Source organism: Pseudoliparis swirei, chromosome 16 (assembly GCF_029220125.1).
Source record: "Pseudoliparis swirei isolate HS2019 ecotype Mariana Trench chromosome 16, NWPU_hadal_v1, whole genome shotgun sequence".
Lineage (NCBI taxonomy): Eukaryota > Metazoa > Chordata > Actinopteri > Perciformes > Liparidae > Pseudoliparis > Pseudoliparis swirei.
In genome coordinates this window covers 23,162,436-23,306,614 of record NC_079403.1, presented here as the reverse complement: position 1 = coordinate 23,306,614, position 144,179 = coordinate 23,162,436, and the positions used below count along the sequence as shown (strand labels likewise).

Here is a 144,179-nt window from a genome sequence, read left to right as displayed (position 1 = left end):
TCACTTTGGATAACAGCGTTACTAAATGTAATACAATGTAAGATGGAGGGTAGCATTGATAATAGAGTATGTTTAAAGGGGACAAAGTACAATCAGACCGCTGACGCTACTCCACAGGGGCCTCTGGACCTAATCGCTTCTCTTTATATGAGAAAAACCAGCACTGATCTAAGTATTCCCCATTTAGAGGGAGGGGGGGGGGGGCTGTTCCCTTGACCTAATTTTGCGCTTCATGCCACAAACTGCACACGACCACGGTGACATTTCGAAAACCGAATCCGAACGCAGACGCACCGGGGTAAAGAGGTCGGGCCTAATGGCTCGTTCCATTCCGCTCCAAGAGGACATTAGAGGTGACACTCTACATGAAGCAACTTGTTATGAGTCCTTTATCTCAGTCTCTCAGTGGCCATAAAACTGCGGCGAGACAAGGAGCTGACGAAAGGAAAATGAGTCCGATAATAACGCAGTTAAAGAACTGCAGAGCGGGGTCCTTTCGGAGCTTCCCAGTCGATCCGCTTCCGCATTAATCAGCCAAAGGTCACCAGAACTGTACATTAGGAAAGACTTTTTTTTTTTCTTCACCCACCCGGTTTTAATGAGCAGTGTTATTCTCTGTTGCTCCGAGGCCCAGCCTCATTAAACATAGGACCACTTTTGACATCAGCACCGCGCCGCCAGGGATGAGACACACCATCACGTTTCCACACGCTACAAGGAAAACCGGTTTACACGGGATGCGTCATGTTTAAAAACAACCTCCGTTGCTGCGTCGTGTGCATCTTGAAACCCTGAACCGACAGAGACCTGTCTGACAAAAAATAAATAATGTTTTAAAAGACATGCTTTTGAAGTAACCCTGAATAGGATAGGATTTGTGTCGGGTTCATTGGAGTAGAGCTCCCCCTGACGTATGTCTTATGTACATCAATATTCCAGCATCCTTCTGTCAGGCTTTGGCCAACTTGTAAATATTGTATTATACTCCTTTCCTGGCTTGTACTGATCTGAAGTACCTCAAACCCTGTTGGGTAAAGTACTTCCTGCCTTACCTATACCAAGCAGATTCAAAGCAGAAAGAAATGTGACCCGTGTGACACATTGAGGATGCAGAACAAGTGATCTGGCCTGGGATATTTCAGATTTTAGTGAGGGAACACATTGATGCAGAGAAAGGAGGACATTAAATGCTGGACTGTGGAACGTCCGTCTCTGCCCCCTGGCAGTGAGAGTGATTACCATGTGGTAGAGACCATTGGATGGATGTCACGAGAACTATTGTTTCGGAATCAAGCTGATGAAAATGTGACAGCGCTCTTTATATTACAGAACTGCTGGTATTTGTACAATCTGGACCGTGAATCTGAAATCTAAGCTTGATTGATTGTAAGTCCCGTTCACAGTTTGAGACGACTCGCGTCGTGGGAGACGAAAGGAAATGTCCTTGAGAATGCAACGTGGTGAACAACAAATCTCTGTTGAGATCAACATGAGGAGAGCGAGTAATGATGTCGCGAGCCAGTGGGCAGCACACTCCTGCTAGGCGACATAACGGAGCTAACAGCCGACGTTATGAGGGACATTGCATTGCGTTACACTAGGATGCATTCAATCTCTCCGCTTCTGCTGAGTGAAGCCAATCAAGTGTCTTAAGACTTGCATTCTTCCTACTGTCCACACGGGGGTGACTCCTCTGGTTGTATAGAAGTCTTTGCTTCATGTGTTAAAGCTGCATTCTCTCTACTGACCACCAGGGGTGATTCCCCTGGTTGTATATAACTATATGCTTCATGTGTTAAAGCTGCATTCTCTCTACTGACCACCAGGGGGCGACTCCATTGGTTGTATAGAAGTACATGCTTTGTGTGTTAAAGCTGCATTCTCTCTACTGACCACCAGGGGACGACTCCTCTGGTTGTATAGAAGTATATGATTCATGTGTTAAAGCTGCATTCTCTATACTGACCACCAGGGGGCGACTCCATTGGTTGTATAGAAGTCTATGCTTTGGGTGTTAAAGCTGCATTCTCCCTACTGACCACCAAGGGGCGACTCCTCTGGTTATATAGAAGACTATGCTTCATGTGTTAAAGCTGCATTCTCTCTACTGACCACCAGAGGGTGACTCCTCTGGTTGTATAGAAGTATATGATTCATGTGTTAAAGCTGCATTCTCTCTACTGACCACCAGGGGGCGACTCCTCTGGTTGTATAGAAGACTACGCTTCATGTGTTAAAGCTGAATTCTCTCTACTGAGCACCAACGGGTGAATCCTCTGGTTGTATAGAAGTCTACAATTGCAGAACTTAAATAGTTGAACCTGTCTGAGACCTTAACTGCAACTATCTTGGGTGGCACATGTACTTTTAATACAAATGTACATGTAGAAGTGCATTTTTGTCCTTCTTGGAAGTTACTCTCCACTGCCTTCAATGGATAGAGACTGACAGTAATCAGGGTAACATCATCACCCCCTCAGATAATCAGCAACAAATGAGTCTCATTGTTTTGACCTGTGATTGCAGTGTCTCCTCTTTTTGAAAATCAAAGACATTTAAAAAAAAATGCCACAGATGCGACACTCCTCAAATCCAAATCCAATTAGCGGTTATTCTGCAGAGGGACAAAGAACAGACCCCCTTCATAAAACATCAGCGTGGATTAATCAGAGCGAGCGCAAGGCCATGAAGGTTTAATTCCTCAATTTCATATTTGAAATTATAGTTGTAAATTAGCAGCTAACATGATCCTCAGAGGAATTTGTAATGATTTCTTTGAAATAAGTTTTTACCTTTCATTGTTCGATGGAGGCTGACGATACCGCCGAATGACTAATGCGGGTGATTGTTGTTGAACATCAGTGATTGACTGCAGTTTACTGTTGTCATCATGGAGATACAATTACACAGCTGACAGCTCGACAATTACATAAGTCTGGATTACTTGTCAAGTATTCAAAGCTGTGGTAGTGTGTGTGTGTGTGTGTTCCCAGGCTTTATTCAGCCCAGTAGACGGATATAATCACAGCAGCTAATGGTTCAGACTTGTCTGATCGGTCTCTCTACAGTCCTCTGTCACTTTTCTCACCCTACCTTTCTTTGTCTTTTTGTTTTACGTTGAACTGGAATGTGTATTCTTACTTGTGAGTGATGTGAGCACACAACACATTGCTGTGGCTATTGTGCATTTCGTTTCCATTTTTCAGAAACACGCTGGAGCGTGTTATAGCTCTACAAACTATTTCACATATCTGCCTCTGTACACAACAAAGCCCAGTGGGCTGCGTAGTTCTTATATATATATTCATAAACAGGAGCCAGATATCTAGGCTAGTATCAAAGCTAATGAGGCTAGCTGGCTGAATACACTCACAAAGCAGAAGCTAGTTAGCCTACATTGCAAGCTAGGCTATCTAGCTTTCACTTAAAAGTGGAAGCATATGGGCTTAGCCTTAATAATTAATACAAATACTAACTAGAATGGGCACTCGGTAGAGCGCATACCTTCGCATATCACAAGATTGGGCAATGAATTATGAATATTTTGGCATTAGTTGCATGCCAATTGGATAAAAATTTACCATGCTATGGTAAAAAGAAGATTTTGGCCTTTTCATGACCTTGACCTTGACCTTTGACCCGATCGATACCAAAATCTAATCAAATGGTCCCTGGATAATAACCAATCATCCCACCAAATTTCATGCGATTCGGTTTAATACTTTTTGTGTTATGCGAGTAACACGCATACAAATAAATAAATAAATACATGGCGATCAAAACATAACCTTCCGCATTTTCAATGCGAAGGTCACAATAATACTCACTCATTGTTGCTTTGTTACCTGAACACATGCTTAGCCCTGACGGCTCAACACTGATTGTCCCACATGAAAAGGAAGGAGTCCAGCTACTCGCGTTAGCGGCCTCTCTTTCACAGCCTCTGGTGTGCTAAGGATGGGTCAAATGCAGAGAAGGATGTACCACGAGGATCAATAACGGATATGGTACGATTAATTCTGCCTTCTATTTGAGTTTCCAAGTTCCCAGTCAGAACTTTCATCTGTAACGCCACTTTAAGTTAGATTTCCAACTACCCCGACCCTCCTGTCCTCAACATCCAAGAAGGCTGCTCTGTGCATCGCGAGTAAATTAGGATCTATTTGTATTTGTGTCTTATTTGTGTCTCAATGAATTATCCACAGACAGAGTGCTGTTCAGCTTCCAGCTGTGGACATGTGGCCAGGGTGTTTGTACGCTACCCGAGGCTAACGGCGGCTAACGGCGGCTAACCTGGCTAATCATTTCCCAACTTGTTGTATTAATGTTTCCTTCTGGTCACATGACGTCTGTTCTTCTGTCCATCCTGGAGAGGGATCCTCCTCTGTTGCTCTCCTGAAGGGTCCTTCACTTTTTTCCATGAAAGGGTTTCATATATTTCCTGGGAGTTCATCCTGATGTGATGTGAGGTCAAAGGTCAGGGAAGTCGTATGTGTACAGATTGAAAAACCCTCTGAAGGAAGTTTGTAATTTTTGATATTGGGCTAGATAAAATAAACAGAATTGAATTACTGTAACAGTCAACTCTAACATTGGTGTGGTCAAATTTAATGATATTGAAAACCAGCCTATTTTTAGAACTGGCCCACACAAATTGCACCTGTAACAAGTGGTTACTATGGTTACTGGGGTTACTGGGCACATTGGTATCAGAAATGATTTGAAACCAAAGGAAGTTAGGCCGTTCTGGACACCAATTAGAATTGTTAGCTTAACTTGAATGAGTTTGTTTCCTTTATTACCTTTCTATGAGAACACAGTCTCGTTCATTCCGCCGAACACAAAACCTCCGGAAAGCGAGAGAAAGATGAAGAGCTGGAGCGTATCATCACTTCCTGGAGGATGGCTCACTCTGTTTCCTATTTCCTTCTCAGGACCGCAGTAATGATACGGTGTGTGTGCCCGGCAACACACACCTCACCGTGTGAATTCATATGCACACACACACACACACACACACACAGACACACACACACACACAAACTATCATATATACGTCTCATCTTACAAACATAAACAGGGACTCTTTATGACAAGCTAACACATTCTTTTAGCACGCAACTCCTCACACACACACACACACACACACACACACACACACACAGACACACACACTCACACAGACACACACACACATACACGCTCACACACACACACACACGCCCACACACACACACTAACACACTCTCACACACACAGACGCACACACATACACACTGACACAAACACACTCACACTCTCACACACACACAGACTTTCACACACACACACACTCACACAAATACTCGCAGACACACGTACACGCTCTCACACAGACACATACACAGACACACACACATACGCACATACAAACTGTCACACACACAAAAAAACTCACACACTCTTACACACACACACACATACAAACTCTCACACACACAAACATAGACACACACACTCCCACTCTCTCTCACACACACACACACATACACTCTCACATACAAACTCTCACACACACACACGCATAGACACACACACTCCCACTCTCTCACACACACACACACACACATACAAACACACATACACACATACAAACTCTCACACACAAACACACACACACACACACGCATAGACACACACACTCCCACTCTCTCTCTCACACACACACGCATAGACACACACACTCCCACTCTCTCACACACACACACACACTCTCACATACAAACACACATAGACACTCTCACATACAAACTCTCACACACACACACACACACATGCATAGACACACACACTCCCACTCTCTCACACACACACACACACAGCATTAAACCAACCCCATCCAGTATCAGCCGAAACACAAGGAGATGTGTTATTAGCGATAATGCAGCTCCACCGAGAGGCTCGCTCAGCGATGCCTCCGCCCGGAGCTACAGATTTATATTCACGCTGTTGTTTTCTTTTAGGTCATTTATTGCTTTGTGAGATAAAAGGTAACGGAGGGAGATTAAAGAAAGCGACGAACACAGTTAGTTTAAAAAAAGGTACAGTCCACACCAACGAGAGGACGAGCATGTGAAGGAACAAGAAGGTGAAAGTGATGCGTTAGTATTACAGTAAACATCTGACGTGGGATTAAAGGCTCTCGACCAATGGGAGGTGAGGAGCTGCCCCCTGTGCAGGTGCAGGGTGATTTGAGAGATTGATGGGGTAGTTTGGGATTCAGGACCGTTGTGCTTCTCATGGGGAAACCTCGTAAACGTGATGGGAGCAGTGTGCCGGGACATCGGGCGAGGGGAAGAACAAGTATATTACACAAATAAAAGCCACGGAAAAAACTGAGGGAATTACGCCGAACGTTTTGGTTATAGTTAAATTTGCCGCGTCCAGATTTGAGTTTAATCCCAGTAGTACGAGTTTCGAGTATATGAATTTTGTTTTCTTCATTATCCAACATAACGGCTGATACCCAAATAACTGGGATAAGCAAAAATGTTGATCTTACAAGCAACTATTACTATTAAAATGTACTACTACCCTGTCGTCCTGCTCCCCCCTCTAGTTGTATTCAGGTTCTGGTGTCTGCATCAATCATGGAGTAAAAAGGTGGATTGATTTCACAAAAATTAAAACTAAATATGTTCGTCAATTATTTTTTTGATTATTAAAGCAGAGGGTGATTACAACCTGGCATGGGATGAGTACGGCCCAGGAGAGGAGGGCTCTGCGGCGGGTCATTGGTACTGTATATACAGTATATATATATATATATATATACATGTTGACCAATGGGTTTTCAGGACTTTCCCAATAACTTTAAACCAAATTTCCATGACCAAAAAGTAAGAAAATGTCGTATTTAAACTAACAATGAGAATTCCAAAGCATACAGTATAAAACCTTAAATGACTCAAATGAATGAGAGACAATAATTTGATGAAAAGGATAAACATTTCTCTCTTCATATTTATTATTTAATCACTCAAAATGTGCACCGCGAGTACGAGTGAGTGTACGCCGGCTTTTATTTTGAGCGTCTTTCTTTTAAAAGCATATTAATTATTTAAAACTCAGCATAAATGAACATATGTATATATAACACATTTTCATGACTTTTCCAAAACTTTTGGGATCTTTTTTTTCAATAACCTTTCCAGGTCTGGAAATAAACCTAAAAGAATTCCATGACTTCTCCCGGTTTTCCATGGCTGTACGAACCCTGCATGTAGATTGCTTTACTTTTTCTTTAGCTCTACAATACGATTGAATGCGGCAGCATCCTTATAACACTGCCCCGGAGCCACAATTTATTATAAATATTCAGTGATACCCGACACGTGTCCGTGTTGCCGAGATCAGAACGCCACTGTTCTCTCCATCGCCGTCACTTTGCCGCCGTGCCGATCAGAACCCGATTACACGCCTCGACATTCCAGCTTCTGTCATTCACGTCTTTGAGACCGGGACGTGGTACGAACAGAACATCATCATTACCTGGTGATGAATAGAAACCACATCACCAGATAAATGTTGCAAACGAAAGACTGTTGCACCGACTTAAAGGAACTTTGTCTTTTTCCCTCACCTCCGTTAGCTTAAATCGAGAGGACAACAAGTTGCAATGAAGCGGAACAAATGAGTGGGCATGCGGGGGGGATGAAGGTAGATAATTCCAGGAAGTTGCTGCTTCTGCTTTATTGATTAAAGAACACAAAAAGAAGAAGTCTCGTCTCTCTTTAGACGTCAAGAGAACAAACGAGACGCTGCTACGAGACGCCGACAGCAGCAGGACTGCAACCCTCTTTTACCGTGTGTGTGTGTGTGTGTGTGTGTGTGTGTGTGTGCAGACAAATATATTCCACTCCCGAGGCCGGAGGGGGGTTGCAGCGGTAAGCTATTTATACAAACAAGGCAATCCCGGCTCAGACAGGGCGAACTGCGGCGCTGAGGAAGACGAGCGGCGGAGACGGGACGATGACTAACAACGAAGAGCGCGGAGAAAATCTCATTAACTGTAAATTGGAAAAAAACAGACTATAAAAAATGTCCTCCAGAGCTATAGCCGCGGCGGCCGCTTCACTTTTTCATCTTCTAACTTTCACCGGTCGATATTGTCTCTCACACACACACACACACACACACACATCTTCTCAGTGAGCAGGCGCGTGTGTTCGGCTGCTCGCTGGATCCTTATTCCTCAGTTCCACAGCTTTGGCTGAGCGTGTTTGTGACACAGGGAGGCCATCGGGCTGTTCCACCCCCCTTAGTGTCTGCACATGCAGGGTTCGTAGGGTCATGGGAAACCTGGAGAAGTCATGGAATTGTTTCATGTTTTTTTCCAGGCCTGGAAAAGTCATTGAAAAAAATCCACACTAATATGTTTTAAAGGTGTCATTGGTTGTGGAGGTCCTATTCATACACTCTGTCACTCATTGAATGTGTTGTTACTCTAATGATTCCTTCTGGTCACATGACGTCTGTTCATCTGTCCATCATGGAGAGGAATCCTCCTCTGTTCCTCTCCTGAAGGTTTCTTTTCTTTTTTTTGGGAGTTTCTCCTGATCCGATGTGAAAGGTCAAAGGTCAGGGATGTCGTATGTGTACAGACTATAAAGCCCCCTGAGGGGAGTTTGTAATTTGTGATATTGGGCTATATAAAATAAACTGAATTTAATTGAATAAGGCTATAAGTATTATGCTGTGTGTGTGTGTGTGTCAAAGTTCTAACCACACACAGACTTCGGGCCACAGGTAAGGCCGCAGACAGCTGTGGTGGAAGTCTGTCTGAAGCAGAGCTGTCAATCATCCCTCCTCTCCTGGTCTGAGGCGACCCTCTCCACATCTCACACACACACACACACACACACACACACACACACACACACACACACACACACACACACACACACACACACACACACACACACACACACACACACACACACACACACACACACACACACACACACACACACACACACACACACACACACACACACACACTCTCTCTCTTTCTTGCTGACTTCAGTTCTCACAACCACTTAGATTCATTTACGTTTTCCTCTCTCTCTCTCTCTATCTCTCTCTCTCTCTCTCTCAATATGCTTATATACAATTCATATGGATAATAATAATATGACAGAGAAATAACTAGTGAGAGAAAGCACAGTTGTGTTTCTTGAGACACAATAAAGTATTAGTCTGTGTGTGTGTGTGTGAAGGGGGGTGACATCAACAGGAGCCAGACAGTGTGTGTGTGTGTGTGTGTGTGTGTGTCTAAGGGGGTGGAGGGGTCATTAAAAGGAGGAAGGTGATGCGATAACCAGGGGAGGAGGGTAACGATGAAGAGGAAAGGAAAGTGAAGGAAAGGTGAGGAAGGTTTGAAAAGAAAAGACAAGGAAAGGGAAAAGGAGAAGAGGAGAAGAGAAAAAGGCCAGACATCACACAGCAAGGAGACAGGAATAGGAGGGATGGAAGGAGGGAGGGGTTTGGCGGTGCAGCAGAAGCAGGGCCTGATGGATGGGAGGGAGGGGTGGAGGGAGGGAGCGTTTGATGTCGGGAAAGGAGGGAGAGAGAGCGTGAGGAGAGGATGCTGAGAGAAGCAGCCGGGAGGGAATCTATTGCAATTATTACATTTGATGGACTCAGTGAAGCTGCACTGAGTACACACACACACACACACACACACACACACACACACACTGTCTGGCTCCTGGTGATGTCACACACACACACACAGGCACACACACACACACACACACACACACACACAGACACACACACACACACACACTGTCTGACTCACACACTCACAAAGCCACACCCACACACACACACACATACACACTCACACACACACCATGTCACACACACACACACTCACACTGTCTGGCTCCTGTTGATGTGTGGAAGCACAAGGCCACACACACAGGCACACACACACACACACAATCTGGTTGAGCACTTGTCTGTGTTTTCTTTAGTGAGTTAAAGTTTATGAGGGAGGGGAGGGCAACCAGAGCGAGGCGAGGGGGGGGGTAATGAGGGGGGTGAGGGGGGGTAGTCTGAGTTATTTCTCTGTCATTTTCGTCTGGCTACGCCGCGGCGTCCTCCTCACCGCGCCGTAGTAACGTCTGTTACTTTTCTTTCTTTTCCCCGGGGGGGGGCTGTGATTGGCCGGTTTGAGACGACACGTCTGACATTCAAATGAAATGACTCATGACGGAGCTCAAATCATCACCTTCAGGCACGTTGCACCACCACGTCATCCTACTACATCATCATCATATCATGTGTGCTCTACTCTTTTATTGTTTTTAACTACTGTCTTTATTGTAATGTTAGTTATTTGTATTGTATAGGTTCTAGGATGTTTTAATTATGTGATTTAAAGTGTCTTTGAGTACTTTTTAAAAAGCGCTAAATAATTGTATAATGCATTATTATTATTATTAATATTGTTATTATTATAAATGCATAATGCATTATTATTATTATTAGAATTGTTATTATTATTATTATTAGATGAGATTAGATATACCTTTATTTGTCCCACAGTAGGGAAATTGCAGGATCACAGCAGCAACATTAGAGACAGCGACATAAAACACAAAACACAACAAAAATACTAAATACAAATACTAAAATATTATTATTATTATTATTAGAATTAGCGCATGTTATTATTATATATTATATATTATTATTGAGTAATTGTTATGGTGAGGTAGCAGTTCAACATTTTGTGTGGACCTTTGAACCAACTTCCTGCGACATCCCGTTCAAGGTAAAGGGACGGAGGAGAGGTCACGTTGACCTTTTGACCTCCAGAATCTTCGAACCAGCTCCTCCATCGAGTCCAGCTGGTCCGGTGGCCCGACGGAAACAAAACCATCGAACCACGGAGCCGTAAACGCGACAATAAATCTTCATCTTCAATAACCTCCATTGGCGTCTTGCGCGTCCGGTCCGAAACGTGTCGTATCCATGGAAACTACAGATGATGCGCCTGAGGCCGCTGGCTCGCTGTTCCCCCCCAGTCGACCTACACCGGCTCGGCGTGCCTGCCACTCACCCTGAGCGATGCCCCTCCCCACCGCCAGCCAGCCAACACATCCCGGAGCAGCAGTCTGTGTGTGTGCGTGTGTGTGTGTGTGTGTGTGCGTGCGTGCTCCAATTTAAAAACCCGGCAGTGGCGTTTTGTTTCTGCCCCGCCAACTCTCTCCCGACAAGCCTCGAACGTTCCTTTATCAGCCCCCGCGCAGGCTGGGTCGAGATACAGCACCTGGGGGGGGGGGGGGGCTGAAATAAATAACGTGAAGGGGGGAGGAGGGTGTGTGTGTGTGTGTGGGGGGGGGGGAAATGGGAGCAGATCGAGGGAGGAGGAGAAAAGACGAGTGCGGGGGTTGAATGGAGCAACTGGGGACCTCTTTCACACCGTCGCTGTGGTCTCGCCCCGCCGGTGACCCCCGTCATCAGTGTGTGTGGCGGGGGGAGGGAGGAGGGGGGGCTGCTTCCGACAGGTGTCCGATATTGAATCCTCCACCTGACACACGCAGCGCGAGGCGGCTGCTGATGAAACACGACTTTGCCGATGAGTGTACGGACGTCTGGCTGGGGTTTATATCAGGAGTGTGTGTGTGTGTGTGTGTGTGCGTGTGAGAACGCCATCTCAGTGGGTTGAAAGCCACATTGACTAGTCCCCCCCCCCGCTTGTTAATCGTTATTGATCGGCCCGGACTGCAGGACTCTCTGGTTTTCTAATCAAAGTTTCCTCGAGTGACGGAGGAGCAGCAGCCGACCTCTCTGGTGAATCAGTTGACCTCCGTCAGCCGGATTAAACATTCATGACTGCGACCTGAGACGAGTGGCGTGGAGCGGTGGCTGCCTGAGGGGGGTGGGGGTCCCGATCCCCCTCTCTTCCTCTTCTCGGCGCTATGTCGCCGTCTGGAGGGTGGAGCCAGGGCCGCTGGAGGGTGGAGCCAGGGCTAGTGGAGGGTGGAGCCAGGGCTAGTGGAGGGTGGAGCCAGGGCTAGTGGAGGGTGGAGCCAGGGCCACCGGTGACACGGGTCCCAGCGTTTGCCTGGAGCCACATGGTCGTCATCTCCTTGTAACGAGCGACATTGTTTTAGGATGATGAAATAAATCCGTCAACAAACTCTTTCAGCTAAACTCCGGTACACGGGTAGAATACATGAAGGTGGGGGGGGGGTAACAGCCAGATATACCTTTATTTATATATATATATATATAAAGGTCCAGAGGAGAGCATACGAGTAAGGACCGACTGCAGCTTCATGACTACAACATCACCCGTGAAGTTCGATCACGATTGTCTTTTTCCTGATGTTCCAGTTCCTACTGTGAAGATGTCGACCATGTTATCTGGAAATCCTGCTCTAATGCAGTGAAGAGAACACTAACCCCCCCCCCCCCCCCCCCTGACTCGGCCAAGACTCGGACTGAATAAATCACCTTTTCACAACAACAAAAAAGAAAAGAAAAGTCGATTAGGGCGGAGGAACGCTTCAGAGCTGTCTGCATCGCCCCCGATGAGCCGATCCGTCTCCACCCGTCCGCCTCGTATTCATGAAAGATAACGTGCGTGAGAGGGCGGCCGGCTCGCCGCTATCAGACGTTCGGATTCCTTCTCCCGTGGTCGTGGAGGCGCTCGACAGGTTCGAGTGCGGATCTGATAGGGGCCTGGCGGGGGGGGGGGGGGGGGGGGAGCACAGAGAGAGGCACTTTCGTCAATCAATGTCATCGCGAAAGAAGACTCTCAACGCGGAGCCGGGACTACGTACAGTAATCCTGCTCGGGGGGGGGGGGGTGATTTGTGTTGCTCCGGGTTTCTGCAGCACCGGCGTTATCAGAGTTGTCAGGCGGGTAGATCTGCTGCACCGGAGGACGTGGGGAGGGTTGGAAAACAGGCGCACTGTCAGGACGAGGGAGTGTGTGTGTGTGTGTGTGTGTGTGTGTGTGTGTGTGCTCCTGAGACACAATAAAGTAGTGAAGAGTTTGGAGGGTTTGAGAGTCGTTGAGAGGGATGCTCTGCTTTAAATGTTGCAGGCGTTGGAAACTGTGCTCGCCGTTATCGGATGTGGAGCGTCGGGGTCGAAGCTCCTGTGTAAAGTGCAAAAGATGCAAAAGCTCACAACGGGGATCGCAACTCCGGCAACGCAGGCCGGATACAGGAGAACATTCCTGATGCCTTATAATAAATCACCTCTGGCCGGATCCTCCTGAAATGGAATAACCATCAATAACACCGCTTTCACTGTGTGTACTTTATACACACTTATACTACGCATCAGGGTGAGGCTTCTGCCTGAAGAGAAACAGGAAGTGCCCAGGTGGACTTCCACCATTTGTTGTTGTGTTGTGTTAAAGCTGCATTCTCTCTCCGGACCACCAGGGGGCAACTTCTCTGGCTCTATAGAAGTCTATTATTCATGTCTTAAAGATGCATTCTCTCTACTGACCACCAGGGGGCGACTCCTCTGGTTGTATAGAAGTCTATGCTTCATGTGGTAGGTGGGTAAGTAGTTAGGTAGGTAGGTAGGTAGGTGGGTTGGATGGATAGTTAGATAGGCATGTTTACAATATATACAATACAATAAAATAGGATGGCAGAAAACATTACTTTCAAGAACTTAAATAATGAAGTAAATCAAAATGAAAAAATGTAAATGTTTAAAATCTATATTTTAACACATTCTCTTCTGTTCACTGTGTGTGTGCCTCGTCTACTGTAAGTGTGTCGATTCTGATTCTTGATTTCTATTTTTGCGATTTCCCAGTGGATATAATTCATAATGTATTTCATCTCTCATCTGCATGCCACACTCTGTGTCTCTGGAGTATTTCGATGCCTCCAGAACTCCATCTAGCAATTTTATTTCAGTTGCTTCTGTGATTCATTGAAAAGAAGAAGCTCGACAAAGGAGGGCGACATGCTGGAAAGCCGAGAGTTATCGATACGAGCCGAAGTCCAGAGAGCTCTGACGTATCGTATCGGTCTCCGTCCCTCCGACACATGGCTGACACGGACGGGTTTCCACCGGCGCACGGTCCCGGGTGAGTTCCGACATTAAGGTTCATCGATGCGAGGGGAAGACGGCGGGACGGCGCCTGAAGGAGACCCTCCGCCGTTCGGAGGATGACACTGATAAACTACGTCGGTCGGGGATTGAGGAGCTATTTTCTCGAGAGCTGAACGCACAGCTTCCAGCCTGTGTGTGTTTAACGGCATGAGAAGAGCTGACGAATGGCCTCTTTAACGAAATGTCCCGATGAGCAGAAAATGGAGGGAAAAGCACAATAATGTGGGAGAGCGATAAAAAAACAATCCGAACCACAGTCCGTGTCCAACGACCTTGGCGAGTCCGGACCAGATCTTTGAACGTGAGAATCTGAAGAGGAATGAATCCGAGTTAATCTGATTTAACCTGAATGGGACTGATTGTTAATGGTTGAAGGTACATTGGTGATGAAACAGTACAGGGGGCCCTCGGGGCAGATCTACCACGGCGTCTGAGGGCCCTCGTGGCTCAAAAGGATCAGAATTATGGAGCTGGGGAACGGGGGAATATTAAGAAATTCAAAAGTTGCAAATTCATTGTTCAAAGTCAAAACTGTAATGTAAAACATTTTCTCATAAGTTTGTTACTTTAATCTCAGAAAATAAACTATGTATTCCTCTGGTTGTATCGAAGTATATGCTTCATGTGTTAGAGCTGCATTATCTCTAATGTCCACCAGGGGGCGACTCCTCTGGTCATACAGAAGTATATGCTTGCTCATTTGTCTTTCAATGCTCGGCTATGATCGGCCAGTGGAGGGCGGGACTTAGCAAAGGGTCACTGTGGCAGCTGTGGGGGTGTGGTTCAGGTAACGGTGTCTAATTGGCTTCAGCTGCCGGCTGATTGGTAATCAGTAGGGACTGGGGAAGGAGAGTGAGCAGAGCAGAGGTCTACAGGCGCAAAATAGATAGCGGAAGGGGAGGAGCTTGCCAGTTGCAGGCTAATACCCAGTGGAGTCAGACTAGCAGATCATAACAGGAAGTTGCAGTACAGCAAACTAGGTGTGAGGTCATTTGGAAACAGGGAGGTCCTCACGCAGAAACAGATGGTGCATCACATTTCTCTCTTCACTATCTTTGTCAAATGTTGGCATAAAATGCCCCCCCACCCCAAAAAAGGAGATTATGCCGATCAACCGTTGTGATCAGCTGATGCTTCTGCACAACCCTGGTTTGAAAGTAACCAGAATCCACTATCTGGCAATATATATTACATTTATGAAAGATTTTATATTTTTTGTTTAATCAATTGGGAAAACATTTTGGAATAATAGGAATATTTCAATAATTAGGTCAACAATAAAAGGTGTTTATGGACAAACAAAATGTCAGTGTAACTCAACTAATCAATATATTTGGTTATCAGCATTCTGAATTACTTATGCAAGACACTTGATAGATTACATGGTGTTAATAATTCATTACAAATCTGCATTGATAAAATATGTTTTAAATGCTTATCCTCATGAACTATTTTCATTCAGCTTTTGTTATTATTTCCTCGTGATACATCTGAAGACTGCTGGATGTAAACCTCTCTGCTGTCTGTGAGCGTGGAGAGAAGCTGCTGCACGGACAACACCGACCATCTGTTGGTGCCAAAGACCAACAGAAGACCACACCCACCTCCTCCTCCTCCTCTTCTCCTCTCTGTTCATCCTTCTCTTTCCCTCTAGATATAATATGATGCATCTCCCTGTGTGGCTCCTTCCTTGCATCCATCAGAGAGAAGCCGAGTCAATTTCAGGAGAGAGAATGCAGCTTAAACACATGAAGCATAGACTTCTATACAACCAGAGGAGGCGCCTCCTGGTGGTCAGTCGAGAGAATGCAGCTTAAACACATGAAGCATAGACTTCTATACAACCAGAGGAGTTGCCCCCTGGTGGTCAGTAGAGAGAATGCAGCTTTAACACATGAAGCATATACTTCTATACAACCAGGGGAGTCGCCCCCTGGTGATCAGTAGAGAGAATGCAGCTTAAACACGTGAAGCATAGACTTCTATACAACCAGAGGAGTCACCCCCTGGTGGTCAGTCGAGAGAATGCAGGTTGTAAGAGACTTCCGCGTTGACTTCTCTCGGCCGAGCCGGAGGTTGCCACATGGTCTCTCGGCACCCAGCAGAATGCATTCTGGGGCAGTTGAGTATATTCAACAACCTCACATCTCATACTCTGCCATTTCTCACGTGAAAAATACACAAACAACACAATTTGTACATCAAACATAATATGAATAGTTTGTCAGTAGGCCATTTTGAACAGAGCTTCTACCTCAGAGCTGATCAAAGAAGAAACGGAGTAAGAAGAGCTGATGAACCGCGAGATGTTACCTTAACCCACCAAACTAAGTTACACCGTAAGATATTGAGCCCTTGGTGGGTTTGTTCACAAGGGTGTGCTCCTGTAGCCAACCAAGCACACCTAGCAACACCGTCCCACCCACTATCACAATAAACCCATTGTGCCTTGTAGTTTTCAGTTATGTTAGAGCAGGGATTCCCAAAGTAGGGCGCAAAAAAAAAAATGTAATGGTATAAATGTATGTATTAATATTAAACATTCTCAGGGTTCTCATCACATCACATTGGTGCGTGAGACTCGATTGGCCCTAGGCTAAAAACATCCTGGGGCTAAAACCGGATGTTTAATTTAACCCGAATGTTAATAATAAAAAAAAAAGAAATTTTAAAAAAGAAGTTAACAACACCAGGTCACAGGTCGCAACGTCATTCATTCCAAAGCAGCAGAGTCAGAACAGCAGCAGGCAGGCGCAATGTAACAGCAAGCTACAAATATGTGTTGTCTACTCACAGCTTCTTTTTCACTTCTCGCCGCTGGGCGCAACGCTGCCGCGCCCTTCGCGCGCATCGCTCCGCCGTGACACGTGACACACTCCGCGCACCACCTCACGAGAAAAACTCACCAACTCCGTCAACCCCTCTTCTCCGGAGCAAAAAAAAAAAAAAGTGAAAAGTTGGGGAACGAGGGTGAACGGGATGCAGAAGGGGGTGCGTGGCCTAAAAAGTTTGGGAACCGCTGTGTTAGAGTGTATGCGTATGTGTGTGTGTGTGAGAGAACGAACCATTTTGAGGCTTTGATTACAGACTGATAGTGACTCCTGTCAACTCATCAGCAGACAATAGGAAGAAGAGGGGTGTGTGTGTGTGCAGGTGGCTGGTTTATGAGGGAAATAAGAGACAATAAAAAAATAACAAAGGATTTACAGTTATTCAAGTTTGATGGACGTTCTGCGAGTCTCCTTCCTTTTCGCAGTATGTATTCCTGGTTGTTTTAATGTCCACCGTCTGACCTTATCCAGCACGTCTCTGTAGGTTTACCAACATGAATACATATGTGTGTGTACGCTGAGGTCTCAGGGCAGCTCTCTGCCCACGAAAGTGAAAGAAACCAACGTAATCGAAGAGGAAACCAACGAGTTATGTGCACACTAACTTGTCTGTGAGCGTTGCGTCTCACCTTGAAGATATGTCATTTAAATGCGACTGATCTCTTTGAAGCATTTCCGTTTCATTCAAAACAAGGCAGTGAAGAAAGTTGAGTATTAACTGGGGTTTGTACAGTATAATGAAAAAAATACGTTCTTCAAAATATTCTTCCTCAAATTAAATGGTATTCGTTCAAACTGACAAGATAAAATAAGGAATAAAATACAATATAAAGGAAGGACATGAATGGATTTGGGTTTTTAGTTCCTCAGCTTTATCATAGAGCTGTCAAAAAAAGAGACAGCGAGAATTTCGTATTGAGAGCTGAGCTGTTCAGCAGGGCCAAGAGCTAAGAAGCTAACATAGGAAAGCTAACGTAGGTGAGCTAACGTCAGGGAGCTCATGTAAGTAAGCTAACGTAGGGGAGCTAACATAGGGAAGCTAACGTAGGGGAGCTAAAGTAGGGAAGCTAATATAGGGGAGCTAACGTAGGGAAGCTAACGTAGGGAAGCTAATGTAGGGGAGCTAATGTAGGGGAGCTAACGTAGGGGAGCTAATGTAGGGGAGCTAAAGTAGGGAAGCTAACGTAGGGAAGCTAACATAGGGGAGCTAACGTAGGGAAGCTAACGTAGGGAAGCTAACGTAGGGAAGCTAATGTAGGGGAGCTAATGTAGGGGAGCTAAAGTAGGGAAGCTAACATAGGGGAGCTAACGTAGGGAAGCTAACGTAGGGAAGCTAACATAGGGGAGCTAAAGTAGGGAAGCTAACGTAGGGGAGCTAACGTAGGGAAGCTAACATAGGGAAGCTAATGTAGGGGAGCTAATGTAGGGGAGCTAACGTAGGGGAGCTAACGTAGGGACAAACTAGTTCATTCATGAGCCAACACAGTGATTCTCAAACTGTGGCGTGCGCCCCTCTAGTGGGGCGAAGTGGTATTACAGGTGTGGCGCAGTAAGGAAATGCAGAAAGACCTTTATTGAGAACTTCAGATATTACACAAGTACACAGACATAAAACTAAATCATTAATAAATACGTGAAATAGCCGCACCTTTGTGTAAATGTTTACGTCACGCCATTAACAGGTTACGCTGGCGCTCGCTGATTCTTGCCATTTTGCCAAAAAACGATCTCCGTGAAATCTGCTTTTCCGCCGTTGCCCTTCAAAACAAAAGCTCAACATTGAGCACGAATCGAGAGTGGCTGTATCAAGCCTGCCACCCCATTTAAAAAAGATTGGAGTGGAAAGCAGGATCAATGCAGCCACTAATACTTATAAAACGTATACATATTTGAACTTCTTTTGTTTAGTTTTTCACAGGTTGCACTTATTGTTATTATCTTGAAAATATATCCAGTACAAAGCAGGTTAATTTAAGCCACAATATGCTATTTCTTTGCCAGTGTGCTTTTTTGCACATATACAACTGTATTTGCATTACTCTAACAAAGTGACTACACATTTGGTTTCCTTCGAAGTGATTGCATTTTTCTTTATTCTATTATTTGAAAAAGTACAGATACAGGAAAAGTTATTTCAATAAAAAGTCAGCATAGACCATTTCAATACAAACTTCAATGCAACAATACAGATAATAAGGTATCCAATGTGTTATTTATCATGCCTTTTCTATTAAAAAGTACCTCGTCATACTCATTTTAAGGTCCAACTTATTGTTTCTGATATCCTAAATTAGGTTTTTTTGTTTCTTTTCTTCCTCAGACAACATGAAATGAATCAGATTCAATGCACGTCCAGATGTCTCTGAATATGTTGTCTTTTCTCTCATCTGCTGCACAACAAAGAGACTGCAGACGCTCGTCAGTAAAGTACAAACAGGTTGATGTTCCATCTTTTTCTTCTTTTTTTAGAAAGTCTCACGGTTTAACGAGCCCGGCGTCACAAAGCGGGGAGACGAAGCCACGAGGCAAAGCGACGGATCACAGTGACTTACGCTGTTTATTACATGATGTATTGGAGTGTGTGTGGTGGTGGGGGCGTGGTTAGGCTCAGCTGCAGAGGGGTGTGGGGGAGTGGCTCAGGGAACAGGTGCTGGGAAGAGGCCTAATTGGCCTCAGCTGGAGGGAATCAGGTGATTGTGTCTTTTCCCTATGTGAGGTTCGATAAGGAAGGAGCCATAAGAGAGGAGAGCAGAGGACAGTCTGCTAGAGATGAATGTATATTAACAAATATATATATATATACAAATGAACGTGTGTTCATCCTCTGGTAATGGGGGGGGGGGGGCCATATGTGACAGCTCGGAGCTTCTTACAGTGTGTTTATTCTAACACTCCAGGATTGACAGTATCTGTCACGCATGATCTTATCATAGTTAAGTTTGCTGATTTGGAAACTGCTAATAGAGGAAACCTCGGGTGGTCAAGTCAAATAACGTTTTACTATTAATAATGACATTTTTCATAAAACCATTTGTTTTGGAATTGTATTTTATTTAAGACTATTGAACCTCCAACCCCCTGATTGAAAGACGGGGCAGCTACCTACTGACCCACAGTCGCACCAACCGGGACCGGGACTTCCACGACATTTACAAAGCGGCACTCGTGGTTATTTCAGCCGTGATTGAAGAGCCGTGCAGAGGGGGCGGCGACGCCGATGAACACGAAGGATCCCGAGATCCAACTCCCACGGGAAGAAAGAATGGGCTCAACGTCTGAACACAGACGAGATATTCCATTGATTCGGGCCCACACTTTGTGCATACAGAGGGTCGGCTGCAGCTCATGGGGAACGGACGGACGGGCACACACACACACACCCCCCCCCCCCCCCCCCACCTCTAATGAAGGTCAGGTTTCTCATCAGTGTCTGAGTGTGTCGACCACACAGCGTGGAAACACAGCGTCCCGTCTGTGCAGCCGGAGGGACGGAGCCAATGTCACTGGAGGAAAACTAAAGACCTGCTCAATAGATTCAAACTTTAACTAGAACAACACACTCCAGGGTCGCGCTGTTGGAAACCAATTCCAACCAGGGGGGGGCGGCGACTCCGGTTGTATAGAAGTCTATTCACACAAAACGAAATGATTTGACCTTCAATGACCACGAAAACATGGCCACTTTCCCGTGGGGGACATGGGAAGAGGCGGGTCTTTTGAATGCTTTGAAATAAAAAGGTACCAGAGGTCCCCGACGTTCCAGCTGGGCTTTTATCCCGCTCCGCCGATGTCACAGTTAAACGTCGGGTCGCTCCGCTCGGGCTTTGTGCCGCTGGAGAGAATACGGGCCTCCCTGATGTGTAATCTACCGACGGCGATCCATCGCCTCAAAAGGCTTCCGGAGAGCAGCAGCAGCGAATCCCCTCCTGCATTATCGCATTGTTACGTCAAAGCGGCTCCATTGTACGAGCGGTATTTACTACAGGCAACGTGTCAGACCAGTCAGAGGTAAAACTGGAGGAAAATACAGAAGCGTCTAGCTTCATGCTCGACTTTAAAGCCTCTGCAGTAAGACGAGTTTAATCCGTCAAAAATAATATTGGCTGATAGTGTGAGAAGTATTGATATTGGTTTGAGGCACCGATGCAACGTGACGGTTCAGATCGTATTACGGTTTGTAGCCACGGTTCTGATCTTCTTTTTTGTGTGTTTTGTTAGTTACCTTCGCATTGAAAATGCGGAAGGTTATGTTTTGATCGCTGTGTATTTATTTGTATGTGTGTGTGTTTGTGTGTTATTCGCATAACTCAAAAAGTATTAAACCGAACCGCATGAAATTTGGTGGGATGATTGGTCATTATCCGGGGACCATTTGATTAGATTTTGGGATTGATCGGGTCAAAGGTCAAGGTCATGAACAAGTCAAAATCTTCTTTTTACCATAGCGCGGTAAATTTGTATCCAATTGGCATGCAACTAATACCAAAATGTGGCTGCGGCGAAGGTATGCGCTCTACCGAGTGCCCGTTCTAGTTTTTAGTGATTTTATAGCAGCTGGTTTACATTTTTTCCGCCCAACTTCAATTGCCCCTGAAGTCCAAAGCTCTAAATGTTATCTTTTTACTTGGTTTATAGACATCTATGGAGGTTATTTGCATGAAGGAATATAATTCAAATGACGACTTAAAACATTGTATTTTAACTAATAAAACAGTCTTGGCTTCATTAGTTTTAATGATGTATTAAAAGCTGCATAGAGCGAGAGGTTGGGACTTCGACTGGTCATAACTATCAATATTAAATCTGTTTCATATTGCTGTGAAAACCTCCATCAAACAACTGGAGTTCTTCAAATATCGGCAAAAAACAAAAAAATGTACAATGTAAAAAAAGAAAAACTTACCTTTGCATAACACTTTGTGCATTTTGACCAATCGGGACTTGAACGCATCACGATGTCGCCCAATGGCACCTCCGTGCCGCCAACATGAAATCTCTTTAACCGGAGACGTTGAGCTTTCAGATTTTCTCCACAATTCCAGCTGCCTTTGTGCGGCTCTAAAAAACAATAGAATAGATTTGCAGACACAAAGGAAACGGTGGAGCCACCAGACATTGCTAACCGGACATCTCACGGATTCCACCAGATCCTCATTATCTGGAGGGGGGGGGGGGGGATCTGATTGGCTGGCAGCATTCTCTTAACACTCAAACTAAATCCTGGTTTAATCAGTCAATAAAAGGGCAGATCAAGGACACCGTATTTCTATTGCATCGGATTCTCGTGACGCCTCGCGCTGCGTTATCGTTCACTTAAGAAGCCGTGCCGTCGCTCCGAATGACAAAGGGCTCATGAGAACGGCTCTTTAAGCGCTGTTGATCATGTACAGCTCCCGCTAAGTGGTGCACCGCCATTAATCTTTCACGCTGCGATAGAAGCAGCCCGATGGCCATTTAGCTGCTGTAGATCATGAGAACGCTTCATATGGCGATCGTCTTTATATCCGCCGGGGATTTGGCCTCACAGACGGAATCTGAACCCTGAACTCACACTTGAGATGCGACACAGTGCACGGCGAGGCGAGGCGACACGAGGCACGGCGAGGCGACACGACAAACGGCGAGGCGACGCACGGCGAGGCGACATGACGCACGGCGAGGCGACGCACGGCGAGGCGACACAAGGCACTGCGAGGCGACACGACGCACGGCGAGGCGACACGACGCACGGTGAGGCGACGCACGGCGAGGCGATGCAACGGATGGCGAGATGACTCACAGATCTCATTCGCGCAGGCGGTGGAAAAGACGTTTCTCTTCAGTCTAGACATGTGGGCAGAATAATGGCGAGCAGAGGGAAAGTGACAGAGTGAGAAAAGGAGGTGTGGGGGAGACACGGAGAAAGAGATAATGAGAAGTTTAAAAGTGGGGGAGACATGGAGGCAAACAGCGGGAGGGAGGAGCGGCTAGAGGTGGGAATGGACAAATAGCAGCCGGCTGACCTACACACACTGCTAGGGTACTGTGTGTGTGTGTGTGTGTGTGTGTGTTTCGTGTCACGTAATTTTGTATCTTCGAGAGTCTGAAGACTTTTTCCTCGATCCTAACTTCTCCAGACTCGACTCCGGGTTGAGAACTCTTCTTCATACGATCCACATTCCGGCCTCACACTCCTCGCCGTGCATCAGATGGTTTTTGGCGCGCTCGTCTTTCGTCCTCCGCGGTCGACGGGAAAAAACTACGACATCGACCGCTGCCGTTTTTTCATGTCCCGAACAAAACATATTTTCTGCACCAAGGCTGTCGTCTTTTTCCATTTAGTTGGGCGTGAGGTAGTGAGATGATTTACCTGCTCGTAGTCCCGCTGCCCCTGCACTGGGTTACGATGGACATCGAAGAGAAACTGATGGAAAACTTAGATTTATTTGATTTATGATAGTTTAAAAAAGTGAGGACGTTTTCAAACCTGTGGACGGAAGCCATTTAATCTAATGGGAATATATTTGCCGACCGCTTTATTTAGTAAAGAAAGGGTTGAATATAATAATTAGTCTTTCTCCAAGTACCTGTAACGGCACCAATAGGAGTGCACCAACATGTGAGCCGTGCAGGGTTCAGACACGTTGACCTCCATGACCTTTCCATGACCTTTCCATGACTTTAAACCAAATTTAAATTAACCAATCATGATGTGAAATCTCGTTGAGAGACAATAGTTTGATTAAAAGAATAAATATTTACATACATCTTTATTCTTTTAATCAAACTGTGTCAATGAACATATGAATATAACAAATTTCCATGACTTTTCCAAAACTTTTGGGATTTCATTTTTTTCAAGGACTTTTCCAGGCCTGGAAATAACCATTTTAAAATTCCATGACTTTTCCAGCTTTTCCATGACTGTACGAAGCCTGCCGTGGCTGTACCTTCAAGGACTTTGTCCACAGTGATGGACGGTAAAGTAACGGAGCCGACGTCGTTGCCCATCTATTACTAAACTGAGAAAATGGACGTTTGGCGCGACCTTGAGAATTAAGGTTTGGAACGCTTAAGAAATCCTTTAGCATCATGACTGACACTTTTTTGTTGACATGCACTAATAACGATATCGAACATGCGGTCGGATGCATCGGATATCGGTGATAATATATCAGCTACCATTAAATATAACATGTCAGTGTATTTATATATATGTATTTTTTGTATCTGTTGTACAACGTTAGCAAAGCAACGTTTCAAAGACGTTATGACCCGTCTCCTCCTCACACGTCAAAAAAGATGTCCATTGAGGTATTATGAGCCGCTTCTTTGAGTCCAGCAACCTCTTCGTCTTCCTCTTCGTCTCTCTAGTTTCTCCTTTCTCCTGGAGAAAAACAAATCACTTAGCAACAGTGATTTGGGCTTTCTGTTGAGATGACCACTCAGAACCCTCTTTGTCAGACACTAGAAAGAGGAAATCTAATTTGGAGAAAGGCTGGGATGTTTGGGTCGAGGGATGGAGGCACGAGCACATTTCATCATCATCATCATCATCATCATCCTCCAGTCTGTCAACCCATCAAACCAGTCCCAACAACATGTATCTGCCACCAGAACTAATGATGTCTCTGTGTGACCAACAGAAGGAAACCATCAGCGAGAAGATTGCCTGAAGATTGACACGAAGGATAGACTTCTATGCAACCAGGAGTCGCCCCCTGGTGGTCAGTCAAGATAATGCAGCTTTTTTTCCTGGTGGTCAGTCGATAATGCAGCTTTCACACATGAAGCATATGCATCAATACAACCAGAGGAGTCGCCCCCTGGTGGTCAGTAGCGAGAATGCAGCTTTTAAGACATGAAGCATATACTTCTATACAACCAGAGGAGTCGACCCCTAGTGGTCAGAGAGAATGCAGCTTTAACACATAAAGCATATACTTCTATACAACCAGAGGAGTCGACCCCTTGTGGTCAGAGAGAGAATGCAGCTTTAACACATAAAGCATAGACTTCTATACAACCAGTACGAGCCGTAGAAGATGTTCTGACGTTCAGTCGTTGTTGACGCGTCCGCCTCACCAGGATCTGCGTAACCATGGCATCTCAAACGATTTAGCAGAGGCATCGTTTTGTCGTTATCTGTGCCGCTACCTGCACTTTCTGATTGCTTCTCGATGCTTAACTACACTGTAGTTGATAGATCCCCCCGAATAAATAAATGAAAAAGTTACGCTGGAGATGGAAGTCCATCGATTCAACTTGACGAGGCCGTGTGCCGAACACTCGATGTGTAGAGGAGGAAAGTGCATTTCAGCCGGATTTATAGCCCGTACGCACAATTTAACCCGGCTTTATCTCTGCAGCTTTACACTCCTATTTACATGAAGCGCCACAACCGCCGGGTCTGTGTTTGGTTCAGACATCCCCGGAGCGAGGAGAAAAGTGAAGCGGTAGAAGTTGTGTGTTCCGGGAGGGAGATAAGGGTGAGAGACGGAGGGAGGGAGCGAGGGAGCGCGGTGCTGCATTGCAGCAGCAGAGCCGACGGATGTTCCTTCTTTAGTGGAGCCTCGGTTCCCCCGTCATCCTGATCTGAGAGCTATCCCCCCCCCCCCTCTCCGAAGATAACCACGGACCTCTTTATCGGTCCGGGAGTCCGCCGCATCTCGGTGTCGCTCGGCCCTCCGCTCTGGAGGACGATAACGCACGAGCCGAAACGAGGGAGGGCGAGATATTTACGGGCTCCGTGGGCCGTCTGTCGCCGACGGCGATTAAAAGTTGTCGGTTCGGGGGGGGGGGGGGGGGGGGGTGATTGTGAGAACTTTATTTGCGTCGCGCTCTTCCCCAAACAATGTTGCCGGAAAAAGAAAAGGAGAAAGGAGCCGAGGCGAGACGGGAAAAAGACCCGCATGTCGGATTCCAGACGAGACGGGAGGCAGCGGACGTCTCTTTTTCATTCGGGTGCTGCGAGGCGTTCAGGGGCGAGGTCGTCGTCGACGACCACGAGGCCGGAAAAACTGAACCGCCGACGGCGTCCCACACAAATCACAAGTATTCTCTCTAATCCAGAGCAACTTAATGCTGCATTGCTGAGGGAGAGAGGGAGGGAGGTGGAGAGAGAAGGGCAAAGCTGTGGGGACACTGCTGCATCCAGACAGACAGACAGCCTGACTGCCTGTGGCTGTCAGTCAGCGGCGCTGCTGCAGAGTGGTGCAGTGCCTCTCTCTCTCTCTCTCTCTCTCTCCAACTCTTTCCTTCCAACTCTCTTCGTCCAACTCTCTTCATCCCCTCCCGTGCTTCACGCCTCCATATTCATATCCTTTTGGTTTTCCCGTCCCATCTTCAGCTCCTCGCCCCCCCCCCCCCACCCCAACATGCTCCTCTCTCCTCCTCCCTTTTCGACATCTGCACCTCCTTCACTCCTGAGATCTACTTTCATCTCCTCTAAAGAGTTTTTTTTTCTCTCCTCCTTTTTACTATTCCGTCTCTGTTCCTGTCCGAACTCCTCGTCTCCTCCACTCCTACGCCCTTATATTCCTCCGTCTCTTTATCTTTTTGGTGTGTCATTTTTTTTTCTTCAGACGTTCGCATGAAAAGGTGCAAAGTGGGCGGAGCTATTTCGGGCGCAGACGTAAAGCTTTCCTTTTATTTGATCCACAGATGTTGTGTTGCTCGTATCGTTGGACCGCTTCCGAGGACCGGAGGAGACGACGACCTTCCTCCAATGAAGACGCGGAAGCAGCCGAGGCGGCGGAGGTCTGACCGGCGCTCCTCTGACCACGCGTCCTGCTCCTCGCGTACGCAGGGTTCTGACACATGTCGACCGATGGATTTCCAAGACTTTTCCAGGACTTTAAACCAAACTTCCATGACCAAACTGAAATCTGTGTATTTATGAAAGTGAGAACATTTAGATAGATAGATAGATAGATAGATATATACTTTATTAATCCCCAAGGGGAAATTTGTCGAGTAGTAGTTTAGTATTTAAACAATGACAATTCCAAAGAATACTATATACCTTAAATGAAACAAATGAATGAGAGACAATAGTTTGATTAAAAGAATAAACATGTATATACATTGTTATTCTTATACACCCCTAGAGTCTGCGAGAGCGGGGGCGGAAGATGACTCATCGGAAGACAACCCGGTAATTGACCAAGGAACGAAACAGACAACGGCAAAGATGATCGGCACAAAACCTGAGACTACAACATCTACTCCAGGAATCAAGCTTCAGAGGTGCAGCTGTGGCTGGGAGAAAGTAACATCCTATGCAGGCCTTAGAATACATCAAGGTCGAAAAAAGTGCTTGAAGGAAGTCGGACAGGGACCTCGCATCGACCCCTACTTCTTACGAAGCAAGTCGAGTCAGTCAAGTGAAGTTCAGCAGCAGGACAAAAACCAAAGTCTGCAGGACATCAATCCACCAGGTCCAGAGGAAGAGGAGCCAAGCACAGCAGAGCCCCTTGAGCCCAGCCTACCTCAGCTCGCAACTGAAACAAAGATCCCAGGGCGAAAGCCACTTATCAAGTGACCTAAATCCTGTGAGAAAAAGGAGTGGGAAGCGATCAACACAGACATCAGCAAACTCTTTGAACAACTGAAGGGAACTGCGATTAAAAAGCTGGAGAAGATGGGAGAGCTGATCTACAGCTATGGTGCTGAGCGCTTTGGAATCACAGAGGAAAGGAAAAAAACATCAATCATCCCAACAAAGTCCAGGAGACAGCAGGAGATTGAGCGACTGGTCAAGGAGAGAAGACAGCTGAAGAAGCAGTGGAGGAAAGCCCCAGAGGAGGAGAAGGATGGAATAAACCTGCTGCAGGCAGAAATCAAAAACAGGCTGTCAACTTTGAGGAGAGCTGAGAATCTTAGAAGGAGGCGTAAAAGGAAGGAGCATGCAAGATCAAGCTTCTTCAAAGACCCCTTCAAGTTTGTAAAGAGTCTTTTCACGAAAGAGAAAAGCGGCAAACTCATAACAACAAGGAAAGATCTTGAAGCTCATCTGAAAAGAATCCACACTGACAGCCACCGGTGCGAACAGATCACCCTTCCACCGGATATGCCACCAATACATCCTCCAGAACACCAGCTAGATGTATGTCCTCCCAAGTGGAGTGAAGTGGAAAGAACTGTTCGTCGAGCAAGAGCTGCATCCTCTCCTGGGCCCAACGGAGTCCCTTACCGGCTTTATAAAAACACACCAGATGTGTTACGCTTTCTCTGGAGGCTAATGAAGGTGGTGTGGCAGAAACAATCGATCCCAACAGCTTGGCGAAGGGCCGGTGGCGTCCTAATCCATAAGGAAAAGGATGCTGCTGACATTTCGCCACATCAGCCTCTTAAACGTTGAAGGCAAGATCTTCTTCAGCGTAGTAGCTCACAGGCTGGCTGTGTACCTAGACAGAAACAAATACATCCACACAACAGTGCAGAAAGCAGGGATTCCAGGCTTTTCTGGTTGCTTGGACCATACGAACATGATATGGCATCAAATCCAAGCTGCCAAAAAGGAGGGAAGAGATCTCCATGTCGTGTTCTTGGACCTCGCCAACGCCTTTGGTTCTGTTCCTCATAGTCTCTTGTGGACTGCGTTTGACCTGTTCAGCATCCCACAGGCTATCACCACTCTTGTCAAATCCTATTTCCAGGACGTCCAGCTATGCCTCACAACTAAGGAGTACACCACAGCATGGCTGCGGTTGGATATAGGGATCATGGCAGGATGCACCATCTCCCCTCTGGCCTTCACCTTTCTCTCCTTATGGCAATGGAGGTCATCATCCGAGCCTCCCGATGGGTGGTAGGAGGTCAGCAGCTCAAAGCTGGTCTTCGACTCCCTCCCATCAGAGCGTACATGGATGACATGACCACACTCACAACAACCATGCCATGCACAAGGCGACTGCTGAAAAAGCTCCAGGAGAACATCGAGTGGGCCCGGATGAAGATAAAGCCAAGCAAATCCAGGAGCATATCAGTCGTCAAGGGCAAGCTGTCAGAGCAGCGCTTTTTCATCGGCGAGGAACCCATACCAACAGTGTTAGAGAAGCCAGTGAAGAGCTTAGGGCGCTGGTACGATGCCAACCTCAAGGACAAAGATCAAGTGCACCAGCTTAGGCAGGACACAATCTGCGGCCTCGAGAGTATCAACAAGTCCCTGCTTCCTGGCAGGTTAAAGCTCTGGTGCCTTCAATTCGGTCTTCTACCCTGGCTGATGTGGCCTCTTACCATCTATGAGGTCCCTATCTCCAAGGTTGAAAAACTGGAGAGGATGATCAGCTCGTTTGCCAGAAAGTGGCTGGGTCTTCCCAGGTGCTTCAGCAACATAGGGCTGTATGGAAGAGGCATTCTGGAGCTGCCTGTGTCCAGTCTTACAGAGGAGTTCAAGTGCTCCAAAGTAAGGCTGGAAATGACACTAACAGAATCCCGTGACCCATTTGTAGCCCAAACAGCTCCTACTCTGGCGACCGGAAGGAAATGGACTGCAAGCGCAGCTACACAGCAGGCAAAGGCAGACCTAAGGCATCGTGACATCGTTGGCTTTGTGCAACAGGGGAGAGGAGGCTTTGGCCTCGGAGAGAGCAGACCATCGTGGCACAAGGCAGCTCCATCTCAGCGCAGAGGTCTGGTCGTTGAGGAGGTGCGCCGGCAAGAGCGGCAACAAGGTGCGCAAAGGCTGTCTCCCAATCGAAACAGGGACAGTGGATGAGGTGGGAGGGTGTTGAGAGAAGGAAGTTCTATTGGAAGGAACTGTGGAGTATGGAAGCATTTCACACCAGCTTCATCTTACGAGCAACGTATGATGTCTTGCCATCTCCCAGTAACCTTCAACAATGGTACGGAGTGTAACACCCTGTTCTGTTTCTCCTGTGTTCCATGTCTCCTGTCTCCTCTGTCTTAATTGTTTAATTCCCTGCACCTGCCCTCAGCCACTCTTGTCTCGTTAGTCTGATGTCGTACACCTGTTTCCCCCCCTATATATTGTGTCAGTCTTTCCCTTGTCTGCTGTCGGATTGTCGTCTATGGTTCCGTGCCCAGTCATAAGGACCGTGACAGAACAATCCGACCATGATTGGCTCAGCAGAGGACAGTGTGCGCTCAGCTCTCCAGACGCAAGAGGAGCGTCTTTTAAGAATTGAGCGGTTTAATCTCTGGGAAGTACAAGGAGCTCCACGACCAACAGAATTATTTGACCGTACAGCTGAGGGATCTGCTACTCTCAAGCGAGCCGGTGCGGGCCGGCTGCAGTTCCCGGTCGCCTGATGGGTCGGCGCCGCCAGCCCTGTCTGGCTACCAGCCCAAGCCCCAGCAGCCCTCGCCGTGCCTGTCGGAGCCCCGTTCTCCACTGCCCCCTGGCAGCCGCCGGCATTCCTGTCCGGCATTCCCTGTGTCCCGCCGGTTCCCGCTGCCGCCTCCGCCGTGCTGCAGTCCCGGCCGATCCGACCTCTCCATGCCCCTTCCCCGTCCCGGCCGGCTCTAGTTCCCCCGGCCCCGTCTCCGTCCCGGCCGGTCCCGGTTCCTCCTGCCCCGTCCCAGCCGGCCACAGTTCTCCGTGCTCTATCTCTGTCCTGGCCGGCCCCAGTTCCCTGTGCCCCGTCTTTGCCCCGGCCGGCTCTGGTCCCTCCTGTTCCTATTCCGTCCCCTTCCCGCCCGGTGGTAGTTCCCTGTGTCCCGGCTCCTCGTGTTCCACCGCCGTCCCGGCCGTTTCCCCCGTCCCACTCTAGACTGTCCCGTCGCCGTCCCCCCCTTGCCCGCTTCCGGTTCCCAGTATCCCGTCGCCATCTCGTCCGCCTCCAGTTCCCAGTGTCCCGTCGCAGTCTCTCCCTTTCCCGATTCCGGTTCCCAGTCTCCTGTCGCCATCTCATCCTGCTCCAGTTCCCAGTGTCCCGTCACCATCCCAGCTGTCTCCAGACCCCGGCCTCGCCTGTGCCCGGTACCCCAGCTACCCATCCCTGTACTCCGGCCCGCCCTCCGGCACGCCTTTCGCCTGGTGATCGCCCGCCGGCCCACCCCCCAGACTGCTTCTGCCATGCCCTTGGTCCCTCCGCCGGCTCCCCTCCACCCACCCTTGTTAATCCTTTGGGACGTCTGGTATCCGTCCCTTAAGAAGGGGGTACTGTAACACCCTGTTCCGTTTCTCCTGTGTTCCTTGTCTCCTATGTCTCCTGTGTCTTCTCCTGTGTCTTCTGTCTTAATTGTTTAATTTCCTTCACCTGCCCTCAGCCACTCTTGTCTCGTTAGTCTGATGTTGTACACCTGTTTCCCCCCCTATATATTGTGTCAGTCTTTCCCTTGTCTGCTGTCGGATTGTCGTCTCTCGTTCCGTGTCCTTTTCCCGTCGTCCTGTCCGTGTTCCTGATCCTGCCTGTCTGCCTGCCCTGACCGACGATCCTCTGCCTGCCCCTTTTGGACCTTGTTTATTTTGCAACTGTTTTGCCTCATTAAAGAGTGCTTTTTGTTATTTATATTTCGTCCAGCCTGTCTCTCTGTGCCTGAGCCTCACCCCGTTACACTCCCCGTGACACGGAGAAGACCCAAGGTGCCCACTCTGCCCGTCTCCAGCAAACCTTAAACACATCCTGGTTGGCTGCAAGACGGGCCTGACTCAAGGCCGTTACACCTGGCGGCACAACCAAGTGCTGAAGTGCCTTGCAGCTATGCTGGAGACCAGACGAACGACCATCAATGGCCTACCTCCATCATCCCGTCCTACATCTGCAAGAGGTTTTGTCTGTGAAGGTGCAAAGCCAACCAAGACCAAGGCCAATAAAACATCAGACCTCGGTCAGCTGGGAGCGGCGCGAGACTGGAGGCTCGTGGTGGATCGGAGTCCAAGGCTCTACTTTCCACCAGAGATCGCCACGACGAACCTCAGACCAGACCTCGTGCTCTGGTCCTCCTCAACTAAGAAGGTGTACATCGTAGAGCTGCCTGTACTCTGGGAGGACGCTGTAGAGGAGGCCTACGAAAGAAAGAGCCTTAAGTACGCTGAGCTGGCAGCTGATGCTGAGCAACGTGGCTGGAAAGCCAAAGTTTGCCCAGTGGAAGTCGGTTGCAGAGGCTTTGTTGGAAAGACAACTACCAGGCTGCTTAGGGATTTGGGAATTCGGGGCCAAGCCCAACGCCAAGCCATCAAAGCCCTCTCAAGGGCTGCCGAGTGGGCAAGCCGGTGGCTGTGGGTGAAGAGGAGAGACGCCACCTGGGCCCCAAAATAGCATCTGTGGCGCAGAAGGGTTGAAGCAGAGGGGGGCACATCTGGGACGCCAGGTGTTGCCGATGAGCCCTCTGGAGGTGTTGTGGGCCTATCATCGAAACATCGGAGATGGAGGGTGCCCACCTGATGACTCCAATGAGGCTTTTAACCCTTTTGTCCCACAGACGGCACCATGACCCTTACCCGGAAAGACCTTGCATGTCTGCGTCAACCCACTTTACATCTCAGGAGTGCAAATCAATCAGGGATTGTAAAACCTAGTCCTAAAACAGAACTTATCAGAAATATAAATATATATATATATATGTTTATTATTTTAAATCTACACTTCTCCAGACCGCTTCCCGAGCTCTTAAGGTGCGTACACTTGCAACGCGAAAAAATAATAATTGCGCCGGCAGCTTCTATTCTGAGCATCTTTCTTTCAAAAACATGAGCATGCGATTATGTCTAATTTCCATGACTTTTCCAAAACTTTTGGGATTTAACTGGAAACTACATTCAGAATTGGTTGTTTCTCCATAGCAACAGCGGCCGGATCATTGATGTATTAGTTCTTAGATCCATCTGCCACGTCTCAGTCCCAAATAGAAACACAGATTGGAGGGAAAAAAAATACACTTAGCAGCTCGATGGCGGTCCAACTGCCAGCTAGAAGAGCTCCGATTGGCTCGGCTGTCGCGTCAAGAACAAGCCTTTTTATATGTAATCTCATTCTTTATTCGGTCTATAAAAAGACATAACGTTGTTTCAAATGAGCCCAATGTTAAATATTTAATTAAACGAGAAAAAGGTTTGTCCCCGTCCACTGGAGAGCAACGCGTCATAACCAGGGCTTCCCTTTGATGGCCTCAAGCAGTCGATAAGATATGTTACAAATAAAATACGATTTTTTTTTTGTGTGAAAGTCCTCGAGCGCACGGTCAGAAACCCACGCAGGAAATATGAGGCCAGCGGGTCAAGTGGTGTGTGTGACACACACACACACAGTCTTTTTAAGTCCATCAAATGGAGGTAATCCTGATTTCTAATATGTCGCAATGATAGAAACAAAGAAAAGCAGATAATCCTCATTTTAATGAATCAATAATCAAGAGTTGTGAATAATTCTGTTAAATAACAGATAAATAAGACGTGTCTTTTTCCTCGTTTCTACTCTTTGTCTCACTCCTCTTCCTCCTCTCCTCCCATCACGCCCCTCAAAGCTCATCTTCTCTCCTTCCAACATCACTTTCCCCTCATCGCGTCTCCTCTCCACATTTATCCTGCCGCTGCAAAAAGAAAACCTTCCTCATTCTTTAAACTCTCGCCTCGCTCTCCTCCCTCGCCTTTTGTTTGTTGGTAACCCTCACGTCAACTTCTGCAACTCCTGTTCTTTTATTTATCCCCCAGAACGTCCCCCCGCCTCCTCGCGGGGCGCCGCTCTCATCTCGCCGGCTGAAACACACTCGCCGCTCCGCTCTCCGGGGCAGAGATCAACCACAGCCCATTTCACACATGAGTGCTGTGTGCCGGTGGTGTGTGTGTGTGTGTGTGTGTGTGTGTGTGTGTGTTAGAGGTGGCGCTGCTTATGGGTAGCAATGGAGATAGGGTAATGAGCTGCGTGTGTGTGTGTGTGTAGCTGACTGGAGTCGGTCTGAATTTCAATTCACTGCCCAAATAAACGCTCCGGGATTCCACTCTCTCAAAGAAAAGAGAAGATTTGAGGAATTGTCCCTTCTGAGTAGAAACACCAGAGAGGAGAGGTAAGGAGGTCATGAAGCTGGAACAAAGAGAAGAAGAAGAAATAAGGAAAACACCAGAGAGAAGGAGTCATAAAGCTAGAAGAAGAAGAAGAAGAATTAGAAGAAAAGAGGCTAGGAAACAAAAAAAGGAAAGAAGTGAGGGAGAGAAAACATTCTGTTTCTTTATAGCGAGGCAGGAGGTGAAGAGGTGTGTGTGTGTGTGTGTAGACAATCACACATGACTCAAATGGATCAGTTCTGCTACAGGTGTGTGTGTGTGTGTCCAGAAGACACAGGACCACTTGGGCTACGCTTCAAGAAGCCTGGATCCGACGTTTACAGCAGACAAGATATTCAGACGAGTCGATATGTGTGTGTTTCAGATCCGTTGGACGGTCAGACACTCGAGCTTCTTTCAGCATTTTATTTGTCGGTCATCTTGTAAATAGTGAACAGGAAGAGACCGTATGCGGAATGAGGATACGGCTAGGGTGGCGACCTGTCCATCACGCTGTAGCTCCGCCCCTAAAGCGTCCCCTGCTTTATGGTCTCTAGATGACCATAATGTACTAAATGATGACATCATGCTGTATAGAAGACGACTAGAAACTAGAGACTGATACAAAAACTCATGTTTACAATGTTTACTGAGGGAATACATCAAGAGAGAAGTAGAGTCACTATATAGACTTCTATAAAACCAGAGGAGTCACCCCCTGGTGGTGAGTAGAGAGAATGCAGATTTTAAACATGAAATATATACTTCTATACAACCAGGAGTCACCCCCTGGTGGTCAGGAGAGAGAATGAAGCTTTAATACATGACGCATAGACTTCTATACAACCAGAGGATTCGCACCCTGGTGTTCAGGAGAGAGAATGCAGCTTTAACACATGAAGAATAGACTTCTATACAACCAGAGGAGTCGCACCCTGGTGGTCAGGAGAGAGAATGCAGCTTTAACGCATGAAGCATAGACTTCTATACAACCAGGAGTCTCCCCCTGGTGGTCAGTAGAGAGAATGCAACTTTAACACATGAAGCATAGACTTCTATACAACCAGAGGAGTCGCACCCTGGTAGTCAGGAGAGAGAATGCAGCTTTAACACATGAAGCATAGACTTATATACAACCAGAGGAGTCGCACCCTGGTGGTCAGGAGAGAGAATGCAGCTTTAACACATGAAGCATAGACTTCTATACAACCAGGACCACGACCAACCGCCCCGCTGCACGCGTCGGTCTTGCAGCACAGATTGAAAATATGTGAGCAACACAGACGAGCCGGTCGACGCTCTGAAGACACGGAGGGTGTGATCACAGCGGTAGGTTCATTGGCCCGTTACCAGGACAACCGGGGATCGTAAACAACAACACAAAGGCTCAGAAATAACGTGTTTACTGGGGTGTCATATCATACCGAGTTAACAGCCAGGAGAGCTGGACCATATGGCTGGAATTCACATGATGAACTTCTCAAAGATTTCTTTTTAAGGGGAGAGAAACATTGTTTTCACGTGATGTCCGGACACCCTCCATGCAGCACAACGCACTCCGCTTCACGGGTTTGCTCGTCGCCACGATTATTTAGCGAGTACCGAACGCTCGTGTTATCGGCCGAATCTCTGCGGCTGCAGGTGGGAGATCGGGCCGTGACCACAGGGGGTCCTCTCCCATTCAGCTTGGCCGGCAACCCAATTCAATCAGGACTCCACCGGCATACCGAGGAGTTCTGGCACGGCATCCGAGGAGGCGCTCCGGGGAAACGAGGCCACCGGGCAGACGGGAGGAGCCGAGGTAAGAAGGCCGGCCCGGTTGCTCTTCGTCGGGGGGGCCGAGAGAGCCGCCATCTGTCCCGGGGCAGGGGGACGCCGGGCCAGGAGACGAGCTCCCCCGACAGCATGGTACCGCCATATGCTGCTGGAGCACGCACACTCAGACCGGGCTCGGCCGACAACGGCGTGAGACGGTTTTTGGGGTATTTCTGGTCGGCGGCAAACTGAGCTGACCTATTCTGGTGTGGCCAGATTCACGGGAGAGAAACCACCACAGAGATGACCGCTGAGGGTTTTATCAGAAGGAAAGAGAATCAGAGCGACTAGAGCAACTCCCTGAGGGAGCACGGCCAACTGGATCCGGTCGGGCCCGAGAATTAGAAAAGAAGGATGTAGGATTGTGAAATGTGTGGAGTTGTAATAGTTTTTATCTTTACTTGCACATGTGGATAATTAATAAAGGATATTATGAAGAATGTATTGGGGAAAGTAGATAATAAAGTCCCTGTTTATTATAACTGTAGAGGATTCAAAGTGTGAATGAAATGTATTGATTATGGGAGGCGTAGTTAAAATGGAGGTTTCCCCTTGGAGATCGGAAGAAAGAGTTGTTTCCAGGCGGAAACATTTTGTTACGCAACACCGGAAGTAGGGGAACTAAAAAAAAAAAGTGTCTGTGTGTGATGATGAGTTTATGAAGAGGCTGCTGAGTCAAGTGCGACATCTTGTGGTAAAAACTAAATTGGCATCACGGTCCAGTCAGGGTTTTTTTGGCTCAACTTGACGACGCCAACGTGAACAGTTGAAGCAGCCAAGATGGAAGAAGCAGCCAGAAGATACACGACGAGTAAAGAAGGGTTGGGCAAGAGTTCACGTACGACACTCGATGTCCAGACTTTCTCGACATCGTTCCTGGTTCATGTTCCCAAATTCAACGTTCCGTGTTCTTCATACTTCAGTAGATTCACAGAACTCAGACGGTTTCATCCTCCAGACGGACATCGTCTCCAAAATGTCTCTCTTCCATTTGTAACCATAATAATGTGTTCACACAGAAAGCGGCGTGATTTTTTCAAAGTCAACGTACAAACGCGCTCGATTGCGATAAACGCAGAATTTTTCCAGGCGTCGAGCTTCGTGCGATGCATTTTCGGGAGTCGCGAATTCCGCCTTTGGTTTAAATATTTCAATTTTTTTACGCTAACTTCACTCGGGGCCAATCAGCTCTCGAGTTGCTCCGCACGACATCACTGTCCCGCCGTTTTTGAATCTGAACAAGATAGAGACAAAGTTATCGTTGCGGTTTGCGGACACCCGGAGCTCTTTACTAAAACATATTATGAGTACCGGAATCGCAGAGAACAAAACCATGAACACGAAGGCGTTAGATGTTCCGATGTTTGTGGGATGTCCACGACAAGTAAAAAGCAGAATTAGTGGTTAGTTTAGTTGGTTAGTTAGTGTCGCGAGTTCCCCGTCATATTAGTTGTTTTCATTCTGTTTGCTGGTTTAATTAACTCTCATGTCATGTCCTGGTCATCCTTCATTCCCTTCACCTGGTTCTCACGCCCATCTCACCTGCAGCCCATCCCTTCATAAGTCATATTTAGGTCCCCTCACTGGCACTTGTCTTCTGTCAGACAGTGTATCAGGGCTAAGGACATTATGACGGTCAGGCTAGATTGATACCATTTAATACAGATTTGGTGCAAAGTTTAAAATGTTTGACCGTTCAAGAATGAACAAGGGTAAAAATCCAAACTACCAAATAAAGACACCAAGACCGTGCAGAACAATCCATGCTCTTGTATTTGCAACGTCACCTTTTCTCATTTGGAGTCAAACATTTTGCCGATTGAACAGCGAGTGCTTCTGTCCTGGAAACTGCTCAGACTTTGAGATCCATGCGTCCTCTGAAGGTCTCTAGTTAGTGTTTGTAAGGCTACGAGGCCGTGCTCGTCCAAGACGTCACAACAGGTCATTTTACAGAGTGACTTCTAGTTTTAAACAATGGTCTCACTGTGAGGAATGGCTTCTGAGGACTCACGTCATCACACATGACTATAATGGGGCCCATTGGGTCCACAAGAGTCTCAAGCTTTTCAATCAAACTCAATTCATGCAATTCAAAGCCTTGCTGTGCAGAGATATTCAAATACACTATTTTTTGAATAGGCTTAAGTAACACATGTACAGGACTGTCTCAGAAAATTAGAATATTGTGATGAAGTTCTTTATTTTCTGTAATGCAATTAAAAAAACAAAAATGTCATGCATTCTGGATTCATTACAAATCAACTGAAATATTGCAAGCCTTTTATTCTTTTAATATTGCTGATTATGGCTTACAGCTTAAGAAAACTCAAATATCCTATCTCTAAATATTAGAATATCATGAAAAAGTATACTAGTAGGGTATTAAACAAATCACTTGAATTGTCTAATTAACTCGAAACACCTGCAAGGGTTTCCTGAGCCTTGACAAACACTCAGCTGTTATAAATCTTTTTTTTAACTTGGTCTGAGGAAATATTAAAATTTTATGAGATAGGATTTTAGAGTTTTCTTAAGCTGTAAACCATAATCAGCAATATTAAAAGAATAAAAGGCTTGCAATATTTCAGTTGATTTGTAATGAATCCAGAATGCATGACATTTTTGTTTTTTTAATTGCATTACAGAAAATAAAGAACTTTATCACAATATTCTAATTTTCTGAGACAGTCCTGTATACTACATGCAAAGAAATGTGATTATCATAAAGTATTATAAGTGGGCGTGTCTGTGAAGAGGGGCAATCGTTTCATAGGATACCAGCTTGAAGGCTGAGCTCGTACAGACATTAACGTCGGCGGCTCTCGGAGGGTTAAATCAACTGCTGCCGGCGTGTGATTAACAAAGCTTTACATTACATTACGGCAGCATGTTACCCGACATGATTGCGGAGTGAATCATGATATGCCCTCGGCTCGAACTCGGTCCAAATCCTAAGTCATGTGCGACGAGCGACGTGCGACAGATGGACGGACAAACGGGTCCTAATCCCTCCGCCGCGCCGGGGGATGGGAATTAGCTTCCGTCTGCCGGAATGAAGTGGAGAACAATATGGACCGAGACGCGTCAGGGTCACCGCACATGGCTGACATTTAGGGAATGCCATAAAGGACGAACACATGAATATTTTACACGTGCAGCCGTTTGGAGATCCTGCTCAACAGACTTCTGGGAAAAAAGAATCGTCCTTCAGTTTGACGATGCTGCCGATTCCTTTATCAGCAAAAAATCAGCTGTAACAATTTGATGTGTCGTGATTTACATAATAATACTTGGATGGAAACTCGGCGACAGAGACGGAGGAGCTAAAGAGAGACTGCAAAAACAAAGACGGAAAGTTGTGTGTGTGTGTGAATATTTCCAGAGCTTGTACTTGCAGACAGAGACATACAGGACTCCGCGCGACAGATCGGCTTTTATAGTCCACGGGATTTTATGGTGCACACGGCGCTGAAGAGCACACACCCCTCTGGTGGCACTAAGCTCATTTCAGCCCCTCCGACATATTTATGGCATTTCCATCACATCATGACTGTGTGTGTGTGTGTGTGTGTGTGTGTGCGTTGTGTTTGACTTGATGCCCCAGAAAGTCCTGTCACAGTTGGCCAGGTGCCAACCTCAGAGAAGTTGGCAAGACAAGACTGCAGTGATCTGCAGAAACCAGTGGCATCACACACACACACACACACACACACACAGTGCGCCATTATGTATCAGGTCTGAGCTACAACACAGTGGGTCACTGCTGGAGAGAGAGAGAGAGAGCTTCCATTCAAACCTCAGTAAGTGAACAGGAATTCATACAATATCTACACATTCATACGCTTCTTCAAGCAATACTGACATGTTCCATATGATAGGAGATGATAGGATTGATGTCGTCCCTATGTCCATACGTTAGGTACAGAGTTCAGAGTCATGGTTACTCTGAATCTCGAGTTGCACTTTTGGTCAAATATAAATTGAGGGTCTTTTTGTCGTTTTTAGAGGATGATGTGACAGTTTGTTGTGTCCTAGCGTTCTCGAAGGGCCCTCTGACATGACTTTAAGGTCCAGTTTCATTTAGAAATGCATGATAAGACTCGAAGAGCTGAGCCGCCGACGAGGTTAACGCCCTAATTTTGGTGGGAAAAGTGTAGCGGATCTGCATTCTCCTCAAAGTCAGAGCTCGTCTCCACTGGCAGGAAGTCTCCCACCAAGGACCAGAGAGATGTTGGTGGACTTCAGGAGGAAGACGACGGCTCCACGACCGCTGAGAGTTCTGGGAGAGGATGTGGACATGGAGGAGGAGTTCAGGGTCCTGGGTGTCTCCATCGACAACAGACTGAACTGGAAGGCCAACATCAACGCTGTGGACAGGAAGGGGAGGAGTCAACTCTTTCTTGAGGAAACTCAGATCCTTCCATGTGTGCAGCAAGATGTTGGAGATGTTCTACCAGTGCTCTGAGATGTTCTACCAGTCTGTTGGACCAGTGCTCTGAGATGTTCTACCAGTCTGTTGGACCAGTCCTCTGAGATGTTCTACCAGTCTGTTGGACCAGTGCTCTGAGATGTTCTACCAGTCTGTTGGACCAGTGCTCTGAGATGTTCTACCAGTGCTCTGAGATGTTCTACCAGTCTGTTGGACCAGTGCTCTGAGATGTTCTACCAGTGCTCTGAGATGTTCTACCAGTCTGTTGGACCAGTCCTCTGAGATGTTCTACCAGTCTGTTGGACCAGTGCTCTGAGACGTTCTACCAGTCTGTTGGACCAGTGCTCTGAGACGTTCTACCAGTCTGTTGGACCAGTCCTCTGAGATGTTCTACCAGTCTCTTGGACCAGTGCTCTGAGATGTTCTACCAGTCTGTTGGGCCAGTGCTCTGAGATGTTCTACCAGTCTGTTGGACCAGTCCTCTGAGATGTTCTACCAGTCTGTTGGACCAGTGCTCTGAGATGTTCTACCAGTCTGTTGGGCCAGTGCTCTGAGATGTTCTACCAGTCTGTTGGACCAGTCCTCTGAGATGTTCTACCAGTCTGTTGGGCCAGTGCTCTGAGATGTTCTACCAGTCTGTTGGACCAGTGCTCTGAGATGTTCTACCGGTCTGGCTCATCATTGGCTGCAATCAGGACTATCAGGAACAGGTGGTGGAGAGAACACTGAAGAAATGATTGTCAATATTGGAGAACCCGGACCACCTTCTGCACCACCTACTGCAGGAAGGAGCACGTTCTCCAACAGACTGCTTCAGCTCCGCTTCATAACGACAGACAGGAGAACATCCCTGATACAGAAGAACATTCCTAATACAGGAGAACATCCCTGATACAGGAGAACATTCCAGAGACAGGAGAACATCCCAGATACAGGAGAACATTCCAGATACATGAGAACATCCCTGATACAGGAGAACATTCCTGATATAGAATAACATTCCAGATACATGAGAACATTCCAGATACAGGAGAACATTCCTGATATAGAATAACATTCCAGATTCATGAGAACATTCCAGATACATGAGAACATTCCAGATACATGAGAACATTCCAGATACATGAGAACATTCCTGATATAAAAGAACATTCCAGATACATGAGAACATTCCTGATATAGAATAACATTCCAGATTCATGAGAACATTCCTGATATAGAATAACATTCCAGATTCATGAGAACATCCCTGATACAGAAGAACATCCCTGATATAAAAGAACATTCCAGATACAGGAGAACATTCCAGATATAGAATAACATTCCAGATACAGGAGAACATCCACTTTCTAGTTTTACATTTTCATTTACTCTTATTTAAATTCTTAAATGCAAATGTAATGTCCTGCCCTTCAATTTTATTGCATTATATGTAAACATGTTTGCTGCTTCTTCACAGAATAAAGTAATATCTCATCTTAAGTCCAGGATGCAAACACGGCCCGGGCTCTTTGGATAGGCCAAGAAAGGAAAGAAATGTGACATGAAAAGAAGGAGAGTAAAAGACTGAAGGGCGAGGGACGAGAAGAAAGGGGGCGAGTGAGTTGCCGTCTCTTAGTATTCACAAAGACTCTCTGCAAGCGGAGCCAGAGAAACTTCCTTGAAGGTCTTGGCAGTGACTGGGAGGCTGAGCCTCCTCCACGCCGACCCATGACCCGCGGCCAAGAACACACGCCGTCCTCCCCGAGCCTCCGCCGGGCTGCACCAACACACAGCGACTGTTTCACCTCGGAGCGACATGAAGTCTGTGGGAAACAGACTGGGAACAATCTTTATGTTTTATTGTTGGTGCTTAATTTAATTAAGTCCTTTAAAAAAAAAAGAATGTACTTTCACTTCAATTACTCAATTACTCACTGGCAGAATTTGTCTGCGATTTGAAATGAGCTGATGAGAAAATATCCTCCATTACAGTTCAACTGAAGTGTAATGTAGAAATGAATTATGTGAAGTTGGCTTTCATGAAGCGGCAGCATGTCGAGCTGACGCTGCAGCACCACGACGCCATCGGAGCAGGCGGAACAAAGAGAGCCTGTTGTTAAAGGTGCTGCATGAGCAGGTGTGCCAGACGCAATTATCTAACCCCCCCCCCCCCCCAGCTAGACCGCAAAAGAGTCTTTCACTTGCACGCCTCATGCAACAGATACAGAACCGCGTGTCAGCTGCATCACCAGAGTTCTGTTTATTCAACAAAATACACGTATATGTGAGGTTGACGCCAAATAAAGAGCATTTTATAGCCTAAATGTAGTTATATACATTTTGCAAAAAGGCAGCGAATAAAGTAAAGCCAATGCCTAATGTTATATATATATACATATTATATATATACACATATTATAAATATATATATAATATATATATATACACATATTATAAATATATATACAATATATATATAATATATATACTGTATATACACTACCGTTCAAAAGTTTGGGGTCACTTAGAAATGTCTTTATTTTTCAAAGAAAAGCACTGTTTTTTCAATAAAGATAACATTAATCAAAAATACACTCTATACATTGTTAATGTGGTAAATGACTATTCTAGGTGGAAACGTCTGGTTTCTAATGAAATATCTCCAGAGGTGTATAGAGGCCCATTTCCATCAACTATCAGCTTTGAGCTTTAAGTACAAAATTAATACTTCAAATATGAATCTATATTTCTAACCTTGTCAATGTCTTGACTATATTTTCTATTCAATTTTCAATTCATTTGATAAATAAAAGTGAGTTTTCATGGAAGACACGAAATTGTCTGGATGACCCCAAACTTTTGAACGGTAATGTATATATATATATTCACAGCCTCACAAAATACTGCAGTGTCCTCCTTTTTGGCGTTATGGATACGGTCACCCTAGTGACATCACGGTGTCTCCGTCCACTTCTTACACTCGGTCTGTTTGCACCCTCGGCGTAGCAGAGTGTGCTACTTAGTTTAGTAGTACGGTGCATAAATAGAAAATAAAACCAAAACAATTAAAGGTACTGTGGACACGAAGAAACCAAACACTTACAGTGCAGTTCTGAAAAGCAGCGCTTTAGGATGTGTCGGCTCCTGATGCCACGGTGTTCCGTACGAGCTCAACCGAATGTGCTTCTTCTGGATGTGGGATTCGTTACAGAATGCCACCCGGCAGATTTTTTTCCCCCCGATTTAAAAATAAAAATGTGCTCCTGTCCTGAGGGCGAAGCGGGACGTCATCTGCAACATTTGCATTTGTGTGGCATCAGCAGTCCCCAATTTCAGAGCGTCTGCAAGTTTCTCCAAGTCAAAGAACTCCCTAATGCCACCAGGAATGGAATAGGTATGAATCAAATACAAAAACATATTTTATCTGCTTTGCAAGATTTTTATGAAAGACCTGTTTACCGAGACAATGTCACATTTCTAAGCCACTATATTTGGGAACGCAGAGCCGGCATTAAACACATTCAAGAGCTTACATATATAAATAATAAATGTCTGAATACATAAATCATCCAAAGGTCTTGTATAAAGTGCAGCCAGAGGACCAGAGTGAACACACCGGGCCTGACAACTGATTGGGGGTTATTGTGAGGCCGGAGTTGCGGCACAGTGGGAAACGAGGTTGTTTTATGTTATAATAGGTCTTATAAAGGCCCGGCAATCACTCACGACCAATCGGAATCACCACTTTTACTTTCCTTTAAAAAGGAAAGTGGAAGAAAAGTTCTAGCAGAATAAAATAAAAGATGTTCTCCTTGAATAAGTCACACAAAGCGGAAGATTATAAGAGAAGGATAAACTGTCGGTAAATAGTTCGGATTAAATTGGATGAAGACAGACGTGCTGAGTATCTTTGGATTTGTCTCTTTTTGAGTTGTGCCATGGTCAACATATACAGTATATACATACATATATATATACACACATATAAATACATATATATATATATATACATATATACATAAAAAACAGCCGTCAGTAATTCGCCAATCGAGCACCACGGCAACATTTTTGCACCTTTGAATGACAAAGTTCTTGATCTTCGGCTCTCTTCTCTGCCTCCGATTGGTCAAGTCAGGAAAAGTCGCTCATCCAATCACCCACCTGCTATCTGCAGGTGGGTGATGTTGAGTTCCCGACCCCTGATAAGCTAAGCGTGGATAAATCCATGAGAACAAAATTGGCAGAGGAAAATCAAGATTTTAATTCAGCGTGCACAGGTAAATTTTCTTTCATTACCACTGATGCAGACTTACCTGTATGCTTGATATGTGCCGAGAAATTAGCGAATAACCAACAATTATGTTAAAAGACATTTCTAGAAGAATTTCAGAGCATTTGCTAAAAAGTACCAAGCAGGAGCAGAAAGAAAAAGAAAGCGATTTCAGAACTGCTGCAGAAAGATGAGCAGAGCAAAAATACTTCCAAGAAGCGGATAAAGTCTCCAAACTCAACTACTGCAGCTAGTTTTGTGGCAGGGCAGAAGATAGTAAAGTGCGGAAAGCCATCCAGATGGATTCATTAAAATATCAGAACATCTATTCTCTGATGTTTGCCTGGAAGTCTGAGACAGTTCTATCAGACAGGCTATCTTTAATTGATTCAGTGAATTCTAATGCCTTCCTAAATGGTAAAAAAAGTATTGCAAAGGAATGATTGTTCCTGTTGGGAGTACACATGGACATCCGGAAGTATGCGTCGTGCTGGCTGGTCACATTTGCGTCATCATTGAACCTTTTACGATACACTATGTGGAGCATTTGCAGAGTTACCATCTCTTGAAGAAAAGCCCTGCTGAATCTCTTTGGGTAAAAACCAGAGGACATTAATGACTACATGCGTCATATCATTTTCAGGGCAGCCTGTTAATCTCTCCCAGGACATTCTAGCTGAATTAAACCTGCTGTAAGTATATCTTTCGTAGATGTCATTCATACATGTCTTGTTACCTTCGCAGTGAAAATGCGGAAGGTTATGTTTTGATCGCCGTGTATTTGTATGTGTGCGTGTTATTCGCATAAGTCAAAAAGTATTGAACTGAATCGCATGAAATTTAGTGGGATGATTCGTTATTATCCGGGGACCATTTGATTTGATTTTGCGATCGATCGGGTCAAAGGTCAAGGTCATGAAAAGGTCAAAATCTTCTTTTGACCATAGCATGGTCAATTTCTATCCAATTGGCAACTAATGCCAACATGTTCATAATTCAATGCCCAATCTTGTGATATGCGAAGGTATGCGCTCTACCGAGTGCCTGTTCTAGTTACTGTATGTACTTAACAGTACATTTCATCTCAATTTCAGGTAAACGTGTTCCACAATGCTGCTGCGAGTCATTGCATCCAAAAACGACATCAGACGCTTTTCAATTGAAAACGTCCCTCCCTCCAAGCGTTAAGGAGCTGCAAACAAACGTTGGTCTGAGAGGTGGATTCATTTTACAATTTAAGGATCCCGAGTTCAATCATCAGTTGTGCAACCCGACGGACATCAAAGATCTTCCTTTGGAGCGGGCAACATTAAACGTCTTGAACGCGACCCTTTCCCGATTCCACAAATTGAAGGTTTGCCAATGATAGATCTGTGATGGCGGGTGTTAAAGGTTTGAAGACCGATATCCTTGACACACTTGCAGACAGTATGTAAAACGTTAGTGCTCGTCCTGAGAGGCATCACCACGAGAGCGAAGCCAAAGAGCTCGTGGAGAAGCATCCCAGTCTGAGGTTAAACGGTCTAGCGGGCTAATTGGCGAGTCCCTGGACAACAGACAGTTACCACGGATAACCGGCTCCATCTTAAAGGACGACTCCCACCCTCTGCACACGGAGTTTCAGCTTCTTCCCTCGAGACGGAGGTATTTAGTAACACGGTGCAGAATAAAGAGGTATGAAAACAGCTTTGTTCCAGCAGCCATCTTTCAGGTGAACGATTAGAATTAGAACACTGATGTGTGGTTCCGTGTACTCTTATCATCACGTCTGTTTTGGGTTTTTTGCGTCGATTGTAATGTTTTGCCGAGATGAATGCCATGAACCAAGTCTACCTACGGGTACAAATAAAGTAACCCCAACCTGAAGGAACCAGGGTCTGGAAAGAGATGGTACTCCTCGTTTCACGCTTAAAGAAGGGCGAGGTCAACTAGCGTCCAGATCCACCAGAAGGACAGAGTCATGAACACATGGAGGAACAGCGAAAGCTGATGTTGGTGGAAATGCTGAAAAAAGCCCGTGATCACCAGTTGGTGGAACACCTGATGACGACTACATTTTCCCGAAAAGAGATTATTGGAGATCAGCAGAGATCCTTTCCAGATGGCCATCGCTGTTCCTTGAGAGACAGGTAGGCTGTCACACTATTGCACACTCATCCCACAAAGAGGTAGTAGCATGTCATACTGTGTAAACTCTGTCCTATTCAGAAATGTTGTTGACTCGTATTTACTACCCGTTTGCGTCTCCTCAGATTAGGGCAGAATTCAAGAGAGTAGCCACAGACCTGCTGGAGTCATTTCCCAACGGACTTGATGGCCTTATTCCAAGACTGCTGGAAGTCTTCTAAGCTGCAACCATTGAAAGTGGGGAACAAGATGTATTTCCACGCAGTTTTCAACGTCCCAGTTGTGGTCGAGGAGACAATAGTGCTCTAATGCTCCATAATTAACTTCGCACTGAAAATGCGGAAAGTTATGTTTTGATCGCCGTGTATTTATTTATTTATTTGTATGCGTGTTACTCACTTGCATGTTTTCCAACTGGGGGAGGGGTCTGTTTGACCAACATAGAGGTCGATCTACTCTCCCGATGCATGTTTTTATGAAATATTGATGTGCATGTTCCATTTCTATATCAATGATGTTTCTTTTGTTTTTAAAACGGTCCTTGAAGGAGCAACCACTGCCTTTTTATGTTTTCATTTTAGCTTGTGGGATTTGGTGCTGATCTGAAGGCGGAGCCGCAGTGTTAGAGCAGTCACACACTTTGCATGGGCATTTTATTTGTGTGCCACTTATCGTGTGTTTGCCGTGAACCGGTACATTTTATTTGGTTTATGGTGATTTTTTTACTGTTTGTTAAGTCTAAACTGACCTCCCTGGCTGTGCAGTGTAGACTCACATACTTTACTTTCTAGTCTGCACTTTTATGTATGAAACTATTCAATTCAGTTTATTTTGTATAGCCCAGTCTTACAGATTCCCCTCAGAGGGCTTTACAATCTGTACACATACGACATCTGCCTGCTCTCGATGTACCTTTGTCCTTCAGAGTTTTAGATTAAATGTTATTTCTACCATCCAAAAAAGTCAAAAAAATAGTACCGAGTTATCATGAACAACTTCTCACACAAATCCCAAAACACGGGGGCTAAAACTCAAATGAGTGATGTCATCATGGGAGGAGCTACTCCATAGAACAGTGTGCACACGTTTCCATTTTAAAACGTCAGCGTCCGAACTAGGAGTGTTAGAGCAAGAAATCGGAAGGAAGAGATGCACATTTCATAAAGCAAAAATATACTCAAGTTGTTTTAGCATTGGCATCCGCCTGCAGTACCCCCGTCACCTGTTTAACGAGAGGCACGACAGGCTGCTCATTGACGAAGGTTCAGACGCGTTTTTAGTAAGTTGCAGAGTCCCGCTAATTTGTCTAGTTTTATTTAGGATCTTCTGCATCGCGTTCAGATGATATTTACATATCGCCAATTTGCAACATGCCTCCCACTTCGCCTCATTAAATAGGGACAAACAACAAATTAAAGCACCCTTGCTCTATCTAGTGGTGGGAGGTCCAAAGTCACAAAACACATGAAACTAGAATGAGCACTCGGTAGAGCGCATACCTTCGCATATCACAAGATTGGGCATTGATTTATAAACATTTTGGCATTAGTTGCATGCCAATTGGATAGAAGATGGTAAAAAGAAGATTTTGACCTTTTCATGACCTTGACCTTGGACCCGATCGATCCCAAAATCTAATGAAATGGAATCATCCCACCAAATATCATAATACTTTTTGAGTTATGCGAGTAACACGCATACAAATAAATAAATAAATAAATACACGGCAATCAAAACATAACCTTCCACATTTTCAATGCAAAGGTAAAAATGGCTCCAACACCGCCTTTAATTCCCGTGTCGAGTGCGACTGATTTCTCTAAAGAAAAAGAACAATAATCTAAGTTGGAGAAGAGCCTCAATCACACGTAGAATACTGTTAAGAGGAACGTTGCCGTCCATGAAACCTGAGCGGCAACATCTGTGTTCTCTGAATGTGGGATTAACGCTCAGGACAACACAGAAGAACATATCATGTTTTACCAAATCACTTCTTTGATCGACGTATCACGGGCACCAACTGGGGTTTAGAAATAAAAATCTTGCTTCGTACTTTTCAAAAGGAGATTGATTTTTTTTCGGGTTCTTTTTAATGGATTTCCAAATAACTTAAAAAGAAAATGTGGTATCAAGCTGTTTCTCCCAACAAAAAAAATTCTAATAAATTCCCACGTTGAAGCAGAGAAGATTAGACTGAGAAAACGGAGCTGGTCGCGTAAACATAATGAATTTTTCCGTGATTAATTATACAGCAGCGCCAACGATCAATTTTGGATGATTACATGCAGGGAAACGGCTCCGTGGAGAAAAACTCTGTTCAACCGACTCTGGATGAGGCGCTTTGGGCTTTCTGAGGCGGTTACCGCTCTTAAAGGCACGCACGCTTTACATCATTTAGACATACCCGACAGAGTATTTGTTCTCACACACACACACACACTTATACACATACACACACACACACGCCGGCGCAGGCTGGCACTCGTCTTCGCCCGTCTCGCGCCGTCGCTCCGCCGACACAGTACCGTGATGGTGTTTTATGGCGCGTCACATGAGCTCGAGACAGACAAGGCTGTATTATCAACAACTGGCTGGAGCTGTGTGTGTGTGTGTGTGTGCGTGTGTGTCGGGTGGGGTAGTGAGTGTGAGCGTTCAGGTTGAGGGCGGTCAGCGGCAAACAAGTCCCCCTCGTCTCACACACACTCGGCCTCTCGCCTCGGGAGGTGAGAAGCCGCTAATTGGCAAAGGGTGAAACACACTTGTGCACACACACACACCCACACACGAGAAGGCAGAAACGGGACCCTAACAGACAGATGGACGTCTGGCTCTCAACGGGCGAACCGAAAACACGTGGCCTGCTCGCCGACTTTCGCTGGTTAGCCGGCGCACGCCAGAGCTGACCTTAAAGGCGGAGCTGCTCACCCTCTGTGTGTGTGTGTGTGTTAAAGCCCCATAATGGAGTTTTTCCCTTTTAGCGCCCCCTTCAGTTTTGGAGGTATTTAACGTTTACTTCAGTGTCGTAAATACCCAGTTACGATAGATGCAGCCTCGCATACACTTGTATTGATGACCAGACGAAGTCAGAATCCAAGAAATGATGTGGCACAATTTTTTTCAAGCTGTTATTTTAAGGTACAATTGTTGCATAATGTTACTTTAAATTAACCATAAAAACTGCGCATGATTTTTATAAGGTTTATGCACAAATTGTCTTCAATTTCCTAGTTTGTGTATCTAACTTTAACCTTGTAAACATGTTTAAAGGGTCAAATCTGAAGGGGGGGGGCGTACATCCCCATTGAGCATCATCATCATCTTCATCTTAAAAGAAGTGTTTTATGAAATGATGATTATTGTCATGGAATGAGCACGTGTAGGGGTGGAGGTCATCACTGTGGTTCCACAGTTCAACACGCAGCTCTGCACCAATCAGACGCACCTCATTTGCATAAAGACGCCAGGTACCCGCATTCAGACGTGTGTGTGTGGGGGGGGCTGTGGTGTGAGCTAGCCTGCTAACTTAACCCCACGTTAGCTTAGCACTGCTTTCTGGACACCCCCCCCCCCCCCCACACACACACACATACATACACACAGACCCCACTAGCGGTCAGACACACCAGCCAGCAGCACCGCAGCCCGCATGGCCCCACAGCAGGAAGCATGGCACCGACACATGCATGGCTATAGTGGAGGGAGGAGAGGGAGAGAGAGAGGGAGGGGGGGGGGGGGTCGCGGGGGTCCTACCTGTTAACGCTCGCGCGCGGCGCCGCCGCTCTGCTCCTCTAAAGTCTGGCGGTGAGTCGCCAGACTTCAGAAATCCAAACTGCAAAGCAGCGGCGGCGCTCTGGCGACCCCTGCAGGCGGAGGGCGGCATTGCAGCCTCGTTCCTGAGCTCTGGGCAAACTAGCACTATTATATTTGTCTTAATAAATAGGTGCTTCTCTTTAAATCCAGCTGTTTTCTGGCAGATGCAAAACAGAGAAATACAACTAATTATAGAGCTTAAACCTATTTGAGTACACATGATGAAATAGTTGTACAAGTCTATAATACACACCGAGTGGTGAGTTAAAGGATGTTAAACCACATGCCAGGTCCCGGGGACGGAGGACGTCGGATGTGTAGAGATTTTAAAGCTCTGTGTCTAATTTGTAATCTGTGGGCTATTAAAACTAAATGGAATTGAATTAAATGTAAAGCAGAGCCTAAATCACGACGGGATCTAAAGTAATTTAATAAAACCTTGGAATGAATGAGAGTCTGTGATGTCATGTCAGACTTCTTCTGTAATACTTCCAGCAATATGCTGCATGCTAATAACTCCTCAAAACTACGATATATTTATCATTATTGTACTTTATTACTGTTTTATTGCATTTAGAAAAGTTATATGAATAAAGTGCATTATCATCACGTGTGTATGCCATCAAAATGTCATGCTGCTTTAACCCCATTTCATCCTCATCTTTTATTCACAGTTTAATGTTTATACTGTAGTATATACACTATATGTATATATACTATAATGTTTTTATTGTCCTCGTCCACAGGACGGCGAGGAAGAAGAGAGACGCTCGACGCCGGGAGGTAAACAAACACATCAAAACATATTTATTTCACAAGTCACTTTCTTCTCCGACGACGATGCGATTGAAAAGCCAGCCGAGCTATTCGTCACAAAACTTTATTTAAAATGTCTACGTACAATATATTACATTATATGCCATTTAAAGCATGTGCAAAGTGTGTGTCTCAATCAGGAGGGCTCTGCGAGGAGGACGCCGCTGCTCCCTCCACACGCGTGTTCCCCGTGATATTACAGTTACAAAACTGATTATGGTTGTGAATCCAATACCACCCCCCCCCCTCACCCGCGCCCCTCCCCCGAAGCAATTTTGTCCATTTGCCCCAGAGCCAAAAGAGGATGCAGGGAGGTAATTTCCTGTGACTGGAGGGGTGATTAACGGCGTGTTCGCCATGGCAACCACACCGAGGCGGCGAGCTGAGGGAGACTCGTTCAGCTGGTAATCACAATCATTAACCATCCTGATGGCGCCGACCCGGCTGAACAGAGTACATCTGGACCGCCTGGGAGGTTGCCGAGAAGCCGACGCACGGCGCCGCCGACAAAAGGCCGCCGCCGCGCCGAGACGAGGAAACCGCGCCGGTGCCGAATGTGTCGGGACGCGTTGGGAAGCGAAGACGGATCCTCAAGAGCTTCTGATTTTAAAGTCTTTTAAATCTCATGTGGTCGTGTTCAAATGACTCAGTCGAGGTCGAGGCCCGGAGCCAGAGGCCGACTCAAAGAGACGCATCCCGGCCGGCGCCGCCGCCGCCTCGTTCCGTGACTCGGGGAACGAGCAAAGTGACGCTTCACAGAACTAAATGATTTCCGGTCAGAACAAACCGGTTCAGCTTCGGGCGCGAAAACGGGAAGCGATCGTTTATTTTTAGTTTTCTTCCAGTGGAGCCTCGAGTCCTCACCGTGAGGAGGCGGAGTCTCAGGCGGAGTCTCAGGCGGTCAGACTCAAGCCGTCGCCTCAGCGGTCAGCTGGATAACGAGACTTCCACTCGTTTCCGACTGGACGAGCAGCGAGCCGGCGTGGCGGCCTGCCGTCGTGGGCTTGAACTGGACGGGGAGCTTCAGGTAGTGCTGCGACCTGACGGGGGGGGGGGGGGGGGGTCAAGAGATGGATCGTCAAGAAAAAACATTTCAACATGAACGGAAACAGACGTGCATGTTGACATGAACACATCTTTTATGAAAGGACCGGCGGCCTGTTGATGCAGCTTAAAGCGACGGTACCCAGCAACTAGTCTGGCCCGGTCTTTATTTACAGGACTTTGGTTGATTTGATTGACCTCCACCCCCCCCCGCCCTCCTCAGCCTCTGATTGGCTCGTACCGGCTGCGTTCATTTGGCTTATTGCTGATGAACCACACGGTGGACGGTCGGTGGGGTTCGTGATTTCAGCAGTTTTCATAAAAGAAGTCCGTCTTCTCTCATATAGGATCACAATATCCGGATTGTTGTCATTTTTCTTAACATGCTTTCTAAAAATGACAAATGACCGATTGTGATGTGGCGTCATAATGAAACTTAAAGATTCAGCTTGATGTCGATGTGGCGCGCCGGTGAAATAATAAAATAAATAAAATGGCCCCCTGTGCTGGAATTTGAAAAATAGCCATAAAACACAAGAAAGAAAAAAAAACTACAAAAAGAATGTTGGAAATGACAAGATCCACAACGTGCAGGGGAGGGGCACACACACACACACACACACACACAGTAGGGGGGCTCACCACACACACACCTGCTGCAGGGCCGGCTCAGGCAACAGTGGAGATACAAAAAGTCATAATGACGATGTTGTTATTCTCAACAACGGGGATTAGTGATGGAAAAGCACCCGGCCTGGACGGCGTGCCGCATATAGGAACGTCCTCCGAGTCCCAGCATCTCCCGGTGAGCAGTGGGAAAACATCACACTCTACGTTACAGAGTCTCGAGTTACGCTGAAACTATTCCCGACTAAAACGAGAGCACCGAGCGGCTCGGACCCACGAGAGAGAAATCTGTGTTGCAAAACCAAAAGCTCCGAAACGGAAAAGCAGGAACAGAAGAATAACCTTGAGTTTCCTTCCCAATGCGTCACCCAGCTGTGTCTGTCTGGGATGAACGGCCGCTGGACTCACCTGAGGGAATATTTGGAATGCTTGATGTGGAACGGCTCCGTGGGGTTTACAAATTTCAGCTGCAAGTCAATTAGAGAAGCCACACATCAAACATCAAAACACAAATCCATGCAAAGCTCAAGGACAATCGTCAGGGGGTTACGACGTTCATCGTTTAGGAAAAACACAACCAAGACGTGCAACATTGAATTAAATGATAACTCGATGCAGGCATCTTTAGACAATATCCAGAACTCAAATTAAAAGAATTTAAAAAAAGGCTCCCTCGCGAAAACTCAGCTCATATTTGTCTCTGATAGAAACTGCTTCATATGTATATAAATATTTATGTATAATTAAATATAATAATATTTATAGATAAATGTATTTATATTAAAATATATTTAAATAAATGAATGTATATAAATATGTATGTATAAAAATATCTATATATACACACATTTATATAAATAAATATTTATATATATATAAATATATTTATGTAAATAAATACATTTATTTATATGAAAATATATTTATATAAATATGTTTAAATATGTATAAAATATATATTTATATATAAATACATTTATATAAATAAATATGTATATATAAATAAATATTTATATTTAAATATTTGTATATATATATAAAATATATACAAACATATTTATAAATACACATTTATATGTATATATACAAATATACATATGCTGCACTTCAGTGAGGAGGCGAGCGTGTCTTCACGAGGCCTCACCTCGTGCGTGTCGGCCGAGTTGTTGCGGATGTTGACCTTCAGGGTTCTGGCTTCGCCCGTCCGCGTGGCCGGGAAGGTGTAGAGCTCCTGAGGCGCGTACACGCCCCGCCGCGCAACTTCCTCCTGACTGAAAGATAGAAAATGGGTTCAAACCGCGAGCAAATAACCGGCCCCCGAAGACGAGACGCAACCTCGTTTAAAAACAGGACCCGGGCTTAAAAGAAATAGGTCTCACCTGGTCTTTCCCGCCGAGGCGTCGACTCTCTTCCTGGTCTTGACCGTGGCCTCGGTCTTCACCAGAGAGCAGTCTCCTTCCTGCGGTCCTTCCACTGGTCCAGACTTCACTCCCTTCAAAACAAGCAGGTTGGTGAATACACCCGAGAAAAGACATGCAGACAGACGTGTGTCCGCTGAACGGGTCCTCACGGTGCCGCAGAGCTGGAACCGGATTCTGGTCTTCTGCTGGGGCTCAGACACAGGGTGGCACTCCAGGTCCCAAAACTGGGCGTAGTCCCCTCGGTCCCGGGGCAGGAACGTGATCGGCACCTGGGAGAGCAATGAGAGACCGCGAGAGAAAGAAATCACGATAGATTTCACCCTCTAAAAAGATTGTTTTACTCCTCGAGGATCTCAGAGGCCGACCTCATAACTCTGAACAGTTCTTTACTGCTGCAGAGCTTTCATGTGGACCATAAAGCAACGGCAGCTTGTATTGAGCACATAAAACCAAAAAGAGAAGAAAAAAATTGTCACGTTCTGAAACGCCACACAATAAACAAAAACTGTTTATTTTAGACAACAAGGAGCTGCAAACAAGATTGGATTTGTCCCCCATTTTGTTTTTTGTTTTTTTTACTTCTGCTTTGCGTGGTTTGACCGTTGTGAATTAGTTGTGCATGTTTTGGTTTTTGTTTGTTTTGGATTACATTTAGCTGATTCCTGTAATAAACTTCTGGTTAGTTTTACTAAATATCAGTCATGAATAATTTAAAGCCTTAAGAGATGGGGAAATGAAAGGGAAGCAACAACGCCACCTGGGGACTTACACCCCTATGAATAAATAAATATTTTATATATATATTGTTTAATATATATACACGAATATATATGTATATATACATTATATATATATAAAACATATATGTGGTAGAAAAAAAAAGTATTGAAACACGTGTATTATTTATTTATACTATAAAAGTTTTTGCATGGGGGGGGGGGGGTCTAAAATGAAGAAATAAATAAATAATACAAATTAAATATATATTTTATTTATTATTTTTTTCATAATATATATACGATAAAAGTATTTGCATTTTTTTTAAAGTTAAAAAACAGTGTTCAGCCTCAGTTGTTTCTTACTCAGTCAGTACTCCATACTGCTCTCGAGAGGCTTCTTTAAACCCTCGGCTCGCACTCGACCTGCAATTACACCACATGCGCTGTAGGGGCCATTGGCCCCTGGAGGCCAATGTCGCCGTTGCACGCTCCCTATAGCCATGCTCGCAGGTAGGGCTCGGGCTCCGATGCCGTTGCCTGAGCCCTGGATGCCTCCCGTGGGTATGTATGTACAGGCCCTCCTGAGCAGCGACAAACTGACACCCTGGCTGAACTACAATATGACAATGTGTTCCAGGGCTATTTATAGTAGTGCAAGGAACCACCATTCTCAGTCACGGTGCAAATATTGTAATTTTTTTAAATTTTTGTTGTTGTTGTTGATGTGTGATATATTCCAGAGCTCACGGTCACGTCACAGAAACCGTCCGCACATTTCCCAATGCTTTAGTTTGAACGATATTTGCTTTTTGATGTGGCTGAGTTGGCTACCCCGGAGCATTGTGGGTAATGGTAAGGTCCACTCGGATTAGGGCTTTGTACCGAAGTACTGTTAGGATGATTTGGACCTTTTTTGGTGTTACTTTAATTCCACCTGTACTGCAGCAGTGAAGAGAAATGAGTTGCAGTGCCGTTTCCAGCCACACCGACACGCCGTGCTCCTCTCAGCTCAGCAGCTCGAACGTCAACAACAACGGTTCCCGTCAACCACCCGTAACTCCCGTTTTCCCACAGGTTAACCCCGCCTCCCCTCTACTCCGCCAATCACAGGCCCGCCCCCTCGACCAGCACGCACGGTGCCACACTGTGATTGACAGCCACTTCACAGGGTCGCTACAGTATTATTATTTGTTATTAGATATTATGATTAGTGCTGTGAAAAATAACGCGTTATGATTAAATTACAGGATTAATTAGTTTTGTTTTTTTAACGCATTTTACGCATGCGCAGAATGAGCTTCCAATCCGTCTGTTGTTGGTCGTCTCTCCAGCAGCATGTCATTCTGTCTCTACGTGATTAATATTTCAGGAGCACTGAAGAAGTCTGTAATGTGTGACGAGTCCTAAACTATAAAAGAAATTCAAAATTTTATTAGGCAGAAATAACATGAATCCATTGTTTGATTATTATTGTTTTTAGCCACTGACGCTGGGCTAAAGAAAACTAATTAAAGTAAATAATATTGATCATACATTTATTTTATAAGGCGCCTTTTAAGGCACTCAAGGTCGCCGTACAACACATTAAAACATTGATGGACACAATTAAAAAAGCAGAAAAGTGTATTCTGGTAGGTCTTCGTTCATAACGGGGTTCTAGCTGTTGGGGATTTTCACCTGTAAAAAGCGTCTTTACATACCTAGATGCCCTGAAAGTACAGATTCACTGTGAATGCAGTGTGAGTGTGTGTGTGTGTGTGTGTGTTTCTACGTGGCCGCGGGAGGAAAGCTGAACTTCATCAATGGAGCATCGTCTAAAGTTCCCTCGGCTCAGGCCGCCTGCCGCCTACCTGCATCTTCTCGTAGGCCCCCAGGGTGCCTGAGACCCCGGAGCACCTGAAGGCCGTGTAGGTGGCCCGGTAGACGTCTCCGGTGTGGTCCACGCCCTGCGGAGGAGAGACCCGAGTCACACTGACGCTACAACACAAACACATTACTAACGTGGGTCGGCTACACGCACATCTGGAATCTAAAGACATGAACTACAAATTACATAATTTGAGGATGATGAAGAGGAGAAGAGTAAACTGAACGCAGAAGGAAAAGCACCTTGACGTATGGAGGAGCAAATGATGACAGGTACCACCTCACTTCACCGTCCCCGTTCTGCACCCCCAGCTGGGCCTCTGAAGTAGAGGAGCACAGTCTGAGTCTCACACACACACACACGGTCGCTCAAAGCGCCACCTACAGGGCAGAAAGCGGTACTGCTAAATCGTTAAAAGTTTACTATTTTCAAAGTTAGTTATATATATATTCTCAATATCCCCAAATATTCCTGAGCATACCCTGCTTCTATACAACCAGAGGAGTCGCCCCCTGGTGGCCAGTAGAGAGAATGCAGCTTTAACACATGAAGCACAGATTTCTTTACAACCATAGAAGTCGCCCCCTGGTGGCCAGGAGATGCATTTATTTTCACGATCAGAAGTGGACCGTAAGTTACAAAAAGGCGTAGAAGCTCGGGATAAGAGTGTGAACCCACATCAGTCCCCTGGTCCGCCCCCTCCCTACCTGACGTGTCCCCTGAGGTGGTGGTGGGGAACTTGATGGTCTTGGAGCTGATCTCCACCGGGGCGTGAGGCGCCTGAGGGGTCTGCGGAGGCAGCGAGAGCCGGGCGGCGAGCCTGGCCACGGGCGGCACCGGGGTGGCAGCCTGGGGAGGCAGCGCCGACAGGGTGGCGTCTGCTGGGGTGGCCGACACATCCAGAGCCAGGTCCCTACGGATCTGGACCTTAATGAACTGAACCAGCGGACACAATGCACACGTCGTTAAAGGGGCAGTAGGACATGTTACAGAAGATGTTCGGAGGACCAGTCGGGAGCAAAGCAATGTGCTGCTGTGGACATAACACCGGATAAAATAAGAGATTTCACTGCTCAGATTAAGAGCGTTGCTTGTCGGTGTGTGTGTGTGACTTCAAGATGCTTATTGGTATTCTAGGTTTACTGATACAACTGTGGGAAATCTATTTGTTGGGAGGCTGCCCAAATAGAAAAATAACATTTTTTAAAGAAAAAGTTAAATATCCATCTGAGAAAATAATAAACCAAATAGACAATAAAAGATCATAAACTAATCAAACCAGGCGACAAAGAACTAGAAACTTTGGGTTTTCTGAGAAGCAAAATTACCATCTCGCGGCTTTGAAAAGAATTAAAGACGGACACGTCTCATCGTTAACGACGTAAAGCGGTGAAAATATTCTAAATATAGCAGCTGAGCCACAGCAGCACACGTCTCTGTCTCTACACTGATGAGGTCATCCACTGCAGCCGACGCTCCGACTGCTTCCTCACACGACCACGGCTCTCCCTCAGAGTCCTCGCGGCTCACGACTCGTACCTTCTGCTGGCCGTCACACTGGACGTAAATCTGCCCGCTCCACGGCAGCGGGGTGGATTTCGTTGCTAGTGACGGGTTGGGGCTGATCAAGATCTGCAGCTGGCACCTTGTTCAACGGGGAACACAAAACATTCATGGGATGAGGAAAGAGTACAATCATTAGCTGGATGAAACTAAAAGAAAAAAAGAGGAGGACTTCTTCTTCTTCCTTCCTCCTTCATCCCCCTCCTCCTTCTCCTCTTCCTTCCTCCTTCAGCCACCTCCTCCTTCTCCTTCTTCCCTTCTCCTCTTCCTTCCTCCTTCATCCCCCCCTTCTCCTCTTCCTTCCTCATTCATCCCCCCCTTCTTCTTCCCTTCTCCTCTTCCTTCCTCCCCCCTTTCTTCTTCCCTTCTCCTCTTCCTTCCTCCTTCATCCCCCCTTTCTTCTTCCCTTCTCTTCTTCCTTCCTCCTTCATCCCCCCTTTCTTCTTCCCTTCTCCTCTTCATCCCCCCTTCTTCTTCCCTTCTCCTCTTCCTTCCTCATTCATCCCCCCCTTCTTCTTCCCTTCTCCTCTTCCTTCCTCCTTCATCCCCCTCTTCTTCTTCCCTTCTCCTCTTCCTTCCTCCTTCATCCCCCCCTTCTCCTCTTCCTTCCTCCTTCATCCCCCCTTTCTTCTTCCCTTCTCCTCTTCCTTCCTCCTTCATCCCCTTCTTCTTCTTCTCCCCTTCCTTCACCCCCCCTTCTTCTTCTTTCTCCTCCTCCACGTTCTTCTCCTTCTTCCTTCTCCTTCATCCCTTCTTCTTTCTCCTCCTCCACGTTCTTCTTCTTCTTCCTTCTCCTCTTCCTTCCTCCCCCCTTCTCCTCTTCCTTCATCTCCTTCTTCCCTTCTCCTCTTCATCCCCCCCTTCTTCGTCTTACCCCCTTCTCCTCTTCCTTCATCCCCCCCTTCTTCTTCCCCCTTCTCCTCTTCCTTCCTCCTTCATCCCCCTTCTTCTTCTTACCCCCTTCTCCTCTTCCTTCATCCCCCTTCTTCTCCCCCCCTTCTCCTCTTCCTTCCTGCTTCATCCCCCCCTTCTTCTTCTTCTTCCCCCCTTCATCCCCCCCTTTTTCTTCTTCTTCTTCTTCCCCCCTTCTCCTCTTCCTTCCTCCATCATTTAGTGGCGCCATGATGACGTCACATACATACACCTCAAATTAAACTCTGTCCAGTTTGGTAAATGCAGATATACTACTGGACTCTGAACTGTAAAGCGACTTCGAGTGTCTAGAGAAGCGCGATATAAAATAAATGATTATTATTATTATTATATGACCAGGCGTGTTCTTACTGGGGCTCGATGACGCCGTGCTGCGGGGTGATGGTGAGGCAGTGGGCGGGCCACGACAGGTCAAAGCTCAGCTCTCTGGACGCGTGGTTCCGGATCTGAACCTGACTGGTGGAGGCCGTGCCGTCTAAAAAGAAACAAAAACGGCAGCAAAATAAATGGAATAAAAGGTTTAATGCCACATAAGTGAAATGACCGGATCACTTTCCTGATGAATTGCAGTGATGCAAATTGTTGAGATTTAGAACGCGCTCTTGCACCCATCATGTATATTTTTTCACTAAACATCAATATTGTTTCCATCAACAAGCACGTAGCATTACTTCCTGTCTTCAAAGTAAAAGCACTTCCTGTTTCCATGCTGTTCACAATAAAAGTAAAACATGCATTGAAAACAAGTGGCAACAATAAGAGGCCTTTGAAAGGTGGCGTCCGCTCACTGATGGTGGGGGCTGCGAGCACCAGCTGCTCCGGGCGGAGGGTCCAGGACTCTGAAGCCTGAAGGAAAAAACAAAAACAAGAAGCTTTACGCATTTTAAACTCTTTAGCGGCGGAACTAAAGATTCATCTCATTGCTCAACACAGTGAAGCTGCTGCAGAGGGGCTCGCCGTACCTTTAAGGGGGGCTCCGCCACTCTGAGAGCCGGACCCTGGGGGCCTTTCACCGGCAGCACGTCCAGAGACACGTTGACGTTCGCCGAGCCGCTGGGCATCACACAACAACAACAACAACAACAATATATCTCATCATGTACATCTCAACATGTATATCTCAACATGTACATCTCAACATGTACATCTCATCATGTACATCTCATCATGTACATCTCATCATGTACATCTCAACATGTATATCTCATCATGTATATCTCATCATGTATATCTCAACATGTACATCTCAACATGTACATCTCATCATGTACATCTCAACATGTACATCTCATCATGTACATCTCAACATGTACATCTCAACATGTACATCTCATCATGTACATCTCATCATGTATATCTCAACATGTATATCTCATCATGTATATCTCATCATGTATATCTCAACATGTATATCTCATCATGTATATCTCAACATGTATATCTCAACATGTACATCTCATCATGTACATCTCATCATGTACATCTCAACATGTACATCTCAACATGTACATCTCAACATGTACATCTCAACATGTATATCTCATCATGTATATCTCATCATGTATATCTCAAAATGTATATCTCATGTACATCTCATCATGTATATCTCAACATGTACATCTCATCATGTACATCTCATCATGTATATCTCATCATGTACATCTCAACATGTACATCTCATCATGTACATCTCATCATGTACATCTCATCATGTACATCTCAACATGTACATCTCAACATGTACATCTCATCATGTACATCTCAACATGTACATCTCATCATGTACATCTCAACATGTATATCTCAACATGTACATCTCAACATGTACATCTCAACATGTACATCTCAACATGTACATCTCAACATGTACATCTCAACATGTACATCTCATCATGTACATCTCATCATGTATATCTCATCATGTATATCTCAACATGTACATCTCATCATGTATATCTCATCATGTACATCTCATCATGTATATCTCAACATGTACATCTCAACATGTATATCTCAACATGTATATCTCAACATGTATATCTCATCATGTATATCTCAACATGTACATCTCATCATGTATATCTCAACATGTACATCTCAACATGTACATCTCAACATGTATATCTCAACATGTACATCTCAACATGTACATCTCAACATGTATATCTCATCATGTATATCTCATCATGTACATCTCAACATGTACATCTCATCATGTACATCTCAACATGTACATCTCAACATGTACATCTCAACATGTACATCTCAACATGTATATCTCAACATGTACATCTCAACATGTACATCTCAACATGTATATCTCATCATGTATATCTCATCATGTACATCTCAACATGTACATCTCATCATGTATATCTCAACATGTACATCTCAACATGTACATCTCAACATGTATATCTCAACATGTACATCTCAACATGTACATCTCAACATGTATATCTCATCATGTATATCTCATCATGTACATCTCAATGTACATCTCAACATGTACATCTCAACATGTACATCTCAACATGTACATCTCAACATGTACATCTCAACATGTACATCTCAACATGTACATCTCAACATGTACATCTCAACATGTACATCTCAACATGTACATCTCAACATGTACATCTTAACATGTACATCTCAACATGTACATCTCAACATGTATATCTCATCATGTATATCTCATCATGTACATCTCAACATGTACATCTCATCATGTACATCTCAACATGTACATCTCAACATGTACATCTCAACATGTACATCTCAACATGTACATCTTAACATGTACATCTCAACATGTATATCTCATCATGTACATCTCAACATGTACATCTCAACATGTACATCTCAACATGTACATCTCAACATGTACATCTCAACATGTATATCTCATCATGTATATCTCATCATGTACATCTCAACATGTACATCTCAACATGTACATCTCAACATGTACATCTCAACATGTACATCTCATCATGTATATCTCATCATGTACATCTCAACATGTACATCTCATCATGTACATCTCATCATGTACATCTCATCATGTATATCTCATCATGTATATCTCATCATGTACATCTCAACATGTACATCTCATCATGTACATCTCAACATGTACATCTCAACATGTATATCTCAACATGTATATCTCAACATGTATGTGTCATGTTGGGGGTGTGCTGGTACCCGTTGGAGGAGGCGGAGGAGGAGGGAGGCAGCAGCAGCTCCGCGTGGTCGCTCCGCTCACCGTCTCCGCTCTTGGCGCTTCCCAACAACGACACCACGACCTTGTTCATGTTCCCGTAGAAGATGTGCGCCTCGTTGGGCCGCTGGGGAAGGTCGTAGGCTACGGAGAAGGGGGAGGAGTTAGGAGAGGCGGCCATGTTTTAGACGTGCGACACCGGTCATTTCCAGCATCTTCCTCCTTCCCTCTTCGGTGATGTGAAGACTTTGCAGATAAAACAACTTTATAGTATTACTACGTATATATTTTAACGGGTACTATTTGGACATTACTCTCCGTGACGTGCTCCTCTCCCAGGAACGTCTCGTTGAAGTTGACGTGCCTCAGCAGGCTGTTCTCAGACAGAGCTTTACGCACCGACTCCGGTTTGCTCTGAAGCAATCTGAAGAAAACACGTCAACGGGAGTTAGAAACTATCATCAGCACCTGAGAGGTTTATATTATTAAAATCTACAGTCCAGCTCCCAAAGCTTCTGTAGGCAACACACACATTACTACACACACACACTGCAAGACACACACACATTACTAGACACAAACACACTGCAAGACACACACACACATACATTAGACACACACACACACAATGTTTTCTTTCCACTAGTCAATGTAACTACTAGTTGTCACTGAAACTTTCCCAGTGGAATATTTACAACAATCTTTTATTTCTAGTAGAAGATTTCTGAAATATAAAAGTTTAAATACTCAACATGAGGCGTTTGCAGAAACGGAAACTTAATCTGACAAAGTAGAATAAACATGTGGGTGTGTATGGTGGATGTTTTCTTTCCGTCTGAAAGAAGAAGTGATGAAGAGTAAACAGCCTAAATATCCCCCAGAGCGCCGGCTCACCTCCGGTACTGTTGCCTGGAGACCTCGTCTCCACAGAACAGGCAGACGGTCGCCAGCAGCGGATTGGCCGACTGACACAGGGCCCGCTCTCTCTGGGTGGACTTCACGAGCACAGTGATCACCTGACACACACACACACACACACACACACACACACACACACACACACACACACACACACACACACACACACACACACACACACACACACACACACACACACACACACACACACACACACACACACACACACACACACACACACACACACACACACACACACACACACACACACACACACACACACACACACACACACTGAATTAGTAACATGGACAAGGCACACAAGAGATTTACTAAAGAAAAAGTAACAATTACAGCGATAGACTAAAGAAGGGCCTCCTCTGGTCAGAATATGGGATCATCTTCAGGGTTCAGGCACTTTTTGACCAACAGATTTCCAGAACGTAAATCAAATTTTTACCCAATTTTCAATTTTGTGAAATAATAATAATAATAATAATACATTACATTTCTCTAGCGCTTTTCAAAATACTCAAAGACGCTTAAATCTCGGAGCATGCATAAAAAAGTGAGAAGATGTCGTATTTAAACTAACAATTAGAAATCCAAAGCATACAGTATAAAACCTTAAATGACTCAAATGAATGAGACAATAGTTTGATTAAAGAGAATAAACATTTATGTCTTTTCAGTTAACCCTTGTGTTGCCTTCGGGTCAATTTGACCCGATTCAATGTTTAATGTCGGTGTTCTTTCGGGAGTCAACAAACAAACATAAAGTACCTCACACTTAAACTTGGAAAACAATATTAATTCTAATAATTTTCTGGAGATTTTAATAGCTGGGGTCATATTGACCTCAAGGGTAAAATATGTTAGTAAATATAAAGGTAACAGGAGGGTTAAACATTGAATCGGGTCATATTGACCCGAAGGCAACACAAGGGTTAAGGTGCGAGTATGAAAGAGCGTACGCCGGTTTATATTTTGAGCGTCATTCTTTTAAATAGCATATTAATTATTTAAAACTCAGCGTAAAGGAACATATGAATATAACGTGACTTTACGAACCCTGATCAAAAGGTACAATTTGATTGGATTTTTTCCTTGTAAGCCCTCTGCTGATTATTATATTTGAGAGTTTAAAAAATAGTCTGATAATACATTTTGAGCGTCTTTCTTTTAAAAGTATATTAATTATTTAAATCTCAGCGTAAATGCACATATGAATATAACACATTCCCATGACTTTACCAAAACGTTGGCCTGGAAATAACCATTTGACAAAATTCCAGGGCTCTTCCAGGTTTTCCGTGACCGTAGGAACCCCGTTATCTCAGCGTCCTCGTGGTATTCCCCCGTACCTCTTGTGTCCTCTCCTTCAGGACAAACTGCGAGGGCGCCAGGCTGATGACGGAGGGCTCCATGACCGCCCGGCTCTGCACGTCGGAGAAGGTCACGGCTTTGATGAACGCGGCCCTGGAGCCGGTGTTCCTCACGCACAGGCACACTTTGCTGACGCGGCCGACGGCGACGTCGCTCAGCGTCGCCACGTATCCGTCCGCCTGCTTCCTCTGGTCCTCCAGGATGATGTTGCTCGTCCCGCCGTAGCCCGACAGAGGAATCTGGAAGGGAAAATAAAACTTAAAACCCTTTTCTAGAAAAGCAAAGAGATGGCCGACGAAAGAGAAAGAAGCCAGAGAGCCCGCCGCCCCCCACGCCATCCTCACAGTGAATTTGACCCCGGGCTGAGAGGGCCGGCCTCCAGACTGCTTTATCTCCAGCTTGGCCAACATGCACGCCACCCGGGTGGGAGCGAAGAGCAGGTGGACCGCCACGTCCTCTTTGGGCCGGATGGACAGCTCGCCGTGTCGGGTCAGACGCTCCTCCAGACTGAACATGCTCTGGAGCTGAGGGAGAAGAAAACATTTATATATATATATATATATATATATAGAGAGAGAGATAGATAGATAGAGAGAGAGAGACATAAACTCATGTTTACAATGTTTATTGAGGGAATACATTTAAAAAAAAAGTCAATATATAGACTTCTATACAACCAGAGGAGTCGCCCCCTAGTGGTCAGGAGAGAGAATGCAGCTTTAACACATAAGGCATAGACTTCGATATTCGATACAACCCTAGGAGTCGCCCTCTGGTGGTCAGGAGAGAGAATGCAGCTTTAACACATGAAGCATAGACTTCTATACAACCAGAGGAGTCGTCCCCTAGTGGTCAGAAGAGAGAATGCAGCGTTAACACATGAAGCATAGACTTCTATACAACCAGAGGAGTCGCCCCCTGGTGGTCAGGAGAGAGATTGAAGCTTTAAGACACTTCTGCTCTGACTTCAGTGAGCAGTCCGCTGCATTTCCGTCTTTGGTTGATTTCGAAGACGATAAGTTGGAAAGTGAGACGTGTGGCAGACCACTGGAGGCCTTTTCATCTGTGACCGAGGCTCCAGGAAGATGAATGCACAGAAGACAGACAGACATCGTCTATGGTTCGGCTAGAACGATTATTTAAAACAATCTATTAGAAGTCCAACAATGCTATTCGGTGCAGTACTCCTTTAATAACGCATGAATGCATCCACATGTCAAAGGATGCTCTTATCAAGGAAGAAAAGAGATTACATGTTTTTTGAGATGTGCAAATATTACAACAGACCTGAAAACAGTCCTGGTCTTGACCCCGAATAAGCAACCGCAGCTGCTGGGTGGCGTTGGTGGAGTTGTTCCTCAGAACCAGCTTCTGCTGGCTGGAGAACAATGGAGACGGTCGGTTGTGTGATTCAGGTTAGTGTGCTGGAGTTGTGTGTGAGTTACGTGTGCTTTCGACACACTTTGATTTGAGATGGAGTCATTATGTAAAAAAGGTTCCTCTATTCAAGTCCAACCTGCAGCCAGGTAAACAGTAAAAGAAGGATTTCTACGGGGGACTGAGCCTCGTTACTGGCGTCTGTAAATTGTGCATTATGTTGAAATAGCATCTGAGAAATAACACTCCCTGTGGAGACGCTCTGTCCCTTCTCATGAATAACATTATACAAGCCGTAATAGAATGAGTAGAATCTCCAGGTCCACTGGGCCTGGATTTTCTATTATTTATTACTTTCCTATGAATAATATATATATATATAATTAAAAAATATATATTTAATAATAAAAAAATATGTTTATTTAATAAAATGTAAAAAATATATAGCTTATTAAATATATATAAATATATATTTAATAATATATATAAATATATATTTAATAATATATATAAATATATATATGTATATTTTTTGATAACATTTTTTAAATAATATATATATAATAATACATATGTATATTTTGTTGATAACATTTTTTAAATAATATATATATATATATCTAATGATAAAATAATATATATATATATATATATACACATTTGCAACCAGGTAAAATGAATGAGGAACTTAAAAGTTGCGTACACAGCTCGGCCCAGAGTAACCCCTCCCCAGGCTACGAACTGCTTGTTGGAGAGAATTGGCGGAACGTCGTTGGCAACGCCGGCACCAAAGACGACCGCAGTGGGGATGACGGTGGGTTTCCCAGAGTCCTCTGGGACAACTTGTCCTCTCAGGGTTACCTCGTACTGAGGACCCGACGGCAGCACCAAGATGGTGAGCAGGCTGCAACGCAACAAGCACAACAGAGTGGATCCCGGAGTCGACACGTTTCGAGGGAATAAGACGGATGCATATGAATAGTTCATTGAAATGTTGTACTTTGATTAAAATCAGACTGGTCTTCTTCTTCTGCGCCGTTTGGTTACTTCAACAGCAAATACATGTGTGTGTACCTTTCTCGACATTTCCTGCTTCCTTGTGCTTTGAAGGACACGGCGATGCTTTTCTCCTCTCCCATCCTCAGAGACAGCTCATCGGGCGCCACGGAGAAACAGTCCTCAGCGTCGCTGCCCTATAAACGGGAAGGAATGAGACGATGAGAGGGAAGAAGAGTGGGAAGAAGAGGGAGAACCTGGGAGGAAAAGACGGGGCGTAGATAGAGAGCTGGGCGTAAAATGATTTAATCATTTTAAATGGTTTAGCACCATTGATTTTTTATTTTTGTAAAAATTTAAATCAATATGCACTTTCTCTTGGGTAATTACACAAGCGCCGTGGGTCCTGGGATGAGAATGGGATCGCATCCAACATGAGAACGTGTTTAATCTATTTTTAATGTTTTTCTTCAGGAAAAACATCTTTTAACTCCCGTTTTAAAAAAAGTTACCGTAAATTTGATAAAAGTTAATAATCCCTTCGTCGGCCTCGTTTGTTTTTAAGATAAATCGTGGTGTGATTCGGAAAGAGATGAGATTTTTCGGCCGTGTCGTCCAATGGAGAAAACAAAATATCATTGAATCCCCACCGCGTGTGTGACAGTCCGAGTCCAGAATGTCACAGGCTTACCCAAATCCCAAATCTAATAATAAGAAAAAGGTCAGAATTACCTTGAGCTTCAGCTGCACGTCGATGTTTCCTGCGTTCTTTAATGGCAGCATCTGTTGGCTGGATTTACCGGCCGGCGCAGACAGACTGACGGTCTAGACAAGAGGAGCAGGAATAAAACTTTATGTTAAATACAATAAAACATCTCCCATCAGGTCCACTTTTGCAAAAACAGAAACATCCACAGGTGGGTCCCGTGCGCCGACTTTAAAAAAATGTGCGTGTGTTAAAGCGTCTCTAAACCACGACCCCCCGTCTCTCCTTCCTGTTCGGCAAACTGACTTATTTGTAAAGTGTGAGCGGCTCAGAGCTCTGAAAGAAATATGAAGTAACTGAACACGACGATTCACAAACCTCAATCGGTTCCAACATGGTCGTGTCGGCACAAAAAAAAGGGGACGAATAAATCTTCTAGAGCTCTGATGATGGTTTATAATTTCTTTTGCAAATTGCCATCACAGATAAAATACGGCCTGTTGCAACGCCACCGATGAGCTAAAGACAAGAGTCCCTCTGTATTCTTCAAATATACATTGTTCTGGTTCAGAAATGTTAAGTTACATCTGATTGGCCAAAAGAAAACGAGCTGCTCCATAAATATCTTTTCCATGTATTTGTGTGCGGAGCTACAAGCCGGAACATTAAATAATAATAAAACCTGGCCTACCTGGAGGTCTTTCGGGGCGTGGACCCTCGCCGTTCCCGACCGGGCCCTGAGGGGAATACTCCTGATCACGTGACAAGGACCGGGAGAGTCCACTTCGATGTCCACCCGAGCGCTGTACTCGTCGGCCGGCCCGAGTTCTCCTGGCAAGCACAAAGCTCAGCGGGTTAGCAGGAGAGGACGGGGCTTTGCTTTGGGATTTTAAAATAGTTACCGTAGTAACTTTACAGATAAATGGATTGAACTATTTCCACAACAAATAAGTGTGCTGCACTTGCATCTTTACAGGACCATTTGGAGCTCTTCCGTTATGCGTCATTGTGGTCTCTCTCTGCGCCGTGTCAGCGTCCTATGCACCAACACTTTATTTTGTTTTCTCTTTGGGTGGGGGGGGGAATTATCTTTTTACTTCATTTAATTAATTGTATTTCATCTACTTGTGTACTATTTTCTTGGTTTTGCTCTGCAGGTTTTCTTGCATTGTGAAAATATTTGGCAAAAAAGGGACTACAGATGAAAAACAGCCTCTTGGCTAATAACTCTGGCACATTTACTGAAATGTTTTTATTAATGTGCACTGTCCCTTATTAAATAAACCCAATAAAAAAAAAAGAAGGCCTCCAGTGGTCTGCCACACGTCTCACTTTCCAACTTATCGTCTTCGAAATCAACCAAAGATGGAAATGCAGCGGACTGCTCACTGAAGTCAGAGCAGAAGTGTCTTAAAGCTTCAATCTCTCTCCTGACCACCAGGGGGCGACTCCTCTGGTTGTATAGAAGTCTATCTTCATGTGTTAAAGCTGCATTCTCTCTCCTGACCACCAGGCGACTCCTCTGGTTGTATAGAAGTCTATGCTTCATGTGTTAAAGCTGCATTCTCTCTCCTGACCACCAGGGGGCGACTCCTCTGGTTGTATAGAAGTCTATGCTTCATGTGTTAAAGCTGCATTCTCTCTCCTGACCACCAGGGGGCGACTCCTCTGGTTGTATAGAAGTCTATCTTCATGTGTTAAAGCTGCATTCTCTCTCCTGACCACCAGGGGGCGACTCCTCTGGTTGTATAGAAGTCTATGCTTCATGTGTTAAAGCTGCATTCTCTCTCCTGACCACCAGGGGGCGACTCCTCTGGTTGTATAGAAGTCTATGCTTCATGTGTTAAAGTTGCATTCTCTCTACTGACCACCAGGGGGCGACTCCTCTGGTTGTATAGAAGTCTATCTTCATGTGTTAAAGCTGCATTCTCTCTCCTGACCACCAGGGGGTGACTCCTCTGGTTGTATAGAAGTCTATGCTTCATGTGTTAAAGCTGCATTCTCTCTCCTGACCACCAAGGGGCGACTCAATAATATTTAATATAATAAATAATTATATACTCAAGAAATGAACACATACATTTAAAATCACCGAGAGCATTTTCTGGGTACTATAATCCTTTTTATACTGCATAAAAATAAATACCAATACTTGATCACCCCGGTGGAATCATAAAGCGCGCCGTGTGGCCGGTTACCTGAAGGCACCGTGTACTTCTGAGGGGGCCGGAAGTGAACCCAGACCATGAAGCTCTGTGGGTTCTGAAAAATAAAGTACGATGCATCACGAGTGACGAAGCAGCTTTAGATTCACGCAGCATTAGATAATACACACGTGACCCCAGGTGCTTATTGAGGGTTTTTTTTAAAAGATTTTTTTGCATTTCTAACCTCTGCGTAGCTGGCGTGCATCACGTGGTTCATCACCGAGGACGAGGGCACCGGCGCCCCGTGCGCCGCCTGCTGCGCCGCCTCCAACGTGACGGAAACGGGGTGCGTGGAAAAGGTGAAGCATCGCCACGCCGTCGCGTTCTGGAGGAAACGAGACGACATTTGAACCCTTCAGATGTTATTCGTGAAGCTCGCTGGTGTGTTTACGCTTTTACCGGCCAACATTCTGTATGGATTTGAACGGCATGTTTAACGCGACCCAATTTAGTTTCATTCTAACAAAATAATCTGAAAAAACCACCAGCATCTTTTGTATTTGCCACCTTATTCCTCAGAAGGTCGTTATAAAAACTATTTAATTTCCTCAGAGTTAAGAACAATTGAATCCAGTGTTGAGATAACTTGATTAGATTAGGTTTCAGGACAAGTAGAAATTAGAGATGCACCCATCAATCTCATATTTCTGTGACTGAGGAAGACATAATGCTATCCAAAGTCAAAAATAAGTCGGACCCGTATTATATTGCAATTCATTCCCGTCATGCGATACACTAGAATGCATAGAGTGAAGGTTTTTTTTCTATTTTTTGGGAGATTTTCCTGATTCGATGTGAGGTCAAAGGTCAGGGATGCCGTATGTGAACAGACTGTAAAGCCCTCTGAGGCTAATTTGTAAATGTGTGATATTGGGCTGTATAAAAATGAATTGAATAGATGTTTTCACAGCTATAAAAAAAAAGGAGGGAATTCTGATCCAAGCAGTTTAAAACATAACTAGGCAAATCTTAAATAATAAAAATACAATCATGTATTAACTTGACGCAAATAACCACAAGAGATGACAATAACACATTAAAAGGGAGAAAATGTAACTTGTTTGACAGTTCACACATTATTAACGAGACTGGGCGGCTTTAGCTCAGTGGGGTAAGAGGGTCGTCCTTCAACCGCAAGGTCGTGGGTTCGATCCCCGCTCTCCCCATTAGCTGCAAGTCGAAGTGTCCTTGAGCAAGGCACTGAACCCCCAGTTGCTTCCCGGGCGCTTCACCGCAGCCCACTGCTCCTTAATAACTAAGGATGGGTTAAATGCAGAGAACTAATTTCCCCTTGGGGATTAAAAAAAGTGTATATTACTGTGGTGCAGAAGAAAAGCTTCAATATCAGTTCTTTGGAAATCCGCAGGTCTAACTTGTGCGAGAAAGAGTCGATTGGTGGATTTCCAGTAGAAACGGCTGTTGACTCACGGCGCTGATGACCAGCCGGATGGGCACGGTGGCCCGAGTCCTGTTGAGCAGCTTCAGAGGAAGGGATGTGGCGCTGCCTCCAGGGAGGTCTCCAAAATCCAGACAGCCAGAACTGCTCACGTCAACCTGAGAATCAAAATGAAGTTGACTTGACGTCCCCGTGGAATTTAAACGTCTTTCACGTGCGATTTAGCCGCGACCTCTCACCTCTATTGTGGGATTCTCCGCTATGGCAAACAGCACCGCCCTTTTGGCGAAGACGTCGGCCCGGGCGGCGACCTCCGTCTCCGCCGACGCGGGCCAGGAGCAAACGCTGAGGACGCACTGGTACACGCCGGCCTGGGGAGGGATGAACAGCACCTTCTGCTCCTCCGTGCTCTTGGGGGCGATGATGGTCTTGTTCTTCACGATGAGCCACTGGTACGGCAAGCTGTCCACCTGGAGGGGGGTTGGCGTTGAGGACGGAAAGAAGAAGAAAAAAAACGGGTAGTTGAATCATTTTCCCGCCGGTTTTCGCCTGATATTTTGAAAACAATTGTGAAGAGAGTTGCTCTGCTTCCCGCCCACCTTCTCTCCATCGATGGCCAGGCTGGTGACGGCGATGGACACCTGCTGCCACCTCTCGGAGGGGTTGAAGAGGCTGAGGGAGGTCTGGGAGGCGATGCCGATGCAGCAGGCGTGGGGGAACCGCAGCTCCTCTGGCACCACCACTTGGCCTGAGGACAACAGAGGGACGGGGATTAGCCGATGCGGGGCAACGCTGCCCCCTGGTGGTGGAGAAGGGCGAAGCTGTCGGTGAGCGCAAGAGACGCAAAAGACTTCATTAATTACTAAATAAGAGTTAAACTGCTTGTGGCCATTTTCAGATTTGCACAAGAGAAAGATTATGTTGCTTGAATTTAACAAACTGCCCACATGTATAATTAGTTATGGCAACTGACAAAGAATATCAACAAGACGACAACACAGTGAACTAGATCGGGCACTCGGTAGAGCGCCTACCTTCGCACATCACAAGATTGGGCATTGAATTATGAACATTTTGGCTTTAGTTGCATGCCAATTGGATACAAATTGACCGTGCTATGGTAGAAAGAAGATTGACCTTTTCATGACCTTGACCTTTGACCCGATCGATCCCAAAATCTAATCAAATGGCCACCGGATAATAACCAATCATCCCACCCAATTTCATGAGATTCGGTTTAATACTTTTTGTGTTATGCGAGTAACACGCATACAAATAAATAAATACACGGCGATCAAAACATAACCTTCTGCATTTTCAATGCGAAGGTAATTAAACTGGGTAAAGTAAGTAAACTCTCATAAAACAACAAATCCACGGCTACCTCTCAGCTCCTCAAGACCACCTGCCCCCAGTGGCGCCGCACCGTACTGACAGTAGGGTTTCCCCATCAGTCCCAGGTCCTGCTGGCCCTGATGGGGTCTGGGGAGATGATAGGACCCAGCAGACCCACAAATCCCAAAGTTACCCGATGTGGGATGGACGTGTCTCACTGTGAGATCACTGTTGGATACGCCTGGGGAAATAAAATGAAAAAACAGAAGAGTTGCATCGTTATACGATATTTGACGCATAACTCTGCACCGTTATGAATGAAAGCCGACAGAAGACCCGCCTGCGGAGGACACGCTGAAGAGGCCGCTTCCCGCCGCTCCCACGTGGTAGCCGCCGGGATGCAGCCGGGCCTCGTGACCCAAATACTGCTGAGTCAGCTGGGCGTTGAAGAGCGAGCGCCCGGCGAGGAGCGACTGCATGTCGGCCTGGTGGGGGAGGTCGAGCTTAAAGCCGGGGCCGGGCGCGTAGTGGCGTCCCTCTGACGAGTAGGGCGGAGGCATGCCGAGCCCGCCGGCGTACGCCGAGCTCGTGGCTCCCCACGGCTGCGAGCTCTGGGGCGCCGCGCCGCCGCCCTGCTGGATGTTCACGTTGTTGCAGTAGCCAGAGTCCACTTTGGTGAGCTGTCGGCCGTTGGACTCGGGGAGCTGCTTGTGGCCCCCGTGGTAGTTGCATTCGCTCTGGCTGCGCGTGCAGCTCAGGCCGGAGGCGCTGCGCGAGGGGGGGGGCTCCGGGCTTTTGCTCCGCGGCGCCGACAGCCGGTCCAGACTCTTGGAGTGGCGCGGTTGCGCCGGGTCCAGGCCGTTGGGCCGGCCGAAAGGATCGAGGTCACGCGGCGCCTCGGGGTCCACGGGCGGAGTGGGACTGAACCGGATGATGGTGGTGCTCAGCGCCATGGAGCAGTTATTCTGTGGACAGAACACACAACGCTCAATGAAGTCAACGTCAGCGTTTGAAAGGCAGCTCCAGACTTCAACCCGATCGCCCCGTGACAGCCACTTGGAAACAATCCTTTTAAAAAGAGAACGGTACGACATGCGTCGCTCATAACAGCGTCAGAAACACACGAGGGAAAAACTGCCCCTAAAAAATATGATGTTGCCCCTGATGTCACTAGGAGGCAAAAAATGCCCCTAATTCAGATAATTTAATAGGGTTTTATCTGTTTTTTGTTGTGTGTGTCCTATCTGTATTACCTGTACTATGTAGGTACACAACAAATACATAGAATTTCAAAGAAGTTCTAATTGTTAAAAGAAATGCAACAACAAATAACCACAAAGAAGAACTAGAACGGGCACTCGGTAGAGCGCATACCTTCGCATATCACAAGATTGGGCATTGATTTATGAACATGTTGGCATTAGTTGCATGCCAATTGGATAGAAATTGACCGTGCTTTGGTCAAAAGAAGATGTTGACCTTTTCATGACCTTTCACCCGATCGATCCCAAAATCTAATCAAATGGTCCCCGAATAATAACCAATCATCCCACCCAATTTCATGCGATTCGGTTTAATACTTTGAGTTATGCGAGTAACACGCATACAAATAAATAAATAAATGGCGATCAAAACATAACCTTCTGCATTTTCAATGCGAAGGTAATAAAACTAAATATGATTGTTTGATTTATGTTTTCTGTTTGTTTTCTAAGAAAACACTTTGAATCTCTAGACTACTGCTAATAGTCTTATTATTTCCATTTTTATGATCATTTCTCATATACTTTAAGCCTAGATAAGTATATTTATTATCTTCACACAAAGGTTAAATGTTATTTCACAAGTTTCAAAAAGTGCCCCCAATTTATTTTTTAATGCCCCTGGATTTCAGTTAGTGGGGGAAAAAATTGCCCCCTAAAAAAATATCTATAAATGTTCTACCCAGACGCATGAGGACGGGTACCGGGGAGTTTTGATAAGAGTAATAACTTTCCATAACCGTCCCTACGCTGTCCTACCTGCACCGTGTGCCCGTCGGGTGTGGGGACGACGGTGCCGTCGTTCATGGAGATGTACGTGAGCCGGCTGAGACCCGGGCTGGAGCAGGTGGACTGAGGAGAGAGGTCCACACCTGGGCGGTTGGTTGCCGGCGGCGACGCCGCGCTGGTGAGACGAGAGGAGAGGGGAACAGAGAAATGAAATAACGACTCGAAACGGAAATGTCCTGCGTCCGTAAATTACACCAGGCGAGAGACGCGTTGAAGATTAATGTTCAAGAAACTATATCGGTTAAAACCGAAGCCACAAAACAAAGTTACTGCTTAACAAAAAGTATAATATTTAGTTTATGTTGCCGCATTGAGAGCATGTGCGATGCAGTACCTGTCGGCACAGGGAATGGAGGTCTGGCTCGGAGAGGAGTGAGTGAGCGGCGAGGTGGACGGTCGGAAGTTACACGGAGTCTCCTCCACAGCGGGCTCAGAGAAACCCTTCGGAAGCTCTGAGGGACAAAACCGATTGTTACACTCATGTCATCAGGGACGTGGAGCCAGGACTCGATGGGAGACGGGGGGTTACCTTTTGGTTTTTTAACCCGCATGCAATACAAGAGTGGATAGATAACGTAAATGACAGAATGGATGTATATGGAAGATGTGTGTGTGTATGTATATAGATATATATATATCTTTTCGGCAGGAGAACATTCCTGCCGACGGCTATGAGGCTCTACAACAGTTCACCTCTTGCCAGATCACCCTAACCCTTCTTATATTTTGTGTTTTTTATTTTATTTTTATTTTTATTTTTTATTCTTGTGTTGCTGCTACTAAATTTCCCCTTGGGGATTAATAAAGTATATTTCTATTCTATTCTATTCTATTCTTTCTTTATTTTATATAGATTATCTGATAATAATAATTTAGGATAGGAATATATAAGCATTCTTGCTTCTTCCTATACCTTTTCAGACTTTCTGTTTTACATATTATATAGAATAATATTGTATTGTATTGCAATGATTGAATGAATAAAATACACAACAACAACATTCATGGTATGGAAAGCATCACTTTTTTTCTTCAAATTTAGAAAAGTATTCATTAAATTTGACATATGTACGGGACGACTGCCCAGTGAAAGGCCGTTTAAAATCCCACCACTTTTCTTTTTCACTCACCAGACGTCGCGTCCGGTGGAGGCCGAGTGTTCTGGCAGGAGAAGCCGGCGTGTGTCGGAGCCCCCGTGACGCTGCTGGGTGCCGACGGTGGTTTCTTCTCTGGAGAACGACTCCGTCTGTCCTGCTGCCCTGCGCTCCTCATCCTCTGTGGCGGAGAAGAGGGACCTTTAGAACAAGGCGGGCTCGCCTGACCCTTCCTTGGGCCCGGCGGGGTCACTGGCGAGCCGGCAGAGCTTGGATCGCTTTGTTGTGACGTAGTGTTGCCGGTCGCTTGAGGGTTCGGTTCTGGCTCGCCACCACTTCCTGCGAGGGGCCTGTCGTTGTCTGCAGGAGGCGGGGCCGAGGCCTGCCCCGAGCCCATCGACCGTCGGGCCGAGCTGAAAGACGCACGAGGGCGAGGAATAGAGCTTCTCTTTGAGGGACCCCCCGCTAATGAGGCGCTGGCTCCTCCTCCTCCTCCTCCTCTGTCTTCATCCTGGGTTTCTGCTCTCGTGGGCTTCTGTCGAGTCTCGCCATCCACTCGCTGGCCCGCGCTGCCCTGCTGCTCGGGACGTCCTGCCTCGGGGTTCCTGTGAGAGCTGCTGAGGTTGTGGGCCCAGCCGGTCAGGTCAAAGGTCGCGTGCGCCACGGAGGCGTCGCAGCTGCCCGACGCGTCGGCCGCCTTCAGGTATTTCTCCATGTCGAAGGCGCTCAGCTCTCCGGCGCTCCTCTGCAGCGCGTCCAGCACGACGCTGCGTTCGGCGGCGATCTACGGCGGGGGAAAAGCATCGTTTGTTTGTTTTGATTTACATTCTCGGTTCCAACACCAGAAAACAAAGAACGTTAACTCAGATTAACTTTTTCAGCGCATAGTAATCACCAAATCAACATTTATACAATTCAATCTGCAAATAAGCCCACGGAAGGTTTATTGATTCGGGTGGATTGCCTGCTCTGTATTTGTAATATTGGTTTTGATATTGTTGTGTATGAAGAATGTATAGAGGTTTAAGGAGATAAATCAGACTTTTATTTTGAAAAGGCAAAAGGAATCTTAGTTTTCTTTTACGTTTGAATGCAAACGTGACTGGAAGGCTTCAGATCTTCTGACGGACGGATGAGCATTTATACTTTAAATAAAGTTTAATGGACCCGTATGAGGCTAAAGTATTAATACTTTTAATATAGTTTAATAGTTTAATGGACCCGTATGAGGCTAAAGTTCTTTATGTGGTGATATTTTACCTGTTTAATTAATGTTTTGTGATCCAAAGTAAGAAAATAAGGAGTAATCTCACCAGCAGTGAGTTTCATGCCACTTCATATACGCCGATACGTTTCACAATAAGAGTATACTTGGAGAAAGAGAAATAAAACGCCATACATGTTCAGCAGAGTGTCGTCCTCCTGCGCAGTTGATGGCAGGTCCGACGGGTCGATTCCTCGCCCTGCTTCTCTTGCTCAGCTCCACGATCATGGCGGCCAGCTGCGACGGGTCGGTGCTGACGGACGCGTCGGCAATGGCCGAAGCGATCGTGCTGATGCTGAGCATCAGGTGGCTGCTGCTATTTTTGAGGGAGGCGGAGCTCTGGTCACCCGGGCTCGAACCGGAGGCCTCACTGTGGTCGGGTGGTGCGGCGCCATCGCTGTGGTCCTTAGGGAGGAGAAACAATCTCCTGTCAGACATACTGCCATGCGTGGAATATATCCCCCCTAAAAAAAAGTCCCCTGTACCTCCTGTTCACGTAGCTCTGGATCGGGGACACCTTTGGGTGGCATCCTTTCGCCTGGTGCCTCCAGAGTTTTGTCCAGGTCCTCTGTGGAGGGGATGAGCACAGAGTGAATCACTTGGACACACAGGAATCATCTGCTGGTGCTACACGAGCTACGCTCGGCCCGAGAGACACGGCGGCCACACCTGTGTTGAGGGTTTGGTCCACGGTGTCACTGCGAGGAGAATTCTGACTGGCGGAGAACTCCGAGGGGTGAATCAGAGGAAACGGTTCCCTCTTCTCTGGAGACGTGATGACGTAGCCGAAGGAGGGCTAGAGGAATGAAGACCGAGCGATGCAGACAATGTTTAACATTACATGTCTTTTAGACAAGTAATACCATGAGTAATACCATGAGTAATACCACAAGTAATACCATGAGTAATACCATGAGTAATACTATAAGTAATACCATGAGTAATACCATCAGTAATACCATGAGTAATACCATAAGTAATACCATCAGTAATACCATGAGTAATACCAAGAGTAATACCATAAGTAATACCATCAGTAATACCATGAATAATACCATCAGTAATACCATGAATAATACCATCAGTAATATCATGAGTAATACCATCAGTAATACCATGAGTAATACCATAAGTAATACCATCAGTAATACCATGAATAATACCATCAGTAATACCATGAATAATACCATCAGTAATACCATCAGTAATACCATCAGTAATACCATGAGTAATACCATCAGTAATACCATCAGTAATATCATGAATAATACCATCAGTAATATCATGAATAATACCATCAGTAATACCATGAATAATACCATCAGTAATATCATGAGTAATACCATCAGTAATACCATGAGTAATACCATAAGTAATACCATCAGTAATACCATGAATAATACCATCAGTAATACCATCAGTAATACCATGAGTAATACCATCAGTAATACCATCAGTAATACCATCAGTAATACCATCAGTAATACCATGAATAATACCATCAGTAATACCATAAGTAATACCATCAGTAATACCATGAGTAATACCATCAGTAATACCATCAGTAATACCATCAGTAATAAGTAAGTGCCACTGGAGTGCTAATCTGTTTTTTATTCAAGATAGTCTAAAGACGTGTTTTTAGTTTTCTGGTGGAAGATGTCGAGACTTTCTTCTGTCCTGATGTCTCATTCAACCGATGAGGAGCCAGGACAGAAGATGGACTTTAAAACAATATCCCCCCCCCCCCCCAATTACTCTGGAGTAAAAAAAAAACCAACTAAAACTCACCCGTTTCACCCAGTCCACGTCGTCCGAGCTGCCCAGGCAGCCCAGGGCTTCGGAGCGCTGCTCAAAGAACTGTCCGAGCGTCAGCCGCATGTAGCTGTGGTCGCCTTGGTTGAACTCGGCGGCGACCTGGGACGCCCTCATCAGGATGTGGCTGTTGGTGGGCGCCTTCCAGGAGGAGTCGCTGTGGAAGGTGCCGTTGCTGCTGGCTGGTTCAATCTGCTCCTCCTGAGCAACAAGAACCCAGCAACACTCACAGGGTTCTTACACATGTTGACCGATGGATTTCCAGGACTTTAAACCAAATTTCCATGACCAAACTGAAATCTCGGTATAAACATGAAAACTGTAGAACATTATGCGTATCGAGAGCGTACGCCGGCTTATATTTTGAGCGTCTTTCTTTAAAAAATATATTAATTATTTCAAACTCTGCGTGAATGAACATGTGATTTTAACAAATTTCCATTACTTTTCCCAAACTTTTATGATTTAAGTTTTTTCCATGACTTTTCCAGGCCTGGAAATGACCATTTTAAAATTCCATGACGTTTCCAGGTTTTCCATGACCGTACGAACCCTCCTGCACTCAGAATAAACCTCAAGGCGGCAGCAGAGAGTCGGAGCGGTCGGCTGGCGTCTCCTCTCACGACGAGGGACAAAACCCCGGGGCTGTTGCGTACCTGCATGAATTGGTGCTCCTTCTCGAATTCCTCTTCATCCTGGGCCAGCTTTTCCAAAGCGTCACCTGCGAGGAGGAAGAATACGTGTCGATTTATAAACCGGCCAAACATGAGAGAGATCTCATGGTGATGCCGCGGTGCCGTTTACCAACCGGCGGGAACAAAGTCCTCGTTCTGAAAATGGGAAACATCCTCCGGCGTCTTCCCATCGACCTCTTTCTCAAAGGAGGAGTAGTACGCCAGGTCGGTCACCCACTGCCCGTCTTCGTCCTGGTACACCACGCCGTGGGCGGCGCTGGCTCCTGACGAAGACGAGCAACGCCGTCAACATCACACACAACGAAGGGCTTCCTCTGGGTTTGGTCTCATTCTGTTAGCGTCCACCGTTTCTGGGGCTCATCGATGTTTCATTATTTTCGCTCTCTTCTCTTCGTGGGGTAGAGAACGTTTTACGAGTGGTCGACACAGAAAGATACAAAATATACTGCATCTATTCAGCTTCTGAATGACTTTATGATAACCACAGAACTGAGGCTCTATACAAATCACACGCTAACCTTGTTTATGTAAACAGTTCATAAAGGAGTTCATAGATGACCCTAATGCTGAAGTTCTTCTACTAATTACTCCTTTTTTGGTGGCCTCTCCTCAATTCTTGGGCATGTGCATCTATAGTCTGAACTAGAAGAACTTGTCTTCCACCTGTTGGAGCTATTTATTTAGACATTTGTATTTTGTTAGATTGTAAAGTAATATTGATTATTACCTTCGCATTGAAAATGCAGAAGGTTATGTTTTGATCGCTGTGTATTTATTTATTTATTTGTATGCGTGTTACTCGCATAACTCAAAAAGTATTAAACCGAATCACATGAAACTTGGTGGGATGATTGGTTATTATCCGGGGACCATTTGATTAGATTTTGGGATCGATCGGGTCAAAGGTCAAGGTCATGAAAAGGTCAAAATCTTCTTTTTACCATAGCGCGGTCAATTTTTATCCAATTGGCATGCAACTAATGCCACAATGTTCATAATTCAATGCCCAATCTTGTGATATGTGAAGGTATGCGCTCTACCGAGTGCCCATTCTAGTTTAGGTTATATTTTGATCCGTTAAGAGTTTTTCCCTTATGATAGTTTTAGTTTAGTTCATTGTGATTGTTGTTTAAATATATTTAGTTTCAGGATTGGGTCACTGATTGCGTAACACTGGGCACCTGTGGTTATATGGAGGCGTGGGTAGCTTCAGGACCAGCATGCACCTGGGTGGCCTCTGGTTGTTTACCAGCAAACGGAAGGCAGTGTCAGCATTTTGTTTGTTTAGTAAATAAATTATCAGAATAATGACATACGGAGATGTACATTACTCTCTTTTGGCTGCGTCAACTCAAAACTCCCACGGTGCGTCAGTGACAATTTGATTTACAGTTTTATTTGAGTTATTTGGACAAATGGCCTCTACACCACCTTTTCGTTCTCCACGTCATTTTGATGTGATTTAATTATTTACATCCACACCTGCATTACAGGGACGACGTCATTGCAGCCCATCGTCTTTCCGACATGCAGAGGAAGATTTATTTGGATGAAGAGTATTTGCACCTGGCCCTTAAATTGCGTTTAATGAATAAGCATGGTAACCCCCATTATGTAATAAGATGGAGTACCTACAATCGACTCTGTAGATGTTAGACCTGAACGTCACAGATGAAGCCCACCTTGTTCCAACTCTGTCTCCAGGTGGTCCGGGCCGTGGTTCCAGGCGTCGTCTGAATTCTCCTGGTCCTGGTGGAAGCTCTGGGAGAAATACTTGGGCTCAAGTGAGGTGGAAAAGGGATTGTTGCCGTCCTCACTGGCGCTGTCCGAGGCCTCCGCTGCAGTCACGTCACCACAAGGCCCGCCCCTTCGGCCCAAGGAATGCTGGGAACCATCAGGCTCATCTAGTCCATCTCCATCATCATCATCGTCATCGTAGTCTGGCAGCAGCCCCTACAGGTTGGTTTGTTGACAGAAAGGCACAAAAATGACAATCGGCTTAAGACACTCGTCTCTGACCTCTCAACTAGATTTAAAATGAGCAACGTGAAGTGTGTAAATATCACATGTGGACCGTGTTGTACCTGGGGGAGGTGGAAGCTCCCCCGGGTGCCTTGGACGTGGGTGAAAGTTAGATGTGCAGAGTCCGGAGGCCTCCTGAGTCCAGCTGTGCTCTCCATGGCGTCCTGCCAATCAAACCAGAACCACATCGGACCAGAGCCATCGATCATATGCTTGAGCAGCTTTTACTTTAATACTGTGGCCATTGTGCTTTGCATCTTCTTATGAAATCATGAGTTTCTGTTTCCTCCACTGACTTCATGCAGTATCACCACCATTCAATTGAGGTAATACTCAGTGTACATACACATGTTGACCACTGGATTTCCATGACCAAACATTGAGTGAAATCTCAGTGTTTACATGAGTATAAGCTTAAAAGACACAAATGAATGAGAGACAATAGTTTGATTAAAAGAATAAATGATAAAAAGAATAAATGTTTATATAAATGTGTATTCTTTTCATCAAACTGTGAAAAGGAACTTGTGAATATAACACATGTCCATGATTTTTGGGAGTTTTCTTTTCAAGGACTTTTCCAGGCCTGGAAATAACTACTCATCCATGACCGTACGAACGCTGTAATATACTATGGAGAAAAGCTATATGATGATATTATTAATAAATTAAATAAATAAATAAACACGTGCCCGATTGAAATGGCCAGCGGTGGGGCTGTGACAGCAGCGTGCGAGGTGGTGGAGCCTCTTCACTCACCAGAGCCTCCTGCCGGTCCGGCACCATGCTCCAGTTGACGGGAGAGAGCCTCTGAGTTCCCCTGGAGGCCCCAAAAGAAGAGCTGGCCTCCCCGATCCCGACAGGCCCCACACGGTCTCCCATCTGCAAACACATGCTGGAGTTATGGCACGGCTTTGGTGTTAAAAGTGAAAAACTATAGAAGATAACAGCGCATATATATCACGAGGGTATGTGAGGTGTATACAAAAAAGATGTCTTCAATTAGAACTAAAATGTGTGTGAAATAAATAATAAAAATGAACAAAGACACGTCTGTCTGACTGATAATATGAATGATAGCCGCGTGCCTAGGTAAGTAGTAAGTGGGCGACAGTGGTAGTAGTAAGTGGGTCAGTGGGTAGCAGGTCCGTCTGTCAATCAGGGGGTTGGAGGTTCAATCCCCGCCCTAGTCGATGTGTCCTTGAGCAAGACACTTAACCCTGAACTGCTCCCAGTAGCTGCTCTATGGGATTGTAAGGATAAAAGTTACAGCTAAATGACATGTAATGTAATAAGTAGTTAAGTAAAGTTTATTTATAATGCAGTAAAAGTGTCACAAAGTGCAGGACACGAGTCAATTAACACAATTTGGCAATAACAGGGGCCAAAACAGTTTAACAGTTAAAAAGGTCAAAGTGTTATGCAGTAAAAGATGGTGCAATGAAACAATATGGCCTCAAACAAGCAGGCGTGGATTATTTAAATGTCCGTGTTAACATAAATATGTGTTGAGATGCTTTAAATGATACGATTGAATGTGAGAACCTTTCCACAGCGTTGGTGCCGCTCCCCCAAAAGTTTGATGAGCAACGGGCGAGTCTCATGCTCACCTCAGCGTGTCTGGAGAGGCCGCTCCTCCCGTGTCCCGGTAGATCGGGCTCTCCGCGCTCGCCCTCGCTGCTCCCCACGACGCCGCGCAGGACGTCGTAGGCGGTCTGGCCGCCGGTCAGAGGGATGGTGGCCACGCCTCCGTCGTTCCCGCTCTCCTCGCTGCCGCTGCTCCCGTCGCCGCCACCTCCGTCGCCTGGAGTCGCACGACGACACGATGGACACGTGGCAAATATCGTGACACGCGCTTCACACAGAACCGAAAGAGAGAGAGAGACAAGGGAGGGGCGTATTGTACCCGTGACCGGAGGGTTGATGACTTGTCCCTCGGCAGATCGTCTGTGTTCGATGCCGGACAGCGACGGACCGCCGCGGCCGCTGGAGGCCTCGTCGTCAGAGCTGCCGCCCTCTAAACCCGGCCTGAAGCTGGGGCGGTTACTCTCTCCGACCTGCGCACACAAACACACACACACATACACACACAAAAACACACACACGGAGAAACAGACAGACACTGCGTAAATAAAAACTGTTATAAAACAGGGTTCATACACATGTGGACCAACCGGTTTCCAGGACTTTAAAACTAATTTCCATCAGCAAACTTTTTTTTAAATCTCAGTGTAAACATGAAAAAAGGGAGAGAATTTAGTATTTAAACTAACAATGAGAATTCCAAAGTATACAGTTTATAACCTTAAATGACACAAATGAATGAGAGACAATAGTTTGATTAAAAGAATAAACATTCATGTCTTTTCAGTTCACTTGCAGCGCGGAAGATTTGCGAGTATGAAAGATCGTATGCCGGTTTATATTTAGAGCGTCATTCTTTTCAGAGCATATTAATTATTTAAAACTCAGCGTAAATTCACAAAAAAATGTCCACAAATTTGGGGATTTCTTTTTCCCCCAGGACTTTCCCCTGGAAATAACCATTTTTAAATTCCAAGACTGTTCCATGACCATACAAACCCTGATAAAAAAAAAATCTAATTTGATTGGATCTTATCTTTTTACGCCCTATACTGAGAGTTTTAAAGGTCTGATTCTATCGTTTTCTACTTCTGACCAGTTGTCTGGAGGTGCTGGGCAGCAGCCGTGTCCGGGTGCCGCCGCCGTCACTTCTGGCCGACTCCAGCTCCTCCTCGGTGTCCTCGTCGCTGGCGGGACATGAGTCCATTCCCGTAGCGGCCAGACGCACGTCGGGCATCTGGAAGTCCTCCTGAAGAACAAACGGTACGCAACCAAATCACATGGAAGAGATAACAAAGAACAATGGAAAATACATTATAAAAAAGGGGAAAACATTCAATGGTAGTTTGATTAGAGTCAAGTGTATGATTCAGTGAAGAAATGACATCATTGTAAATAGAGTCAGAGTAAGTGAGGAATTCTTTTACCAAACAAGCAGTTTTCCAGGTTTATGAAACTTAACAGGATCATACTATCGTATATTCATAGTTAAATATGCTCACCTGATCGTACTCATCCAGGAACTGATGTCGATACTGGTCCGGTTCTGTAGAACTTGGGTTTGATAGGTTGTCGGTCACATGGGCCAGTCCCTAAGATCAAAGACATTAATGCAGAAATGAGGACACTGAGACAAATACATCATTTATAAACATTGTATATGTATTCTTATGCTTTTAGGATTGTTTTGTGACGTTTGCCTCTCGGACTACAGATGAAAAATATCCCCTTGGCTATAACTGGCACATTTATAGAATTGTTTTATTAATGTGCACTGTCCCTTATCTATGGAAGCCCATTTCCACCACTAAAAAAAAAAATTTGAAGGGATAAAAAGTCAAAATTATGAGATAAAAAGTAATTATCATAATTCAGACTTTCTATCTCATAATTTCGACTTTCTATCTCATAATAATGACTCATAATAATTACTTTCTATCTCATAATTTCGAATTTCTATCTCATAATTATGACTTTCTATCCCTTAAATTAGTTTTTTTTTGTGGTGGAAATGGGCTTCCATACTTATCAAATAAACCGGGAAAAAAAGACAAAAAGTGAATGACAGTTCTTTTGAACGGTTTTCTAATGGTTCAATAATTCGTCAGAGGCGAGTACAAAGTGTTTCAAAGGAGACGTACTGTGGCAGGGATCTCTTGGCCTTCCACTCGGCCCCTCTGCATGGCAGGCGGCACCAGATCAATGAAATACTGCTCCAGCTCATCGTCGGGCAAGTCGTTGGCGTCAAAGTCGTCATCTGAGAATCAAACGCACGTTAACAAAATGTCAGCAAACTGTGTTTAAAAAAATAAATGAATGGAAGTGTCCCGGCTGTATGAACCTGTGGTGTCGCTGCTCATGCTGTCCACACACATGAGCTTCTCGTTCACCAGGAAGCTGGAGTTGCTGCCGCTGAAATGGTCGCTGTCTCCTCCCTCGCTCTGCTCGTCCTCCTCGGCCGGCCCCGGGGACGGCCGAGCCGGCGTGAACCGCCCGGGGAAATGAAACGGAGTCGCGGGCACCTGGTCACAGTTTTGTTGGAGATAGAAAAATATATTAAAAGTATTTATAGACAAAAAACAGTGTTCCAAAATTAAAGTAATGTGTATAAGGAACTGGGGTGGGAAGAGACGATTCAAAAGATGAAATATACCGAATTATAAATAGACTTTAAAGTGAAAAACAAAAATGGGGGTTTTCAATTATACGAGTCCAGCCTCAAAGTGTCACATGACTTTATCTTTCCGATATGCTGAAATATCCATTTTATGTCTTCGAATTACTACAAAAGAACAATCGCAGATAAAATGAACAACTGTGGACTAGTCGAGAGCCATCAGAGCGAGTACCTTTGCCTCTGAGCAATCTTTATGTCCCAAATGAGCAAACGTCAGAAGCCCAGTTGACAGATCTGTCAGAAGAGACAGAAAAAAACAAAATACATTAGTATAATTCATCCAATTATTTATTCTTTATATATATATATATGCAAGAATACATATGCATCTATATAGATAGGATCATTACTGGCTGAGGCCGGGCAGTATCGGCACAGTGTTAAACCAATTGACCTTTTTTACAGTTTATAACACATTCCAAATGGACCACTTTGTATTTTTTATTTTTATAATGTTTGTTAATACACAAGCTGAAAGAAGCAGACAGACAGGCTTCATACACATGTTGACCAATGGGTTTCCAGGACTAAACCAAATTTACATGATTAAACATTTTGTGAAATCTCGGTTTATACATGAAAAAATTAGGAAATGTCGTATTTAAACTAACAATAAGAATTCCAAAGCATACAGTGTACACCGCGTTAATTAACATATGAATAAAATGTATTTAAATTACTTTTGGGATAAAAAGAAAAATGTCCACAGACTTTTCCAGGCCTGGAAATAAACATGTAAAGTTCCATGCGTTTTTTAGGTTTTACAAAACCGTTGCCGATTGGTAATAGCAACTAAGACAGAGCGGCGCATCGACATTTACCCGTCTCGAGTTCTGCGGGCCGGCCGAGGACCGAGCCCGTCTGCGTGGTCGGCAAGGCGACCCGGTTTTGGGATGCGCTTTCATCCAAATGAATCTTCACCAGCATGTCTGAGAGGCGGTGGGCCGCGATGAAGTCGTCCACGTTGTCCCTGGAATGCGGCCGGAGATGAACGGGATGAGGAATCACAAGAAATACGACATGGACACAAAAAAAGGTGGAGGAATAATAAATAAATTATTATATAGTTACATTCTGAATGTCCACCCTTCGTAGTTATACAAAAACAGACACACAATATATTCATGTATTAAAACCGAGGCTGCCATAGTTTGAGCATAAATCCCTGTAGTTATACTAAACTATGTGAACTTTAAAAATACATGAACATATATCATATGGGTTGATTTACAAAAAGATCAATGAACGTTGAGACACATTTGCATTTTATAGTAAGGATTATGCTTTTATCTGCAATTACAGTTATTTAAAAAGCAAATTCTAGGAACTAGAACACAAGATAACATCGCAACACATAAATAAATAGTGTGAACCACGTGTATTTATATACTCACAAGTCATCTTTGAAGTTGAGGGCAAACTTGGGCTGTTCTCCAGCAGAGGACTGGGAGTCGGCCTCCAGATATGAAGCCTCGACGGGATCTCCTCTGGAGAAGCAAGAGCAGAGCTGATGCTAAACCACCAACCGGTGACTCGCTGAGCGGCTCCCCGCCGTGGCGAGTGTCCAGAACGACACGGCGTTCATACACACGTCGACCAATGGATTTCCAGGACTTTAAACCAAATATCATGTGAAATCTTGGTGTGTACGCGAGTATATACATCTTAAATTACACAAATGAATGAGAGACAATAGTTTGATTAAAGGAATACATACGTGTATGAATATTTATTCTTTTAAAGCAAACTGCGTAAATGAATATAACACATTTTCATGACTTTCCCCAAAACTTTTGGGATTCATTTTTTTCCAAGGACTTTTCCAGGCCTGGAAATAACCTTTTTTTTTTATTCCATGACTTTTCCAGGTTTCCCATGACCCTACGAAGGATCGTACGAACCCGGATGACATTCAGCAGCACAGCCGTCACTCCCTGTTACTTTAGTGGGAAGAGACGGACACAAGGAAGGACTGCAGCAACATGCATTAATATGAAGTTCTATAGTTGGCCATCACGTCTAAACTTTTTTTGTATTCACATCCCATCTAACTCTTTGCAAATCAATACTTGTTCCCATTTAATTAGCAAAACCAACAAACTTAAAAAAACAAAAACAGGAATTGGTCATAGTGTCACACTCGTTAGTCCTGTGTAATGTTTAATTTTAGTGTATTAAGGGAGTGGTTCTCAAATGGGGTTACGTGAAGGCCCTCTAGGTCTAGGGGGGACATGAGATTTGTTTTAAACTTATATTAAATGACCATCCATGAAAAAAGCTTTTTGAAATTGTTATTTAATACATTTTCAATAAAATAAAAGTGTACGTTAATAAATTTTATTGTATATTCTATGCAAAATGATGCCTATTACATCTTTTTTTTCCCCCAACCCAAGATGCTTTGCACTGGTCAGGGGTTACTCGGCTGGAAAATAATATTTCAGAGGGTACATAACTAATAAAAAAGGTTGAGAACCACTGTATTAAAGAGTGCATTAAATGCCAGGGATCATTCACTAGTTACCTTCGCATTGCAAATGCGGAAGGTTATGTTTTGATCGCCGTGTATTCATTTATTTATGTGTATGCGTGTTACTCGCATAACTCAAAGAGTATTAAACCAAATCGCATGAAATTTGGTGGGACGATTGGTTATTATCCGGGGACCATTTGATTAGATTTTGGGATCGATCGGGTCAAAGGTCAAGGTCATGAAAAGGTCAAAATATTATTTCTACCATAGCGCGGTCAATTTCTATCCAATTGGCATGCAACTAATGCCAAAATGTTCATAATTCAATGCCCAATCTTGTGATGTGCGAAGGTATGCACTCTACCGAGTGCCCATTCTAGTTTTATTTATTGTGTATCTCTGTGAGGAAACAGATGACAGGAGTATTTTTTGTCAGCATCTATTGTCAAAGCAGCTCGTGTGAGTCACAGATTGATGTCACATCTGTCCAAAGCATCATCATCATCATCATCTCGCACCTGTTGTCAGCCCCGGGTTTAATTTTAGCCACCGTCGACGCGGCCACCGGGAGTCCGGGGCCCGAGCCCAGCGTCACGTCCCCCAGCGTGGCGCGGCCCCCGGTGCTGTCCAGGGACCGGCAGAGGAAACTGGGGAAGGCTTCATCCTCCAGCTTGTAGAAACTTTCCGCCATGGTTCCCGGGGTTCTGGAGCTTTCAGGTGGAGACCATCGGTGACGAGCAGGTCCAGAGGACTAGAGGGGACGAGAGAGGCGGGTCGGTGGGACGAGTCCGAGGCGCGCGAGCCTCTCCGCTAAGTTACGACCGAGGAACGTGAACCAGCCAACTGAGTGCCGCTAGGTTAGCTCGAATGCTAAAAACAAGACGGGTGCGAACCAACTCTCGTCTTCGTTAGTTCGTTGTTGCAACAGTAGTTACAGACACAGATAAGTTACCCTGCGTGCCGCCATGACTTCAAGAGAGTTAATAACACCCAGGGCCCACGTCAAGAGTTCGGTTAATAACACCCAGGGTCCGCTTTAAGACTAATTAGCGCCGATAAGAACTTAGTTGGATTTCTACTCACGTCGCGACCCTCCGGGAGACCACCGAGAGTCCAGGTTGCGGTCCAATCTAAGTTCCGTCTCTCCGAACCGGGGCGGACGCCTTCGTTAAGTTCTTAAAAAGAAACTTTCCCCAAATAGTCCAGTTACTTTGACTCTTTTCTTGCTGAGAGGCGCGACCAACGGCTCGGGGAACACGAGCGGCGCTCAGAAGCCACAGGAAGCGCGCGCGAGCGTCCATGTCAGGTGGGCGGGGCTTAAATCAATTTAACCCGCTCTGATTGGCCAACAACAAAGAGGGAGGAGGCCATTGTCTGTCCTGACAGGCTGGTATCCACGTCACTCCGCCGGACTTTGAGACACTTCGGACCGTTTGGGCAGCGGCTCAACGCTGCGTCCATGGAGGGATTTTACTCACAAGCTTATTTTTAGACTGCAGCCACAATGTAATGGCATAAAATGCATATAATACAGAAATATACAATAAAATTGGATTGTGGAAATACAGTATACGGTTGAACAATTAGTTGAAGCTAAGTGTTTTATTCTATACCACACAGAGGGACATAACAGCAAAGAATACAGTGTATTAGTTACCAGTTTGTTGGATCAAGACACCCAAGCAGCTGAAAGTCTTGGCTCAGACAGCTGCATCTGTTGCATTCCAGTTCTGGAGGCATCAATACGAGTGAGACGTGAAATTAAATGTTGTCTTTCCCATCAAAACAAATGATACCCAATATTTCCCTTCATTTAGAGTCCGAGAGTCTCGTGTCTGAGAGAAGACATTCTTAGTCACCCCCCAAAAAATAATAGGGTATATTAAGTTGCCTTCAAAGAATTATACCAGTTCAAAAAGTGTTAGAATATCATCATCGAGTGTCAACAGATGGGACATTCCCCCACTCGTTGTCTTGAGGCTTCACTGGCCGTGGAATGCAAATTTCACAAAATCTCCATTAAGCAAAAAAACGACACCATTTATAAAACAACATTTTTATTAGAAATGAATGGCACTTGTGTGGTCGTCCCCAATCCCCTTCTAGACACGGGCCTAACATCCCGGTCACTCAGCCTCCGGTAAGGGCAGCAGTGCCCTAGAGCAGAGTCTGTGGGGAGGAAGCTGAGAGGGCTCAGCGTCACAGTGCTCTATGAGACGGGAGGGAGGCAGCAGGTGAGCGTACCTGGACCCCGCTCTGGGAGGATCCAGAGGCGGGAAGAAATACCTGAAGCAACACAAAAGATGGATGGCAGCGCAGACGACAAACACACGTGGGACAGTGGGAAGACGATGACGATGGAATAGCGGAGGAGGAGGAGGAGGAAGGGACATGTCAAAAGGTAGAAATTAGATTTTTTTCTTTTCTTTTAAAGGTTGCACGTATATGCTTTAGAAACAAAAAAAAAGAGGGGAGAATCACAAGCAATGTCCATCTATCAAAAAGGTGGATGTGTGCATGGTTAGTCAACACGTTGGAATCAAGACAAAGTGGAAGCTGTGGGGGGAAAAAACAGAACCGTGCGGGTTTTAATTCCATAACAGAGCCTTCAACCAGTATTCAGAGAAAGGACACGACATCTCTTCAATGCATATCGACACGAGGGCCAGCAGCCGGTGCAGAGCAGACTTAGTAATACGCAGGATGCCGGTATGTCTTTGGAGAGGTCAGCTGCCGTAGGGGAGGAGGGGCAAAGGGAGCTCTCTTGGCAATCCTGCATGCAACAAGCAGGACAACACCACGTTACTTCAGACGCACAACTGGAATGCAAGAAAAACTTTTACACAAGTCATTTTTTTTGCTGAGAGTGTAGTCCGTGTTTCACTCGGGTTACACAGAGCACGTCGGGAGGTTTTATTAAGAGGCTGTTAAAGTGGAACATAAATACAGCCACGTACGCACTCGGTTTCCACACTTTTGAACTTCGTTTTCAAAATCGAACATCAAATAGGAAATTATTCGTAAAACAAATATGTACCTGTACCGATAGCAGACGAGGCAGACAGTCAACAGGAAGTGGGTCACTCAAAGCTTAAATCACCCGAGTGCACTGAATGAAGACTTTTATTTTTCTTATGAATTAAACACTTCATTTGTAAAAGAGCAACGGGCGTCATCTCTCACCACACACGTTACATATTCTCACTTTTAATGTCAGTGGCTGTATTCATAGCCGCGTGTTGGTCCTCGACCCTCATGGTGTTACTGCGGTCGGTTAATGAGCTCCATTCACGCCGTCCGTCCCCTCAGCAAAGAGTTTGGCAAAACTCGCTCAAGAACGCATCGAAATTGAAAAAGCGGGATGATGAAAGGAATTACCGGACTTTGATTTGAATTGCTCTTCTCAAAAATATGGGATCAGGTTGTCTCAATATTTACAAAACGACATCGCCCGACACGACAATTTGAAATAATCGTCACATATCAAATTTTTTTATATAAAAAGCGGTTTATTTTTAAGGACGTGTGGTTAACTCTAACAACGCAAAGTGGAGAAAATAAAAATACTCTTGCATGCATCCGTACAAGTGAAGAGGAAATCACTTATTTTAAAAAGAACATTTAAAAAAAATAAAAACACCACAGCACATCCAACTCCACGGGCTCGGAAGCCAAGCTCTTTGCATGAGTGCATCGTTTGGTCAGTGGGGGGGGGGGGGGGGCACAGGAGGGTTGTCAGTGAGCGGCGGCCGTCCCCGGTCAGTGTGAGCGGCACGAGAAGCAGTCAGTTCGGCTCGGGCTGGGTGAGTGGCGGCCGGACGGACGCACCACGCCACCTACCTTCCTGCGGGCGCGCCGTTCGGGGCGCTCTGGGACGTCTGCACCGAGGAGCCCACCACGGTGCTCATGGCCGCGGGCTGCCCGGAGGAGCCGGTGAGCGGGCTGCCGTCGCCCTTCAGGATGCCCGTGCACTTCCAGTTGTCCATGTAGTTTGCTGCAGAAGGGGGGTAAAGTAAGAGCTCGCGCTGCAACAGGAGGAGTCAACGTCGGAAGTACACCAGGGCAAAGAGCCAAACTACCCCTAACAAATATAATGTTGCCCCCAATATCACCAGGAGAGGCAACAAATGGCCCTTTAATTTAAGATCATTCAATAGCGTTTTATTTTGTTGTGCGTGTCCTGTCTGTATTGCCTGTACTAGGTAGGTACACACACAAAAATCAATAAATACAATTTTTAATTATAAAAAAACTAAAAAAAAGTAATAATTGTTAATAGTTGTTTACAAAATGTATCACAAGAAATAACCACAAAGAAATAAGAATACAAGTGAATATGATTGTCTGATTTACATTTTTCTTTCCAAAAAAATCTAAGAAAACACTTTGAATCAGTAGACTACTGCCTAATAGTCTTATAATTTCCTAATAGTCTTATTATTGCCATTTTTATGACATTTGCTCATATCCTGTAAGCCTAAATAAGTATATTTATTATTGTTCAACAAAGGTTATTTCACAAGTTTCCCTGGATTTCAGTCAGTGAGGAAAAAATGCCCCCCTAAAGAAATCTGTAAATGTCCCACCCTGATACGAGTTCATCACTTCCTTCTCAAAGTGGAAAAAGCAGATGGAAGAATGCGTCATTTGGTCATTCCTTATTGTTCTATTTTCTTTCTTTTGCATGACACACATTCACATGATTGAGATGAGACAGTTATTCTCATAGCGCTGTTGGTAGTGTGTGTGTGTGTGTGTTAATAGAAAGACAGTCTTAACAAAGCCAGGTCTTTTATTGTATTTGTTGCTTTATGCTCCAAACTATTTATTTATGTATTTACATCGTTGGTTTTAATTTAATGAGATCTTTGCAAGTTTTGTCGCCGTTTCCCTTCAATATAAAAGGAAACTCCTTGGACTTAGATTTCAGTCCTCATGTCTCATTAATTAAATAATAATAGCAAAGTAAAGTGCAACATAAGTAAACAATTACCAGAAGTGTGTGTGTGTGTGTATCAGACCGACATCTGTTTCTGACTGAGTGAAGGCTGAGAGGCGTCTGACGCTCTTAAAGGTAAGGAGGCTCTCCTTTGACACGCTGCCATTGTTTGTGTGTGTGTGTGTGTGTGATCAAGACAGTCGGTCCACAGTGACCCAGACTGTAACCTTTTGTCGCCTCAACTTCTTGAACACAAAGTATAAAGGAAGGTTTCTGTTTTTTTGGGGTTCCACTCTGGAGCAGCAGCTGAGTGAAGTCTGACACCTAGTGGTGAAACACGGTACCCCATCACAGTCCCCCGATTGGCTGAGGATCAAACGTTTACTTTTTTTCTAAGAGGTTAGGGCCCACACCACATGACCTCAAATGCCCCGAGCACCGACCTGAGCATCGGGACTTCAGCTCCATTTGTGAAAATGGACCACCCGATTGATTTTTCTTTAAATTGACGCATCTGCCAAAGTCACTCGACACGTTCAGACAGGCTGCACAAAAAAACTGAAAATAAACTGTCAATATAGCCGTCGCTAAACCCCAAAAAGGAAGACCGGTGAGCGGTCGACCACCGGAGCGACACCGACCGCTCACCTTTCCAGAGGCGCACGCAGCCATCGTCCCCAGAGGACGCCAGCAGGGTGCTGGTGATGTTCCAGCTCACACGCCACACCTGGGAGTTGTGGTTGTCAAACTGAGCCACAATCTGCACCTCCAGCTTGGTGGGCCCCGTAGAGACGCTCTCCTTCCTGTGCCGAGGAGGTCGGGAAAGGGGAGTTTACACGGGTGCTCGTTTGTCATTTCTTGACCCGTTTTGAAACAGCTGCCTTGCAGAGGTGCGAGCACGTTGATGGGAAATAAGTCACCTCATGGGGACGATCTTAAAGATTCGGACGTCTTTCGTGGCGATGGCGAGCACGTGGAAGGATCTCCCCAGGTTTGGGGCGAAGGCGATGTCGTGGACGGCGTCGGTGACCGTCATCAGAGTCTCCACTTTCGCGTATTTCCTTTACGGCATTGGGCGAGGCGACATATTTTAACAATCATCAGAGTTATTTTCTTAACTCCCGTGTCATTTTGTATGGCTTATAAAAAATGTAAAAAGAGAGCAAGACTGGAGTGCCTACCGCGTGTTTTCATTATACTCGTAGATCTGGACCTTCCCGCTGTACGTCACGTTGCTGTCGTCGCTGCCCACTGCAAACATTGGCTGGTGGGCACGAGAGCTGGTGGGTGGTAGAGGGACGGACACACACACACACACACACAAGAGGAGCGTCACACGGTCAGGTCACATATTTAATAACAAAATAAAATAAGTGGCAGAGAGGACCTTCTATTTAAATTTGTTTTACTTATGATGTAAAAAGCAATGATTTCATTGAATGTTATTGACAAAAAAATTGGGTCCGTTTTTTGTCGTCTCATCCCTTTTCTTTCTTCTTTCCCTCTGTATTGTATCACTAAAGTCCTGTCCTGTTCATTTGTAAAAATCTAAATAAATATATATATTTATTTTAAACAAAGTCGAAAATTAATTGTCATGTTGCATTATTATTCAAGTAAATTAATCTGTAGTTCCGTTTAGACCAAATCCCCCAACTCAAAAACAAGCTCTTCAGATCATAGATTTCATCTTCAACCAAAGACATTTTTCTTTCCAGCGACGACTGGAATTGAACAACTGGGAATTCTTCTATCCAATTTCAATATCACAGTTTTCTTTCCCCCAAACAAAAGTCAAAGTCTAACCTCGAGGGATTCCAAGTGATGCAGCTGCAGCTGAGCTTGCACGAAATCTCGTGCTGCAGGGACCACTGGCTCAGGTTCATGACGTCGGGCGCCTCGTAGATCCTCACCACCCCGTCGGTGGAGCAGGTGGTCAGCATCAGGCCCATGTGTTTCGGGGCGAACTTCACATCCGTCACTGAGGTTCTGCTGTCCACTAGCGTGGTTCTCTTGATCTAAAAAAAAAAAAAAAAAGAACCGCGTGGAAATAAGTGGGTCAGGTCGAACAGACTGTAGAAGAAGTGACGTCGCTCTTGCTGGTTCAGAAGGACACTCTGGGCCAGACAGCAACAGTTGGCAACCATTTAACCGTTGATTGCCATCAGTGGCAAACATTTTTACCTTCGCATTAAAAATGCGAAGGTAAAAATGTTTTGATCGCCGTGTATTTATTTATTTATTTGTCTGCGTGTTCCTCGCATAACTCAAAAAGTATTAAACCGAATCGCATGAAATTTGGTGGGATGATTGGTTATTATCCGGGGACCATTTGATTAGATTTTGGGATCGATCGGGTCAAAGTTATGAAAAGGTCAAAATCTTCTTTTTACCATATTTAATTGGCATGCAACTAATGCCAACATGTTCATAATTCAATGCCCAATCTTGTGATATGCGAAGGTATGCGCTCTACCGAGTGCCCATTCTAGTTCTTCTTTGTGGTTATTTGTTGTTGCATTTAAAAAAAAAAAACTTTTAACAATTAGAACTTCTTTGAAATTCTATGTATTTGTTGTGTACCTACATAGCACAGGTAATACAGATAGGACACACACAACAACAAAACAGATACAACCCTATTAAATTATCTGAATTAGGGGCATTTTTGGTTCTGGTTTTGGTTATTTTAGTTATTATCCGGGGGACCATTTGATTAGATTTTGGGATCGATCGGGTCAAAGGTCAAGGTTATGAAAAGGTCAAAATCTTCTTTTTACCATAGCGCGGTCAATTTGTATTTAATTGGCATGCAACTAATGCCAACATGTTCATAATCCAACGCCCAATCTTGTGATATGCGAAGGTATGCGCTCTACCAAGTGCCCGTTCTAGTTTTACATTTGACAACACACGTGCACCCCAAAATATAGATGTTTAAAAAATATATATATGCATTCATGATGCTGGAGCTGCACTGACCCAGTGGCTCAGTCCTCTCTGCTTGTCGTTGGACTCCCCGACAATCTCTTCCCACACAGCAGCTGTCCTGTCGAAGGAGCAGGAGGCCAGAACCTGCCCGAATTCTGGATGGGCCCAGGTCACCCTCCACACCGACCCGCTGTGTGTCTGCAGGGGGAGAGCATGTCTCTGTGGTCAGATCAAATAAACCTCGACACCAGTCAGATGTTCAGGTGCATCAGGGAGAGCCGAGCAGGTCAGCCTCCAGCAGCTCACCTTCCAGCTGGCCGTGCAGTGCCACTCTCCGTTCTCACTTTTATCCCAGACCTCAGAGAGAAGGAAACAATATGAGGAAAGTATTTCTGAGACGATTGTCTCCGTTTACAACTCATAACACCTTCTGACGCGACAGGTGTGACGTTACGACACGTGCACGCGGCATTTCGAACCAACTCCGCACTGTTTACAATGAGCCGCACAACTTTAAAGTTAGCCTAGCTCGTACGCTAACACGTTAGCTGACGGGTATACCTTCACACTCTGGTCGCTGGAGCACGTCGCCATTCTCCGGCCGTGGAAGTCGTACGACACGTCATGTATCAGATCTTTGTGGTCCGCTGCGATGCTCCGCGCGACAAACATGGTGATAACCGGCTAGCAGCGAAACGAACTACCTAGCTAGCTGCCCTTCATGTGTCTAAATGTTGCTTGTGCGCATGCGCGAGCAAGTGCGTCATGTTTGGCGGGTCTTCGCAGTGCGCGCGCATCGCATTACCCCGCTTGACCACAAGGGGGCGCATCCAACCCCCATTTTAGTTTAATCCGACGAGTAGTAGATCATGTTTTGGGGTCGAAACGTGTCGTTCCGAATTGAACAACAACCGGAATATGATTTGGAAAAATCTGAAAATGCAAAACGGACTAATAGATATTAGTTTACTTTGACACGTTAACACTTTAACTCCACTTCCAAAGTAAACGGCTCTCCTCCCCCGTTCACCGTGGGTTGCCAGGTTCGGTCTATATTTACCTATATTTTGCAACAGCACTCACATTGAACAAGAGGTCAATGGCAGAAGTGTTTGTCAAATGTTTACTTTGTATTGTAACTTTATATGTCTTTGTAACCCTGCCGTGTGTATACTATGGAAACATAATAATAATAATAAAATAATAATAAATGATAATAGGGTTGACAAACCACCTTTCAGAACGCAATAGTTTACTGCAAGGGTCAATGTTAACGAGTGTTAATATATATATATATATATATATATATATATTTGTTTGCCATAATTCAAAAATATATATATTTTAAACGATTTATATTTATATATATATACATATATATATATATATGTTGCTATATATTATCTGTGACACCCACACTACAGCAATGTGATTTACTTTTTATTTTTGGCAGTTTAACAAAAAAACACAACTGGCAACCCAAGTCGGACAGCGTGCAGCAGTATTGTGCTGGAGCAGCAGACTCCCCGCAGGGATCCCCAGGGTGACACACACACACACACACACACACACACACACACACACACACACACGGCTGCTCACATGGCGGACACAAAGGAGTGACTGAGTGAACGCCGCTTCAAACACTCCGTGCTCATCCGGCGAGGGTCTCGGGAACCAGGACTCGACATGGAGGGAGCATTTGAGGAGATCGATTCGTCCGGAAGATGGCAGAACCTGTTCAATGTAAGTCTGGACCCTGGGCCTCTCACGGCGGCCCCGGCCCCCCTCCCCCCCCGGGGGTCCGGTTGACTCCCGTTACTCGTGCTAACGTACAGCCCTTCAAGTGTGTAGAGGTCGTGCTTTAGTGCTAGGACGGAGGAGTAGTGCTTAGGACACATAGAGGTAGGACGGAGGAGGAACTAGCAGCTATTCGTCCGTGACTTCCGTAGCGAGGACGCGTGCGGCTCGGTGTCGCTGGTGACGTCATCTCGGTTTCTGAGAACTCACCGGGACTTCCAGAGTAAAGCGCGTGTGCTTCACGGCCAGCTGGAAGCCGGTTAACCCGAGGGCAGCGCGCCGGGAGAGGCTGTCGGAGGTGTTCAGGGGCGAGCCGGTACCCTGCTGGGTGATGCACAGGAACACCCGGTCCGACTCTAAAACGGTTCCCCCCGGAAACACCATAATTCAAAGGAACAAGTTATTTTAATGCGGTTACGAATGAAAACCAAAGGTCATAGGGAGTTTACTGTGAGCGGTGACACTGCTACTGGTGCCTGTTTACACTCGTTAGTTTGGTTTGTTTCGCTCTTGCTTTGTTTACGAGTTAATCCTGAGGGGATAAGGCTTGCAGAATCAGTAACTTCTTTTAAATCACTTCTTAAAACCCATTTTTATAGAACAGCTTTTAAGTGATCATGTCTTTTTATGCAGAACTTTGGTTCCCCTAATTTAGTTGTCTGTTTTTAATTAATTTGGTTTTTAATTAATTTTTATTTATTTGTTACATTTTTTTATTTTTTTAAATATATACTTTATATTATATATATGGTAATATTACTGACATACGTGAGTGTGTGTGTTTCAGTTAAAGCTACAGACAATAGTCTATAGTCAACAAGTGTTGTGGTATAAAGCTTACAGATGATGTCATTTCTCATAACCAGTTCCTTTAACATGTAAAGCCGGTCAGGTTTATTATTTCTGTGCATCAGTATAATTATGTTCTCATTATCTTTAGGCTCAATATAAGTGACTCATATGTCAACATGCTGCTATAACTCCATGTCTGACTGCTGCTATAATACAGACGTAACGTTTTTTTAATAGTTCTTTATTACTAATATTAATACTACAATCACTTTGGTTCGGACAAGAGAGAAACGTACTTTCGATCTTCTGTAAGTTTGCCCAAATGGAAGAAGTGACAATAAAGAAAACTTTGACTTTGATACTAATGTAATAACTAAAACTGAGTTATCGTACCTGCACACCTCACACGTTACAACCATAGCGCCAATGAATCCAACAGACCTTTTTATCATTGTGTGTGTGTGTGTGTGTGGAATGCCCACTGATACTCATAACTCCACACTTGTTTGTTTGTTGTTGGTCTCTGACAGGAGATCCGTAACCAAGCCAGCGAATATCCCTTCAAAGTGGCGAAACTCCCGGCGAACCGCAATTTGAACCGCTACCGAGACGTCAGCCCATGTGAGTCCCCGAGACCGGCGGGAATGAGGTCGTGTGTTCCGTCTTTTGTGCGTTGTGTAATTTCCCCGTTGTTGTCGTTATTGTTGTTGTCGTCGTCGTCTCCACCCGGTTTCAGTCGACCACAGTCGGGTCAAACTTGAAAACTCAGAAAACGACTACATCAACGCCAGCCTCGTCATGGTGGAAGAAGCCCAGAGGGCCTACATCCTCTGCCAGGTACACCTGTCGCACTTTAACTCACCTGGGGACGGATTTGAAGGAGGATGTGCGGGATTTTCTTTCTATATTTGCTTATTTCTTTCTTCTCTGCGTCCACAGGGGCCTTTGAGGAACACCTGTGGTCATTTCTGGCTGATGATTTGGGAGCAGTGTTCCAAAGCCGTCATCATGCTCAACAGGGTCATCGAAAAGGGATCCGTGAGTCGACCTTTGACCTCCTTGTTTCCAGGTGTCAGGAGCTGTGGACGTTCCTCCTATTGTCTCTGATGTCAATCAATCAAACTTTCATTTCAGACTCAACGACCAGATAGTACAACACATTAAATATAATAAAATACAAACAAAATCAAAAGTAAAATACATAGAACTACGAATGCTTTATATATGTTACACTTCCTCGTTAAACTTCATGGCTACACTTCCTCATTACACTTTGTCGTTACACTTCCTCGTTACACTTCATCGTTACACTTCGTCATTAAACTTCCTCGTTACACTTCATCGTTACACTTTGTCATTACACTTCCTCGTTACACTTCATTGTTACACTTCCTCATTATACTTCCTCATTACACTTTATTGTTACACATCATCATTACACTTCCTCATTACACTTCCTCGTTACACTTCATTGTTACACTTCCTCGTTACACGTCCTCATTACACTTCCTGGCTACACTTCCTCATTACACTTCATGGGTACACTTCCTCATTACACTTCATCGCTACACTTCCTCGTTACACTTCATTGTTACACTTCATCGTTACACTTCCTCGTTACACTTCATTGTTACACTTCCTCGTTATACTTCATTGTTACACTTCCTCGTTACACTTCATTGTTATACTTCATTGTTACACTTCCTCATTACACTTTATTGTTACACTTCCTCGTTACACTTCATTGTTACACTTCATTGTTACACTTCCTCATTACACTTTATTGTTACACTTCCTCGTTACACTTCATTGTTACACTTCATCGTTACACTTCCTTGTTACACTTCCTCATTACACTTCCTCGTTACACTTCATCGTTACACATTCTGAATCTACGAACATGCACTTGTACGCTGGACTCTCTGTCCATCTTGAGATGCCTCCTACTTCACATTAAAGTTTCCTCTTCACACCCGTGTGAGTTGCATGCGGCCGCGTGATTGGCTTCCAAACCCACTAAAGATTTAAAGGGGCAGTGTTCATAAAATGGGACAGCGTGGCTCTCGACTTGTCTCTCTCCAGAGAGCACGACCCGTCGCTCTAATCTACAGACCTCGTTTCCACTCAGCCGGGCGAAGCAACGCCCTCACGGCATCCGGCGCGGGGGGGCGTTCTCATCAGGAAGCGCAGTGCATTGTGGGAGCCGCTCGTGTATGATGTGGTAAACACGCTGCCGGGTCCAACCGGTGTCGTTGCCTGTCAACAGGAGAAGTGTGCTCAGTACTGGCCCGCCACGGAGGAGCTGCAGATGTCCTTCTCGGACACGGGCTTCGTGGTGCGGCTGCTGTCGGAGGAGGACCGGTCGTACTACACCGTCCGAGTGCTGGAGCTGCAGAACACGGCGGTGAGACTCGGCCGCACTGTGACGTGTTTAAACAGCAGCAGTTTGAGTTGTCGGGCAGGAGGAGAACCTGGCTTTGCTCGTGTCACTCCATCCCGCCCCGTTCCAGGATTTAAAACATCTCTAACTTGCTCAAGAAATGGAGGAACGCCATGTTCCTGAGATCACGTTATTTAATCGAGGCGTCTGAGAAATGTGGGAATTATTCTAAAAGAGGGCGTAAAAGAAAACGAGACATTTTGCAAAGGATAGAGAGAGGGAGAGAGAGGAGAGGGAGAGAGAGGAGAGAGGGGAGAGAGAGAGGGAGAGACAGAGGGAGGAGAGCGAGGAGAGAGAGGAGAGAGAGGGAGAGGGAGGAGAGAGGAGAGAGAGAGGAGGGAGGGAGCGAGAGAAGAGGAGGAGGAGAGAGAGGAGAGAGGAAAGGAGAGAGAGGAGAGGGAGAGAGAGGAGAGGGGAAAGAGGAGAGAGAGCGAGAGGGAGGGAGGGAGGGAGAGGAGAGAGGAAAGAGAGAGGGAGGAGAGAGAGGAGAGAGAGCGAGAGGGAGGGAGGGAGAGGAGAGAGGGAGGAGAGAGAGGAGAGAGAGAGAGAGAGATCAGGAGGAGGAGAGGAGGGGAGAGAGAGAGAGAGAGAGAGGGTGGAGAGAGAGAGGATAGACGAGAGAGAGGAGAAAGGAGAGGAAGAGAGAGAGGAGAGAGAGAGAGGAGAGGAGAGAGAGGAGGGAGGGAGAGAGAGAGGATAGACAGGAGAGAGAGGAGAAAGGAGAGGAAGAGAGAGAGGATAGACAGGAGAGAGAGGAGAGAGAGGAGAAAGGAGACGGAGAGGAGAGAGAGAGAGGAGAGGAGGGAGAGAGACTCTTGTTAATTCCAAGTGGAGACCTTCTCCACAAGTCGTGGGTTTGTTTTCCGCGTCTCTCCTCTCCTTCCCTGCGTGTCGCAGCTCCGGTGAAGCTCGGCGTCGAGCTATAAGTTCGACTCGTCGAGTCTCCCGATGTCTTCGTGACGCTTATTCTATTTTATTGACAGAGTTCATACGGTCAGGGAAAACCTGGAAAGGGCACGGAATTTTAAAATGGTTATCTCCAGGCCTGTGAATGTGTTGTATTATATATATTATGTTATGTTATGTCATATTCACACCTTCATTCACGCAGTTTGATTAAAAGAACAAAGATGTCATCGGCCCCGAGTCACGCAGATCTCTCTCTCCTCCGGGCAGACGGGCGAGTCGCGGCAGCTCTTCCACTTCCACTACACCACGTGGCCCGACTTCGGCGTGCCGGAGTCCCCGGCCTCCTTCCTCCACTTCCTCTTCAAGGTCCGCGAGTCCGGCTCGCTGGGCCCGGAGCACGGGCCGCCGGTGGTGCACTGCAGCGCCGGCATCGGCCGCTCCGGAACCCTGGCGTTGGTGGACACCTGCCTGGTGCTGGTGAGGGGGGGGGTAATGTAAACGTGTCTTAAAGGAGGAAGAGGAGCCAGATGGACCGTGGTGGACCAAATATTCACTGCGTTTTTTTCTGCAGTAGAAGTAGAATAACTGTCCCTTAGTCTGTAACACACACACACACACTAGATCCTCTCCTTCTCTTCTCTTGTATCCGTTCATCCACCGTCGCGTCGATGTGCTTCCCAGATGGACCGGAGGAAGACGCCATCGTCGGTGGACGTCCAGAAGGTGCTGCTGGACATGAGGGAGTACCGCATGGGCCTGATCCAGACCCCCGACCAGCTCCGCTTCTCCTACATGGCGGTGATCGAGGGAGCCAAGCTCATCCCGGCGGTAAACTTTAAAAAACCATCTTAAACCAGATTAAAGTGGTTTAAACTTCAAATCACGTTGAAAAAAGCTTTACAATTTTTTTATTTATTGCTTTTCCACAAAGAATGTGGTTGGATTGAATTATTTTGCACTGAAACCAAAAAAATGTACATCCAGTATTCACTTCAAATTTATATTTATATGTTTATTTACTTTCTTGAGATGGATTGAGCAAAGTAATCCAGTCCAGGACTTGACCGGTGGAGTTTTACGATGCTGCTGCTGAGTTTCTCTGGAGAAACCGGTTATTTAAATCCTTTAATATTTGACCTTTGTTGCTCTGTTTATCGGGCCAACACGTTCTTTTCCTCAAAGACAAAAAGAAATTAAAACGTAAATCTGCCTTTAAGATGTCGCGTTTTGTTCATCAAGCAACAGAATCTGGATTTAATCATTTTAAACCCCAGTTTTGCTAAACTCTGATTAATATGAGATTAAATGAATCCTGGTGGTTGTCACCGCCCTTCAAGACGGGCGTTGTTTCAGTCACATGCTTTTTTCCCTTTTTCTCCTCTTACTTTCAAACCATTATCAGTATCGGTATCATTGCGTAACGGAGCAATCAGCCGGCGCACCTCGTCTTTCTTATTGTTTCCTCCTGATAACGACTCTGCCTCGGTCCGCTTCTCCTTTCAGTTTTGTAACCGCAGCGAATCGTATATTATTGACTTAATGTGATATAAAAACTTGGAAACGTCTTCCATCCTCCTACTTTAAGGCCAGGTGTATTCCATATGCAGGCAAACATGGCAAGAAGCATCTCAAAAGAACTAAAGCTTATTTTATAGTTGGTTACAACGCTCCAGCTTCAGGCAATATTTACAGAAGATAAAGTTTCTATAAAAAACTAAAAAAACATCTGAAATTGGACGAACCAATCATGAGCCACCAGGGAGGATAACGCACTGACCTCGGTCCTCTCCGTTGTGACCTTGGTCCTCTCTGTTGTGACCTTGGTCCTCTCGTCGGGACTTTGATCCTCTATGTCGTGACCTTGGTCCTCTGTCGTGACCTTGGTCCTCTCATTGTGACCTTGGTCCTCTCTGTCGTGACCTTGGTCCTCTGTCGTGACCTTGGTCCTCTCTGTCGTGACCTTGGTCCTCTCATTGTGACCTTGGTCCTCTCTGTCGTGACCTTGGTCCTCTGTCGTGACCTTGGTCCTCTGTCGTGACCTTGGTCCTCTCTGTCGTGACCTTGGTCCTCTCATTGTGACCTTGGTCCTCTCATTGTGACCTTGGTCCTCTCTGTCGTGACTTTGATCCTCTATGTTGTGACCTTGGTCCTCTCCGTCGTGACCTTGATCCTCTCTCTTGTGACCTTGGTCCTCTCATTGTGACCTTGGTCCTCTCCGTTGTGACCTTGGTCCTCTCGTTGTGACCTTGGACCTCTCCATGTGACCGTGGTCCTCTCTGTCGTGACCTTGATCCTCTCTGTCGTGACCTTGTTCCTCTCATCGTGACCTTGCCTCTCGTCTCCCCGTTCGAAGCCGGACAAGCCGAAACGGATGTCCAGAAGCGACCTGGAGCCGGACCTGACTCCTCCTCCTCCACCACCACCACCCCCACCACCCACTCCTCCACCCCTGCCTCACCTCAACGACAGCACGCCCAACGGTCAGCCGGCACCCCGCCTGGAGCCCCGGGCCGCCGCCGGGGGCCAGCTGTCGGCGGCGGGGCCGGACGGCGACGCGGCCGAGGACTTGGGGCTGTAAGTACATCGGAGAAATCTGATCTCTAATCCCTCGCTCCAGTTCTTATTCTTACCAGGGTTCATGGAAAACCTGGAAAAGTCATGGAATTAAAAAAAGGGTTAACAGGCCTGGAAAAGTCATAAAAATGACTTTACAGTGTAAATGAACATATGTATATATACGTATATATATAACAATATATATATATATATTTATATATGTACACATTTATATATATATTTATATATATTCATTTACACTGTTTGATTAAAAGAATAAACATTTATATACATATTTATTCTTTTAATCAAACTATTCTCTCATTCATTTGTCATTTAAGGTTTTACTCCATGTAAACACCGAGATTTCACATGATGTTTGGTCATGGAAATGTGGTTTAAAGTCACGGAAAGGTCATGGAAAGGTCATGGAAAGGTCATGGAAATCCATTGGTCTTGTGCAATAATTGAAGCTCGGCGTCGCCGCCGGCCCGGCTTACCCGTCTCTCTTTTTCTCGTCAGTGTCAGAAGGCGTCACCGCGAGGAGCGCATCGCCTGCACCTCGCAGAAGCTGCAGCAGATGAAACAGAGACTGAGCCAATCGGAGAGGAAACGGGACCAGTGGCGGTACTGGAGGCCCATCCTGCTGAACGTCGGCGCCGGGGCGGCCGTGGCCGTGGGCCTGCTGGTGTGCTGGATCTACGCCCAGTGAACACACACACACACACACACAAAAAACCCGGACCCTATTTTGCACCAGTACCTGGGATGAGGTACTTCCCCTGAGTAGACTAGAGTAACACGAGCATAGCGGAGGGTATTTATTTCTTACGGTCAGAAATTACGGGAGCGCTAGATCAAAAAAAAAAAAAAAGTGCAAGTGTGTGTGTGTGTGTGTTTTTCATGTTAAGATCTTAACGAAGAAGAAAATAATTAGTAACGTCTCAGGATCTCGGTGCCAGCACGACGATTTCATTTCCTCGATGACCGTCCCGTCGCTCCGAGAGGACGGCGAGAGCGACGTCCGGACTCTGACACGTTTGAGTTGTTCTCCCTCCGACGTGACGGCGGTCGGGGGCGTGGCGGTCGTCCGCGGATACCTTTTAACATTTCAAATAACTGTCCATCCCATCACAAGAGCCCACAGCCAAATAGTTTGGTTTTTTTCCCGCAATGAAATGTGCATATCAGGCGGAAATGTACCACTCGTTCTTCCACTCGCATTCAGCAGGGCGCCCCGATACGGCCAGATATATATTTTTGTGTGACTGGATATTTCACGGAGGCCCTGCCGATGTTTTAAATCTTGTTTTTCCTGTCATATCAGCACTTTTCTTTTCTTCTTTCAGACATTTTGGCTGTCGTGGTAAATGTCCGTCACTGCGTGGACCCACTGGATGGGTTCGACCTTTCGGGGGTTTCATTTCTTTTGAGGAAAAACCAAAGTAAAGGTGTCCCTAACCCGCCAGGCGAGCTGTTAATTTATGAAACATTGCATTCTTTTCCGTTGGAATCTCTTAAAAACATAACTGACGCAAAACTGAACGTGGCGTGTCGTCTTAATTTGAACACAGAAAGAAAGAAAAAATGTGGTTGTGAATCGACGGGGACCAATCTAAAGGTGAGAGAGCGGTGCAATGGATGGAGGTCGTGAGGTGTCTGTGTGTGTCTGTGTGTGTGTGTGTAGAGAGATAGCTTTAAATGTGCCTTGAAGTGAAGCTAATGGACGAAAGACGAGAGAGAAAAAAGAAAAGGGGGCGTGATCAGATAAATGTTTTTATGAGAGCCGTTGTCTCATGACGCGAGTGAAACGCTCGCGCCCCATTGGCCCGTTCGGAGCAGGTGTGACACGGGGAGCGGTGTCGGCTCGTTGGACCCACAAGAGAAGTTTGTGCGTAACATTCCATTCATTGTTTTGTTTTTTCCACACTAAGATTTGCGTGGGAGTTTGAACATGACGGATAGTGTTCTTGAAAGAGAGGAGGAGGAGGAGGAGTGGAGAAGAAGAGCAAACAAAACATGAAATACTTCCTAAAAATAAAACATTCATCCTTTTTTCTTTTTTGTTAGCGAACCCTTCATGTCTGCGTGTGTTCTTGTGTGTGTGTGTGTGTGTAAAAAGCAGCTTCACTGTCCACAGCTCTGCACTGCTGTGCTCCACTGGTAATTTCATTCCGGCCGAGAGCTAAATCAATGCCTCCCGACTCGGCCTCCCTCCACGCGTTCCAGGAACTGATTCAATATTTCAAGAAGAGGCCGCGCTCATATCGACTACTGGAGTAATGTAATGTTCTCTGGTCTGTGGGACGGAATAGGTGTGTGTGTGTGTGTGGAGCAGGAAGTACTGTATTTGTTGTATTAGCTGAGTTCCCCCCCCCCCCACCACCACCACTCTTTTGAGTACTATAAAAAGAATAATCATATAAATGCTATATATTAAAGAGAAAAACAAATCTAAATGTTCAGCTAAATATAAAACTTGTTGATTTAATATAAAATAATAACTTGTAAAAAGAAGAAGAAAAATATCTCATGGTTGTTGCAATTTGGACTACAGAGGGGTCCTTTAACGGTTGTCGTTGCACGCGCGACAACAGGGCGGCCAAAACAATCCCTGACTAAAAGTAATATATTTCTTCAAACTAAATTTAATTAAACTTGTCCTAAAAGTACTATAACAATAATGATCATATACATGATAATAATTAGAGAGCAAACACAATCTGAATTGTATTCAAAATATAAAACTAGTTGATTTAATATAAAATAATAACTGGTAAAAAGAAGAAGAAAAACGGCTGTTGCAATTTGGATTACATAGGGGTCCTTTACGGTTAGTCACTGCACGCACGACAAGAAGGTGGCTAAAACAATCCCTGAATAAAAATCATTTCTTCAAACTAAATTTAATTAAACTACTCCTAAAAGTACAATACACATGATAATCATATATAGATATCTCTAACTGGTGAAAGAAAGAAAAAAGATTAAACTGCTGTGGCAATTTGGACTAAAGAGGGGTCCTTTACCCGTTGTCGCTGCACGCCCAACAACAGAGCGGCAGAAACAATTCCTGAATAAAAGTCATATATTTCTTCAAAATAAATTTAATTAAACTTCTCCTAAAATAAAGGGGACATTTAGAGATATACTACTCGACCTATCTTACTTCGTTCCAGGTCAACGTGGTCGAATACAACAATATTGACCACCAGGACGCCGTCAGGCATCCTCGGAGCCGCGTTCCCGGTCGCTTGTCCGCCACAGTTCAAACTGGCAGTTGTGGTGGTTTGTCATCCACGGGCTATCACACAAACTATGATGTTACAGAGGACAACATGTTTACCCGGATCTGTCCCTAACGGAGCTCCTCGGCTGTGATGTCTCTGCCTCCAGAGAAAGCTTCCGAGCTGAAGCAGATCATTCACGACCATCTGCTCAAGGTGAGCGAACTCCTTAACCCGAGTTTCTCTGCGTGTGTGCAAGTAAACAAAGTGCCTTTGTGCGGAATCCTTGAGAGGAATGCTGTTATAACACATACACGCCCAACGCCGTTTGAACATAATATAGCACATTAAAGTCCACGTGCCCATTGAAGAACGAGTACACAACATTATACATCCTTTTTAAAGATCTGGCAGCAATACACCTATGGCCAGTGTTAGAATCTATTTAGTATTGGTCCTTTGAGATTATTCTCATACTGGTTCAGTATAAGAACCACTATAATTAGATATAGTCTGGAAAACATGAATCTCATAATGTCTTACTTAGAAACAGCAAGATTTTAATGAGAAACTGAGCCCTGAATTGTTATAGGTCTACTGGTCTACTCTAGGTCTACCGGTAATAAGGAACCTGATGGGTAAGCATGGCAACGTGTGACGTCAGTGGTAGTCCACTTTTATTAATGGAGACTTTTCTGCGGAGGTGGAAACCAAAGATGCACAAGTTGTCTCCACAAGATATTCTGATGTATTCAGGGTTCGTACGGTCATCGAAAACCTGGAAAAGTCATGGGATTTTAAAATGGTCATTTCCAGGCCTGGAAAAGTCCTGGAAAAAACTTAAATCATAAAAGTTTTAGAAAAGTCATGTGTTATAATCACATATTCATTTACGCCGAGTTTGAAATAATTAATATGTTTTTTAAAGAAAGATGCTCAAAGTATAAGCCGGCGTACGCTCTCAATACGCTACATTTTCTAAAATGTTCATGTTTATACCGAGATTTCAGTTTGGTCATGGAAATTTGGTTAAAAGTCCTGGAAATCCATTGGTCAAAATGTGTAAGAACCCTATGTATCGGTGAGAGGCTTGAGGAATGTGTTGGGACGAGGGGTGTTCACCGTTCACCCCGTCTCTTCGGGTCAGATCGACATCCACGGGAGGATCCGAGAGGTGCTGGCCGAGACCGGGGGGAGCGACCACGGCGGGTCGCATGGAGCCCTGTCCGAGACGGAGTGCCTCCACGCTCTGCAGCGCAGGGGCATCATCGAGGACGTGATGAAGGACATACGCTTCACGCAGGTTCAAGACTGAATGCAAATAACACAACTTCACGTTTCACACTCATTTGAACCCAGATAACGAGTTCTCAATTGTTCAAATTGGTGTGGATTCAATTAGCGGCTGATTGTTTTTGGTATTATCGTCTCATTTGTCTGCTCTGGTAGGAAAGCACAACAGCTGCAGAAACCGGTTCCCCCCCGAAGCCCGCCACTCACTTTGTAGACAAGAATATTACTCGGCTGAAAAAAAGTAAGAACCGGGCGTTCAAATCCGAATAAACCACCGTAATGGTCCTCGAGTTGTCCTCGCGGTGACCTGAAGGCGTTCCTCTCATCCTCTCAAGCCGACATCGACCGGTCCAGGCGGCGGTTGTACGTCCAAGTGCTCGGAGGCAAGGCCTTTCTGGAGCACCTCCAGGAGCCGGAGCCTCTCCCGGGTCAGGTGAGCTCTACGTTGACGCTCTACCTGCACTTCCGCAACCAGAGGTTCCGCTCACAGCCGGTGCCCTGCGCCCTGGAGCCGGACCTGAAGGAGGGTTTCGTCCTGGAGGTCAACAGAGACGGTACGTCAGGCAGGACCGCTGCTTCGTTTGTTATTTAGATTATTGCGTCTACTTAGTTTGTGATTACCGTCGCATTGAAAATACGGAAGGTTATGTTTTGATCGCCGTGTATTTATTGATTGATTTGTATGCGTGTTCCTCGCATAAGTCAAAAAGTATTAAACCGAATCGCATGAAATTTGGTGGGATGATTGGTTATTATCCGGGGACCATTTGATTAGATTTTGGGATCGATCGGGTCAAAGGTCAAGGTCATGGAAAGGTCAAAATCTTCTTTTTACCATAGCGCGGTCAATTTCAATCCAATTGGCAACTAATGCCAACATGTTCATAATTCAATGCCCAATCTTGTGATATACGAAGGTATGCGTTCTACCGAGTGCCCGTTCTAGTTTAAACGTTTATTTATTTTTGGGGAGGGGTAGGTGAGTGCAGCAAAATGCCAGACGCCACCTCCATGCTGTCCCTGTGCGACCCGGTTCACTTGGTGCTGATCAGGACGGACACGTCCGGCGAGACGGCGCTGGTGTCGTCCTACTTCCTGGACTGGAGGGCGGTGCTCGGCGCGCCCAGCGGGAAGACCTGCTTTGCCGTGGAGCTGATGGGAGTCGGTGAGGAACACAGGAGTGACATCGGGATACTCAATTATTAATGTGCCTTTAAAAAAACAAAAAAGCATTTTAAGTGTATATCAGTAGCGTGGATGTGTGTCTCCAGGAAGTGAATGCAAAGTCCCGGCCGGTGTCCTGACCGTCAGTCTGGAGCTCCTCCCCCCTCTCACTGAGACGCTGAGCGCCGCCGTCATCAGCACGCAGGTGAGTCATGTGACCCACGTGGCTCATGATGCTCCTCGGAGCCCGTATGGAGAGCTCTACATGTCCCTGTGTGTGTGTGTGTGTGTGTGTGTGTGCTTCCTATTCAGCAATCACTGGAGAGGCAGAGGACGGCAGAGAAGGAGAGGCTCTTCCTGGTTTACGCCAAGCAGTGGTGGAGGGAGTTCCTGGAGATCCGACCGTCCAACCGATCCAAGATGGTGAAGATCTTCGCTCAGGTTGGTCTGAACCCTGAGGGGACGAGTTCCTGCAGACGTTCACTTCTTGACTTGTTTCTTTTTTAGGAGTGAATACCAGAGATCCATATGGTGTGTATGTGTGTGTGTGTGTGTGTGTGTGTGATATATATATATATATAATGCGCAACTCTGCTTATTTTTATATATAAATATATATATATATATACACATATATATACATATGTGTGTGTGTGTGTGTGTGTGTATCTATATGTTAGTGCTGTGAAAAATAACGCGTTAACTCAGTTAATTCAATTACAGGTTTAACTAGTTTTTTTTTTTTAACGCATTTAACGCATGTGCAGAATGAGCTTCCAATCTGTCTGTTGTTGGTCGTCGGGACGAAAAAAAAGTCACTTGCAAAATGAGCTTCCAATAAACCACTTCAATCTGAACTCTGTCCGCTCTCATGCAGACGGTCTGTTCATCGGTAATGATCCTTCCGCAGGTTCACCTCCGGAAACCTTGTGACGACTTTTACTTCCTGTAGATCAGGGTCTCAACACGTCGATCGCGACCTGCCAGTCGATCGCGGCGTAGTGTCGGTAGATCGCATGACATTAAAGAGATTGGCCCGCCCCCTGACATGTTCTCTATAGCACGTCTTTGTTCTTTTATTAAACTAAACGTCTGTTGTTGATCGTATCTCCACAGCAGCATGTCATTTCTGTCTCTTCGCGTTGCGTTAACACTTATCGATCTCCGTCTCGCTCGCCACAGAGCTCCGTGCGCGCATCGGGACCGAACAAAAAAGAAGTCACTTGTCAATCTGTCCACCTGTCCGGGCCGGTGAGGTTTCAGCTTTGCAGCGGTGTCCCCGCCGTCCCTTTCATCACGGCCCAGTTCATGAAGAAAACCCACACAGTCAGTTTGCCTCAGCAGCTGCTAGAGGAAGACTAGAGGCCTTTAGATTGTGTCATGGTGGAGTTAATGGTTGACAAACAAGAGAACAATGTTCTGTTTAACCCTCCTGTTACCTTTACATGTACTAACATATTTTACCCTCGGGGTCTATTTGACCCCAGCAATTAAAACCTCCAGAAAATTATTAGAATTAATATTGCTTCCCAAGTTTAAGTGTGAGGTACTTTATGTTTGTTTGTTGACTACCTAAATAGCCCTTTAAATAAATAAAAAAGTTGATATTTCTTATATGTTTGACACAGTGAAAATAGCCTGGGGTCAAATTGACCCCAAAGAACACCGACATTAAACATTGAATGGGGTCAAATTGACCCGAAAGGTAACAGGAGGGTTAAACATTCTGTTTAGGATGAAGATGTATTAATGTTCCATATGGAAGAAAACTGCAAAATAACTGCTGAGTTGCAGCACCATTGTATAGAAGAATGTATAAATGTATATATCCGTCTTTTGTCATAAATCTCTATGTTCTCACAAAATATACCGAGAATATCGGTAATATGTGATTAATCATGATTAATCCACAAAAACCTGTGATTAACCCGATTAAAAATTTTAATCGTTTCACAGCCCTAATATATATATATATATACATATGTGTATATATATATATATTAGTGACGTGCATGAATGGATGAACGAGTTGTATTTATTAATATATATATATATAATGTGTTTTTGTGTGTGTGTGTGTGTACACACACACACACACTATATAAATCTCCATTATCCATTCATGCACGTCACTAATTAGATGATTTTGATTACTGCTTTAGGTCTTATTGAATCCTGAACTCATGAATTCATATCTCCTCCCCTGTCCCGTGTGTGTGTGTATATATATAACACACACTATATAAATCTCGTGTTCGTCTCTCTCGCAGGACGAGAACGGCGTAAACAGGCCGGCGTGCGCGTACGTGCGCGTGCTGCGGGCCGGCCGGCTGCTGGAGACGCCCCGGCAGGCGGCCCGCTTCGTCAGCCTGCTGGCCCACGAGAAGGCGCCGGTGGTGGGGGGGGGGGGCGGGGCCAAGCAGGAGCAGTGGTGCACGCTGATGGCGTTCCTGTGTCGAGGGAAGGTGAGCAGAACAGAACTACGGCAGGACTCGCGGTCGGTTCTCCCGTGGCGGATGAAGGAAATGATAACTGTTTCCACGGAGATAAGCCACGCCCCTTCTCAGGCGCGAATAAAGCGAAGAAAGAATCCGCAAATAGTCAAGCGAGTAAATTAACTGATGTTGTAGCCGAGCGCAGGATAAATGTCCCCCGCCTGAGCATCCCCCCCCCCCCTCTGTCAGCGGTGATTTATGAGTTTCATTCCAGGGGAAGTTAATTTAGCCTCGTCAGTCCCCGGCCTGTCGGCCCCGTCGCGCTCCTCGGGAACATCTATCATCCTCGGGCCTCTTTACCGGAGGAGGCGTACCGGTGAAGGAGGCGGGGCTTCCGTCGCCACGACGATCTGCTCCGTGTTCGACATCGTGAGAAACGGACTCGTCCGATTCATCACGCCGAGACACGTTGAGTCAGCGGAGCAGGCGGTGCGAGGACGCCCGTAAACCTCTGAGGGTCGCTCTAGATATACGACCTGGAATGTAGCAATCGTTCTAAAAATAGATAGGGATGTTTTTGAGAATATCGTCAATATATTTTGAGAATATCTTGGTTATAAAGTCACAATATATTAAGGATATTTGCGATATGAAATCGGACTATTTCATGAATAAAGTTGTAATATGTTGTACATTTAGCTGCGGATCTGGAAATGGAAATTAATTCCTTTATTTAGAAGAAGTTTACGAGGACGCGTGTGAAAAACCTCTTCAAATAATATGGACGTGGAATATATATTAATAGTTCTAAAAATAGATATTTCGAGAATAAAGTCGATGCATCTCGAGAGTAAAGTTACTTTATTTTGAGAATAGAGTTGTAATATCTTGAGTTTAAAATTACAATATATTAAGGATATTTGCGATATGAAATCGAACTATTTCATGAATAAAGTTGTAATATGTCGTACATTTAGCTGCGGATGTGGAAATGGAAATTCATTCCTTTATTTAGAAGAAGTTTACGATCTAAATATACAGACTGGAATATATCAATATTTAAAAAAAATAGATCTGGATATGTCGAGAATATAGTCGATGCATCTTGAGAGTAAAGTTACTTTATTTCGAGAATAGAGTTGTAATATCTTGGGTATAATGTCACAATATATTAACAATATTTGTGATATGAAATCTGACTTTCATGAATAAAGTTGTAATATGTTTAGAGTTAATCCTGAAACACGCTCTCGTACATTGTGCCGCATACGTGGGATTATAAATGAATTCCTTTTTTTAAGAACAGGATTTCTGACGCGTAGCTCCTGATCTCCTCTGAGTGGAGCTCTAGAGAGGTGCGTGTACTAAGATATTCCCCCCCCCCCCCCAGGGGGACTGCGAGGACCACGCCGCCCTGCTGTGCAGCCTGCTGCTGGGCTTCGGCCTGGACGCCTACGTGTGCGTGGGCACCAAGGCCAAAGGGGTGCCGCACGCCTGGGTCCTGACCCGCGGCGCCGACGGCAGCGCCACCTTCTGGGAGAGTCTCACGGCGCGCAGGTGTTCACGTTTCCCCTTTTTATCGCTTTCGTTCGACACCTCAATGATTTAATAAACATTTAAATGTATATATAAAACACCTCAACACGGCATCACAGTGGGAACATTACGGGTCACAAGCGTAGAGATAATAACTCGTGGAATGTGTTTCGTGATGACACGAGCCTTGACGTGTGTGTGTGTGTGTGCGCTCAGGTACCTGCACCGGGCCGTGGACCCGGACGCCCCCCCCCTGGCCCCCCAGCCCCGGCCCTCCTCCCCCTACCGCACCGTGGGCTGCGTCTTCAACCAGCAGAGCTTCCTGGCCAACGGGCAGCCGTCCGACGCCGTGGAGCTCTGCGTCTTCGACTTCCAGGTGAACGGCGTCCGTCGCAGCTGTGTCTGCATGAGGTCATCAGCTGACCCCCCCCCCCCTCTCTCCCGCTTCATTTCCCTTCAGAATCAGTCCCGGTGGAAGGCGATGAGCGAGGAGGCCCTGAGGTCCGTGTGCGCCCCGGGCGCCACCGCCGCCCTGCCCCCGCTGCCCCCCCTCTGCGCCCCGTCTCTGGACGCGGCCGCCGCCAGCAACCAGCTGGAGCTGGAGATGCGCCTCCTGGTCGCCGAGCGCCGGAAGGTAAGCGGCGGACCCCCGGGGCGAGGGACGCTCAGAGGGCGCCTTGAACGGTCCAGGCCTTGGATGTTTTGAGATTTACTGAGCTCCGTGGCTCCGCCCACCCCCCCTCCAGGACCTGGAGCTGGCGACCGTGTGGGACGACCACCTGTCCTACCTGCTGTCCTCGGCGCTGGCGGTCTACGAGCTGGAGCGCTGCACCGGCGTCTCCTGCGGCAACGAGGAGTTCCAGGACGCGGTGAGGCGGGCGGTGCCGGACGGGCACACCTTCAAAGGCTTCCCCATCCACTTCCTGCACCGCAACGCGCGCAGGGCCTTCGCCACCTGCCTCAGGTGAGCCGGCGGGGGCGGTGGGGGGAAGTCTGGTTTCATCTAGAACCCAACAAGGAGGTTCTATCGGTTCTTCAGTAGAACACACCAACCGAACCCTGTGTCTCAGGGTCCTCTAACGTCGTTATGTTCCTTGGAGGACACCGTAGTCTCTGACACGCTTGGAAAGAGAGGAATGAGCGAACGGATGTTCAGTTGGTTGCAATATACAACTCGACCACAAGATGGCGCTAAGCCTGTCCAGGTAAAGTCTGATATAAACAATACAGAATGGATGGTGGCAGCCAAATATCAATAAAAACAAGACTGGATATCCTGGAATATATATATATATATATATATCATACCTGCAAACTTGTCACCTTTCGGTGAAATTCACCGTTTTGAACTCAAAATAGGCCATCCACGTGAATCGTGGAGATCTGAAGAGTTTTTGTTTTTTTGGTGGGGGGTCATCTGGCCGGGGGGTGGGGGGCCCGCTGCCGTTGAGATTGCAGTGAGACGCGGAGAAAATGTGAAGTGGTGCTCTTCGCAATAAAACATCTTTGATGGACGTGTCGCGTCTCGGCCAATCAGCGTTCAGATGTCCACAGCGTTTGGGGGTTCAGGTTATTGAATGTTAGTCCGCTACATCTGCTGCTGTCACGCTGCACGTTAAACACGATGTGATTTAGCATATTTGTAGTATCTATACTTCATTAAGAGAGCGATCAGGCGCTCCGTCGACTCTGTCTGCGCACTGCGAAGCTCACAGCGAGAGAAGAGGCGCAGCTTTAGAGACTTCGGCTTAACAAATACATTAAAAAAAGATGCCAGAAGTGAAATGTTTCAGTCTGTAAAGTTCTGTAACTCCAGCTGCTCATCCTGATGAACTGTGGATCATCTGGTCAGAGACTAACGGCCTCATAGTGTAACATCAATGCTATGATGGAACCATGTAGCTTCATTCATATCTGGCTGTATTAATACTAATATTACTGTCATTTGTTAAGTGTTGAACAAGTTGGTAAAAAGTGAACCATACAGATGTTTTATTTATTACTGTTATAGATAAATATACCAGTCTCTTATTTATGGTATCATATTATTTCTATGGTATTGTATTGAATTCTGGTATCGGGTATCATGATATTTATGGCAGGTATGTAATATGTATAGAAGTTATAATATGAGTATCGTGACAAACAGGTAGAGACAGAACAGACTGAAGGTAAAGTCCATGAATGTTCAGGCCAAAAAAAGTACGTTGATTCATGAATGACTTTAACCATATTTTATATAATGACAATGTATATTTGTTATTACTATCATTATAGGGCTGAGTCAGAGCGGAGGACCTTTTGTTCTTAAACTGTTTATTATCATTATTTAGATTTGTGGCCAGAACAATAAAATGACTGTAGTTGTGGTTCTAAAAGCTTTGAGGGTTCAAACAACGTGGATGTGGTGACAAAAAAAAAGAAAGTCATCTGCCCCCCCCCCCCCACCGTTGTCACCTTTTTCACCCCTCATGAGTTTGCAGGTATGATATATATATGTGTGTATATTTATATATATTATATGTATGTATATGTGTGTATGTATATAACAAGATTGGATATCCTGGAATATATATATATACATAAATATATATATATATATATATATAGACATATATATATTATATTAGGGCTGTCAGCGTTAACGCGTTAATCTATGCGATTAATTTGGCCGCGTTAACGCACTAAAATATTTTAACGCAATTAACGCAACTTTGTTTACTTCCGGTGTTCGTTGAAGTTGTTACACTCCTCTGAGTGTCAAACCGCGGCAGTACGGTTTGACACTGTTTCCGTTTTTAAAACAATTATTTCTCCGCGAAAATAAGGAGCAGAATTCAGTTTAACTCGTGGATGAATCAGTCGGGTTTCCTCCTGCTCCTCCTTCCTCCCGCCTCCCCTCCGATACACAGAGGAACGGAGGCGACGTGTCGGGGGACGCGCAGAAAGAACTCGTCACACGAAACCTTCACCGTGATTGGTCAATCCGTTTGTCTGTCAACATTTTGCGAAAAAAACAACCAATGAACACTCAGTAAATCACAAAGGACCTCCCACCTCACAGGTGAGGCTCATTAGCAGCCTGTCAGTCAGAGAAGACAGAGAACACGGCACGAGGACAATGTGCCTCAATATATAGAGCTGAGATTGTTCTGGAATGTTTGATGTATAACACGTGTGTATGTGTCATATGAAAACGCCTTTAAAAGGTGAATTTACATGTTTTTGTAAAATGGAGAACATGCCCACAGCCTCCAGAGGGTTCACGTGACATATGTGAATGTCAGTCAGTCACCAAGGCCACTGGTTCTGCTGTTCAATGTTAAAGATGACAGGACCAATGGGGTCTCAATATACTTCTTTTTTTTTACTAATCTGATGTTTCACTGAAGAAACAATTCATCATCCACGATATTAAATACCTCACTGGCACTTTATAGGTAGGAGCCTCTTTGAAAACACAGCTGTGTGTGGAGTTTTGTCTTTAAAAAGAAGAAACAAAAACTTTTAATCGCGATTAATGAATTTCAAAATGTGCGATTAATTAGTTAAAAAAATTTAATCGATTGACAGCCCTATATTATATATATGTATATATTATATATATATTATATTATATATATATATTTATAGGTATACATATATGTATTTATGTATATGTGTGTGTATATATATATATAAAATATGTGTTATTAAATGAAAGAAATGCACTACATCCTGTCCCGTGTCTCTTGTCACTTCCTGTGTCTCTTATCACTTCCTGTGCAGGTCTGTGTTCTGTGAGGAGATCGTGTGTTGCCGTGGCGACCATGTGAGGCTGGCGGTCCGCGTCCGCGTGTTTGCCTACCCGGAGAACGCCTGCGCCGTGTGGCTCATGTTTGCGTGTAAATACCGCTCGGTGCTCTGAGCGGCGGCGTGGCACCGCGACCCGGACAGGAAGGAGGCCACGGGCCTGGTACTGGTACCAAGCCTGGTACTGGAGGCCACAGTCCCGGTACTGGAGCAGCCGGCCCACGATGGGGCTCGGCGCTCATGTTTGTGATGCTTTGTAGACGTTTCATTTGTACAGACACTTCCACATAATTGTATTTATTTATCTATTTTTTAAAAATAAAGAAACCTTTTTTTAATATACTGAAGCTTATTGAAGTCATTATCTGTTCTTTAAACTTTTGCTTCGGTTAAGGAAAAACCATCAACAACAACAACCTTGAACAGATAAATATATATATATATATATATATGTGCATGGGGGGGGATCTAAAATGAAGAAATAAAGAAATAATACAAATTAAATATATATTTTATTTATTATTTTTTTCATAATATATATACGATAAAAGTATTTGCATTTTTTTTAAAGTTAAAAAATAGAGTTCAGCCTCAGTTGTTTCTTACTCAGTGGAGCCCGTACTGCTCTCGAGAGGCTTTCTTTAAACCCTCGGCTCGCACTCGACCTGCAATTACACCACATGCGCTGTAGGGGCCAATCTGCCGCCCCTGGAGGCCAATGTCGCCGCTGCACGCTCCCTATAGCCATGCTCGCAGGTAGGGCTCGGGCTCCGATGCCGTTGCCTGAGCCCTGGATACCTCCCGTGGGTATGTATGTACAGGCCCTCCTGAGCAGCGACAAACTGACACCCTGGCTGAACTACAATATAACAATGTCTTCCAGGGCTATTTATAGTAGTGCAAGGAACCACCATTCTCAGTCACGGTGCAAATATTTTAATTTTTTTTAAAATTTTGTTGTTGATGTGTGATATATTCCAGAGCTCACGGTCAATTGACAGAAACCGTCCGCACATTTCCCAATGCTTTAGTTTGAACGATATTTGCTTTTTGATGTGGCTGAGTTGGCTACCCCGGAGCATTGTGGGTAATGGTAAGGTCCACTCGGATTAGGGCTTTGTACCGAAGTACTGTTAGGATGATTTGGACCTTTTTTGGTGTTACTTTAATTCCACTTGTACTGCAGCAGTGAAGAGAAATGAGTTGCAGTGCCGTTTCCAGCCACACCGACACGCTGTCGGACCGGTAGCTTCTGAAACGGCCGTGAACACCAACTGAAAATCCGCCATCTTGGATCCACGCGACGCAGCTCCTGGCTGCCAAAGGACCTGATTACACATCGCTGTCTGTTCAATGCACGATGTATTGTAACGTCTTGGACGTTATGGCACTGATGACACGGAGACGGGACGACGTTATTAATCCTCACTTTATAGGGCATCCACCAGCACAGACAGCGTGCTCCTCTCAGCTCAGAAGCTCGAACGTCAACAACAACGGTTCCCGTCAACCACCCTTAACTCCCGTTTTCCCACAGGTTAACCCCGCCTCCCCTCTACTCCGCCAATCACAGGCCCGCCCCCTCGACCAGCACGCACGGTGCCACACTGTGATTGACAGCCACTTCACAGGGTCGCTACAGTCTTATTATTTTTTATTAGACATTATGATATATAATAATTCATATATGATGTCACCCAATGTTTATGTAGTGTACTGTTATTAGATATTATTAGATATAGTATATATAATACATATATTATTACATATATATATATATTTTAAATGTATATATGTTAGGGCTGTCAGCGTTAACGCGTTAATCTATGCGATTAATTTGGCCGCGATTAACGCAACTTTGTTTACTTCCGGTGTCGTTGAAGTTGTTGCACTCCTGAGTGTCAAACCGCGGCAGTCCGCCTCCTTCCTCCCGTCTGCTCCTCCATATTCACAGAGAAGCAGAGGGCGACGTGTCGGTGACGCGGGGCGGAAGGTAAAGGTGACTTTTTTCTTTGCTACGCCCAATGCGCGCGCAGACGCGCCGGCATGGAGCTCTGCGGCGCGCGGGACGGAGAGCCGAGAAGAGTGAACGACACGTGGAGACAGAATGACATGCTGGTGGAGAGACGACCAACAACAGACGTTTAGTTTAATACAAGAACAAACACGTCTTGAAGGAAAGAACCTCACGTTACTTCTGCTGTAATCTGGCGCGATAGAGAACATGTCAGGGGGGCGGGGCCTCACCCTGATAGAATGGTGGGGGAAACACTGGGATGTGTCACATGCAAAAGACTTTAAAAGGTGAATTTACATTTTTTTGTAAAATCGAGAACATGAGCCCAGCCTCCAGAGGGTTAACATTACATATTTGTCAGTTTACCAAGGCCACTGGTTCTGCTGTTGTTCAGTGTTAAAGATGACAGGACCAATGGGGTCTCTAATACACCTTTGTTTTCTAATCTGATATTTCACTGAAGAAACAATTTATCATCCACGATATTAAATACCTCGCTGGCACTTTATAGGTAGGAGCCTCTTTGAAAACACAGCTCTGTGTGAAGTTTTGTCTTTAAAAAAGAATACAATTAAACAAGTGTCGAAAATACACGCTGTCTGAAGTGATTAGTCTTTCATTTGGAAGATTTAGTCTTTAGAAGAAAAGAAAAAACTTTTAATCGCGATTAATCGATTGACAGCCCTATAAATAATACATGTATAAAGTGGAGGATTCTTCCAGAATAACCAACATAATAAAATAGAGAGCAGAGAGTTCATGATGAGAGCGACACACGGAACAAGGAAGTCTACATAATTCAGTTTTCATATTTTTGTTTTGTAACGACCTTCCCAACATTAAAGGAGACGCTCTGTACGTGAACATTTAACAAATTAAATAACCGTAGACCAAAATTAAAGGGTTAAATCAGCTAATTATGGGGTTTGGATAGGTTATGTGCATGAGAGGAAGATGAGGCTGCAGGTGAAAAACAATGTAACTAAACCAAAAGAGGGGGGGGGGGGGCAGAGACCTTCACGTCAATATCTTCTTTCACATAAAGTAAAAACATACGTATCAAATATAAAGAATGCAGAAGATCTCCTGGGGAGAAACCACGAGGTTCCCATTTGAGTTGCATGTTGAAATGTTCTTGTTGGGTAAAATGCAGATAATTTCCCCACTGTGGGATTAATAAAGGATTATAAAAATAAGTAAATATCCAACACAAAGTGCGTTGCTTTTCAAGACCTCATCAAACCGTCACATCATTTTTTAACAAAAAAGAAAGAAATTGCATTTATTTCTTTTATCCCGCTTTTGTCCTCTGCATTTAAAATGCATGGCCGTGGTGGTGAAGTCATTAGTAATTATGCCGTAATGTTGCACGATAATATAAAAGTTAGGAGCCACAGGTGTGGCATTAAGTGACCCGTAAATAAACAGGTGCTTTAAGTGTTTAGAGATGTGCATAAAGAGTGAAGACTGAGCCATTAGTGAGAGAGGCTGCAGTACACGAAGTCACCGATAGATGGCGCGTGAGGACCGAGGCTGGCTCCAACTGAGCGTCTTCAGAGGGGCACGTGACATGTGGTCCACTCGAGGTCACCGGGAGAGTGACATCCAATCACAGGAGAGCATGGAACGATCATTAAGAAACATACACACACACACACACACACACACACATACAAACACTTACATACGTACACACTCACACACGCATACACTTATATACACACACACACACACATACACACATACACTTACATACACACACACGCACACACACACTTACATACACACACACACACATACACTTACATACACACACCTGCACACACATACACTTACACACGTACACACTCACACACGCATACACTTATATACACACACACATACACTTACATACATACACACACACACTTACATACACACACACACATACAAACACTTACATACGTACACACTCACACGCATACACTTATATACACACACACATACACTTACATACACACACACGCACATACACACACTTACATACACACACATGCACACACATACACTTACATACACACACCTGCACACACACTTACATACGTACACACTCACACACGCATACACTTATATACACACACACATATACTTACATACATATACACACACGCACACACACTTACATACACACACACACAAATACACACTTATATACACACATGTACACATATATACACAAATACACACATATATACACACTTATATACACATATACACAAATACACACATATATACACAAATACACATACACACACATACACACACACACACACTTACACACATACAGACACATAAATACACACACACATACACTTGCATACATACATACACACACACAAACACACCTACACTTGCATACACACACACATACACACAACCTCCCTCCCCAGACACACACATGATTGTGCGGCTCGAGGAAGTCGCCTCCCCTGATTGAAGAGCTTTATTAACTGACTCACAGAGGCTAGTTGTTGTTGTTTATTGTTTTTTGTTCTTTGTATGTTTGTTGTCGGTGTTTCTGGGGAATCGTCGACACGTCAGAACAAAACTTTTTGACAAGTCGCCTGAGAGGACGGACAATTAATTAAAATGTTCTTCTGCCTGGCAGCTCGTCTCCTTCTGCTTCTGCCCAGAGCGGAGGACCAGGAGGAGGAGGGAGGAGAGGAGACAGGAGAGAGGAGAGAGGAGGAGAGGAGAGAGGAGACAGGAGGAGAGAGGAGAGGAGAGAGGAGAGGAGAGAGTTAAAGAGGAGAGAGGACAGGAGAGAGGAGAGAGGAGAGAGGAGAGAGGAGGAGAGAGGAGAGGAGAGAGGAGACAGGAGGAGAGAGTTAAAGAGGAGAGAGGACAGGAGAGAGGAGAGAGGAGATAGGAGGAGAGGAGAGAGGAGACAATTAAAGAGGAGAGAGGAGAGGAGAGAGTTAAAGAGGAGAGGAGAGAGGAGAGAGGAGAGAGGAGACAGGAGACAGGAGAGAGGAGGAGAGAGGAGAGGAGAGAGGAGAGAGAAGAGAGGAGAGGAGAGGAGAGGAGAGAGGAGACAGGAGAGAGGAGGAGAGAGGAGAGGAGAGAGAAGAGAGGAGAGGAGAGAGGAGACAGGAGGAGAGAGGAGAGGAGAGAGGAGAGAGAAGAGAGGAGAGAGAAGAGAGGAGAGGAGAGAGTTAAAGATGAGAGAGGAGAGAGGAGAGGAGAGAGGAGAAGAGAGGAGAGAGGGGAGAAGAGAGGAGAGAAGAGAGGAGAGGAGAGAGGAGAGAAGAGAGGAGAGAGGAGAGAGGGGAGAAGAGAGGAGAGAGGAGAGGAAAGAGAAGAGAGGAGAGAGGAAAGAGAAGAGAGGAGAGAGGAGAGACCATTCACAGCCTGATGTATACATTATGTTATTAATGAACATGGGGGGGGGGGGGGTTAGTTTTTTAGTTTGTTAGTTTTTTGAACTAAAACTTTTGAACAAAAAGACATTTTTAATTTGACTTCATCCGACAAACATGAACAAATCCACTTAAAGAAAAGAATGTAAACATTTGAACTCGTTTCACGGTGACGGCAATTAAAAAATATTGACCTAAACTCTGCACACACTGTGTGTGTGTGTGTGTCTGCGTTCGTGTTTTTGGAGATCGGTGATTTGATCGTGTCTGATTTATCGTGACCGCACGTTGTTCTTCACACGTTCGGTTCATATGACACATGCATGTTCATAAGACACATACACATGTTCATATGACACACACATGTTCATATGACACACATGTTCATATGACACATACATGTTCATATGACACACACATGTTCATATGACACACACATGTTCATATGACACATACATGTTCATATGACACATACATGTTCATATGACACACACATGTTCATATGACACATACATGTTCATATAACACATACCCATGTTCATATGACACATACATGTTCATAAGACACATACACATGTTCATATGACACACACATGTTCATATGACACACATGTTCATATGACACATACATGTTCATATGACACATACATGTTCATATGACACACACATGTTCATATGACACACACATGTTCATATGACACATACATGTTCATATAACACATACCCATGTTCATATGACACATACATGTTCATATGACACATACATGTTCATAAGACACATACACATGTTCATATGACACATACATGTTCATATGACACACACATGTTCATATGACACACACATGTTCATAAGACACATACATGTTCATATGACACATACATGTTCATATGACACATACATGTTCATATGACACATACCCATGTTCACACACAGCATTATGAACAGCTCATGATCGAAGCTCCTCCTCCTGGGCGGCTCCATTCATTCAGAACCACTTCCTGTCCCGGCCTCCTGGAGGCGCTGTGAGCGAGCAGCACCTCCTCGTGGCGGCCTCCGGGCTCTGAGGGTTCCTCCAGGACAGAGAGACGCCGCTCCTTCACCGGCAACACGGCTCCTGACACACGCCCACGAGCAACTCATCACAGCGCGCCGCCATTATGAAGGAAGGAAAGCAGCCGTCTTCATTCATTGTGTGTGTGTGTGTACACACATATATGTATGTATGTGTGTGTGTGTATACGTGTATGTGTGTGTATATGTGTGTGTATACGTGTATATGTGTATGTATTTGTGTTTTTATGTGTGTGTGTATATTTATACACACAAATATATATCTATGCATGTGTGTATACGTGTATATGTGTGTTTACATGTGTGTGTGCGTGTATGTGTGTGTTTACATGTGTGTGTATGTGTGTGTGTATGTGTGTGTGAATACGTATGTATGTATGTGTGTGTGTATACGTGTATATGTGTGTGTGTATACGTGTATATGTGTGTGTGTGTATACGTGTATATGTGTGTGCGTTTATGTGTGTGTATGTGTATGCGAGTGTGTGTACCTGTATATGCGTGTTTGTATGCGTGTGTGCATGTGTGTGTATGTATGTGTGTGTATCTGTATATTTTGTGTTCGTGTGTTTGTATATGTGTATGCGTGTGTGTATGTGTGTATGTGTATATATGTGTGCATGTGTGTACGTGTTTGTATGTGTGTTTATGTGTGTATGTGTTTGTTTGTGTATGTGTGTGTTAATGTGTGTGTATGTGTGTTTGTGCTTGTATGTGTGTGTGTGTGTATCTGTGTGTGTCATCATTGACGGACACAGGTGGTAATTAATTAAACTTATTTAAATAACAGAATTGGTCAGAGGATATTCCTTGTTTTTACCTCCAGATTCGGTCATGACACACACACACATACACACACACACACACACACACACACACACACACACACTCACACACACACTGCTCATCATAACTGACTCAAAGCTCATTGTTCAAGTAGTCATTAGAGTGTACCCGTGTCAACCCTGTCTGTCTTGTTACCATGTTAATCTGGTCCCCCAGTGTTCCTTGTTCCTTGTCCTTTCGTCTGGTCTGAGCTTTCGGGGGTCGTGTTAGTTCTTGAAAGTGGTTGTTTCACTACGTGAGTGCACTTCATTTTGTTCATTTTCAAACTGGAAAAAAATTAGTAAAAATTTTATACTCTCTGTCTCTCGGTAACGGGTCCTACTTCCTGGGCTCTTCTATGATCGTAGATAGAACGAATTGACTCACATTATGGGACCTACCCAGCCCCAGCTCACCTCTTCACGCCGCCCATTACAGTCGCGAAGCATTTTTCATCACCGAGAAAGGACAAAGTCAGCTGGGAAAAATACAAGGCTGAGGAGGCGCCCAGCCGGGGTTCAGGAAGACTGCAGCCTAATAATAGTCAGGCTGTTTCAGAATCAGGCTTCTCCCTCCCGTTACGCTGGTTCTTTTCGATTTTTCTCCGGAGACTCTTCGAATTGCAGGTACGGTGTGATCTGCATTGCCTTTGTATTACTTTTTATCTCTGAGCATGGTTTATAAGAGCATGTTAAAGTTGTGCATATGGTCTAATTTAATCGGAAGAGTCACCTGGGCATACTACAGAATGCTTTGATGCAGAATCTCACTATGCGACTTTATTTGCGATTTTATGAGCGGATTTTTGAGACGGATCACCATTTGACGCCACGGCGCCTGCTACGGCACTGTTTTACCATCGCCTCAATAAATCCAGCTCAATATCAGGTGGTTGATTATACTGCGATAGCAGCGGAGCAGCATGGAATGTTCGATTCGCGGTTCGCTTTCCATGACAGTGGAACTTGCGAAAGGGCGCGAATGTTTTGGCCCCACCGAGCTGAATCCGGATCTGAACTCATCATCTGTGGCCATCCGGATCAGCCACCGGTCGAAAGAGAGAGAAGAAACCGACCGAGATGTTATTCCCCAGCAGATGTTATTCTAGCCTCGAGGGTTCGCCGCGGCGGAGGAGGATTAGCCCGTGTTACCGACACCGGACGAGACACACCGAATGTCAGCGGACGTGAACCAGCTTTGGAAGAAGAAGGAGCTTTCTCTGGAGGGAGCAGCAGCGCCGTCTGAGGGAGGGTTTCTGATTGCGCCAGCCCAGCCATCAAATCGCTTCATGCCGGAAAGATCGTCTCACCCAGTCAAGAGGCGAGGCGTGGGTGATGTTTCGCGAGATTTCTCCTCGACCTGTTACTCTGCTTCTTCCTGCCAGGCTACCCACTGGGCTCACTCATCTGGCTCATCACTGCTGCTTGGAATTTACAGAACAAATTTCAAGTTCAATGTTCAAGTTGGGTGGTATCCCATTGAGAAAAGGTGGCGCGAGTGTATGGGCTTGTCGGTGTGTGCGATGTAATAACAGTGTCAACCTATGTCATCCCGCGTCCCCGCCCCTGATCTTCCTTTGTGTCCACCATTGCTTCTGTCTCCCCCCCCTCTGTCTGTGTGTTAGTCTTCATCATGATCAGGGTCGTGGTTATGTTTGTGTATATGTTTTGATGTTTTTGATTGTGATCCCTCACTTTTTTTCACATTGTTCACTGAAAAAAGAAAATAAAATATACACAAATACTTTATATCTCTCTCCGCAGTCGCAATTGGGTCCTACTTCCTAAGTGTCTGAGATCGTAACAGAGTGTACCTGTACATCCTTATGCGTTCAATTATAATATATATATACACATATATATAATGTAATATAATATATATAATGTAATATAATATATATTATGTAATATTATATATATGATGTAATATGTATTTAAATAATAATATCTTCTCGCCACCCACCTCCTCTTATTCTATTTTTTAAATGTAAAAAAAATCCTGCAATTGAGTGTGTTTGTGTGTGTGTGTGTGTGTGTGTGAGAGAGAGTGTTTGTGTGTGTGTGTGGGGGGGGGGGGGGGGCGTGGGGCAGTGGAGGGGATGTGTTGCGCGGCCCGGAGCCGAACGGGTAATAAAGTCATTAATTCAGCTGATTAATTTGGCCTTTGGGTTAAAGAAAAATCATATCGGTCTCCCTTTGAGGCGGAGAAGCCCAGAAGAGGGGGATCAGCTAATTAGTGCTGCGGAAAACAGGAGGGGGGGGGGGGGCAGAAAAGAGAAAGAAACAGTGCGTGTGTGTGTGTGTGTGTGTGTGTGTGTGTGTGTAGATGAACTACTAATGAGGCGTGTTTGGGGCGACGAGCTCATCGAAAAAGGCCGCTTCTCCTCAAAGAGTTCTGCCCGGCTAACTTTGAGCCCGGCACTGAGAGAGAGAGAGAGAGAGGGGGGGGGGGGAGGAGTTAGGGTCAAATGTCAGTTTAATGAGCATGTTGTTGGAATCCTTCATCCTCCATCTATTAACCTCCACTCTCCACTCTCCATCCTCCATCCTTCATCCTCCACTCTCCATCCTTCATCCTCCACTCTCCATCCTCCATCCTCCATCTATCAACCTCCACTCTCCACTCTCCATCCTTCATCCTTCATCCTCCATCCTCCATCCTCCATCCTTCATCCTTCATCTTTCATCCTCCATCCTCCATCCTTCATCCTCCATCCTTCATCCTGCATTCTCCATCTTCCATCTATCAACCTCCACTCTTCATCCTCCATCCTCCATTCACCATCCTCCAACCTCCGTCCTCCATATAGACTATTCCTCATCTTTATATCTGGAGGACTATTCCTCATCTTTACATCTGGAGGACTATTCCTCATCTTTATATCTAGAGGACTATTCCTCATCTTTATATCTGGAGGACTATTCCTCATCTTTATATCTGGAGGACTATTCCTCATCTTTATATCTAGAGGACTATTCCTCATCTTTATATCTGGAAGACTATTCCTCATCTTTATATCTGGAGGACTATTCCTCATCTTTATATCTGGAGGACTATTCCACGTCTTTATATCTGGAGGACTATTCCTCATCTTTACATCTGGAGGACTATTCCTCATCTTTATATCTAGAGGACTATTCCTCATCTTTATATCTGGAAGACTATTCCTCATCTTTATATCTGGAGGACTATTCCTCGTCTTTATATCTGGAGGACTATTCCTCATCTTTATATCTGGAGGACTATTCCTCATCTTTATATCTAGAGGACTATTCCTCATCTTTATATTTGGAAGACTATTCCTCATCTTTATATCTGGAGGACTATTCCTCATCTTTATATCTGGAGGACTATTCCACGTCTTTATATCTGGAGGACTATTCCTCGTCTTTATATCTGGAGGACTATTCCTCATCTTTATATCTGGAGGACTATTCCTCATCTTTATATCTGGAGGACTATTCCACGTCTTTATATCTGGAGGACTATTCCTCATCTTTATATCTGGAGGACTATTCCTCGTCTTTATATCTGGAGGACTATTCCACGTCTTTATATCTGGAGGACTATTCCTCATCTTTATATCTGGAGGACTATTCCTCGTCTTTATATCTGGAGGACTATTCCACGTCTTTATATCTGGAGGACTATTCCTCATCTTTATATCTGGAGGACTATTCCTCATCTTTATATCTGGAGGACTATTCCTCGTCTTTATATCTGGAGGACTATTCCACGTCTTTATATCTGGAGGACTATTCCTCATCTTTATATCTAGAGGACTATTCCTCATCTTTATATCTGGAAGACTATTCCTCATCTTTATATCTGGAGGACTATTCCTCATCTTTATATCTGGAGGACTATTCCACGTCTTTATATCTGGAGGACTATTCCTCGTCTTTATATCTGGAGGACTATTCCTCGTCTTTATATCTGGAGGACTATTCCACGTCTTTATATCTGGAGGACTATTCCACGTCTTTATATCTGGAGGACTATTCCTCATCTTTATATCTGGAGGACTATTCCACGTATTTATATCTGGAGGACTATTCCTCATCTTTATATCTGGAGGACTATTCCTCATCTTTATATCTGGAGGACTATTCCTCGTCTTTATATCTGGAGGACTATTCCTCATCTTTATATCTGGAGGACTATTCCTCATCTTTATATCTGGAGGACTATTCCTCATCTTTATATCTGGAGGATTATTCCACGTCTTTTGGGAAATGTCTGATAATCAGACATGAGGTTTTTTCCCTCATGTCTGATTATTTATAATTATTTATGATTATTTATGATTGGTTAGTTCTGAGATTTAAATAATGTTCTGTCCTTTTTCAAAGGTTGTTTTATCTTTTTACTCTCTCTTTTAAAACATGACCGTTGATTGTTTCCCACCCCGTGACCACGCCTTTACTATTGTAACCATGGCGACGGAGCTCCCCGTACCCGGAGGAAGAAGTGGTTATGTTTTCTCCGAACCCCGACGCTTCCTTAACCCTAACCGAGTGGTCTTTGTGGAGGTCTGGGCTGTGGTCCCAATTATTCATACGTTCTTTTCATATTCAGTGAATGTTTTGATGTAACTCTCTAACTCATCTGGTCACATGACATCTAATCACCTCTCCACCCTGAAGGTTTCTTCACTTTTTTCCCCCCGTGAAAGTTATTTTTCTCTGTTTTATGGGATTTGTTTCCTGATCCGATGTGAAAGGTCAAAGGTCAGGGATGTAAAGTATGTGCACAGACTGTAAAGCCCTCTTAGGCAAATTTGTGATATGAGGCCATTTTAAAATAAATTGAATTGAATTAGCCAGCGTGGTCCATGACACGGCAGATCCACCCGCTGAAGGGATCCGTCACGCGGCGCAGCCCGGCCTTTCAGGAGAGGGAAGCGAGCGAGTCGCCCGACCGGCTCGCCGCTCGCTAACCGCCCGACCTCGCTGCCGATATGCAAAGCTGTTCCCCCGCGTGGCGTCGACGCCCCACAGCGGGAGGACCATGAGGACCTCCAGGGGTCAGCATCCTGTCCCCGGCCTGGGTGCATCTGGTCCCACGGCAGGCACAGAGACACTCCTTTGTCAGCATCCACAAAGGCAGAGACGGAGAGAGGGAAGGAGGGAGGAGGAGAAGAGCTCCGCTGGCCTTTCTTTATAAGCCAATTCAATAGGACTCTATCTCTCTCTCTCTCTCTCTCTCTCTCTCTTCTGGAGTCCATTAGAATAGCGGAGTGTCTTCTTCAGTCGCAGAGAGGCACAAACAAATGTGCTCCGTGGCGGATGCCAAATAACCGTGGCCACCACCGCTGTTGAAAATGGTGAGAGAGAGAGAGAGAGAGAGAGCCGTGTGAAGCAGCGGAGGCGAGCGGTGGAGACTGTGAAATGGGAATAAATAAAGAAACTGAGCGGAGGAGAAGACGACGAGGATGAAAGGAAAGGAAATGGAAGATAAAAGCAGGAAAGCGGTTTATATTATTCATTTAGAGGACAGTCAAATGGTTTTATAGTCACAATTAAATCAAGTTGAAGTTCAAGGGACAGTTGACCCCAACATATATTCTTCCCCTGACTCAATCTAGATTATTTTGGTGTGAGTTGCCGACTTTTGGAGGCGATTTTATCAAATTTAGTTTTGAGTTTTTCCTGTTTTCACATCGCATGTAGACGTAGTGACGGATCAATCATGTCTCTCGCCTCTCGTCATCGTCTCTGACGATTGGGGAAGTTATTCTGACCCCAGTTGAACCGGATTCGGCTACTTTTGCCCATTTCTTACCTGACAGTGCTCACCTGTGGAGAGGCGGGTGTGTGTAGAGCATCTCAATGGAGAGCGCTGATACAACAGGTGACGTGCTGGTGAGCCACCATACAGAGGTCCCATTTACTGATACTTATATTTATATATATAATTGTATATTTATATTTAAGGATAAGCGGTGAGGATAATGGATGGATGGATATATTTATATTTATTTATATTTATAAATATATATATAAATGTATATAAATATATATACATATAAATATATATGTAAATAAATATAAATATTTATACATTTAAATATTTATATATCTTTACATATCTATATATTTATATATATTTATAAATATATAAATGAATATATATAAATATATTAATATATATATATATATATATGTAAATAGATATAAATATATATACAGAATATATATATAAATACATATATATCCTCACAGCACTGGATCTCTTTCCCTCCCCAATGATTTCTAAATTTCGCACTTATTTTTCCTGGTTTTATTCTAAAATGAGGTTAAAACAATAAAAAAACACCTTCCTTCAGATGCTACATGTGTATGAGGAGCTACTTGTTTTGCAAGATGTCTGCATTCAAAATGCCATGAAAGATATTACGCAAACACAGTTTTATTTGGTTTTGTTTTGACTTGAAAGGAGCCGTCAATAAGAGAAAGAAAGCTGGGATGTTGAGGAAAGTCAAATTTAAAAGTGTTTCCGCCTTCTCCTCTTCCCCGGCCCGCGGCGGAGAGGAAGAAATCACACACAAAAAATCATAATATATAAAATAATGGATGGAAAGCTTTCACAGGAACATGTAAAGTTGTTTTTCCCGGCGCGGTTTACTTCCTCCTCAGCATCCCTGCAAGACTTTTTACTTCGGCAATTAGGGCTTTATAATTTTCAGGGGAGTTTTAATGTCATTTCAAAGGAAGATTTAATTAACAGTCAGCTTCAGCGTTTTTACACCGATTTCACACACCTTCGTGACAGTAATTGCTTCGGGGTTATACGGGAAATGTTCAAAGAACAATATCTGGTCATAATTAAAAAAATGAGTTATATTTTAGTATTCTTGTATGCAAACAGTGTTTGTGGCAGATGTTTATGTTGTGTGTGTGTGTGTGTGTGTGTGGTGGAAGAAGCACTGACCTCTGCCTCCCACCAGCACAGAGAAGAAAATGAACCTCGTTGTTTAAATGAAAAATGAATCTCGTCGTTTTCTTTAAAATAGATGACGTACGTATAATTTATTGTATGAGATCGTAAACAAACATAAAATACAGCAGAGTCTCAATGAAACTCATCGTGACTGACGTCATGTATTCTATGCAACTTAAATAACTTTTTAATGAGTCAGAATCACTGCACTTTGTGTCCTGTTGGGCGTGATCCAAGTCTTTTTGTCACCTAAACATAAACAACTACATTCATTGCATTTTGGTTTTGTTTAGTTAAAATTAATTTAAAGCCCAATAGCCTAATGCTTTTTTCCCCCTCCAATGATATTTTTAACTAAACCTAATCGAGTAGTTTTTGTTGCTCTTTCAGCACTGTTAGCTCTGTTAGCGCTGTTAGCTTTGTTAGCTCTTTCAGCGCTGTTAGCTCTGTTAGCTCTTACAGAGCTGTTAGCTCTGTTAGCTCTTTCAGCGCTGTTAGCTCTTTTAGCGCTGTTAGCTCTGTTAGCTCTTTCAACTCTGTTAGCTCTGTTAGCGCTGTTAGCTGCAAGCCGTCCACTCTACGTTGAAAGCCGCTGAGGTGAAATAGGTATCCTCCCCATTTCCTGTAAAAAAAACGACAAGTTTACCTCTAATGAAAATACCACATGTTAAAATACTGAATTATGTTTTTGTCACGCATTGTTTCTCGAAATATTAAAATAACCAGATATATAACTTAATGAGTGGGCGCTGACGGGCAGTTTTGTTTCCCTTTGGCCAGCCTGCAAGGCGAGCGGTCTCCACATGCGTGCTAAGGTACGCTCAGCTGCTGTGTTGGAACACTTAACCAGAACTCATCCCGACATCAGCAGATCTTACAGTACGTCCGACGATAATTACAATATTTTAATAGTTTTCTGATTCTAAAACATCTCAAGGCCTAATTATTCCAAAATAATCTCTTTCCTTATCAAAAATCTCCACCCTTTCTCCACCATCGAGGGCATTGTCGCTGCCGCTCTCGGTCCCGTTGTTTGGAGACAGTTAATAGGACTTTTTTCCCCCTGATCATCCCAGAAGAATCCAATTACAGCTGTTTGGAGATCGGCGAGATTACAGTGTATCTGAGAAAAACAATCAGCGCCTATCTGATGCCCAGCTTTATCAGGAGACACGTCCCTGTAATGAAGTCTCTCTTCCTCCCTTCATCTCCCACACCTCCGTCCCTCTACCTCCTTTCCGCTCTTATTTCGTCTTTCCGTTTCTCTCTCTCCCTGTCCTTTTTTTTCAGTTACTCTTTTTGTCTCTGACTCATTTTCTCTCTGTTGCCTTTGCACCATTTTTTTCTCCTTTCCTTTCTCCTTTCCTTGCATTTTCTCCTTTTCTTTCACACACACACATGCACACACACACACACACTTTCCTTTTCCCTTCCATCACATAGTCCGGCCCACTGGGGATTCCTGCTGCAGGCCTGAAGGTGGTGCACACACACAGAGAGCTGAGTGTGGCGGATCGGGCGCTTTCTTTTTTTTTCTTTCTTCTTCTTCTTTTTTTTTCTTTTCACCTCAATAATGAAAATATCACAGCAGACCCGGTGGGTGGCAATGACCTTTGAAGAGCGCTGAATTTTCGCATCGTTTGCTGGCTCTTTCGTAAATATATATATAAATAAATAAGAATGCCACCGAGCCACCCCGTCCCACCCGCCCCCCCCCCCCATAGCTCCGCCCCTGGGCCATGACAGCAACCGCGATGCACTCAGAGCTCGTAGATCCATACCACCGTGTAAATTATTTATCAGCAACTGCAAACAAAAAAAGGGGGAAACAGTATATTCTGTGCAAAGAATGCCGACGATGGAGACGGGAAAGGGAAGATTATTTGTGGCCATGAAGACGCTGACGAAGTCTCTCGAACTTTAAACCATATTAACCCAACGCTCTCCTTTTCCATCGGTGGATCCAAATGCTGTCAAAAAAATGTCAAACGCTCCTTAATAATCTGAATAAATGCGGCAGGAGCTCGAGGTGCGTATGATGACATCACTCCTGACTGCTGGTCCATAAACAGATGAATACATATTATGTATAAATGTCAGCGTCCCTCTGTCCTTTTATGTATATTTATATACAGTATATATGTATATATATATACACGTATATATATATATGTATATATATATATACCTACATATATATATATACATAAATACCTACATATATATATATATGTATATATGTATTTATATACATATATACTTATATATATATGTATATATAGATGTAGCTATATTTATATATATATACATATATATATATATATGTATATACGTACATATATATATACCTACATATATACATATATATATGTGTATATGTGTATATATACATATATAAATATATATATGTATATATGTAGGTATATTTATACCTATATGTATATATATCAATAATTATACATATATATAAATATATATATATATATGTATACAGGACTGTCTCAGAAAATTAGAATATTGTGATAAAGTTCTTTATTTTCTGTAATGCAATTAAAAAAACAAAAATGTCATGCATTCTGGATTCATTACAAATCAACTGAAATATTGCAAGCCTTTTATTCTTTTAATATTGCTGATTATGGCTTACAGCTTAAGAAAACTCAAATATCCTATTTCTAAATATTAGAATATCATGAAAAAGTATACTAGTAGGGTATTAAACAAATCACTTGAATCGTCTAATTAACTCGAAACACCTGGAAACACATTTTCAAATGTTTGATTTTGTTTTGCTGTTATAAATCTTTTTTTTTACTTGGTCTGAGGAAATATTCAAATTTTATGAGATAGGATTTTAGGGTTTTCTTAAGCTGTAAGCCATAATCAGCAATATTAAAAGAATAAAAGGCTTGCAATATTTCAGTTGATTTGTAATGAATCCAGAATGCATGACATTTTTGTTTTTTTAATTGCATTACAGAAAATAAAGAACTTTATCACAATATTCTAATTTTCTGAGACAGTCCTGTATATGTATTTGACTCATGAAGTATCTCGAGGTGTTTATATTTCTTCTGTGTTTCTCGCTTCCCATCTTATATACGTTGTAAATAGAGCAGATTTGACTGATTATTTAAAATAAATTTCCCTTTTTATTTGTAGTTTTTATATTACATGCAAAACAAATAACAATCTGAAAGACTTGCTCTGGACGTCAGACGTCCTTACACACAAAAAGGGTCGGTCAGGGTGCGGTCCAGGCAGGAAACGTACAATTATTAATGACGCCCTGATGGTCTGCACATTAGATAAGACAACAGAGACACAGGCTATGAATTATGTATTGTTTAAAATCCGTACAGATGTATCTGATTCTGGAGAATATCTAAATAAAGACGACTCATACTAACTACTGATGGTTCTGCTCATTATTTCTTTTTAAAATGTCATAAAAACACAAAGTCATTGTGTTTTATTGGACCGTTCAAAACCAGATGATCAAATGTTATTCTTTGCTTTAGAAAAACAAAAACAAACATATTTTATATTTAGCATATTCTACAACGTGAAACTGATGATTATTTTTGCCATTTTTACAAAAAAAAAGAAAAGAAGAAGTAAAAAGCTCCTCATTGCAAAACCAAAACTCTAAATTCCTTCTGATTTATATATTATGAATAAAACTACCTCGTGCACAATCTCACCATCTCACCTTTCCCCTCCTCGTTGACGCAGCGCTCACAAAGCCTCCATCTATTTTAATCCACTTTGTCATAATCCTGTTTCATGCGATTTGTTTCTGGGCGACCTCGTGACCTTTAGGGAGCCATTGACAAATTGACGCCACAGATCTGTCGATCAATGTGTCGTATTGGTGATCGGCGGTAAAAAGGTCAGATGATAGACGTCAAAGAGAGCCCCCCCCCCCATCCCCATCTCTACTCGCCTTCCTCTTCCTCTCTTCTTCCTCAGTTTCACACCACCATATTTTACTTTTGTGTTACTTATTTCTTCAATTTCAAGCAAGCATTGACTTTTTAATGTTATTGTCCGTGCACTCGTGTCTTTGAGTCTCGACTGCACATATTGTGTGATGCATGCTGGGCTTTATTCTTCATTACTATGTAATCATATTCATGAGCTGGGCCCATCATACGGCCGTGTGTGTGTGTGTGTGTGTGTTTCATGCTATAGATCCAGCCAGCATCTCCTCGGGGCCATTTGGCTGAGGCCTTAATGACCGATGCCTGAGCTAATCCCCCCGGGGGGAGGGGGGGGGGGGGCACGGGCTGCACTCTCCTTTGAGGGCGAAAAAGTCTCTGATGAGGCCTTTGATGGAATGTCACACTGTACGCTGCCTCTGGCTGACCCTCACACACACACACACACACACACACGCACACACACATTGTGGGGCCCTCACAGAAGGGGCCGCAGTAATAGGCACCCTGCCATCTGGAGACCCTGTCCAGGGGGCCGTAAACAATAGAGCCCACTCAATATGGCATCATCGGTGTGCATGAATATATGTGTGTGTGTGTGTGTGTGTGTGTGTGTGTGTTGTTAATACAACATGGGACACCACCGGATCCTAAACCAATGTTTTCTCACCCCCTGCATCCGCCCCGAGGCGGTGAGGTGCTGCTTCATACATTCTGAATAATGTAAAGACTCACTTATTCAATACGGGGAAAAAACAGCTGGACAATGTGCGTGTGTGTGTGTGTGTGTGTGTGTGTGTGACCGTAGCATCGTTTTCACCCTTTAAGTCGGGCCGTCTCTCCGCTGCTTCCCGTCTCCTCGTCTCGAGGCGGCTTCCCAACAGGATGCCGCTAATTGGGAAATAAAAAAATAAAAAGCCGACTGCAGGAGACACGGAAAAAACACCCGGTCCAGCGTCGCTAGGCGGATTTTCAGCGAGACCCTTACTCATGAAATACGACCGTAATTTGTATAATTTCAGGTATTTAAAAAAAAGTATTTTAAAGCGATTGTTTTCTTATCAAATCTAGCGTTTAATTTCTTGGGCGTTATTGGCCATGCGTATACACAAACAACAACAACAACAACAACAACAGCAGCAGAATCTCTTTTTGTAAAAGCTAAATCAAGAGCGGGATCATTTTTTTGTGGTTTTCTTTTAAGGTGCAGGAATATACTAATAACCATTCATCCTTTGTGCCCCCCCCCCCCCCTCCTCGTTCCATATATGAAAAAAAATAATTGTCATAACCGAATCTCGCCCCCGCACCCTCCCTCCCTCCCCCCCTAGGCCCTTTTTATGAAAATCAGATCTAGAGAGAGCGCCTAATTAGGCGTGATTCGCGGTAAAGGAAGGGGAAAAGAGAGGAATGTGAATAAATTGGAGGAGAGAGCGGAGAGACAGACTGGTGATTAATGTGAAAGCTGCGATGCACGTCGGATGAGAGGAAGAGGAGAGAGAGAGCTTCTTTCTCTGAGGAGGAGAAGGAAGAGTTTTAGTCTCAAATCTGGACGGATCTTGGCACACGCCGATGTGTCATCCAACCTTTTTTTGGCCTCGTGACCCCTTGAGACCAGGCTACCTGTGGCCCTTGGGCAAGGGGTGACATCCAGGTCATATTTAGCCCCTTGATTTATCTGAATAATCCTCAGAGGCCTGAAAATGTCAAATTATGCAAGAAGAGAGTCGTGGTTCTCAAATGGGGAAGACACTCCAAGGGGTACGAGAGATAAAAAAAAAAATCTATTTATAATTAGCATTCATTCAAAAATCCTTTGAATAAATACTTAATCAAATATAAGTTAATAAACTGCTTTTTATATTAAATCAGGCACTGAGTATTACTTTTTTTTTTTTACCAAATGAAGGAACAAAAATAGATTTCACTGGGAGAATATCGCTGAAAAAAGGTGGAGAGCCACCGGACCGGAGGCACGTAAAGAAAGGAAATGTAGATTTTGTGCAATATCGTTATTATTTTTCTTGGAATCCGAGCGGACCGCGTTCAAAGCGCTTCGAGATACTATTTGGGAAACTCTCGATGTACTTTGCGGCTAACGGAAAAAAACATGAAATCAAACTGCACACAACCACGACGCATTTCTTTTTTAAAAGTCGTCCGATTGATTCATATCTACGAGGGTCGTCACCCCCCCCCCCCCCCCCCCCCGGTCCGGGTAATGGTTGAAGGAGCTCAACCTCGCCGTTAGCCGTGTAACCGAGCGGCTCCTCGGTGCCGCTCCTCTGGTTTTTTCGGCTGCCGGTGCTCATTGATGGAAGGAGAAAACGAAGAGTCCCCCCCCCCCCAGCACTAATGGGAGTCTCTTCTCTTTCTCCGTCTGATTCGCCTCATTATAAAGGAAACGTTCACACGCGGTACACGAGCTATTCCCTTTTAGAGACGGGGAAAACGTGGGGCTGGTGGACGTTGTCGCCTTTTCACACATTTCTTTGTAGGTATTGTCTCGTTAGTCATTTGTCAATGACAGATGTGCCGATGTGCCCCCTATTGGGCTAGGACCATCCTGTGTTGACTGTCCACATTAAGGGAGGAAAACGCGCGGCCGCCCATCCCCCAAAAAGTGGTACAGTCCAACTTGACCTGACACGTGTACTCAAGGGAGAGAGAGAGGAACTGAAACACGGGGAGATGCGCGTCGTGGTTGTGGGTAATCTTTTATTTGTCGTGTGATTCTCATGACAGAAGTCAATGAGTCAAACGCTCTGAAAACACACCATGATATGATATCATGCAGCCGATGTCAGTGTTCAATAACTCCTCCGGTGTGTGTGCTCATGAGTGGAGGCAGCTTTAGGAACACTTAATGAACGACAATAGAGAAATTCATGTCATTAAATCTCAATTATTCGACATGAGCCTGAACGCAACATGAAATGCTCATATTCGGTCTCTCGTTGGTTTACGTTCACGTGAAGAGTTGTGTGTTTGTTGTTGTGTGTCCACAGCGATGGTTTCGTTGGCTCAGTGGTTCGCAGGTCCGTCTTCCAATCAGGGGGTCGGCGGTTCAACCCCCGGCCTCGTCGATGTGTCCTTGAGCAAGGCACTGAACCCTGAGCTGCTCCCAGTAGCTTCGTCTACGGTGTGTGAGTGTAATGATTGTAAGTCAGCTAAATGACATGTGATGTAATGTTGTTGCATTCCAACGGAGCGGTTGGAGAGTAGCGTGTCCGGCTTACCCACAATGCATCCGGTCGCCCCGATCGGCATGCAGACCGTTAGAGGCGCGGCTCCTTTTTCGCCGCCAACCGCCAACTCTGTGGAGTGATCGGCGTTCCTTTTTTTTTCTTTCTAGGTCACTGGTTCTGCCTCCGAGCCGCCGGCAGCCACTGGGAGCCACCGGGAGCCACTCCTGCTCCCTTGTTCTCCCCCCCCCCCCCATCTCCAATTAAAGCCTCACTCCCCCCCTCCTCCAACCCGGCGACACACCCAACCCGCCATCGGATCTGGAGCAGTCATCTCGCATTCAGACGTCTTCCCTCACACTCGGTACCCAGAGTCCCCGAAGATGCCGACGAGAGACAAGGAAAGATTGTTTCCTGATTGCCGGCAAGAGGAAGAGATGAAAAAAAAGAGAGGGGGGGGGGGGCTTTTTGAAATATTTAGCAGCGAAGCGGTCTCGCCGGAACGAGGAGGTTTTGTTTTGTTTTATATTTGATGGCGGTAAACTTCGGAGGTACACAGGTCTTCCATTTAAATCACCGAGACGTCAGAGTCGATGAGAATTCATCGCGACGCCGCACGACTTTATTTTAATCCAAAGGCTGCCGCGAGAGACGGGGGGGGGGGGGGGATGTTTACATGGCAGCCGCTCCGCCGGGGACACGGTCTAATTCATGCAGCAACTCACTGTTCGACTGGCGAGGATCAGAGCGTCCTGACTCCGATAAACTGTCGAGCTCACGGGTTTTTTTGATGTTGAGGTTCAGAGCAGAGAGCGAACGCTTCTGTTCCGCAGCTACGTCAACGGTAAGAGGGGTCATCCGATGGTGTTTATTCCTCCAGTGGTGTGAGCGATTTAAAAAAATGTTTGTGCCGTCCGTGTTTTATAAGTCAGTTCTCCGACTGAAAACTCCCTTTTCGCTTTTTCACCGTCGTTACTGGATCCACGTGAAAAATGACGATAGCAACGATCAGAGTTATTTTGCTGATCCGCCACATTTTGTGTTCATGGAGTCAGAGTCAGCAAGGATTTTTAGAAATACTGAGGTTGCAGGTTTTGGCCCCCGACCCCACAGGGCCACCGGGCTTTGAAGTAAATTGGATATAAAGGCCGAAACGGTAGAATCCACGCAGCTCGCACCGGACCGAGCTGCGGAGGAACCAAAATACACATTTATACCACGGTTACCCGTGTGTTTAGGTTTTATTTATTGTTTTTCATTCTCATTTATTTTGAAATGTCTTGTTTTAAATTAGAAATGTCCCGTCTGGGCTGGGGCCGGGAAGCGGGGGCCGGGAGGCGGGGGCCGGGAGGCGGGGCCGGGAGGCGGGGTCCGGGAGGCGGGGCCCGGGAGGCGGGGCTAAAGGAAACAGAGATGTGCTTGTTCTGTTGATATTTACACGCTGCCCTGCCTCCAGTTCTCTGATCAGCTTTTCAGTTATTTTTGCATCGTTCATTCCTTTAATTGCTGTAACTTTGAAAACTTTCTGCCATGAATACGACTCTGGAGACTCAATAACCTTCTTGGTCCCTTCCTAAAGTCTAGCTGCTCTCATTTGATGATGGGAAAACGTGGATGAAACAGCTGCACTTAATCATTCACTCCCGCCCTCCCCGGTACAGCGGCCCAGCTGTGAGCCGGTCTCCATCCAATGGATCCACCTCCACTTTTATATGTTTTTAAATCTCCTAATTGTTATTTATTTTGAAACGGCTGCAGATGTTCAAACCACCGACGCTGCAGCGAGTCTCATCCACAGTTCGACTAAGCCTCGCAAACTTTTCCGATTTGAACTCACACCCAGTGTGTGTAGGTGTGTGTGCGTGTGTGTGTGTGTGTGTGTGTGTGTGTGTGTGTGTTTGCATGATCAGCAAACTTCTGTGTGACTGTAACCGAACCTCCATTGGACGAGTGGGACGAGGATTTATGAATATTTAGTCTTCCAGAAATCTTACATGATCGAGGTTTCTACTCAACGTGTTACTGATGCATTACGAAAACACAACTGACCATTACTTTGAAAAACTAAATATTATATTATTTTTTACAATTACAGCTGTATTGCCCCGCCCTAAGCAGAGGTTACTTATAATTATATTTACCATGTACTGCGACCGTGCCTTATACTCTGCTACTTGCTCTTTGTAGATTTCAGAGGGAAACATATTGTATTTCTTTGAGACTTTGTATTTATTCAACAGCTACAGATTGTTACAGACTTGTTTTTATTTGTAAAGTATTTTGTCTTTATTTTGAATACTGAAAGTAAAGCTCGATATCTTGGTGATATTTTCAACCGTCACGAGAAGACGTGCTCGGTTCAGTTGTTATAGTTATTAATATTATTGTCTTATTGTCTCGGTGTGTAAATAAAGAGGAAAATCTGAAGTGATAAGTCAGGAAACATAAAATATAAAAGTGAATATAAAATCTAAAATGTAAAAGATTATAAATGAGAACATAAAATATAAGATGTAAAAGAAATATAAATGAGAACATAAAATATAAATGAGAACATAAAATATAAGATGTAAAAGAAAATATAAATGAGAACATAAAATATAAATGAGAACATAAAATATAAAATGTAAAAGAAATATAAATGAGAACATAAAATATAAAAATTAAAGGAAAATATAAATGAGAACATAAAATATAAATGAGAACATAAAATATAAAAATTAAAGGAAAATATAAGTGAGAACATAAAATATAAATGAGAACAGAAAATATACAAATTAAAAGAAAATATATAAGTAAACAGAAAATATAAAAATGAACAGAAAATATAAATGAGAACAGAACATATTGGGATGCAAGATTCTCTGTTGACACACACACACACACATACACACACACACACACACACATCCCAAAACATCCAAATGGAAATAATAATCATGCAATCATACATCATATAACAAAACACTATTTAATATAGACGACTATTTTCTCACCATGCAAATATTTTTTATTGTTCTACGAATATAGTTTTGTCTCAGCTCATCCACCATTGTTAGAAATATCTCACCATCACAGAGGAATAACAAACCCAGCCCACGCCCACGCGCCGGGAACCCGTAAACACGGAGAGCGTTCTGACGGCATCGTGGAGGAATTCCTGCACGGCGCCGCAAACACCCCCGATCCACGGCCGCCCTATTAGAGGAGCCGCACGGCCGCGGCAGCAGCAGAGATGAAGGGCCATCAGGGGAATTCATCCCTCCCTCCCTCCCTCCATCCAACCATCCATCCATGCGACGCCATTGGGGGGGAGGCTGCTTCCACTAAGAGCCTGCTCCGAGGCAAGAGGCAGGGGCTTCTCATCTAAATATTAATAATGCCTCTGCGGTGCGCCCGCATATAAAATAAACCAAACCAAGGGGACAAGACATGGGGTGGAAGGGCAGAATCTAATTAAAAAGATGGCGATAATAACCTCGGCGCTCTGGCATCATCGCGATGCGACGGCCTCCGCGGCGGCTCGGGGGAAGCAGGTCCATAAAGGAGGAGAAGAAGTGCCTTCCATTCACCGGCTGAATGGCCTGAAATTGAAAGCAATCTTGCATTTATAAACACTTACAGTAAAGCAGAGCATTGTCTGTCTCCGTATGTCGGGGAGGCAGGTGAAAATAAATAAATAATGGTGTCCCTTAAAACTAGATAATGGATTTTTCCCATTCGTGAGCCACGCATTATGCTAATACGATACGCCTGTATCTGTCATTTACTTTGAGTGTTTGCCTTTGTACTCTGCAGCCTTTGTATAGGTGTGTGTGTGTGTGTGTGTGTGTGTGTGTGTGTGTGTGCATCAGGTAGTGTGAACGCGGCTCATGCATGCACATGCGAGTATGTGAACGCATGTGAGTGACTGTGTGTTTTTTGTGTTGGCTGCATCCCCAGTTTTCAATCTTGTTTTTGGGGGCCACTGATAATTCCGCCATTTACTAACTGGAAAATATCTAATTAAAACCCACTTCAGCTAAGAGGCTGTCTGGGACGACGCTAATGTCGCTGTGTGCTAATGCCTGCTTGCCATTTCCACTACACCATAATCAGCGGCCCCCCCCCCCCCCCAACGTAATGATCTGGATGGAGGGGAAAGCTGCTGCACCGTGAGTGCATACAGGATTCCGCCGTGTATCCGCCGCGCTGTCGCCGGTGTATTCGCCGTAATCACCGAGTTTCTCGAGGACTCTTATTGGCCCTTTGCAGCCTTGTTTCTTTAATGACTCCCCGCTGTTGAAATGTTACCGTTCACAGGAATGCCAGCGGCGATGAGAAACGATAGCTGCTGACAAAAAAGCTGCAGCGAAACAGAAGCGACCGAGCGACCGCGCGGCGCGTTGGAACTAAAAACACGACCGAGTGCTTCGTATGCAAACCGTACAACGTGAGAAGCACT

At 45.0% G+C, this 144,179-nt stretch overlaps 4 protein-coding genes across 7 annotated transcripts; 2 read left to right on the top strand and 2 right to left on the bottom strand.

Moving 5' to 3' along the window:
* Nucleotides 1–51,113: 51,113 nt before the first annotated feature.
* Nucleotides 51,114–90,042, bottom strand: cep192 (centrosomal protein 192). 2 transcript variants are annotated; one of them, XM_056434799.1, is made up of 52 exons: nt 89,625–90,041; nt 89,060–89,292; nt 87,463–87,555; nt 86,890–87,038; nt 86,241–86,302; nt 85,733–85,913; nt 85,533–85,648; nt 84,894–84,983; nt 84,488–84,640; nt 83,714–83,864; nt 83,418–83,611; nt 82,567–82,689; nt 81,870–81,971; nt 81,468–81,738; nt 79,899–80,048; nt 79,747–79,811; nt 79,067–79,291; nt 77,945–78,071; nt 77,761–77,843; nt 77,411–77,680; nt 76,048–76,795; nt 75,252–75,369; nt 74,888–75,032; nt 73,207–73,831; nt 72,916–73,107; nt 72,131–72,279; nt 71,771–72,001; nt 71,564–71,689; nt 70,320–70,460; nt 70,127–70,190; nt 68,620–68,759; nt 67,955–68,047; nt 67,301–67,419; nt 66,930–67,130; nt 66,137–66,227; nt 65,194–65,373; nt 64,828–65,088; nt 63,440–63,561; nt 62,860–62,969; nt 62,530–62,689; nt 60,282–60,372; nt 60,108–60,165; nt 59,671–59,794; nt 58,363–58,468; nt 57,531–57,759; nt 57,066–57,142; nt 56,807–56,902; nt 54,387–54,506; nt 54,196–54,308; nt 53,961–54,087; nt 53,225–53,283; nt 51,114–52,185 (listed from the first exon to the last, which is right to left on the bottom strand). In XM_056434799.1, exons 2-52 carry the CDS (start codon nt 89,230–89,232, stop codon nt 52,053–52,055), a joined length of 8,127 nt encoding a protein of 2,708 aa, XP_056290774.1. In that variant the 5' UTR covers nt 89,233–89,292; nt 89,625–90,041; the 3' UTR covers nt 51,114–52,052. The 2 variants fall into 2 exon arrangements, with proteins under 2 accessions (XP_056290774.1, XP_056290775.1); XM_056434800.1 differs by lacking the exon at nt 53,225–53,283 and having other exon boundaries at nt 89,625–90,042.
* Nucleotides 90,043–90,581: 539 nt separating this feature from the next.
* seh1l (SEH1-like (S. cerevisiae)) lies at nt 90,582–97,179 on the bottom strand. Of its 3 annotated transcripts, none has more exons than XM_056434802.1 (9): nt 96,973–97,179; nt 96,718–96,768; nt 96,463–96,609; nt 95,287–95,498; nt 94,662–94,760; nt 94,401–94,541; nt 94,129–94,283; nt 92,382–92,535; nt 90,582–90,827 (listed from the first exon to the last, which is right to left on the bottom strand). In XM_056434802.1, the coding sequence occupies exons 1-9, from the start codon at nt 97,081–97,083 to the stop codon at nt 90,668–90,670; spliced, it is 1,230 nt and encodes a 409-aa protein (XP_056290777.1). In that variant the 5' UTR covers nt 97,084–97,179; the 3' UTR covers nt 90,582–90,667. The 3 variants fall into 3 exon arrangements, with proteins under 3 accessions (XP_056290777.1, XP_056290778.1, XP_056290779.1); XM_056434803.1 differs by lacking the exon at nt 90,582–90,827 and adding an exon at nt 91,103–91,314; XM_056434804.1 differs by lacking the exon at nt 90,582–90,827 and having other exon boundaries at nt 91,103–92,535.
* An 834-nt stretch (nt 97,180–98,013) lies between these two features.
* ptpn2a (protein tyrosine phosphatase non-receptor type 2a) lies at nt 98,014–106,982 on the top strand. The gene is made up of 9 exons (XM_056434801.1): nt 98,014–98,157; nt 99,534–99,624; nt 99,740–99,840; nt 99,943–100,041; nt 101,270–101,407; nt 102,620–102,829; nt 103,034–103,180; nt 104,706–104,926; nt 105,431–106,982. Exons 1-9 carry the CDS (start codon nt 98,101–98,103, stop codon nt 105,618–105,620), a joined length of 1,254 nt encoding a protein of 417 aa, XP_056290776.1. The 5' UTR covers nt 98,014–98,100; the 3' UTR covers nt 105,621–106,982.
* Nucleotides 106,983–108,206: 1,224 nt separating this feature from the next.
* cep76 (centrosomal protein 76) lies at nt 108,207–118,697 on the top strand. Its single transcript, XM_056433891.1, has 13 exons — nt 108,207–108,351; nt 109,283–109,438; nt 109,585–109,669; nt 109,764–109,982; nt 110,408–110,593; nt 110,700–110,797; nt 110,905–111,033; nt 112,863–113,057; nt 114,418–114,584; nt 114,780–114,939; nt 115,024–115,197; nt 115,310–115,527; nt 118,332–118,697. The coding sequence occupies exons 1-13, from the start codon at nt 108,289–108,291 to the stop codon at nt 118,468–118,470; spliced, it is 1,989 nt and encodes a 662-aa protein (XP_056289866.1). The 5' UTR covers nt 108,207–108,288; the 3' UTR covers nt 118,471–118,697.
* Nucleotides 118,698–144,179: the final 25,482 nt, after the last annotated feature.

Coding starts and splice junctions, on each gene's coding strand:
- cep76 (XM_056433891.1), top strand. CDS start 108,289: ATGTCTCTGCCTCCAGAGAAAGCTTCCGAGCTGAAGCAGATCATTCAC. Junction 110,798..110,904: donor CCGCCGTCATCAGCACGCAG/GTGAGTCATGTG, acceptor CTTCCTATTCAG/CAATCACTGGAGAGGCAGAG. Junction 115,528..118,331: donor GCCTTCGCCACCTGCCTCAG/GTGAGCCGGCGG, acceptor CTTCCTGTGCAG/GTCTGTGTTCTGTGAGGAGA.
- ptpn2a (XM_056434801.1), top strand. CDS start 98,101: ATGGAGGGAGCATTTGAGGAGATCGATTCGTCCGGAAGATGGCAGAAC. Junction 99,625..99,739: donor CTACCGAGACGTCAGCCCAT/GTGAGTCCCCGA, acceptor ACCCGGTTTCAG/TCGACCACAGTCGGGTCAAA. Junction 101,408..102,619: donor TGGAGCTGCAGAACACGGCG/GTGAGACTCGGC, acceptor TCCTCCGGGCAG/ACGGGCGAGTCGCGGCAGCT.
- cep192 (XM_056434799.1), bottom strand. CDS start 89,232: ATGGCGGAAAGTTTCTACAAGCTGGAGGATGAAGCCTTCCCCAGTTTC. Junction 78,072..79,066: donor ACGTGGACTGGGTGAAACGG/GTGAGTTTTAGT, acceptor TCATTCCTCTAG/CCCTCCTTCGGCTACGTCAT. Junction 60,166..60,281: donor TGGCGGAGCCCCCCTTAAAG/GTACGGCGAGCC, acceptor TTTTTCCTTCAG/GCTTCAGAGTCCTGGACCCT.
- seh1l (XM_056434802.1), bottom strand. CDS start 97,083: ATGTTTGTCGCGCGGAGCATCGCAGCGGACCACAAAGATCTGATACAT. Junction 96,610..96,717: donor ACTGCACGGCCAGCTGGAAG/GTGAGCTGCTGG, acceptor CTCCCCCTGCAG/ACACACAGCGGGTCGGTGTG. Junction 94,542..94,661: donor GAGTATAATGAAAACACGCG/GTAGGCACTCCA, acceptor AATGCCGTAAAG/GAAATACGCGAAAGTGGAGA.